This window comes from Ixodes scapularis, unplaced genomic scaffold, assembly GCF_016920785.2.
Source record: "Ixodes scapularis isolate PalLabHiFi unplaced genomic scaffold, ASM1692078v2 PGA_scaffold4__175_contigs__length_147842914, whole genome shotgun sequence".
NCBI classification, from domain to species: domain Eukaryota; kingdom Metazoa; phylum Arthropoda; class Arachnida; order Ixodida; family Ixodidae; genus Ixodes; species Ixodes scapularis.
This window is the reverse complement of record NW_024609879.1, coordinates 113,440,890-113,561,836: the sequence shown is the minus strand read 5'-3', so window position 1 is coordinate 113,561,836 and position 120,947 is coordinate 113,440,890. Positions and strand designations below refer to the sequence as shown.

General features: G+C 44.5%; 2 protein-coding genes across 2 annotated transcripts; both read left to right on the top strand.

The window, feature by feature from the left end:
• The first annotated feature begins 28,445 nt into the window (after positions 1-28,445).
• On the top strand, positions 28,446-48,617 carry LOC120848871 (TNF receptor-associated factor 6-A-like). The gene is made up of 8 exons (XM_040220911.1): positions 28,446-28,577; positions 29,726-29,884; positions 36,734-36,891; positions 38,514-38,670; positions 40,497-40,571; positions 45,999-46,073; positions 46,768-46,836; positions 48,435-48,617. The coding sequence occupies exons 1-8, from the start codon at positions 28,446-28,448 to the stop codon at positions 48,525-48,527; spliced, it is 918 nt and encodes a 305-aa protein (XP_040076845.1). The 3' UTR covers positions 48,528-48,617.
• Positions 48,618-52,483: 3,866 nt separating this feature from the next.
• On the top strand, positions 52,484-115,911 carry LOC120848886. Its single transcript, XM_040220960.1, has 13 exons — positions 52,484-52,562; positions 55,608-55,839; positions 56,575-56,670; positions 59,181-59,258; positions 70,064-70,219; positions 75,897-75,983; positions 78,444-78,500; positions 80,117-80,191; positions 88,341-88,397; positions 89,996-90,058; positions 104,178-104,252; positions 104,376-104,441; positions 115,762-115,911. Exons 1-13 carry the CDS (start codon positions 52,537-52,539, stop codon positions 115,900-115,902), a joined length of 1,209 nt encoding a protein of 402 aa, XP_040076894.1. The 5' UTR covers positions 52,484-52,536; the 3' UTR covers positions 115,903-115,911.
• Positions 115,912-120,947: the final 5,036 nt, after the last annotated feature.

Here is a 120,947-nt window from a genome sequence, read left to right as displayed (position 1 = left end):
CAATGATCATTGATTGACATGTTCAATAATCTCGCTATTCAGGCGGTCTATATTTCTTATTGCTGCTACGGACATTCCCCTCGGAAAGGTACCCCCTAGAGTACATCACGACCGCAAATATCTAAAGATTGCGCTGCTCCTGGGTGACAAACTATCACGTATAGACCGACACTCTTTTTACAAACAAGCCCGCGCTTGCCCAGTAACCAGATTCCAGTGAGGTGAAGCGTCTGCGCATGCGCCGTGGCGACGACAGCGCCGCCGCAGAGGAGTGACGTCAGAGCCGCGTGTTGGTCTATAAAGTCGTAGAAAGTTAGATAAGAAATTACGAGCTTTAGTTTGGCGTTGGTGCTTGTTTTCGTCCTCCGACCTTTTGCTAGCTTTAAGAGCAATCCGCGGTAATGTCCACGCCATCGGACAATCGGAACCTCATAAAAGAAAAGAAAAAAAAAACAAAAAAAAAACAGTGATATCTTACTAATTATGTTGAATTAACCTGAGACTAGGGTAGAGAAGAAACATCAAAACGTAGAAGGGACAGAAAATAGACTGGACGACGTCTCAAACACAGCTGACGTCGTCGTCCTGTCTATTCACCAGCTCGTCTGCACCCTCACGATTTTTTCTGAGATATCTTACAAATGTAAGCACGTCCGGTAACCCCCCAAAAGCACCCCCCCCCCCCCCCCCCCCCAATGCGAGTTTTCCACAATAACGAGACGAAAGTGCATGTATTTACCCAGTTTGACCCCGAAAATTCTGTCTTTATATCGGTATGTCCGTATTAACTCGTTCGTAATTAGGAGGCATGACGTAGTTCCCGGAAACCGCACATTTTCAATAATGCTTAATGCCGTTGCACAATCAGTCATGAAACAAACCAAAAAGGAAACAAATGCGACAAACAATTTACACACTCAAGGGTGGCTTGAACCTCGCAAGATTACCTAAATTCTTAAAGCTAAAAAAGCGTTTGGCGATTGTTCATTTTGCGTGAAGCCTCGGGGTGACAATGTTGGGTCTGGCATACATCGTCTACTTTGATTGGCCCCCGGATCATTTTCCTAATGTGTGCATCTGGCCGTTTCTTTTCGTCGAGAGCCTCCCGCGGTTTCAAGGTCATCTGACTCAGCGAGCCTGGCGCAATCATCGCTTCGGAAGCACGCCTGCCCCGCGAAAGCACCAGACGGGCGCCGTGATATAGCCAGACTTTAACGTGTACAAGTCTGGATATAGCCTCCGAAGAGAGAAAACAACGTCTCAAGTTTCACGACCAAAACACCAGGGCACGATCCGGGGCGATGAAATCATCAGGACGCCTTCATTCAACGCTTAGATACGAAGAGTCGAATGTCGGCACGCCACGTCTCGGCCCCGGACGATGTTTTGACCCGCTGCGTGGATACCGACGAGCAGGTGTTTTGGTGAGACTCTCGGCGCCGTCTAGACCGACGGTGAAGTGTTTACTGCGGCTTAGTGTGCGTAATAATGGAATGTGGGGCGGTGTTTGAACAGTACACTTTTCTGTGATTGGCCGACCATCCGCCGATGTAGGGGTTCTCCCTAGAGACCTAGGGAGAAGCGAGTGCTTAAAATGAGCGAACTTTGACAAGTAAATGTCTTCTCTGTTCTTGAACCAACTGTACATCATGTAAATAAACAGTGTACTTTTCGACAAAGAATCGTGACTTATGGTTGTCCCCGCTGAGCTCTAGCCCGGTGCCTGGCTCGAGTCGCCCCTCCACCACCACGGACCCCGCACGGTCAAAACAGTACCTTATTGTGCATCCGCCAGCGTAACTAGATAAACGCAGTTATGGAACTGCCCATGGACGCTGCTTCATGCTAGCAGTTCCCCTCTCTCTCCCCCCCCCCCCCCCCCCCCCCCCCCCCGTTCGCCTCCCGTCGCTCCACGCGCCACCGTTTTGGGGGTGGCTGCAATGGTAACCACAGTCTACTGAAGCTCAGCATCTAGATGACACTTCACCATAACGTCGCCTGAAGTAACTAACTGTACTTGCTCCGCTTGTAGAGCAGACTATCGCAACGGTCAGAAATTTTTTTTTAATTTTTTATTTTTTTATTTTAAATATTGCGGGAAGAAGTGAACTTCGCTCTTGCAGGAGGCGCGACGGGCGCGACGACATGAGGCGCGGTTCACCGCCTATGCACCGTTGTGCGCCCCTCAGATTCTACAAAAGCTCGCGTGCCCCGGCTTGGTCGTCGTGGCTCTCGTGTCGTCTGCTTGCTCACAGATGTTTTAAAACTGCGCTCGCGTTATAAAAATAACGCAATTAATGACATCTAAGTGGCACACACAATGTCCAAAGGTTCAAGAAACTTTCTGCTAGTCGTCATACTTCTGTGCAAGATCTAGATTTCGCGAGCGCAAAGAGAAACGTATGTCCCAAGCATGGCTTTACTCGAAACGGCTTCGCCCCGAGCGAAGTAGTTACATTTAGCGCATGAGACTTCTTCTCCGCCAATGAGCAGTTGGTGGCGAATAGAAAAGAAAGGCGATAGTCTGGCTCCGCCATTTGGGTATTCATTCTAGCGTCTCCGAAGATTACAGTTTTGAATCGCAGTTTGTGGATGGTGCTGCGATCGACTATGGTGACCTTTGGGAGGAGAGGGGGGGTTCGTTTATGCGTAAGTTCCGCAACCACGGTGCCCGAAACTAAGTTGATCCAGTTGGCTTCCGCGGCCTTTGCTTTCGCGTTATCACAGCTTTGATAAGAGCGTTAATCGATGAGGGAGGCGGCGTTAGACAACTTTCTGTTTCGTGCAGTGCCTGAAATGGCCTCCAAGGGACGTTCGAAGGCGTAAGTAACTTCTTGGGTTCTACGTTTTCGTGTCGGGAAGAGATACAGTTTTAGTCAGGGTTCCAAAAAGGGGGTAAGAAAGGTTGTTTGTGGTTTGTTAATGTCGCAAGGTTTTAACAATAGTCACAGGATATGTGTACTGGGCGTGGCCTGCCAGGCGTAGATACATAAAGAGAAGAATCACCATTCTTGTGACGAAACACGAGTCGTATTGAAGTTTAGTGCTTTACTGCAGATAATAAAGTTGGGCTGTGATGGTGCCTCCGTAATAGCTGTTTGAACCCGCCTTTAGGGGGCGGCGAGCCTCTGCAGTGTGGTACTTGTTTTTTTTCCTCGGAAACTCTCGTGGAGCATAAATGCCATTGGTGGTTGACTCTTGTCGCCTTTAATCATAGAACGTCTTTTTGGGGACGTTTTTCATTGAGTGGTGGGGCCAGGTATAATAGGTTCTTCCTTCGCACCGTGTTAGAAGAGATGTAAACGACGGGAACTCATATGAATTCATCGAAGCAATTCTTAAAATATTCCAGTTTTTTTTTTTAACTTATTGATTTGTTAGACAAAAGACGCCTTAGTGGTATGTTAGCATGTAGCGGACCTTGATGAACCCATTCGATGTTCTAGCTATGCCCTGTGCATTGCGCCGGAATGCATTTATGACCAAGTGCGTCACTCTACGTCACTTCCATGTAGTAATGATAAGAAAAAAAATTATCAGTGCTTTATTTATTTCGTGCTCCAGAACAACTAGTCTGTCACAATATGGTGGCAGATACAAAGGAAACTGCACAAAGACAATATATAGAATGTATTTTTATTTTGCCTATTACGGAAACAAAGAATATATTGCCGAGACAAAAATAAACAGAAATAAATATTACTAATAAAAAACAAGCAATGTAGTCTAACACATTTTGTATTTTTTATCATAGTTTCGAACCTTATTTAACGTTCAAACATACATTAAAGTATTAAACATTTTATTTGAAAATAACGATTCACCTTATATTTTGCCTATACAGTGCTAATCAAACTTGTCTATAACGCTCGAGCGTGCGGCTTTCTCCGGGGAGCGCTAGACTGGTGGAATTCGCGGAAACTAAGCTAGTCACGTCGTGCAACATGGAACGGCCCGCTCGAGGGGTGTCGTCCTGCCCACTCTATCAGCTGGCGGCGAACGCGGAAGGCTGCTCGCACGCTTTTTACAAACGTCATTCATTGCTCGAACAATAAACACACTAAAGCATGAAGGCGTATCAACGATGTCGTCATCAAAAAACAAAAATATATCATAAAACACTTTTCCTTTATCGCTTATCAAGCTGACAGAGTGGGCAGAACACCCTCGAGCGGGCCCTTCGGTGTTGCGCCACGTGACTAGCTTAGTTTTTACGAATGCCACCAGTCTTGCGCTCCCCTGAGAAAACCGCACGCTCGCGCGTTATACACAAGTGTGATTAGCACTGTACAGTGAGTCGGTGTGAGGCGTCAGTCAGTCTTGTCTGCCCTAGATTGCGCACTGGTCCTAGCTTAAGTCTTAAGATTAAAAATTGACGGCCAAGTAAGGTGTGACCATCAAAAAAAAGAAAAGAAAAAAGAGATTACAAAATATAATACAGAACACCGCAGAACTCTCCGCGTCGAAACTGTAAGCTATATTTTGCTTCTCGTTTGCTTTCCAACTTGGGGTGTTACCCAGGATGGCATCTGAGGCCGTTCCTGTTCTTATATGTATCTATGACACTAAAGTGTGCATAAAAAGAGGCGGCGGCTTTTATTTAAAGACGATATCATGTTTTATGACATCACTAATAGCAAACGGCGGTTTTCTTTTGCAAAATTTGGCTGCACGTGTTTCAAACAGGTTTTTTGAAAACCTCTAGTTGTAAGCCATGATGGAAGAAAAATTTGAACGAAGCGCGAAAGTCTTTCTGCAGAATGATTAAAAAAGTTGCGTTAATTTCGGCAAGAACGACTGAAGCCACGGGAACAGCGAATTCCCCGTGGCAACATTTTCGCCGCACACCACTTGACAAGCGATGCAAGAAATATCTTTGTCAAGCACTCGTAGATTAGGCTGTACACTCTTGTCACTGACAGGACTCAAACAGTATGCAGGTCTTTCAGTTGTCCGGCTTCCGGTTTGGGCGTCTTACCTTCGATGGCACTTGAGCATCTTGTTTGCTTCGAGCGTGCCCGCGCATCCGGAGCACAACGGAAGGCAACGAGCGGGTGCTGACTGCCAAGCATTCAAGAAAAAAAAAAACGCCCTGGCGTTCTTACTCTGTCAGTGACAATAATGTCTGACTCGTTTCCTTCCCCAAAAAAAGAAATCTTGGCATATTACTCCTCGTCCTCCGAAGGTAAACGGCAAGACTCTTTCACTTTGACAGGATCCGACGCCCTAATCTGATGTATCTCATCATAAAGCGACAGAAGTGCGTTCTTAACGCGCGCCTCGCACTGATCTCTATTGTAGTAGGCTGGATCACCCACCGCGGCCTGGGCAGCTGGGGCCGAGTGTCGCCACCGGCGGCTATTGATTCACACCACCAAATGGATGGGACTCTATAGGGAAAATGAGATAAAGTGCTGTTTCCCCCGTTTCTAAGCAGTTGTCGGCACTGAAACTTTTTGGCTGCTTTTGGATAAGCCCGTCAAATAGCTTGCGTACGAACATTAAAACTGACAACCCTCGCAGTTTTTATAAATATATATTTTGCGGTCGAGAGTGACTCCGCTGGGCGATAGATGTGGTGCAGCTCAATGAGGCGAGAGTTACCTAGAGTTACCGCGGAGTCGTGAGCGGTTTCGTTGAGTTGGGTTTAGCAGACGACAAGCTCGAAGGCTTTGTTACGCGGGATTCGCTCACTCCCGGAAAGCCGCTGTCGAGATGGAACTTCTTTGTCATTCATCAACTTCTATGCTTCTCCGAGCACGTTCTCATTGACGGCAAGTTTCTTTGCTTACTTCACTAGGAGAGCAAGCTTGCCAACTCAGCCGTAGGTTCTTCGAACGTTTGATAAATACCGATTCGATCTCCAAACACTCGCCTCCATGCACAGCGTACATCATGCTTCAATATTTTTACTTTTATGCGTTTCTCCCATAGACTTGCATGTATAGCCTGGTGTCAAGCAATGACCGCCGGTGGTGACACCAACGGGTTCCCGATCCGCGATCCAGCCTACTACAATAGAGATCAATAGCTCCTCGTCTTCGCGTATTAAGTATCACCGACTGAACCAGTCCCGCACAAAATACGTGGAGGATCACGGCACTTTCGTTGTGCCTGCTCGGTTTAGTCGGTGATACTTAACACGCATAGACGAGGAGTGCCGTGAGGAAGCACTTTTGTCGTTGCTTGAATGGCTACATCGTAAGGTCGGCTGCGATTGAACTCAGAAAGGCGCGGCCTATGGTCCTTTGCATCGCTTATCACCCGGGCGAAAAATTAGCGAGTTTTAGTATTGCGTATACGTGGAAGCACAAGCACTGGACGTTTGCGCTATCGTTGCGTATTCCACGCTGAGCGTGCGCGGAGCTTCAAACTGCGTCTTGAAGTGGCAAATGACGACGACGCGCAAGCGCAGGCTAGAGCAGACAACGCTAACGCAAACGCACAGCACTTCCCTTTCCTTCTAAACGCAACACTAGAACTCTCTATTCTGTCGCAGAGAAGAGGACGCATACGCAGCGCGTCCAATATACCGCACACCAGATGAACAGCGCAGGCTCAGAAAGCGTCCCACAACCCAGCAGACGAAGATGGCGGGGCGCAGAAGGCGATTTTCGCAAAGGTCAATAGTCGCACGATGCTCTGTTTCATCTTTATGTCCGAGCAATATCAACGTTACGAGCGAATGGGGTCCAATAAACACTCAGAAGGCGACACAAAAGGAAAGGATTTCTCTGTCTACGCGTGTGTTATTGCCAAATAATCCAATCAAGCGCGAAGATATGCGTCGTGAGATTGCGTGTCTGTGCGTTTGCGTTTGTCTTGTTGCTAGCTTTTTTTCCTGCACGGATCTAAGAGAAAGCGGAGTATAAACGCTTTTTTTTAACTACTCTTTATCAAAGCAATAATCTGTATATCGCAATTCTCCGCGGACAAACAATTTGGAAGCTTTTAATTTCGCCATAACCTAGCGCACACATTTGAAATTTACGACCACTTCAGTTATATAATTTTAAGATAAAATTCTTTTCTAAAAAAAGTTTTCATTGCTCAACAAATCTTTTGGCTTTATTGCTACACCAGCTACACTTTCGGAATGCCTAGAAACGTTAGCAGAATGCCTCTATCTTCCTCTTTAAAACTTTTGCTCAGAAAACCTAAATAAAGTCAGCCCCGTATTTTTTTAATAAAGTTTTCGGCTATCTGCGTCATCTACTATGTAAAGTCGTTCGTGCATATTTAGATTTAAATAAATTCATATGAATTAAAAAATAATCATGAAAGCCGTCTTGCAATGTTCACCGTGTTTTTAAGATGAAAATGTGTTGCGATTCTGGAAGGGGCGGCAGGATAATATAGGTTCTCTAAATCGATTTCCTCTAATTTTGAATGCATTTATGAATGAGCTTGGGTGTGAATTACAGCGACACACTCCACAAATATTCCGGGTGTTTAAGAAAGAACTTTTAAAAATGTCTAGCAATAAGGGAAGGGAGGGAGGGAGGAGGAAGCTAAGAAAAAAGAAATATCTTTTTGGGATCAAAAGTGCTAGCCGCGGTGGATTTCAGGAATTGTAAAAAACACATCAGCATATTCATTACCGGAAAGTTTCTAATAGGATTTTTAATTAGGGCAAATAAATATGGTTCAGACTAGAAACTTTGCTCAACGTCATCGCAAACCTCTAATTCAGTCAATTTTAGGTAGATTTGAACCACGTATAAAACGTGGTTTCCACTAAAGTTTCTACTCTTGTAGCAGCCACGAGGCTCGCGATGTGAAAATGCGGATGATATTCTTGTCCTTCGAGTTTTCCTTGCGAGCCACACATCGGAGGCCTTCGTTCCGACCCTCGTAGTAAATCTAAACGTCCTGAAGCGCTTTAAATTCTTCCACTAATTTGTTTTTAGCAATATTTGCGCCATTAGTCGAAATTTAGTTTGAGGTTACGGCCCGCTCTAAGCCCCGCCCACAATTCAGTAACCCCGCCCATCAGTATTGGACTGGCTTGGCTGCTTGGCTGTACACGCTAAGAACTCTTGTACATCCCTTTCGCGACATCCGGTGCATCAACTTTAGGCACCACCTGCTAGTCGTGCGAGCACACGCGCGGCAGCCACTGGCATCGTCTGCTATTTCACCAGCGTCTATCCTTGTCTGCAGTGTCTGGGAAACGCGGACAAGAAAGCTGCGCGTCGGCGTCCGTTTTCGCCTCCGTCCGTCTGCTATTCCGCCCCCGTCTAAAACTTCTACAACGTTCCGTAGGCGCGACCATGAAAGCGGCGTTCTAGATTTCCATCATGCACGCGCAGCGGTTCAATACAAGCGCCTATCTGTGTCAATCGATGTGCGGTAATAAGCGACCTGTAGAGTGTTGTGTCCAAGCACGAACCGACGACGTTGACAACACGACGCCACAGAGTACGCTTGAACTGACGCGCGAGCCCCAGCCGAATTATGCCGATACCAGATTCACCACCATGGAAATAGTTATAATCTAGCGCACTGAAGTCTACTTCATAGTCGCTACGAGTATTAATCAAACTTAGACGTACAACAGAGAGGACTAAACAAACGAACAAAATATATACCTTCTCTTTACAGCTTTACTGTTCTTGATTTTTTTTTTCACATGACATTTGCGGGCAAGGTAGGTGAGCGTCATAACGCACAATTAACATGCGACGTAAAAATATTCGCTTTGGTAGGCCAAGTGTACTGGAACACATGAGCTACCAGCTTTTCGAAGCGAAGTGACGGGAACATGGACAAAATAACGCCCGATTGCCTCCAGCCACATGGGTCGCAAAATATTATCTCTGTCGGTAGGTACCTTCTGGGTTATTAAACCGTGGTTCCAATCAGAACGGTTGCAGAATTCACTGAGTAGCGGGGCCGCTTTTACGGGAACCGACATCTTTATTCAGCACCAACACGCGCAAGGGAACAAATTAAGCCAGATAAATAAACATAGTTGACGTGGGACGCTAGGTGCCAGTACCAGTACAAACCCAATCACCCACCCGCCCAGCGCTTCCGAAGGAGTGCACATCCAACTGTTGTTTGCATCGAACTAGGTCGGTTGAGAAGATCTTCCTCTAAGAACCTCGGTTAACGCAGAACGACTCGCACTCATAAAAAAATAAACGAGCTCAACGAGCGTGTACGCAGCGAACGCTGCCATCTTCCTTGTCGTTTGAAGCCGAAGCGGCCGAGGCAGAAATACACTCTCGGGATATTTTTGAAAACAATTATGGCTCTATCTAGTTTATTTGTTTCTAAAACATAAAATATATTGTCGATATAAATACTATTACGGCACAGAGAAACAATTTACAATGAACATTTCATACGTCAATCATCTCTCCCACCAATGAGAGCCGAGAAAGGGTGCTTAGTTTTGAAGCGCGGGGCGGGGCCAAGGGCAGCGCTACCCCCTAAATCGCGTCTAATGGCGTAAATATTGCCAAAACAAATTTACAAGAACAATTTTCAAAACAAATATTTTTTTCACTTCATTGTCTTCTTAAGTAACCGCATTGTAATTATTTTTTAGAACTTTTCAATGAAGGAACATACGGCAGTTAAGGGTCATTTAGAGTTGAGTAACTTTGTAGGCTCTGCTTGCTTAGCAAAGTACAGCAGTATCTTATTTTGACGCTCCAAGTGTTGCAGAAAACGACCGTCCCTCTTGCAGGAGACGCGACGGCGTGGTGAGTGCGATCCTGGTTGGCGTGGCGGTGCGCCGGTGGTAACCCTCGTCTCGGCAAGCACGCGCTCGTGTGCGACGTAATCTGTCTGCTTATAACAGAATTACACACCATTTAAATGGACCATACATCGTTTTAAGGTTAGACAAGCTCGTGGTAAGAATTAAATGTAAGGTGTACATATTTTTGAAAAGCAAAGCGAAAACTTTCTTTTGCTCGAAGCACGGTGCTCCACCAATCGTTAAATTATTTTAGTGCACGGAGTCACCGACAAAAGTCGAATGAAATCAATACTCTTACTTCCGCCGTTTTGTTGCTCCATATTTCTATGACACTCCAGGGAGTGAGTAGATTGGTTGACCGCAATATTACTAGTTCCCAAATTCTTCATATTAAAGTCTACTGTTATTCAAAGTTCTCTTAAGGCCACACAACCAAGGCATCATAATTTTTTTAGAAGTGTTTTGTGTTTATCTCTAAGAATGCTAAATAACTAGAGGTGTGCGAATATCAAAATCTTTCGAAGCAAAGCGAATCGAATAATAAAGTTTACGAATCGAATATTTTCGAATACGAATAGTAGTTTCAAACAAGGAGATATTTGAAAACAAATATTTTCTATTTGATGTGAATTAAACAAGAATACTTAATAAAAAACACAACTGGATTTTTTTTTCAACAAACGTTTATGAAAAGGTTACTTTTATTGCAATAAGAAAAATGTCACACATGTGACTGTTAAAAAAAAAAAAAACAGATGAAAAAAATATCAGTCTTTAAAACACCATTCCTTGAGTGAGGTTAGAGAACGTAAATAAAAGTTGAAAAGTGAAGACTGTTCGGCAAGCCACAACGCAGTCGGAGACCGCATCGCGGACGAAAGGAGGCACTTGAGCGTAAACGCAAGTACACAAGCGGTGGCGGGTCCGCAAGCCGCAATACAAAGTCGATGATTGCGTCTCTACTTTGTGCGATCTCTTTTTACGCTGGTGAACGCAACCACGTGAACGTAAACGGAAGTACACAGGCGGAGGCGGGTCGACAGGCCACAGCAGAGTTTCGGAGCGCATGATCGCGTTGCGCAACCGCACTGACTATGCGCCATCTCTTTCCGTGTGCAATAGTTCTGTCCACAGAGGGCGCCACAAAGATGCCATAAATTAAGAATATGTTTTTTGTTTGTTTTTTTCGCAAGGGGGGGGGGGGGGAGTCTCACTTTTACCAGTGAAAACGGGTAGAAATAAATAACAAAAGGAATACTGGCAAACTGATAAACCGGAAAATCAAGCGGAAAATAACACAAGCCAGATCATAGAGATCATACATACTAACTCTAGATACGGTGCCTATCTCTAGAGGAAAAGGTCCGCCATCTTCCCACACATTCTGGCTGCCGCAAGCGGTGGAGCATGCAGGCAGGCCCTCGGGGTCCCAAACACGGTTACATCAGAGCAGTTTCGTGAACTTCAACAATCCACGAACTTACCGGTGGAAAGATATTCGCGTTCCTTTCGAAGCTTTCTTTTTGCATAGCGCGCAGATGTACGGCCTCGCGTTAACGCTAGGCTAAACCATATACCCGGCTTCGCCGATGGGGCGCGGGTGGGCGCGGTTGAGGAATACGAAACTGCGCAACCACCAGATTTCTGAGATTTCGACAGAAGGGAAGTTAATGCAGCGTAATGACTTAATTGCTTTTTATAAGCGTTAGAATAGCTCAGAATTTAGTTTACAACGTTAAATTATCACTGTTTATATTGCTGAGAGTTTTCACTCTTCGCGTTTACCATTGCGACTGCCGTCCTTCAGCTGGCAACGTTGCTTTCTTTCTCTCGTGTTCTGTCGCTCTCTTTTGCGATCTTTCACTCGGGACCCCGGGTGTCGGCGCACGGGATTTGCCACTCCTCCTCACCCACCTTTACCCCTCTGAGCCAGATATTAGCGATAGCCGAGGTGAGCCATAAATCCATATCCGAATCCATAGCACCTTGGCTACTGTAGTCACTGTAGGTACGAAATCCCGAATATATGGTTGTGCTACATTAAAAATGAATGTGGACAGGAACGTATACAAGACGTCTCGGGCGAACGCCCAAAACGTCGTGCGGTCCGTCGCGACGATGCATGTGCCATTGCAAATCGTAGTCCTTCATCCTATCTATCGCAGCGTTTGCGCCACGACCACTTAGCCAACTCTGCAATCCGGACATCACGACAAGCAAAGGACAGATCGCGCTACCGTCGTGCAAATAACTTTCCAATCCTTCCTACAAAAAAAAAAGAAGACACTTAGGTTGGCTGTGTAGGTTTGCCAAGCTTGAAACCATACTGCGCAGTCCAAAAACAAAACCGACACTAATAAATGAGTTCCGCGTTATTCGTAGTTTTCGAAGTATTCGAAGAACTCGAATAGTTCGAACAGCGAAAGGGCGAAGCGAATCGAAGCGAATCGCAAGCATTATTCGCGAGGTATTCGAAGTCTCGAATATTCGCACACCCCTATAAATAACCTCTCTTTTTCAGTCTGGACAAAGAATTTCGTGAAGTGAAAGGATTCTGGTGGCTTGAAGGTTGTTACCTGAGGTCTTCACATGGCGTACTAGACATGGCCGAATGTGATCATTGCCATTGTATTCCAAAGGAAGTATACTATCTTCGTTGCTACAAGCATCGACTCTGCCTGGAGTGCAAACAATACTGCGAAGGTTATGACTGCCTCAAATGTGGTGTTAGCACAAGCCCTGAACAAGTGAGCCCATTTATTTGATATTTAGCGCAAGAAAGAGCGTCCAATGCCGAGGATAATGTTTTTGTATGCATAATATATCGCGCCGTATTGTTCCTAAATGCGTACATTTTGAAGATGTCTGTCTCTTGAATTCATTTGTCCCCTTTCCACCCTAACGAAAGTAAACAACTATTTTTTTTTATGTAACCATAAATATGAACCCCAAAATTCCGTATTTGTTTAAAAAAGAAACTGAAAGACGTTTACAATTCTCTGCAAAGCCGAATGAGAGCACAACCCTTGAGGAGGAGGAGGGGAGGTTACGGAGGGGAGGGTATGCACCACCCTCCCCCTTCGAATCTTCCGCTCGTCCTCTCCTGCTTTCCTCCCATTTAGCGTAAAATTTTCGCTAAATTTCCCACTAAATTTAGTGAAAATTTCCCCGATAAATATAGTAGGGAAACTGAATAGGCGTTGAGGTCACGTGACGTCAATTTCCCCGCTAAATTTAGCGGGAGAAATGTTCACATGACATTTGCGAGCAAGGTATAGGTGAGCGTCATGACGCACAATTAACATGCGACGTAAAAATATTCGCTTTGGTAGGCCAAGTGTACTGGAACACATGAGCTACCAGCTTTTCGAAGCGAAGTGACGGGAACATGGACAAAATAACGCCCGATTGCCTCCAGCCACATGGGTCGCAAATTATTATCTCTGTCGGAAGGTACCTCCTGGGTTATTAAACCGTGGTTCCAATCAGAACGGTTGCACAATTCACTGAGTAGCGGGGCCGCTTTTACGGGAACCGACATCTTTATTCAGCACCAACACGCGCAAGGGAACAAATTAAGCCAGATAAATCAACATAGTTGACGTGGGACGCTAGGTGACAGTACCAGTACAAACCGAATCACCCACCCGCCCAGCGCTTCCGAAGGAGTGCACATCCGACTGTTGTTTGCATCAAACTAGGTCGGTTGAGAAGATTTTCCTCTAAGAACCTCGGTTAACTCAGAACGACTCGCACTCATAAAAAAATAAACGAGCTCAACGAGCGTGTACGCAGCGAACGCTGCCATCTTCCTTGTCGTTTGAAGCCGAAGCGGCCGAGGCAGAAATACACTCTCGGGATATTTTTGAAAACAATAATGGCTCTATCTAGTTTATTTGTTTATAAAACATAAAATATATTGTCGATATAAACACTATTACGGCACAGCGAAACAAATTTACAACGAACATTTCATACGTCAATCATCTCTCCCACCAATGAGAGCCGAGAAAGGGTGCTTAGTTTTGAAGCACGGGGCGGGGCCAAGGGCAGCGCTACCCCCTAAATCGCGTCTAATGGCGTAAATATTGCCAAGAAAAATTTAGCAGAACAATTTTCAAAACAAATAATATTTTTTTCACTTCATTGTCTTCTTAAGTAACTGTATTGTAATTATTTTTAGAGCTTTTCAATGAAGGAACATGCGGCGGTTAAAAGTCATTTAGAGTTGAGTAACTTTGTAGGCTCTGCTTGCTTAGCAAAGTACAGCAGTATCTTATTTTGACGCTCCAAGTATTGCAGACAACGACCGTCCCTCTTGCAGGAGACGCGGCGGCGTGGTGAGTGCGATCGTGGTTGGCGTGGCGGTGCGCCGGTGGTAACCTTTGTCTCGGCAAGCACGCGCTCGTGTGCGACGTAATCTGTCTGCTTATAACATAATTACACACCATTTAAATGGCACATAAAACGTTTTAAGGTTAGACAAGCTCGTGGTAAGAATTAAATGTAAGGTGTACATATTTTTGAAAAGCAAAGCGAAAACTTTCTTTTGCTCGAAACACGGTGCTCCACCAATCGTTAAATTATTTTAGTGCACGGAGTCACCGACAAAAGTCGAATAAAATCAATACTCTTACTTCCGCCGTTTTGTTGCTCCATATTTCTATGACACTCCAGGGAGTGAGTATATTGGTTGACCGCAATATTACTAGTTCCCAAACGTCTTCATATTAAAGTCTACTGTTATTCAAAGTTCTCTTAAGGCCACAACCAAGGCATCATAATTTTTTTAGAAGTGTTTTGTGTTTATCTTTAAGAATGCTAAATAAGTAATAACCTCTCTTTTTCAGTCTGGACAAAGAATTTCGTGAAGTGAAAGGATTCCGGTGGCTTGAAAGTTGTTACCTGAGGTCTTCACATGGCGTACTAGACATGGTCGAATGTGATCATTGCAATTGTATTCCAAAGGAAGTATACTATCTTCGTTGCTACAAGCATCAACTCTGCCTGGAGTGCAAACAATATTGCGAAGGTTATGACTGCCTTAAATGTGGTGTTAGCACAAGCCCTGAACAAGTGAGCACTTTTATTTTATATTTACCGCAAGAAAGAGCGTTTAATGCCGAGGATAATGTTTTTGTATGCATAATATATCGCGCCATATTGTTCCTAAATGCGTACATTTTGAAGATGTCTGTCTCTTAAATGCATTTGTCCCCTTTCCACCCTAACAAAAGTAAACAACTATTTTTTTTTATGTAACCATAAATATGAACCCCAAACTCCGTATTTGTTTAAAATAAAAAAAAAAAACTGAAAGACGTTTACAATTCTCTGCAAAGCCGAATGAGAGCACAACTCTTGAGGAGGATGGTAGGAGGTTACGGAGGGGAGGGTATGCACCACCCTCCCCCTTCGAATCCTCCGCTCCTCCTCTCCTGCTTTCCTCTCATTTAGCGTAAAATTTTCGGTAAATTTCCCACTAGATTTAGTGAAAATTTCCCCGATAAATATAGTAGGGAAACTGCATAGGTGTTGAGGTCACGTGACGTCAAGTTCCCCGCTAAATTTAGCGGGAGAAATGTTCCGCTAAATTTAGCGGAGAAATTTTCCGCCAAATTTAACGGTAAAATTTTATTCTCGTGACGTCACACGTGATGTCACATAAAACGTCAACGTCCCATAATGCAACACGCGGTTAAGGCGACGGCGGCGCCGCTCAACACAGAAACGGGCGCCTAAGAGCTGCCCTCTAAAAAGTCTGTTTTGGCTGATGTGGCGGAGCTGAGTGCTAGACCCTTCCTGCGGCCACGCACGATGACTCTGTACATTTACCAATATAATGTATTTTAGAATGTTTTACACGCGTTTTTTTAATAGGAATTGATGAAGGGCGACACCTGACTTCACGGTGTATAAATAATGATCGCATTTTATATCTTATATCTTAAAGAATAACACTTTCTTGGTAAAAATGCGACTGCATGGTTTCGAAAAACACAGCTAGTAGAAATAAAACTCATACTCTTCTCCTGCGAGCATGTTCATTTACCACTCTCCCGCAATAATGTCCTTCTCGAGCAGCAGAAGAACCTCAATCAACAAGTAAATTAAGGTAATATATTCTGAAAAACAAATAAGTTGGTTATATGGGGGTAGCTTTAGTCGCACGTTAGAAACTCACATCGTGCGTCTGAAATATTGCGTTTTAACTCTGTTCATTTTCAATTTATCAGCTGTAAAATTTGTTAATTGCACTTGCTAAAAGCACATTTACTGTTTCGTGATTGAGGCGAGTGCCGTCCATTGTAATTGGAGGAAACAACTAAGGATGTGAAATTTCCTGCGGCTGCTGGAGTCAATAGTTGTACGTAAAATGATACCTTTATAGAATCATTCTTTAACTACTAATAGTTATAACACATGAATATACGACTATGTAAATACAGTAGCTCACAACATAGCATGCATTTTAAAATAATTTCTTGGAATTTTAATTGCAAGATAATAGGGAGTGCACACTCTATCAAACAAAACGGTCTGACAAACAGGCTTGCACCATTTTTTAAAATAATCAGCGTATCTTGTAATTATTTCCGCATTGGGTAATAAGTTGCCAGTTCCCTGCTTTGAGCCCTCTTTCGTTTTCTGCACACTTATTTTATACAGGCTGTTTCACGAAAGGTGGACAAATTCGATATTGCGAAAACTACGCATCGCACCCAAAAAGTGACTTGAGTCGTTTTGGTCCTAGGCCAGGGGCCTATTTAGGAAGTATATTAAAGTTCGGGATAAATAGATTGTTCATTATTTTCGTGTAATGAAGTGCTTTTTTTTTAAATATTGAACTTAAGGACATTGTTTCAATTAGAATCATGCTGAGCACCATCGAAAAACACTAAATCAGCAAATAGCAGAACGATAGAAGGAACGCGCGTTATTTTACGGCTTTCTCAAGAACCCAGACGTGGAGACGTAGTTAAACTACTCTACTCCAACTACTGTAGGTCAACTATTTTTCCAAGTATTTTGGTAACCTTCATTTACAACTCTATTTGGATGGTAATTAGTAGTTTAGTTTAACTACATTTTTTAGGTAACTTCTATTCAAGTTACTAACTGCTTTCGAAATCTGGTGCTAATTTTTCTCATTACAAAAGTTTGAGGGCTGAAATAAATGAGACCTAGGCAGATGAAGTGGCATTTCCGAACAAGGGGCCCGCTCACATTTCGTTCCCACGCACTTATACTCGGCATCCGTAGAAACTGCATCACAGGCTATGTTTACATGGATGCGACAGCAGCGCACCGGATCCAGTTAGCGAATCGGATCCACTTCAACCACTATGTTTACATGGATTCGGATCGACCAGTAGCGGCCCCTCGTGTCGAAGAATCACAACGCGAACCTCGTGACCTTCAGATTGTTTCCAAGGTGTCCGGTTTCCCTAGCGGCATGCAAAGCAAAGCTCCCGTAATCCGTCGCTCGAGCACTCCATCCGATCCGCTAGCGTATACATGGAGTGTCTCGATTCGGATTGACCTTCTCAAACCACCCCGCCTCAGCGGATCGGATCGGATCCGATCCAATCCGATCCGAGTTGATTACATGGACCGATTCGATTCGTTAACTGGATCCGATGCGCTGCAGTCGCATCCATGTAAACGTAGTCACAGGCGTCTTTGGGCCAAGGTGGCGACGAGCGGCCGGAAGCCGGAACATAACACCGGCGCGCATGAACGCAGGAAGAAATGCAAGCCTTGGTCGGGTATTGACCTACGTCAATAATGCACACAGGCGCCGCGCCTCCAGCTGCAACTGTGGAAGACGGGGACACTCCCAGGGTCTGCCTTTAGTGAGTTCTGCCTCCATGGTAGGCGTTCACTGGAATGACCTCGCAGCTGGGCGCCTTTTCCCATGGTCGCCTCGTCGTCAGCGCATACTCCCTCGCTAAGCCGGACTCTCCCGCGCACAAAAGCCGACACGGATAATCCGTTCATGGGAGCACGTTCCCGCTTCCAGATGCAACTCTACGAGTGACGATGCTTGCCCACGTAATCCGTCGCGTCCTTCCGACCTTCCACGCCTGGGCAACCTTCTCTTCAGGCGCGTCAGGATACCGTAGCCACCGGCGAGGATTGCGAGTCTCCCTTGGGAGATCCTTTTGTAAAACCCGGCGTCAGCGGCGTGAGTATACATCGTTTCATCTTCTGTTAAACCAAAGCACTTTTTTTTCAATAACGTAGCACTAGCACTGCAACGAGACGCGCGCTCGTCCGGATGATCTCATAGTCGTGGCGCGAGTATTCAACCCTTGACGGTCAGGTGCACTCGCTCAGCGTACTCTTCAAACGACGTGGGAATAAACAGGGGCCAGTCATAACAATCTAAACTTTCGAAGAAAAAATAAAGGAGGAGGGGAGTTTGTTATAAAAGACCCTCCAGGCCGAGGTAAACCTCACATGTTTCGTCATAGACACCAAAGATGCCGACAGTCGCTTACCCGACCCTGCACAGCCTGCTTTTCAAATTCAACGCTGCCGCTCCATCCAGCGCAACGGTGGAACGTCTTTTTAGCTTGGCTGGGGACGTCTTTAGGAGGAAAAGGGGACAACTCTCCTATCAAGAACCTTGAAAGTCAATTGCTTCTGCGAGCGAATAAACTACTCTGGTGAAAACGCAAGCCATAAAATGACTGCATTTATTTTAGGCTCACAGGGTTTTTCGTGGATCAAAACTGCTGTTCATTTTGCTACCACAAATATATAAAAAAGTAACTTCGCAAGTAACTTCAAAGTAACTCGCAACATTTTTGCAGTAGTTAGCAGTTTACTCAATTACTATTACAAATGCGTAATTTCTGCTCTACTCCAATTACTTTTGGCGTCGATACTCAGTAACTTAACTATCATTTCTGAGTACGTAGTTTGTACATGTCTGGAAAAACCTCACAACTTAGTGTGCTTTTTAAGTTTCGGTTTCCAGTCGTAGCACTTCTCGGCACCAACGGCACCGTACTTTGTGGAGAAATAGTGCAACCAACCTCTGCTCCGCTCTCCTCGCGCAACGCAGCAGAGGTTGGTTGCACTATTTTTCCACGGGGTGCGGTACCGTCGGCGTCGAGAAGCGCTCCGATTGCAAACCGAAAATTAAAAACCGGTCAAAGTTGTGCAGTTTTTCAGGAAGCCGTAGACTACCGCAAATACCTTCGATCGTTCTGCAACTTGTTAATTTAGTGTTTTTCGATGATGCTCAGCAAGATTCTAATTGAAACCATGCCCTTAAACTCAATATTTTAAAAATTAATTACGGTAAAACAATTGACAACTTAGTTATCTTGAACTTTAATAATTTTCCTAAATAGGCCCCTGGCCTAAAACAAAAACGATACGTCTTTTTTTTTTTTTTTTTTTTTTTTGTGCGATACGTAGTTTTCGCAACATCGAATTTGTCGTTGTCCACCTTTCGTGTAACACCTTCTATATTGATTGCATTTTCTAAGCGTAATATTCGTTGCCTGTAGCTTTTATTGTCTGTGCCATTTTCGCAACACCTTGCACACTTTGTTCTCTGTTATAGCGATTAAAACGTGTACAATTTTTACTTGTAATTGATCCAACATAAGCAAAACTCCAAAATAAAACGTAATATGTACATATATATAAATATATATATAGATATATATATACATATATATATAGATATATATCTTTTCAGCTTAAGGCTGCTCCTCCATTCACCAACTTTGTGGCAATACAGCTGCCGGGACTTTGCCCCATCTGTGAGGAGGAAATGAAGTTGGGAGTGATAGAGGTAGGAAATCCCAATACCTACATGTCTTTAACATTTGTCGCAAGAAACCTAGGAGCTTCTGCAAAACGACTACACAAAATTAATAACAGCTGATACCACAGAGCCAGTATTCGGCTGAAGATTTTGTATGTATCAAAATTGAAAATGTGATATTCACTGATTTGCCTAAAAATATTTTAACACACTAATGTACACGTCTGAGCTAGAAACCAAAATTACAAGTCACATTAATGTCTTCTCCCGCAAAGTTATTGATGTACCAAATTTGATCTGAGAAGCTATAGGACGATTTACTGGCAACACTGAAAACATGTATTGTGCTGTGATACGGGGGTGTTAGAGCTTGTTCCCGTCAAGTTACAACAATTTCAATGGCGTGAAATGAATGATAATTAAAACCACACAAGCAAAAAAAGAAAATGCAGGAATTGTTTTTTTTTTGTTGTTGTTTGCCTGGCCGACTTGCAAGTTATGTAACATGTGACGTCATCCAAATAGAGAGAGCGGGAAAATTTGAATGTTGCTTTTGGCATTTTGTTTATTCGCTGTTTTCACGGCAGCCAATTTAGATTTAGAAATAAATAGCGCCCCCGAAAGGTATTCGAAAAATTTGTTAAATTTCAGTATTTATAAAAAAAAGTACGTTTTTTCTCTTTAGAAAATGAGAATATGCAGACTTTGTGATTCAGTTTCGTTATTTTTAAGTCACCTGCAAAGGGGCCATACGAAAAAAAAACATATTCGCGGTGTTGACGGGTCAGATAGACATGTAAAACGGAAAGAGTTTGGTTAACGCACCCTGCAGGTATGCAGGGTGCTTTTTTTATAATGAAAACAATTCTTTTTACAAAAAAAAATATAGGGTTACAGGTATGTGGATGCCGCCTTCATTGCGGATATTAAGGGCGAATTAAAGGATCATGATCGGAACGCAAATTAACTAAAATACGTTGATGAAAAAATTTTGAGTCTCGCTTTTTTTGGGCCATTTTGCATTTGCAGTCATGATTGTAATTAATATTAGAGGCCAGACCAAATTAAATAACTTGCGACACGTTCATTATTTTTGAGATATTATACGATCAGTGTATTCATTTTTCTCCCGATTTAAAAAGTGCGAGCAAAAAGAGTACCTCAAGCTTGACCCACAATGAGCCATAAAAGAGTAGCGGAGTAATTTCAGTGGCATTGTCACTACCTCGGCTGTGTGCCGTCGACATATTCGCCACAGACGTATGCAGGTACCGCCACCCACAACAGGCCAACTGAAAAAATGAAACGCAAAAATTAAACCACTTCACTGCACGTTGGGAAAGTGTGCTTATATCTGCGCTTCTCTCTTGCGAATTCAACTATTACTACACTATATTGTCACGAATGACAAATGAATAAATAAACAGGAAGAAATGAACGCTTAATGGAGGTGAACTTGTGCCAAAAATAGGAGGGTACAAAAGATAAAAGCAGAGCGTCGCGGGCGTCGAAGTCGGCGTAGCAGCAGAGTCGAACGCTGGGGCGAAACTCAGTCCGGTTTGCCACGCGGCGCCCCTTATGTACATGCGTGAGCTTCTGGAATAATCGGCGTAAAATGTTCGATGCGTAGAACATTCGGACTTCGAATACGCCAAATTATTCTCGAATCTACCAGAAAACTAAATTGGAAGAATAACAAAAGATGCGGCGCTCCCAGGAATCGAAACCTGGCTTTTCGCGTGGAAGGCAGGCGCGATAACCATTAGGCCACGCGCGCGCTGCCTACTTGGCCAGCTACGCGCGTGGCAATATGACGTTGATATATTTTCAGCATCTAGATGATATCATATGCTCAATGTTCATAAGCATTTTCTGTACGGTTTTCTATTATTCACACACACAATCAAGATAGACAGCGCGACAGATGCGTCAGTAGATCGCGTTATAATTACAATTTATTATTTTTCAGTGCCATATTGGGGCAAGGCACAAACACGACGTAAGTGTTTTACAACCGAACATTCAGAAGACAAAGAATGAGGTAAGTCTCTGCTTGTTTGTGCGCGTATTTAAATGCTAAGCAATTTAGTGGATGCAAGGACCAAAAAAGCTCAGGTGCCTATTTATATATACCATATATGTTTTTATCTCAGTTTGATAACAGTTTTGGAGTACATTTTATTGATTATATATATATATATACAAAGTATATATATTAAATTGGCATTCAATAAAATGAACTAAGTTTAACTTTACGTCGAGGTTAAGGTCACTAACACCCTGAATGGGCCACACTTTAAAGTTTTCCGGTGACTTTTAATATATATATATATATATATATATATATATATATATATATATATATATATATATGCTACCTAAAAACATCATAAGCTACTTAAACTAAGTTTGAAACTGCGCAACCAGAGAAACAAATGTTTGAACGAAAAAGTGTATATTGAGCGTAAACGATTCATACATACAAGAAGTATCAGAACAAATTAAGACTATAGACTTTAGACAACTGGAAAGAGAATGGACATATAACGATTTAGTAAACACTTTTAAAAGAGAGTCAGATAACTTCAAAATCAAACAAGAAGGAAAAAGGAGAAGGAAACACACACCGAAAAGAAAGTAGGTCTGTGAAGTTAAAGAGGCCATAGCAGGGCGACAAGGGGCCTCAAGGGAACACAGATGGACGAAGGAAAGGGGGAACCACCCGCTGAGGTAGCATGGAAGTGGAATACCTTTCAAAAAAGAAAAGGAGAGGCATCTGCTCTAATCCAGGCGAAGATTAATAGAGGTGGAGTGCAGTGTATGGTGGAAGTAGATCGAAATGATAGGAATGGAGCAAAAAGGTTCTGAGAGCACATTAATGCGCAGGGAAGAAAAACAAGGGTTTCAGTGCTCTTTGACCACACAAGAGGAAAAATGTTGAGGACGAGGAGGCAAGGGAATTTATTAGACGGACAGTCGAGGCAACATTCGCAGAGCTTCAACCGAACAAAATTGGAAAGAGCACGAACAGCAACACTGCACGTGACGAGAGCGCTAGCGAGACAACTGAGACGACCACGAGAAATTGGCACAGAGCAGAAAGTAAGGTACCTGCTGAAATGGCAACAGGCCCAGATAGCATAGGAATGAGACTAGTCAAGACATTAGGAACCAAAAGAAAAATAAAGTTAAGATAGGCAACTGATTAAACAATAAGTGGGGCAGAGGTACGCAATGATCGCGGACTAAGCAGAGTGCGATTGCTCTATAAAGGCAAGGGAAATAAGGATGGGGTGACATCATACTGCCCAATAACTAACTTAGGTCCTGTACAAAGCGGCAATGGATGTAGCAAAAAAAAAAAAAAAAGAATGGGCCAAAAAGATTTTAGGTGAGCTGCAGAACGGGTTCCGAAGAGATAAAAGAGTAGATGATAACTTATTTATCATTACTGAATATATAGAAGTGGCACGGATGAGAAGGAAATCGTCATTGATATTTTCTTTAGACACTAAAGCCGCGTACGAAATGTGAGTCGGGAAAAACTCTGGGTACAGTTGAGAGAGTATGATATAGATGGACAATTGATTAGGCTTTTACAACACGTAAACACAAATAAGATTGTTATAACTTTGGAAGCAGAAATAACAGAACCGGCTGAAATAAAAAGAGAAATCAGGCAGGGTTTTCCCCTATCACCTCTACTTTTATAATATACCTGAGTAGAATGGAAAAGGTATTAGAAGAGTGCAATTTAGATTTTAATATGTCATATATGTTGAAAGGGGAAACAGTAAACCAAGTTATACGAGGAATGTTCTACGCACACGTTGTACTGTTAGCAGATATCAGGGATACGTTACAGGACCTGCATAATATCTGTGGAGAGGAAGGACACTCTCTAGGCCTGAAATTAAGTAGCGACAACTGGGGAGTAATGGTTTATGTTGAGGAGAGGGGGACCTTTCGAAAATTTAGGACGTTTTATTGAACACTTGGAGGAGTACAAATATTTAGGAGTATGGCTGAATGAGAGAAAACAATACTTAGAAGAACAGGAAGAAAATATGCTAAAAGAACGGGAATAGGAATGCAGGAATTATGAATCATAGGGCACTATGGAGTTACAATAGATATGAGGTTGTTATGGGAATATGAAAAGGAGTCATGGTACCGGGGCAGTGTTTTGGCAATGCGGTGTTTTGCACGAAACCTAGCTGAGGTACAGTCGAGCATAGAGACCCGGCAGTGGAGCTTGGGCAGGCTGGCACTGGGGGCGTATGAGACTACGCCAAATGAAGGAGCGCAGGGAAACATGGGCTGGGAATCTTTCGAGGCTAGACAGGCTATCGGAAAGTTGAAATTTGAATAAAGACTGTACACTATTGAGGATACATCATGAGCGAGAAATGTACATAAGGAACTGTACATGAAGTTTGAACGCTATATCAATAAACCGAACCCGAACTCTAAAATTCAAATACCAACAGTCAAGTGTGGGGGCAGAACAGATGGTCACTGCAAAAAATAATGTAAGAAAAGCCGAGAGAGATGTGGGAGCAAAAAATGCAGGAAAAGTCAGCTTTAACTACGTATACGAGACGAAAACAGGAACAAAGAAGAAACATTGGTGTGAGAATTCACGGGGGAACTCGTTGTTATTTGACACTAGAATAGGAGCATTGAGGCCTAGGAGATATAGGACAAAGTATGAGGAAATGAATACGCGGTGAGCCGTATGCCAAGGGGAAGGCGAGACAATAGGACAGGGGGTGTTGAGGTGCACAGGGCTTGCTTCCGCCCTTCCATAGGGGGCGGCGAATTGAGCCGGAGCGCTAGGGTTTGCTGATGAGAGTGGAAGAATGGATGAAAAGTGTACTTTAATAACAAAGAGGGGAATAAAAGACTAGTGGAAATTATCTAGGGAGAAATGAATGACGTACAGTTAACTGACACAACTGGGGACAGCCGGGACAAAGGAAAGTTGGGACTCCCTCCCTCGTGGCTCCGGCCCAAACTTTCCACCCTGTCACCCAGAGGGTCCAGTGGCAGGATAATGCCTACTACGTTTGATCAGAAGAAAAGTGGCGACTTCCTCACCGGTGGAAAGAAAGGGGGGATATCACGAGAAAGATATCTAGTTCAAAGTGGATTGCATTAACACTATGTGAACCTTTCTTTACAAACAGAGAAAATGGTTACAAAACAAAGGCCTGTGCGATTTTTCTTCTAGATATACGGGGTGTTCCTATAAACAAAAATCATATTCATAAAAATAGGGTGGTTCAAAAAAAAATCTCTTTGGGTACAAAATGCCAGCTACGACAAACGTCAGTAATTATAGAAAAAAATTCCAAATTAGCCAACCAATTACCTAAAACTTACTCAGTTACTTTTTATTTAGTTAAAATAAACACATGGTTCCAATTACAAACTTGATAAGTGTCGTAGAAAACCACTAAATTAGTCAGTTTTAGTACGACTGGATGCATGTGTGGGAGCGCGGGGGTGCTTTGAAGTTACCGCTCGTGAAGCAGGCGCAAGACCGGCCCTAAGAAAATGCAGATGATATTCTTATCCGCGCTTTTGGATCGCTGGCCTTGCGTCTGCCGCACAAGTGATAACTTTCGCGGACCCCCGTGATTTGCGCGAGATACAAGTCATGCAATAGTTGACTGATTTAGAGTTTTCGATGACGCTTACCAATTGGAACCAAATATTTATTTTCACGATTTAAAGGTTGGTTAGTAAATGCTATGTAATTAGTTTGCTAATTAGTATTTTTTGATATTTCTGATGTCGACCGTGGCTGATCGTTCATTCCCGCAATTTTTTTTTTAATATCACCCACCCTAAAGTTAGGAAGTATTGAAAATATTCGCTGATCCACAAGGTGTAGTTACACATTTAGTAATAGACATGCGACAGTGCTTGTGAGAATGAAAAGAAAGGATTACTTTATTGCACCCTAAAGAAAAATACACTACCATTTTTAAAACGGTACAAATTTCACTTTACATTCTTACCAAGTATTATAAATAGTGTTTATTTGTCATAATGTAGACGGTCCAATACCACAAAAAGCAGCACAAATTCGGCTTGACAAGTAACCGACCCCATTTTCTTAGAAATCGCAATAGCAGCGATTGCATCACAAACCCAACAAGCAGGCTCATTTTCATAGTAGGTAAAGCATGCGTGTGGAAACAAATCTCTTGTTGTATCAATGCGAAGTTTTTTTACTGATTCAACGTTGTGCTTGAATTATGACACCTGGAATACTGGCAATTTCTAGGACACGACTATGGATGTTGACGAAACTGTCGACGGCAAGACCTGGGATCATGATTTTGAACAGTTTTCTGAGGAGGTAAGTAATCTGTTTTTGAAATTGTAATAATTGAAACGAGTCGACTGGTAAAACGCTTTAAGAGTTAGGTTTGAAGCTTTAAAGGTTATTTCTCGAGAATTTATAAACACTCAGGCGAAGGAAAACAGCACTGTTAGCGGCTTCATCAGCACGCTGTTTGAACATACATGAAACTTTTATGAAGCACAGAGTCAATACTATGATGAGAAGAGTAAAAATTATCCGCGCATTTACCATCATAACGATATGATAATGTAGTCAAGAGGTTACACTGTCGCTGGTGTCTATGCGACATTCGGAATGCAAATTGAGCCAGAGAGACCCCAGTGTACTTTTGCGGTGCTCCTGTGCGTTCCTATGGGAAAACGCGTGTGCGTTTTGGCTCTTCGCCGGGAAATAACATAGATCACTTCTGTTACTTCGATCGTACCGAATTACATGCACAATTCTTATCATTGTAAAGGTTTAACTGCTTCAGCTACGGTATTTTCCTCGTCAATAAACGACGTTAAACTTAGCTATATTTAAGATACAAACCTCTGTTCCATAGCGGGCGCGTAAATACGAGCGAAGATTCCAAGCAAAATAACAATCGAAAGGAATGTAAAGTGTTCAAGGTTTGCCTGCAGTCCTGTCACTACATGAAAGTTACCCCACTTTGCAACTTTATTACCGATTTAAAGTATTTTTACGTAAAGTACAAATTACGTGGGCTATGAAAAGTGTTTTTAAATATTATTTATTTCCTATGCTAGACAGACTTTACCGTGCACCTGCTTTCTTGCACATCCCTATTTTCCGATTTCTAGCGCACGGTGCTGGTTTGAAAACAGAAGGATTCTTTCTGCACAAGCAGAGATACCAAAGCCATACTTATTTATTGCAAATCGAACAGTGCTAACTTGGCCTTTACTTCATTTTTATCGTCTTCATGCACAGGAAGTTACTGCTCCAATTTTACTGCGTAGTTATCGCCATCTCGCTAGGTTTTTCAGATGTCCTTTGTTCATTTGGCACGTAAATTTTCCATGTTCAAAAGCGCCGACGCCGTGTTCGCACAACAATGTCCGATAGTGAACATAACTGCATGCATGAAGCTGTATTAGCGCTTTATTTTATGCTATAAATTTGAAAGAAACACACTAACTGACCAATACCTTTAGTTGCATGATTTAGAAATGTTTCCAACTATTTGCTACCGTACAAATGTTTGTAAAAATTTCTCCTAAAATAAAGTTTAAAAAAACGCTCCCGCTTTTCTCTGTAGAAATGCATTACCGGTAGCCTATCGCCGGAAATCAATTTTTGTCTGTTTGCTGCTTGCTTCAATTTGGAAAAGCACACACGCGTCAGCTGAACTCTAGCGTACAAAATAGTAACTCTGTGCTCACTATAACACATCTTTAGGCTTTCCACACTGCATTCTGTGCATGAGTTGATACTACTGTGGTCACGCTATTGTAGTTTAACCTTGATAGCGTAATTTGTCTTGCTTCTGTTTCACTGTAAATAAACATAACCGCTCTGCTAGGAGCGTGCACTAAAGAGAAAAAAAGAGCAATGATCTAATTTTTTTGGTTGGAAGGTGTATCAGGGGTTGAAATTTATCGGAGGATTATCACACAATACGGGGACAGTGCTCTGCAACATAAAAGTCTTTATGAGTGTATCTAGACGTTTAGAAGTGTCCGTACAATCTGCATGTACGAAGGGCGAGCCGGACGTCCACCGGTGTGGGAACCGCGTAAAAGGTCGGGCGACCAACCGACACATTTTTCTTGGAGGGAGTACGCAAGGCAGTGGCGCTAGACAAAGTGCATCGAAAAGGAAGGAGACAATTTGGAAAAATTATGTTGTTGTTAAACCCCTACATTCCTATAATTTAGTATAAAATGTAAAGTGCTGATTATTGTGTACTTGCCCTCACATATACCATCCACCGCAAGGTATTCTGGAAGGTTTGGTCTGAGAAAATATAAAATAATTATTAAATTCCACTTTACATTTTTGAGCTAACTATGATTAAAAGTAACACATGCATATAAAATAAACTAAACTACTACTTTAGTGAAAACATTACTATCCCATTTTACCTGAACAGGTTACGCGCACAATCAAAGTAGAGATCACTGATGCTGCGCATTTTATTGGAAAATAAATAAAATATTTTTAAAATCCATAAGTTCAGTGGTGTGCGCAATGGTATAATCTTAGGTCCGGAATTGAAAGACCGACTTTAATTTGTGCAATCTTCTATCCTCGCTCGTTGCTGTTCCTGATATATAGAAGTTTGCCGACGCAAATTTGCAATCGAACGTCGCAAGATTGCGTAGGTCAGGAAAAGTATTGATGAAAAGGGATGCGTCGCTGATACGTGTATGCATCGATGTTGTAATGAAACTTTGATGCACAACATAAACTTTGAACAAATTATACTAACTCAGTTATTGTCAGCGAAAATGTTTATTTTATTTTATTTTCAAAAATACGTTTTGATATTGGTATTCCAAAGCAAAACGGTACTTTTAAAATATTTTTTTTTTGTTGTAATTTTGCCGTTTTTACAGCTGTCTAGAATGTCGTGGAAGCACTCACCAGTTTTGGAGGCTGCTGCTGAAAGGAATTCAACCAGTCGATTCAGTCCACCTATTGCGCAAGTGTCCAAATGCCCCCCGTGTAAAAACAACGTCCTGGAAAGTAAGCTAAAGGTAGGCAGTACCACCAAAACCGGCCGCCAAGAGTTTCATTTGTTGAAATAACATATTAAACACGGCGTTACCTCCACTGGAAATGTGTAGCTACCAAATAAATAATCCAAATTTTAAGAAGTGTATTTAATATTGGGAGGAGTGAATATAGAAACGCATTTTTAATAAAGATCTAGGTATTTTTAATGAAGGTCACAAAAATGATTTTCGTTGCTCATATCACTGCAGAGTGAGGGTTTATGTTGTATTTTAAACCCGCTACGTAAAACGTCAACTATCAATTCTACGTGAAGACGACCATAGGCTTCTTTCTATGTAATTTCAATATTTATTAATAACTTTCAGCCGTCATTAGAGAAAGAAAATATTATAATAAGCCATGTTAGGACAATAGAAAGGATAAACCCTTGTAACTTGTTTTATTGTGGTCCGCTACAAATACATAATAAAACTTGAATTTGGCATTATAATTAGTGCTCGTATTTTATGCACAAATACTGAAATCAATTGTAACTTCTGGAAATAAAAAAAAGAATTATCTTTGGGCATTTAAAATATTCACCGTTCGTAATGACGGTTCTTTTCTACATAAGAGATGTAGCCCCTTACATACCGATCCAGTCTACGAAGTCTCGCTGACTCTTTGGATGGCAAATTAACCTGTAGTCTTAGTAGTTGTCTTTGTCGTGTGCAATAATGTACACGACCAAGAATGCGGGTCAATTTTATTGTGATGTGCTAAGAAAAGGTTTTGGCATACAGGCAACCAATACACAGATAATTCTAAGGATTAGAACAAAACGTTTCGAACACTATAATTGAATCTCTGAGTAATGGGAAGTAACCATGTAAATGTTTTTATAGAATGCACATCACCCAACCATAGGACTGATCAGGGTAATTTTTCATATACCTTCCCTCTGACCTATGACTATGACGCAAAAGTATAAGGTAATTGAAATCTTTTTGAGAGATGAACGACATGTTTGTGAATGTGTTGATTTTCTTGACGGTTCATTATAATTTATACATTATTTTCTGACAGTAAACAAAAGTACTGAAATTTTATTTGTATGCCATCTAAGCTTGATTTTACTTTTGGTTAATAATCATCACCATTTTATGCGTAAGTGTATTTTTCGTCCCAGGTACACAACTATGAGCGTCCGAAGATCGAAAGGGAGTGTTTCGACTGCGGTGTCAAAGTTCTCAACGAAAACCTACAAGATAACCTGGACAAGGAGTGCCAGAAGCGAGTAGTTCTTCGTGATGCGTGCCACAGTCTAGTGACTTCCACTCAATTTGGCGTAAGTGCTTGTTTTCTCTCTCGCGCTTTGTTTCTTAAAATATTACTCAGAATGTGTTTTAGACCCCAAGATTTTAGACTTTTCTAGTTCACTTTTATTCCTTCGTTATGCCGTACACAGGATGTCCAATAATATCAAGAAAAACATAAAAGATAAAAGCAAGTACTGGTTCAAGATTGTGAGCGAAAAGAACGCCCGATGTCCCGCCCACAATGACGCTTAGGCGGGTAACATACATTTTAGTCCCATCGTCACTACATCCACACTGTGTTGCCGGCGCCTCCACCAAGTACTGGCCTCCGAGATAGTGACAACTCGACTGAGACGACTACATCACTCTTCTAAGCGTCACTATGGAAAGAACTTCAGGCGCTCTTTTCGGGTGCAATTTTTAAATCATACGAGAAGTCGTGAAAACTAATCTATAAATATCTAAAGAAATCATTGTCTGTTCTCCAATTCTTTTAATTTGTCTAGCATCTAATATTAATGCCCGTGAATACTGCAACTGCAACGTTACCCATAAAACCAATTCAAAATTAATCAACAGAGCTTAGTTAATTAACCAACTTACGGTGACGGTTATTTCATTGCTTAATGTCCACCGAGTCTGGTGATTATTTGGTGAAGACGACCCCCTGGTAACGCATCGTTCTAAGTGCGTTCCAAATCAAATAATGCACTTAGTACGCTCTAATGGTTTGGCACCCATATTTTATTTGGAGAATACCAACAACTTATTGAAAGCACTATTATAGCATGCCGAGCGGTCTTTCTAAACAACAAAGAAGCGAAAATTTATGTCGTTTATTCTTAATGCTGACATGATCAACACTGAAAACCTGGTACAGTCAACCTACGCGCTCAGGATAAGTTGTGGGCGACATCGTTAATAGGGGTGTGCGTATAGTGTTTTTTGGAACCGAATCGAATACGAATCGAATAATCGTGGCACCGAATCGAATACGAATACGAACCGCATAATTTGTTAATAGTTTCCGAATAGTAAGTAGAGAGCTACTAAAGAAGAGCGAAAAGATTATAAAATTATTTTTATTGTTACAAAATATTTCTTAAAATTATTGTAAAGACGTTACTAGACAATAATGAGTAGAGTTTAGCGATATATAATTAAATGCAGTCGAACGCTACTAAAATATTAGAATGTTAAACATAATATCACGATTCACCGGGATGTTGAACATAAAATCAGAGTTCGATTGAGCCTGGTACATCCTGAAGCAATGTACTTAGTAGAAACTCTACATTCTCTTTTCATTCCTTGTTGTAGCAGATGTCCTTGAATCGAGGATCAAGGAAGGTGGCAAGGACTGGTGTGCCAGTGTACTTAACGTCCAGGAACCTTGTTTTCACCGATCTCGGAAGAGTGTGGGAAAACGTATTTTCTTGTTTCACTTGCGCCCTCAAAAAGCAACATTTTCACCCACTGAACAAGTGGAACGACCATGGAAAGTGTTGGGAAAGACTCGACACAAGCAGCTGTTGTGGCTTCTTCAATTGGTTGCATGGGAGCGGCCGAATAACTTCGATACTCTACTGCGCTTTCTTCTCGAACAACTTCCCGCTTCTGCCACTTCTACTTCGCTGATACAGAGAGGCGGTACCGTTGCAATCAGTTTCCAAACGTTTCGACGACACGATTTCTGAAAGCGTTAACGAGCATTCTCGTGTGAAAGCGGTCCTTAAAGGCTGAACCGCATGTAAGCGATTTAGTGAGAGACGTGACGAGCGACAGCGACGAGAGTCAGCAGCGAGTGATGGAGATTTCTCACTGTCGCTCGTCGCGTCGCTCGGTGTTTGGATTTCTAGAATACGTCCTCATCGCCTTGGTCGCTTGCTCACGCCACTTCCCCGCGGCTTGCCTCATCGCGCGATTGAACGAGCGACAGCGAAGCGGGTCGACGTCGCCTGTCTCGTCTCTTGTCGAATCTCTTTCATGCGGGTCCCTAATAGAGGCAACAGCAACGTACGTTTAGAGGGAAGCTGCTGCTGCCGATGATGATAATCATTGTCTAGGAGAAGAGGGTACGTAAAGCCATCTTGCGGGCACGTATGGCAGGCGTACCGGAGCGCTGTGGGACGTGTAATGAACGGTGTTATGAATGGGCCCCAGACCATTTCTTAATGTCTGCATCGGGCCGTTTGTTTTCGTCGAACGCCTCCCGCGGGTTCAAGATCATCTGACTCAGCGAGCCTGGCACCATCATCGCTTCGGAAGCACGCCTGCCCAGCGAACGCACGAGACGGGCGCCGAGATATATCCAGACTTTAACGTGTACAAGTCTGGATATAGCCTCCGAAGAGGGAAAACAACGTCTCAGGTTTCACCACCGAAACACCAGGGCACGATCCGGGGCGATGAGATCATCAGGAGATTCAGGACGCCTTCATTCAACGCGTAGACACGAATTGTCGAAAGGCGGCACGTCATGTCTCGGCCCCGGACGGTGTTTTGACCAGCTGCGTGAATTCCAACGAGCCGGTGTTTCGGTGAGACTCTCGGCGACGTCTAGACCGACGGTGAAGTGTTAACGGCGGCTGAGTGTGCGTAATCATGGAATGTGGGGCGGTGTTTGAACAGGACACATTTCTGTGATTGGCCGACTATCCTCCGATGTGGGGATCCCTACCTAGGAACCTAGGGAAAACCAAGTGTTTAAAATGAGCGAACTTTGAGAAGCAAATGTCTTCTATTTTCTGGTCTTGAACCAACTGTACAAATGTAAATGAAACGTCTATCGAAAAGTAACCCGCTTCCGAGGTCCATCTTCCTGATGTCCTGGTCAGTACCTGGCTCCGGCGGAGCCCGACAACAAGGACTACCCTGGGTTCGCTACAGACGCCTGTGAAGGGAATCTCGCGGCGCGACACTGTAACGACTATTCGGAAATTATTCGAAAAATATTCAGAACTTTTGAAAATTATTGTTCGATTCGATTAACAAATCGAATAGGGTAATATTCGATTCGTTAATCGAAAATGACGAATATTCGCACACTACTAATCGTTAATGAAAAACGCTGTTCAATATTTCAAGATAGTGCCAAATTTTAAAGTAGTTTACACTTCGAAGAGTACTGCTGATAGGTACAATGATGCCTTCTCTTTGGTTACTGAGAAGATCAAGAGAAATTGCTGGATAAAATTGCTAAATCTTTTTATAGTTCACTTTATTTTTACACTTTCCTAGTGAATGCACGCCAGTCACCAAGAAAACTACTGATGCTTAATGAATAAAACAAACAGAAAATACAAGCTATTAGCATGTTGGAACGATTGTTTCTTTCTTTCTAAATATCTTTGGGATAAACTTCACATCTAATCATTACATATCGCTGAAACAAAACACTGTGTTGTTTATGAGTAAAAACAAAATGCACTTGCAACAAATAATAAAGTAACAATGTTCTGGTATGAGATCTATAGACGACTACAGAGTGCGTGATGTAAAATTATTCTAGTGATCCCGAACGGCAACAAATGACGTCACAAAAAACAAATTTTTATGTTATCGGATGTCGCGACCCTTGCGGTTGGTTCTGGAAGTCACGGCAAAACGTACGAGCGAAGTGAAGTGCCGCTGTCGTCGCGGAGTTCCCACTCCTGGCTGCTAAAACTTCTGTTGCCTGTCAAGCTCGAGAGGGATTTGCAGGCAGTAGAACAGGCGTCTGCCACATTCATCACCTCTCGGCCAGAATCGCGTACGGCGACAACATGACACTTCTGAGACACACCACTTTTTAGGACGTTTTGAGCAGACCAGTCGAAGACGCGTTCCATATGCACCGTAGTTGTACCTATTGTACTGCTTCAAACACAGTCCTAGTCATGTCGCTTGTTCCAGGAACGCGATAATGTAAGATAAATAAAAGGGTTACCCAAGGCCAGATACTATCAATATAGTTGAAATTAAAATTAATGTAAATTTATATATTTCTTGGTTTTATTTAATAAGGTACACCCCTTTTAAACTCTATACTGATTCTAAAACAACACACGAGGGCCATTTAAACGTCTAGCGTGCATTATAATAACTCTAGGATTTTAAGCACTGAAATACAGAAAACCAGGCTATTAGAGCACAAAATGGCTGGGTGGTTACATTTGAGGTCAGACGGTGGAGTAGATTTTAAATTGTTGTTTATCTTTACTATTGGTTTTATGTTTCGGCATGTACCAAAATAAAAACAAGGCTTAATATCAGAATCTTGAGAGATTTCGTTTTAAAGTGAATTTCTAAAGCAGCAGAAAAGCTGACGGAATTGTGATGATTTTAGTTTGTAACATTTTAGATTCGCGCTTGAGTAATAATATCATGTTTCTCGATAGTTCACTTTTAATTCTCGCACCTACTTCTAGTAAAAACGAGCACCAATATTTTCTCACGGAGGATTAATGCAATATTGAGAAATTATAGTCTAATAAAGTTAGGCAAGGGGTCGTTCTGCAAAAGCACGCCCTGTTGATACAGGAAGATTTCAACGCATTGCAACATATTTTATAAGCGATTAGCTTCTAATAAAAATGCTTGCTAATAGCTTATACGCATACAAACCATTTTCTACTTCCATAAATAATAAATTCTTGCTGGCTAAAATTACAAAATTCTACATTGCATAGCGTTTGCAAAATGAGACTGATATAAGCATGTAGTAACGAAATGTTTCTCCACCTGTATACGTAAAGACAAATCCACAAACGTACTTCTTTTTGTACTACTTTTACCTGATCGTTTACATCTAGAATTACTTGAAACCCCTCACGGGATATAATACAATAGTGTAAGCCACAACGAATGCACTGAAAAAATGTAAAATGCACTGTAAAAATGTATAGTGTCAGCCACAACACATAACAAAATGTTGTGAACCCGTTGTTTGGGGTTTCGAGTAATAAGTCATCGTGTAAATGTCTTTATAAAAAAGAAGTCACCTAAATTTAGGATTCATCAGTGGCATTCACCAGTTGCCGGCCGCCCTCTGGCTCATGACTATAGGGAGAGCAAGTCGTTTGCATCTTGCGCAAGGGTTGCGGTGACGTCAGCACGACGCCCAGTTCTGATTGGCCTTAGTTAAAGTTGTTCCTCCCGGTGGTGTGGGAGGCAGGTTCCGCTTCGATGGTCTGGAGCGTGGTGGCACGAACGTCGCTAAGTGACGGGTCGACTCACTGCTTGAATAGAACTATGTGCATTTATTTACACTCTAGTTACAAGTCCCAACTTGGGAAACCATCCTGCTTCGTCTAAAGTCTTGACCCCCGTCCCCAATTTCTCTCCATCAAATCCAAAGTCCGAATCCCTCAAAATCCTCTCCGCGCTCTTTTTGTAGGCCCGTAGGGGCCTCCTTTCCCCTCAGGAACCGACCAATCTCTTCAAACTCCGCCACTCACACGTGGTACACTGTTCTCCAATGGTCGGCGAGCTGTCATCCTGACGCCCCAACCGTCAAACCTAAATTCCTCGTAGAGTTGTTCTCTGCAATTTTTCCAGCCTGACTGGCGCCAACCGCTAAGTTATTGCATCGGGCAAAAAGGACAATTTTACACAAAGCGGCAAAACCCTCTGCATACACGCACATTCGGTTATAAGCCACAAGCATCTTCCAGCGCGTTCTCTTTCGGTCCCGGTCCGAGCAGACCCCCGAAACCCGAGACGCTTCTTAACGACCGGCGGGGGGACCGCTCCCGCGTCGCGGCCGCTCTGGCCCCGCCGACCCAAACGTAGAAAGCTAAAAAAACACAATGCCGACGCAACTCTGGAAAGATAAACTTTCCTAACCAAAAGAAAACACCTTAATTAATAAGCATGACTCCTAAATACTTAACTGCCTTGATTGAAAGGTTAGTGGGTAGACTTCAATGCTAGATGCCTCGAGGTCTTCGCACTATTATTTTCAATCAGCCGATAAGAGCTCGACATTCTGACATCACCGCGACCCCTGTGCAAGAACTAGACGAGCTTACCCTCTGCATCGCACAACACCTCACAGGAATCCAAGTTTTCCTTTGTACGATAAACGGCATGTTTAAATATCTGTTGATATCCTTGCGCGTTCATTCTATTTTCATTACAGGTGTTTGTGCGAATATTTTGAGATTTTTATTAAAATAGGGTGGTATGGAAAAGAAAGAAACTATCTGAGGGAACAAACAGTCACCCAGGGCGGACGTCAGGATTATTGCAAAAACCCGCTACTTATTTACCAAAATATTTACATGAAAATTAATTAGCATTAAAATTAGTCAAAATATACACATGTTTCAAATAAATTCATTCATTTAGGAAGATTTGAAGCCGGTTGAAGCGGGGGAGTGCACTGACCTTTCCGCTAGGGCAGCAGGCGGAAGGCTGGGGATGCGAAAACGCAGTAGATCAGATAATAATCCAAGTTTTCGCTTTTCCAGCCTTCCGTTGGCTACAACAATGGTACCTTTAGCATTTTCCCGCGCTTCTCACCTGCTTCAAGTCTTGCTAACAGTAACTTATTTAGGGGGTTTTGACGACGCTCAGCAAGTTCATAATTTAAGCTTTCTTTATTTTTATTAATGAGAACAGTAATAGGTAAATATTACGTAATTATTTGGCTCATTTGTGTGTCTCTTGCAACCTCGATGTCCGCAAGTCAGTTTCTTTCTGACTCATTTTTTTTTTACCACCCTATTTATAGGGAGTTTTGAAAGTATTAGAAGAAACAGAAGGTATTTTTTGTGGTAAACAAAAGCGCTATGATTATATTTTTGTCTGTTTTCAGTTTGCGACCTACGCTGGTTTTTATTTGTTATTTTTAATTATCATCACCATTGTACGCACAAGTGTATCCCTTTTTTCAGAAACACAAGTCTGAGTGTCCGAAGATCGAAAGGAAGTGTTCCGACTGCGGTGCCAACGTTCTCAATGAAAAAATACAAAATCATCAAGAGGTGGAGTGCCAGAAGCGAGTAGTTCTTTGTGACGCCTGCAAAAGTGCAATGTCTTATGATGAACTCAGCGTAAGTTGTTTTTAAGACGCGGAAAGAGTTGCATTACTTGCTGTCTCTCTTGCGCTGCTGTTTCTTAAAATAATACCCACAGTATCTCTTGAGCCCTGAGTTTTTTTAAATTTTTTTTATTTCTCTTTCATTTATGTTTTGACGAAGAAAAGATTCCAATAATACTAAGAAGAAAAGACAAAAAACAAAAACTGGTTCAAAATTGCACCAAAAAAAGAAAAAGCGCCCGATGCTTAGCTTACAATGGCGCTCAGACGAGTGACGTAGTCATGAGTCAGGTTCTTAGTATTTCAACAGTGTGTTGTCTGCCCCTTCTTCAAAGACACGCCACTGAGAGAGTGGCCTCGTTCGATTTACCTGCGCCAGCTGCACTTTGAGCAGACCGTCGTATTCAGTTTAAGGGTGCAGCCTATCTCAAAACAAAGGAAGTACATTAACTCGCACTTTTCTGCAGCGGTGCAGGCTGGTACAGGTCAAAAAAGAATAACCCCACTGACAACGTAAGTGAGATGACTACGTGACTCTTTTAAGCGTCAGTGTGAGCAGAGCTTCGGGCGCTCTTTTTAGGCGCGATTTTAAAATCGGGCGAGAGGTCGCGACAACTAATCAGAGTATTGACTCCAGAAGCCATTGCCTGTTAGCAAACTTTTTCAATTGGTGTAGCCTTTAATAGTAATTGCCAACAATAGCGCGATTGCCGTGCGCCCCATTGAAACAACATTGAAAAATATAATCAGCAGATGTAAATTAAGTGGCCGACTTACAGTGAATTGTATTCCGTCAAATAATGTTCGTCGAGCACGAGAAATATGTGCTGATACGGCAGCCATGCGACTCTCACCCCCTTTTCACAGAAAATAGATGGAAATAAAATTAAGCACACTGCATATTGTCCAGGTGTGGGACATACATTCATTTTATTTGGAGTATACCTACAGTTCTTAGTTCGTGATACTGACTTGTTCAACATTAATATTTTGCTTATATCGACATTAGCGCTGAGTGGAACTTGTTGACGGCATTTTTAATCAAAAGCGATCTTTTATTTTCCCGTATATGTATACCTAGTCTTAAAGACGTTTGCATTTCGGAGAGCACTGTTGATGGGTATAGTTTGATATCTTATCTCGAATAGAACGATAATTGGTCAAAATATATTCGCTGATACTATTTCTATCTTGTAATTTGTTCCCTGTTTTTCGTGCGCATAAAAAATGTATACCAGCCCACTAGCGAAAATACCTATGTTTGAAGAAGACAACCAAAGAAGAAAACATTAAAAACTGAACGAGCTTGGTTTCGTGTCAAACCATCTTGTGATCGATTCTATTACTACTGAATACATTACATTACTTTACCAAAAAAAATGCCTCGTTGCATACGAGTAAACGAAAAAAAAGACACTATAAAAATAATTAGACAACAGCTATTGGCTGTAAGTTCCAAAGACGAATACAAGGCGCGTGATGATAAACTAAGCTAGTAAAGACAAATACAGTCTAGACGGCTTTGCCATTAATTAGGCGATATTATATGTATAGTTTCTTACCCTACTCCGGCATGTATGGAAAAATAGTGCACGTAGTACTTAGCATATTCTATACTTTTATCACCATATGAATGATCATGACCAGGAATGCCTCGAGAAACCAGTGGTCTGCGACCACTGTGAGGGTGAGGTACTACGGAAGGAGAAGTTCAAGCATGCCTTCGAGTGTCAAATGCGTCTTGTGTACTGCGAGAACTGTGAAGGATTGTACGCCTACTCTTTAGAAAAGGTGAGGAATAAACTCATGAGTGGTTGTACTGCGGTACCTTGGAAAGCGTCTTGGACTGGTGTGTCTAGAGTCCTATCCTGTCCTGACATCCAAAGCGCTCCCGAAGAAGTAACAAATGACGTCACAAAAGTCAAATTGTCTTGTTATTGGATGTCCCGATGCTGGCGTTTGGTGATTCACGGAAAAAGTACGGGTGAAGGCGAGTGTCGCTGGCTTCGTGGTGATTCAACTCTTGGCTGCTAAAGCTTCCGTGCCACAGCCAAGCTGGAAAGCAACCTGCAGCAGAACAGTCGTCTGCCATGTTCTCAAGCGCTGCTGTGACACCGCCAGGATCGCGCCCGGCGACAACATGACACTTCTGTGACGTCATCAGGCGGAAGTGGACGGAGTACTTTTTAGGACGCGGGAAGCACTCCAGTCGAAGGCGCGTTCCATGTACCGCATAGTTGTGCGTGGTAGGTTTTCGTACTGATTGTAATAGTCACGTGGTTTGTACCGAAAACGTGCTAATGCAAAATACAAAAAAGGTCTGCTAATAACCAGATAACTATCTATAGATCTTTCCATCGCTCATCACACGGGCGAAAAATGCTGAGTCACTGAGCTGTGGACGCACGCTCAGCGTCCGATATACCACACACCAGACCAACAGCGCATGCTCAGAAGGCGTTCCACAGCCCAGCAGACAAAGATGGCAGCGCGCAGAAGTCGATTTTTTGGAAAGGTATATACTTCAAATAGATCTTAATGTATGTTTACATATTTTTGATATATGTTTTTTAACGTACATCTTTGTTTAAACTTTTACGATTCTAAAGTGAAGGCGATATCAGTGGGGTTTATTAATTGTGTGGTCGCTGATTCTAGACACCACAATTTCTACAATGCGTCAAAAAGAAGAGTGAGATCACGGTAGGAAATACAGACAAAAATCTGTCATAACACAACATGGTTCGGTGGTTTCATTTGAGTTCAGGAAGTGGTACTTATTGTAATTTTTGGCTTTCTTTAAATGTTTTTATGTTGCGGCGTAAGCTATACAAAAGACAACGCTTTACATTTAAAAGCTAAAATATATATTTAAAAAAAAAATTCAGCTGAAGTGTGAAGGATGGTGGTATATTTAATTATTGTCTCTAACTTGTTACACTCGCGCTTGAGTCTAAAATATTAACCACGGATACTTCATACACCTGAAAAAATATTTTCGTTTCCCATTTATTGTTGTAGTAAGGCCGAGCAACCTATCTTTTCTTACAGCCTAGTCAATGATGACGTAATGCAATGTTGACACATTATAGTCTCGAATCAATTTTAGCGAGTGATTGCTCTCCAAAAAAACAAACACTGTCGGTAAAAAAAGCTTTTAATGTAGAGGCGTCATTCGTTGTAATATATTTTATGTTATTAGAATCGAATGATAAGGCTTACTAATCAATTACTCACTTCAAAATAAGTAAAACGATATGAAGATAATAACTGCTTGCTCGAAATATTTATAGTTTCTATTGTGTATAGCGTTTTCAAATGATACATCCATTTATATAAGAATGCAGTGTTCGTCGGTCTGTATTGATATCATAAAGGTAGCAGCAATGTAGCTCTGCTTGAAAGCAACAAAGAAGTAAATAAAACGAAAATATTTAGTTCTACAACAAGTCGGTGCCTTGACCGCCGTATTTTAAAGTTAAGTTTGTACACAAGAAATTAAATGAACTGGTAGCGCTAGAAGCTCTTCGTTTTGTTTTAGAGACAAGGTGACATTGATGATTCTAGTTGATTCTTTATATTCTTCTTGATAACCTGATCTGTATATTTAATTGCAGGAGCACAGGGAGCAGTGTGAAAAAAAGAAACTTGCTTGCGAGTACTGCGAATTGGAACTGAAAAACGATGATGAAGTGAGTATGGGTTCTAAATTTCAAAGCGGACTATTGGCTTGATTCTTGGTGTACGATGTTAAAAGAAAGTGTCTATTCTTCCGGCATTAAAGATAATAATTGTTCCAAAATTCTACCTGCAGTCACTTCCAGTTGGCAGACGCCATTTCATAAATCAACGTTTCGATCGTGGACAGATCGTTCACTCTAAAAAAAAGGGTGTAGTGGGTACACCCACAGGGGGTGTAAGTGCTGCCACATATACTACACCCATAAAGGTGTAGAAGTACACGTCAAAACGAGGTATATATATATACACCCTCTTTAGGGGTGTATGTGTGCACCCTTTTATACACCTTCAGCATTTGGGGGTTCACAGATACACCCCATGCTGGGGTGTGTCATTACTCCTTTCTTACACCCTCACTGTCATTTTGGTGTGCAGGTACACCCCAATTTAAGGTGTACAAGTATTCCCTTCTCTACACCCATCAACACTGTTTGCTATTACACCGTGTGGGATGTTGCTAGCTACCAACACAGGTACCGATAGAGTAACCAAAGGGTTGTCTCAACAGCGGCGATATCTCAAAGGAGACGTCAAACCTAGTAGCCCGCGGTCCCCACATCTCCGCGGCAATGTAGACAACGTTTAGGGCTACATTACCGCGGGTCGGTTCGATTAATTACCTCCGTCGGTGCCAATGATCGTCTACCTTGTCTCACTCTCTCGAATATAGCGGAAGAGAAGACACACGTACCAGAGTAAGGACAGAGTCCAAGAGCATTTATTAGAACACTCTTAATATGAACTACTATGTCCCCATCCAAAATGCCCCCCGCGCCGGCAAGGTAAGAAAAGGTCCTTACCTGGCCAGACGCGGGGTTCCGGAGAGCCAAGACCGGGGAAGCATCGGAGAAGTCGCCGACACACGTCCTATCTCTCTCGCGGTCACCCGGACGAGTCCCTTTCCCGAAAGCGGGAAAACAAGAGGCGAAACCTCCTCGCTTGTCGGCAGTGATTCGCATCCGAGCGGGGAAACGGAAAGAGGTCCCCCCGGGAGAGAGTGAGAGGAGAGCCCCCCAAGCCAGGCGGCCCTCCGTCTCACGAACAGGTCGGAGCTCACGGCGAAGAAGGCCGAGCGTTCCGACCCGCGGCCGTTATCGCAGCCATCGGGGAAGGGAGACCAGAGGAATCCCCACATCCGTTGTTTACACCCACCTCGCTCATAGGGAACAGAGATACACCCGCCAACAGGGTTTTCTATTACACCGTTTTTACACCCACCCCGCTCATATGGAGCATGTATACACCTCATTCAATGATGTACCATTACACCTCTTTGTGCACCCACCTCAAGGAAACTTGTAAAAAATGTTCGCGCCCAGGTGGTTGCAAAAAGGCCGGTAAACAGACACAACGGATTGTTTTCAAATCTCCTATAAGTTTATTAGACAGACAATTCCGTAAACAAGTACAAACGTGCAAGCAATCTGTGATATGTGAAGATGTACAACGAAGCTGTTACACAACTGAGAAGATTACTGAGCAAACAAGAACCGGGGTGATTCTTAGGTAGTGTCTATTGTCTCAGCAGCCGGCAGAATTATTTACCCGAAATCGTGCCGGCAGTCGTCACTCATTGGCGATATAATCACTTTGAACGACGTGTCATCGACAGCTCAGGTTAGCTTTCCTCTATAAACATCTCTCTCTCTTTTTTTTGTAATGAGCCGTTTCAGGCTATATGCGCGAGGTGATATGTACGGGTATCACAGGTAGGGTGAACATTTTTTTTAATGAGCCGCCGCATACTGTCGCCACGAAGCGACGTGAACGGGTGGGCTGGGTCGGTGAGCGCGCGCCTCAGAGACACGCACGACGAAATGTCCCTACAGCGTGTATTTCGCGTAACGAGTAACAATGAAACGTTAGTGTCGACGAAACATGTATCAACGAAAAGGTGTTCATGAAACGCGTGCTCACAAAACGCCGGGAGAATAAGACAGTCACCTGGAGTTATCACATGGTTGTAGACAGCTAATGGCAGGCGACTGCCGATAGAATTTCGGGGAAATTATTCTCCCGGCTGCTAGAAAATAGACACTGCCTAATTTTAGACGTAATCAGGAACGGAACGGTCGATTGCTGCAAAGGAGTAGGTTGCAGCGCACTTACGATGAAAATATCGGACTTGAAATATGCAATCCCAGATAGATGTTGACACGGGCACTGCAGAACCACACAAACACAAACACGGAAAGAAAGGGGTTTGTGAAGATTCAACACAATGTGGCAGAAGAAGTAATTTGCCAAACCGAATAATAAACGCACACACATGAATTCCTTAGGCTTTTTTGAAGAAATCGCTTGTTGCCGATGTACGTTGGACTTTTTAAACACTGGAAGCCTTGGTACACTCGAATACGTTGTCACGGACGAAATCTCTGGCAGCCTCGCTGGTCGCAGCACAGCACACAAGAAACTAGGCCGGGAATCAGACATTCCCGAATCGGAAAGAGCTACTATAGTACTACGTCACCCGTGAAACCTTTGCCACATGATCACGCTCCTGCCATTACCCGCGCCCAGATAGCGGACTCAAAGTCAAAGCATAAAAAAGCCTCCGGTTCATCGGTCCGACGACTGCATAGCCTGTTCCACGCTTTCAGCTTAGGGAGAGAAAGAAAAGAGAGTAGTATACGAAAATAGCAGCTCCTCCAAGGCCAAACGTGGTCGCCCTCGCGAAGGCTTATGTTCAGAGTTATCCCAACAATGAACGCAGTCTCAGCCAGTTAGCCTGCAGAATTTTAGAACGCAAATTATTGACGACATCTCGTACATAATATTCGCGTGTGGGCTGCCGCTTTAAGTCCGGACAAAGGAATATTTGAAAGTATATTGAAAACGGAGCGTTCGAAGTGAAGGGTCTTTGGTGTTTAAATCACTGACCAAAAGTGGCGTAGGACAACGGTTTGAATAAATAGTGCTCAGAGGACGTGGCAATATTAAATAGTTAAACAAGACAGAACCGCCAGAAATTAGCATTCCATCGAAATCATTTTCAGTATATATATTTTTTTTAAATACAATCCATCTCGACATGCCAGTAGCTGGAACATTGTCCAAACACCGTAACCTTGTATGTTAATACACTGTATGCAAGCGCATGAATGATTAAATTACGTACTGAAAAGGCATAAGTGGTCTGTTATAACAGGCAACAGGCACTGCTCAGTTTTGCACAAAGAGATATCAGTTGAATACTCCAGGTTAAACTACAGTCAAAAACAATGTCAAGGTATTTTAAACTTTCAAGATATAAAAAAGCAAGACGTTTGCAAGATACGCATTTTGAGTGATCTAAGATAAGGAAGAAATTCAGTCGCACGTATTTAAGAGGAAAAATATTTTTATCTTATTTACATCAATGGCGCTAAGATTTTGTTGAAACGATTTCATGACCGTCTCAGTGCATTGCATTGATCGGGCAGCATCTTCGTAATTAATATGACGCGTGACAATGACAGTATCGTCTGCATATTAATAGAGTTCTGCTTCAGAAATAAATGTATGAATATCATTAACCAACAAATTAAACCGATGTGGAGGCACCATTGCTCTCAGCGTTTTTCGTGGGCCTCGCGACTCTGCTGCAATAACACGTTGTGAGCGATTTTGTAAGGTAGCTTGAAATAAATAAAAAAAAGAAAAAACAGACCACAAAACTCAAAACAATATAACTTCTTTAGTAGGAGTGAATGGCTAATGGAATCAAATGCTTTCGATACATCTAAAAGACAGCGCAGCTAACAAATTGTCTCTCGAAACCGGAAAGTAGCAAATCTGCAAAGTACAGGAGCAATGGGTGTGTTCCACTCCCCTAAAAAAAAAACAAAAAAACAGCCTGGTTGAAATTACGTTAAAAACGTCCACAAATGACGACATAACATGAAAATTACGTTTTTTGAGAATTTAAGCAAGAATCGGTAACACAGAAATCTGGCGGTAGTCTTTAATCTGATTTGCTGCTCCACCTTTGAACAAGGGCCTTACAATGGCGGTTTTTTGTTCTTACGGAATATCACAACTCATAATAAAAGCATTAAGCATATAGCCTTGTAATAACAATAGCAATAACAAAAACAACAATAACAGTAACAATAACAATAATGAATAATTAACAATACAGGATATGATGCAGCGTCGAGCTAGATTCGATCGCCTCACCGCCGTTTTGGGTGCCGCGGCAACTCCAGTATCACAACTTCGGGAGCGAGACATAAAAGAACGGAGAAGATTAAACTCACGCCGTGTCGCGAACTCCTCGTGAACGGCTCTATCCAGGAGGCGCTCCGAAGTAAAAAAATAAATAAAAAGAAAAACAAATATTGAATTGCTCGGCAGAAACGCTCAGAGCCTGAATAGCTTGCTTGTTCAGCACGTGCTGTAGAACGTGCTAACCGAGCAAGCTATCCATACTTTTCATGTAGCTATTTCTTCTATAGGAGAAGAGCGTGTCGTTGAGCGTCTGCTTGATTATGTGTTGTGACTCCACGGCAGTAACCGGGCATCTACTGAGCAAGACGCCAGGCTGGCACTCGGGTTTTTAAATTCCAAAGTATTTAAAAAACGAGAGTGGCAGCTCCTCGCGTCTTGCAAATAATGGTAATATTATGAAGGGTGTCCCCGAAAATGTTTCATATCCTTCACACTATAGATATATACCATATGTTGAAGAGCTGACATACTTCTTTGCGCCCGTGTTCGCAGAATGTTCGATAGAAAAAATGTACAATATGGCCTGTTTGAAAATAATTGCAAATATACGAAGTGGTGCATCTTCCCGTCCAAATGTAGCGCGGGCATCCGGAACAGACGCCTAAGTTAAAAAAAAGTATAATTACAACCGTAAAATGGTGGCCGAAAACGCCTACGAATACATGGAAGTATGCAAGAAAATAGGGGCGCTCCAGAGCACTATGAGCTTATATACAAAATCGCAAATATATGCTTGTGCTACTCGAAAAAATACGTGGACAGGAGGGTAAACACGACGTTTCGGGCGGACGCCCTTCAAAAGGGGCGTCCGCCCGAAACGTCGTGTAGCCCTTCCTGTCCACGTATTGCTCGAGAAGCACAACCAAATATTTGCGATTTAGCGAATACACGAACCTGAATGGCGAAAACTACGGAGAATAAGCACAGTTTTCCCATTGAAAGTTTCAGAAAATCACTTAACTTTTGATTAAGATAATGGTTAGTTCAGAAGCTGGAGCCTGGTACAGACCGCTCGCGCTACATTTTATTTAACCGGACACTGGGCGTTCGGCGAATGATTTTTGCGTGAAAAAATCCCCGGCACTTTATTTTTTTGGCAAGCTGTAGATAAGATGTCGCCTGTTAAGTCTACTAATAGCTAAGCCTCCTTAAATATGATCTTGCAGAAAGACGCGCTCCTTGAAACCTGCGAAGACGCTTTGATTGGATGTGCTTTTAAAGAGTTTGGATGCAACGAGAAAGTAAGTATATTGTGCTTCGCAACATAAACCTGTGTTATAGTGCCAATACTTCAGGTGGAGTAAGACACGCATATACATATATCAAATATTTCTTGTCATTCATTTCCAACAAGTATATTTCTTTTTTAGTCATTCATTTTGCCTTCAGTTTATACGAGTGAAGATAAGCTTTCGTACATTCCTTAAACCCCGACAAATATGTAAAAATAATTTAGACTAATATGCCTTGTTATGGAGAAAGTATATGCTAAATATAGTGTTTTTCGGTTGTCGGCACACCACAAATGTTTGTAGTTAACGAAGCATATAGCATAGATTAGTTGTCGGGTCAAATGGGGCAAAGCGCCTACCAATAATAAAGGACAAGCATCTTATGGCTTGCAAATAAATTCAACTTCAACTTGAACTTTATTGTTTCTCCCCAGGGGAGAGGGGGAGGGAGAAAAAAAAAGCAGACTGTTGTGGCTTGACAGAGTTTCTTCTTAACTCACGCACGCTTTAAATACTATGTCTAGGGAAACCAACTGACTCTGTTAAGCTGGGTGTGTATGAAAAAATAGGATGGTATAGTTGTTCTCCGGAAAGTTTTTCAAGGACAAAGTTTATTTTCCTATTCTTTGCGATTTTTATATTGCTAATGCGTAACCACTAGATATTGCTCATATTCCAAGCTATTTTCAACAACCGTTTTAAGGCCCCAAGGAAAGAGATGCTGAAACATGAAAAGGACCCCCACAATGGACTTCTTAATCAAGTTATCCTCGTAAGTATACGCTTTCTGTTTTTTTTTTTTTTTTTTTGAGAGCCAAGCTCTTTATGGTTAGGCTCCCGCGGAAGTCTTGTGTGCGTCAACAAAAACTCTTAGAGCTCGTATCGGCATCTCTTTGTCGTCGTAACGAACTCTTGCGAGCCTAGTTTCCTTTCCTTCCGCCTGGTGGCGGTCCCGTCGCGCGTGTCTATTTTTCTCCGGCACCTCGGGGCGGCGACGGTCCTCGACGTGGGTGTGCGTACATTTCGTCACAATGACCACCGATCAAGAGAATAAATGTGTTTGTACCTTTGTTCGAAATTCTGTGCCTCGTCTGTATCGTGTGCTAAACAGCATCGCTGGTCACCCATCTTCACAGAGTGGAATGGCTCATGATTTTTGTTTTGTTCTGTTCCTTGTATAGGTGGTTAGTGGTGTATCTAGTGCACCCGTATACGAGGTGTTTCGCGAGCCGTTGGCCAAATTGCATCCGCGAAAAGTACGCATTGCACTGAAAGCGTTTTTTCACATAGGTGTTTGCCGAGAGGCATATATAGAAAGAACCTACGCACGTCTGGTATAATTAAATTCTTGATAACGTTCCAGTAAGAAACTACTTAAATACTAAATTTCACGTAATGGTTTGATTTATATTCTTTCCTTGCATCTTCGAAAACCACGAAATCAGTGGGCTTTACTCAGTTTGAACGTATTCTGGGTTTAGGTTTTCTGTCGGAGTGCATGTTCGCGGATGAGGTTCTGCTACCCGTGACACAAGCGCGCGACTACCGTATCGTCTATCTCTCTCGTAGAGAGAGAAGTGTGGTGCGAGTCGGCGAACTAAAACGCTGTGCTGTTCAAATGACAAGAAAAGAATACGCTTTGATCCTTGGGTTCACCTGCACCATTGGAAGAATACGTTTCGAGACAGGTTGGTTGCGCGCTTTGGCCATGGCGGACCAAGACCGCTGTCCAAGTGTCTTAATAAAAATATAAAAAAAAAAAACCATTTAAGCTCTTCCAAATTGAGTGTTTTTCCAAACGCCGTAAAATAATTTGCATACCATATTGTCCTGGAGCGATTATGCGGCAAAGAACCAACAAACTTCGCCTGGTGGAGCGTTCGCTTAGCGCGCGACGTGACAGAAACTATTCCGAACCATATGCGAGCGAACGCGGCCCGGCGAAATTCGTGTCGTTTTTCGCTCTATAGAGTTAGCCGCTAGTTGTTTCTGATGGTGCCCATAAAGTTTCTAATTCAATAAATAATTTTAAATTTACTGATAAAAGTTTTATTACTTCAAGGTAATGATAACCTTTCACAACCGAACGTTATTCATTTTCCTGAAAAGGCAATTTGGTAGACACCAATACGACATAAACTTTCTCTCTGTTCGGTGTGCACTTTTCGCAGCAGTAGCGATTGGTCCAGCTTTTCGAGAAATAGCATTTCTATAGCATTTATCTTTTTCTCGGTGACAACTTTCGTCTTTCCTAAGGCTCGGGTTGCCTCAAAATGTTCAGTATTCACTAGCTCACATGAGCCCTTACGTTCTGTTCTGAGAGTATAAGTGCGTGGTACTGATGATTCACATTTGTCAATTTGTTTGAAGGGGCTGCAAGAAAGAATCGAGAACCTGGAACGGCCGCTCACCGCCCTCGTAGAAAAACTTCGTAATTCGCATTCGGTGGGAACCAGTCAATGATCGCAAACTGAAAAGAAAATGCACTGTGCAATGTTGTGTAAGGAAAATTGTCGATAAGAAGGGTAGTGTAAAGTTCTCGAAATATCTAGCGATGGTTCGATTTTTTTTAGAGGCACCACAATTGTTTTTTTTTTTTCTGGCAGCAAAACGTTTGACGAAATAAAGTTGTCAAGAGCCCTCAGTGTTTCAATCTGTCTTTTGATGCGCTCACGCGAAAGTAGCAGCTTTGTGGTGAATTAAGATACTTCACGCTGACGGGCCTCCTGGTTCACGCGGAAAACACATGCCGTTGACTTTTTGGCACCAGCTAGCACGGACCACGGCCAAAGGTATGAAATACGACGGGAGAGGACGCTCAGAACCACCATGACCACACTGCAAGCTGGACGACCTGGCTAGTGGTCGGAGCGGACGCTAATTTCGTCCGCACATAAGTTGGCGATTTAATATTAAATTCAAGAAATCAAGGAGCATGCCAGCTTTGGCCTGTTCAGATGGTGCAAAAAACCAAGGAGAACGGTAGAACTGATTGCGACAATGTACTATAGTTCTTACGCAAGGCACTAACTACGGTATACAAGAGACCGCAAAGGAATTTTAACGTTTCACAGGTATTAAACAGGGGACTAAAGACTTGATGCTGATGACAATGTGAATAAACATTTCGAACTAGAGGACCCGCTTCAGGTTGCAGTTCCCTCGTTCTTTCTAGTTTATTTTTAGTGTGTTTTGTGCGCTTCGGAAAACCGTTTGTTTTCGCGCTTTTCTTGTGTGTGTTTCTTTGTTTGGCGCCCGCGTTTTTAGTTAGAAGTGGGCCATGGGCCGGGCGTCACTGCAAAGACTGCAATCTGTCGCGGGTTGGTCGGATTGCCTCTGAGGGCCTGATATGACCCACGGGCCGAGGTTTGAAGACCCCTCATCTAGAAACAAAAAAGAGCGTGCACGTCTGTACGAATTCAGCATTTAATAGTTGCCGATTAGTACTGTGCAACAGTGTGTTGCCATGTTTTTATTGTTTTAATACAATAAACAAATGAATTATTACTGACTCTTTTATACTGGTGGATACTGTACATTTGATGACGAATATTTCTTGGCGAAGCGTGATGCTACGATAAAGAGTTGGAGTTGATGTCAGTGTTATCAGGTAAGCAGTGAAATGTAATAGGAGAATTTTAACATTTTTTAATCATCGAAATGAAAAATTAGATATGTTTACAAATCTCGGTAACACGAACTTAGACCGCAGCTCTTGAGGAGGAGGAGGGGAGAGTATTCACCTCCTACTCGCCTCCTCCCCCTCCCCCTCCTTTTCTTCTCCTCTTTTCCTCCTCCTCCTCTTTCCATCCTCTCCCCTCCCTTCTTTTTCTCCTATTCCTCCTCCTTTCTTCCTCATCATCCTCCTTTTTCCATCCTCCTCCATTCCTCCTCTTCCATACCTTCCCCTCCTCCTCCTCCGTACCTTCCCATCCTCCTCCATACCCTCCCATTCTCCTCCTCCATATCTCCTTTCCTCCCACAGTTTCCCCGCTAAATTTAGATAAGATACTGACGCCACGTAACTTCAACATCAATTCAATTCCCTGCTAAGTTTAGCGGGTAATTGAATTGGTGTTGAGGTCACGTGACGTCAATTTTCCCGCTAAATTTAGCGCGGTTACGCCGACGGCGACGGCGACGTTGACGCGGCTCAACCCGCAAACGGGCGCCTAAGAGCCGCGCTCGAAAATGCTGGCGAAGCAAAGGTGGTCTTATGTGCATTTCTTGAGCAATTCCCGAGTGACCCAGTTTTTATAAAACCCGAGTAAGGAAAACTAAAAGGGGCTTACAAATCTCAGTAACGTGAAATTAGAGGGCAGCTTTTGAGGAGGACTGGGGGGGGGGGGGGGGTGCGGAGGGGAGGGTATGCCCCTGCTCCTCCGTACAATTCAGATTGGTGCTGAGGTCACGTGACGGCATTTTTGCCGCTAAATCCAGTGGAGAAACTGAATTTGTTAATGGGTGACGTGACAAAAGTCATGTGACTTCATTATCCCCGCTAAATTTAGCGGAAAAATCGACATCACGTGACCTCAACACCAATTCAATTTTCCGCTAAATTTAGCGGGGCGGCTACGCCAACACCGACGTCGCGAAACCCGGAAACGGGGGTTTAAGAGCTGCGCTCTAAAACAACTGTGTGAGTCAACTGACTTTAGAAAGCAATTAACGTCAACAGGGCACTCCTAACGCGCATGATAACAGTTGAGCAATGATTATTGGTTGAGATGTTCAATAGTCTCGCTATTCGGGCGGTCTATATTTCTTATTGCTGCTTGATACATCCCCCGCAGAAAGGTACCCCCTAGAGTACATCACGACCGCAGATATCTAAAGATCGCGCTGTTGCTGGGTGACAAACTATCACGTAAAGACCGACACTCTGTTTACAAACATGCCCGCGCTTGCCCACACCAGGTGTGGGCACTGCGCGAGCGCAGACACCAGATTCGCGTGAGGTGAAGCTTTCTGCTCATGCGCCGTGGCGACAACAGCGCCACCGCAGAGGCGTGACGTCAAAGCTCAGAGCCGCGTATTGGTCTATAAAGTCGTAAAAAGTCAGATAAGTAATGAGCCGTTGGTGTTTGTTTTCCAGGCACCCCACGAAAGTACCCACAATGCGAGGTTTCCATAATACCGTGACAAAAGTGCGTGTATTTATCTAGTTTGACTCCGAAAATGGTGTCTTTATATCGGGATGTCCGTATTAACTGGGTTCGTAATAGAAGCCATGACGTAGTTCCAGGGCAACCGTACATTTTCAATAATCCTTAATGCTACTGCACAATGAGCCATGAAAGCAAACAAAAAAGAAAACAAATGCGACAAAATAATTTACATACTCAAAATAGCTTGAACCTCGCAAGACTGCAAAATTCTTAAAGCTAAAAAAAAAACGTTTGCGCATTGTTCATTTTGCGTGAAGCCTCAGGGTGACACTATTGAATCTCGCATACATCAATCGTCTGTTTTGATAGGGACCTTGGTGTGCATCCGCCAGCGTAACTAGATCAATGCAGTTACGGCACTGCCCATGGACGCTGCTTCTGCTAGCAGCACCCGTTTCTCCCCCCAAGGTTCGCCCCTTATCGCTTTACGCGCCACCGATTTGGTGACGGCTGCTATGGTGACTACAGTCTACTCTGTAACATATCAAGGAAGCTCAGCCTGTTGATGGCGGTTAAACGTAACGTCTCCTGGAGTAACTGTTTATGTTCCGCTTGTGGAGCAGGCTATCGCAACGGTCAGAGACTTTTACTTTTAAGTATTACGAGAGAAGCGAACTTCGCACATGCAGGACATGCGACGGCCGCGTTGACATGAGGCGCGGTTCACCACCTATGCACCGTCGTGCGCCTCTCGGATTCCACAAAAGCGCTCGTGCCCTGGCTTGGTCGTCGTGGCTCTCGTGTCGTCTGCTTGCTCACAGACGCTTTGAAACTACGCTCGCGTTATAAAAATAACGCAGTCACAGATATCTAGGTGGCACACACAATGTTCAAAGGTTAAAAAAACTTTCTGCGAGTCGTCATACTTCTGTACAAGATCTGCATTTCGTTAGCGGAAAGCGAAACGTATGCCCCAAACACGGCGCTACATCAAGCGGCTTCGCCTCGAGCGAAGTAGTCACATTTAGCGCATGCGACCCTTTCTCCGCCAATGAGGAGTTGGTGGCGAATGGAAAAGAAAGGCGATAGTCTGGCTCCGCCATTTGGGTATTCTAGAGTCTCCGAAGATTACAGTATTGAATCACACATTGTGGATGGCGCTGCGATCGACTGATGGCGACCATTGGAAGGAGAGGGGGGGTTCGTTTATTCGCGAAAGTTCCGGAACCACGGTGCCCGCAACTGAGTTGATCCAGTTGGCTTCCGCGGCCTTTGCTTTCGCGTTATCACAGCTTTGATAAGAGCGTCAGTCGAGGAGGGAGGCGGCGTCAGACAACTTCCTGTTTCGTGCAGTGCCTAAAATGGCTTCCAAGGGACGTTCGAGGGCGTAAGTAACTTTTTGTGTACTACGTTTTTGTGTCGGGAAGAGGATACAGTTTTAGTCAGGGTTTCAAAAGGGGGTAAGAAAGGTTGTTTGTGGTTCGTTAATGTCGTGATATTTTAACGATAGTCACACGATATGTGTACTGGGCGTGGCCTTCCAGCGTAGATACATAAAAGAGGAGTCATTTACTATTCTTGTGACAAAGCAAGTGTCGTATAGAAGTGCAGTGCGTTACCACAGGTAATAAAGTTGGGCTGTGACGGTGCCTCCATAATAGCTGTTGGAACCAACTTTGAGGGGGCGGCCAGCCTCTACAGTTCGATACTAGTTTTGTTTTTCTCGTAAACTATTGTGGAACATAAATGCCATCGATGGTCGCCTCTTGTCGCCTTTAGTCATAAAACGTTTTGTTGGGGGCGTTTTTCATTGAGTGCTGGGGCCAGGTATGATAGGGTCTTGCTTCGCACCATGTTAGAAGACATGTAGACGACAGCAATCCGTTTGAATTTGTGCGAACCTATTTTTACAATATTCGAGTACTTTTTTAGCGTATTGATTTGTTAGATAAAAGAGACCTTAGTGTTATCTTAGCATGCATTGGACCTTGCATAACCCATTCGATGTTCTAGCTATGCCCAGTGAATTACGCAGGAATGCGTATATGTTCAAGTGCGTCAGTCTACGTCACTGTCACAATGTAGCAATAATTAACAAAAATATTAGCAATGCTTTATTTCTTTTGTGCTCCAGAATAACTAGTCGGTCAGATCCTGGTGGCACATACAAAGAAAACTATACCAAAACAAAATATACTAACGCATCGCTATTCCACGCGAAACATCTTAAATGATGTCTTTCTTCTTATTTTTTTGGGGGGGGGGGGGGGGGGCGGGGGGGGGGGAAGTAGGGTTTTTTCAAATTAAAACTGCAACAAACTGCAACAGCAGCGTTTTCAATTTTGACGGCAGTCGTTAGCGAGCGAATCAAATAATTGAAACAGTTTGCAAGAATATTGCGAGTGTTTTTGCGATATTTATAGACCCATATTTCCCCCCCCCCCCTTTCTTTTTTTTTTGCTGCTTGATTTTGAATTTACACTCCGAACCGGCGGCCCATATCCTGCCTGTGACGCCTAGAATGATTAACCACACTCGTTGCTATCCCAACAGCGTGACGTTGACGAAAGGGCAGACTGCAGTCAATCGAAATTACGAAGGAGTGATAACCATGGCCGAATACATAAATAATAATAATAATAATCTGTCTGGAGACGGCTTCCTGCCCCGCTTTTGCATTTAGGTTTCAATAGCTCGGTTTTACGACAAGACCCTAGCGCAACCGGTGCCACGATTCAATGAAAGCAATCAAGCAGCGCCAAAAAAGTGCCACGTCACGGCACTCGGCGTCGTCTTTGTGCGTTTCGCTATCACGGCTAAACTATATAGAGTCACTGTGTGGGGTTCCCAGAGTAACAAAACTCCGAAGGTTCGTTCTAGAACCGCGGTGCGGTGCTGAAACCGAAACCATGGCGCCGCCATCTTGGGTCCACGCGTCGACGGAGGTATGAAGGCAGTGAAATGAATTCGAGCGTGTTGAGGGAGCTGGTTCATTCCGCGATTCGCGGAATGAACCAGCTGCAATCGGCACTCACCTCACAAAGTTTAATCGTTGCAGTGAGCTCGAACTCGTTCCGTTTTACTATGGCTATCCAAGCATTCTTCCTCCGTCTTGCAGTTGCGTTCTTTACAAACGGCGTCCGGAAGGGCCTCTTTCCATCCTCCAATCTGCTGCTACACCCGAAAGCGCTACAAGCAGGCATTGTGCCGTTAAGTACACAACCTCCTTGTCTTTGACGTCGGTAACCGCGTGGAAAAGATGGCGCGTAAACGCGCCTTCGATGAGCAATGGACCTTTTCCGAGAAGCGTTCTGCGCACGCGCGAGCGCCCGATGCCAAGCGGTGGAAGTCGGCACGAAAAATCGAGGAAATTTGGAATGAGGCTGTAGATCGACGAGTAGAACACATAATTGCAGCATATATATAATTGTGTTACACAAAAAAAAAAAAGAAAGCGGACGGAAAAAAAAAAAACACGACGTTTGGGTGGACGCTACGGATTTCCCTCTTTAAAGTTGCGTTGGGCCAACGTTGGGCACGCGACGCAGCTCGGAGTGCGAAGCAACTGGTAGCGTAGCTCCTATTATTGATTGGTAGCGCAGGTAGGTCACTTCGTCGATTTTTAGTTCGGGGAGCCACCGCCTGGTGCCTTCGGTATTTGGAAAAGGTCCATTGTTTGCTGGACCCAAGATGGTGGCGGTTCGAGCCGCTTGAAGCGCTGATGGAGGTGAGTCTAACTGTGCTTGTGTCATGTGATTGCTACCGTCCAATAATGCTCATCAAACAAAACATGATTCGCTAGAGTGAGTATGTTGTCGTCAAAACGGAAAAAGAAAAGGAATGCGTTACTCTAGGCTAAACCAATCGCGCATAAAAACAGCGATCGCAAAGACGCTGTGCGCCATGACGATGCACTTTGGCCCTAACCAAGCTTAGCACTACACAAATGACACGAGAACAGAATTATCGACATCTCAAAGCCAATATAATTCTCGCTCAGTTTTTTTTTTTTCTCATTAGATCGGTTTACCATAACGGCTAGTTACGAACCTAGAAAGGAATATATAGAAAGTTAGCTAATACTTTAAGTCTATTCGATAAGTGATCATATGGCGACTCTTGATGCATGCAAACGATAGCGTCCTTTATATTTTTAAGCACGACTCTGGTAAAAGACCAGTGTACAGTGTACGCACGTAAATTTAAGGGGCAGTAAAAACACGGGGCGCCTTGAATTCTTTCATATTCGTTACTTTGATTGCGCGTTCCATGGCATAACACAGTAAAGTGATTTCTGCGCCCTCGCAACATCTCGTGATGACTGTAAGGTAATTTAAATTCTACGCCGAAGGTCTTAAGAAATAAATAAAAACTTAACATCCTGGAATTTTTTTATAGAGCCTACCGAAGAACTGATGTCGAAGTTTTTCAGTTCCAGGAAAAAGAGCGTGACTTTCAAAGTGGAACAAATAGAATGGTCAAGCAAAGAGTACTACATCCACGGGACAAGTACTCCAGACAAGATCAGGTGTCACGGATGTGGCTGTGTCTCCAATACGATATATCCTCTGGAAAATAAATGCCAAGGACATGGACTCTGCAGAGATTGCAAAGAAACAGATTTCGTTTGCCACTCTCATCGCGGCCACGTAACAGCCGAGGCGGTGGGTACGATGACGTGGTATTTTTTGTTTATAATTGAGATTGCGAAAAAGAAAAAACACGGGTAGGCACGAAAAAAAAAATTAAAAACTAAAGATTCTCCTATACGGTCAGAAACCGAAAGAAAGAAACGAAGACGCGCGGTAACCGTCAGAGCACCGAACTCTGACCGGAGTCATTAGCGGCAGGCGCAAAGCTAGCTGCATTTGTGTCCATTCACTGTTCGAACAGAATCAAACAAGAACGCCGGATGCCGGTATTCGGCATTCTAACACGTATGGAGACGGACAGACAGCTTTGCGACGACCCACTAATCATTCAAGTCGGAGCTCGGTTTTCATCCGAATATACCTTTTCTACATTATCCAAGCATCAATAAGAATGCTGCAACGTTGTTACTTAGAGGTAACGACGTTAGAGTAATCCGTGTTATCGCACAAGACTGTTTTGAGAGGCGTTGCATTTGATTAAAATATGGTCTGTTAATAATGAGGAATTTCATGCCTTCCTTATGAATGGTATATTAAACGTAGACATTGCTTAACCCTGCAGAAGGTATCTTCTTCTTGTGGTGTTGCAGATCCCTGTTTAGCAAAAACTGTTACCGCAGATTCCACCCACAAGAGTGGTGCTTTTTATTCTGACACCATGCCTGCCGTACTGCAAGTGCAGCAAAGCAGTATGTGATACATATGCGTAGATAATTAAAACAGTTAATATCTGTCCTTTGATTTCAGCTACGGAATGCAGTTGGGCAAACAAATAATGCTGCCAGGAAACTTAGGATTCTGTGTCTGTTTTGCGGATCTAACGAAGATTTCTTGAACTTAAAGGTAAGTCGTGAAACCATTGCAAGAATCGGTCATAATCGGAATAGCATAAACGTGATGTCCATTTTTGCCAATAAAACTATATAAATATAGAAAACGTCACAAAAAAAAACAACGCTTTTGTGCCCCAAAATGTAGTTTAAAAAAAAAGTGTTTACTAATACAAATGCTAGCACAGAAATGCCCCCAACTCGAGGCAGATTAGATATTTAAAAAAGTTATATCTATTTATGTATCCATTAAAGGAGCTGTGCAACGATTTTAACGCTGAAAGAATTTGCGTCTTCTACTTTTGACACCTTTTATCTTGTCACAATGAACAGAAAACACAACTCCTTTCTTCGAAATGTTGCATTTTCGCCGCGTAATCGCGAAGCAAAAATTATAATATTTTTAGACCTGCAGCCTCGAGTGGCGGCCATAAGAAACACGCGGCGTGACGTCCATGGAGGACTTGTAAAAATATAGGAAGTTGTGCAAATACCTGTTCGATAACAGGTAACTTTTCTATGAACCTTGTCGTTCCAACATAAATATAAATGCTTGAAAAACGTGATACCATCGACAAACCTTTTATTTTACGCAGTTTTAGTGGCGCCATATATCTGAGGTAAAAAAAAAACCGTCAGCTCTATCTGCTACCGTGAACAGCCGACAGAAGTCGGAGGGGGAAGGGGGCAGAGCCGGACGGGGGTGGCAGGACCCGGACGAGACTTTCGTCATGTTGATCGCGCTCCTCAAACACTAGGTCACGTGGTCGCGAGCAGGTGAGTTCTCGCTGCTCACTCATAGCTCTAGAGAAGAAGTTTCACCAAAACCCCGCGCATCCTCCTTTCACATCTCAGCGCACGCGACTCGGTAGATGGTGAAGGAGTTGAGGGGTGCCGAAAACCCTCAATTTTTGTCAATTTTTAACATAAAAACTAGAGCATGCAGGCAAAAGCGTTTTTTTTTTACTTCAGGAATTTCGAGACACCAACTCACAAATTATTTAAGCAAAACACTGGAATTGTTGCACAGCTCCTTTAAATAATTTATTGGAGATGTTACTTAAATATGGCTTACAACGTAAAATTTGATATAGCGTGAAAGTATTGTAAACTTGTTCTCGCGAGCAATAGCAGCGGCGATAAGAAGTTCAATTTAATTGAAATACGTGAAAAAAAAAGTGATGAGAAGTGTCGCATCTTGCTTTCGCACACTTTACATTTAGGTTATGACCCGTACGATGCTGGAAGGCTTTCCAGAGGTAGTATGGCGTGATGGTCTTCTCACAAACTATATAAACAAATAAAAAAAAGATATGCATTAAGTTTGCTATAGCCAGAGAGCGTGAAAAGGCCGGCGCGTCTTTTTAGAAATTTGACCCGCAGGAAAAAAATAATCTCAGTAATTTAATCTCTTCCTGAATTGAATTAAAGTTCGATTGAGTTCAATAGACCCCTTCCGAAAGATTGCTCGGTGTTGGCAGCTGTAGAATCCCTGCGCAATGGCAGGCAAAAATAAAAATAAAAAATAAAACGCAACGTCACGGCACACTTCATGCGTTTGGTTGAATTAGATGGTTAAAACACACCCACCTCATTCCGATTAAGCGGAGCGAATGCTGGAGAAGAAGCGACCTCTATTTCACCATTCGCTCTGCTAAAGTGAAACGAGGTAGGAAAAATTTGTACTTGCTCTTAACCTGTCCCCGACTATAGCGTTGGCTGCACTCCGACGTTTGCTATATTATGGAATGACTTCCACGTTCTACAATGTCAGTCTACAGTGGTTTCAACGTTCTAATACTAAACACGCGACTTTCGGAAGGGCTTTTTGAATCATTGATTGGAGGTATAGAAATGTTAGTTTTATTTAGGCACACATCAACCCACAAAATTTTGTGTGCGTTCGTAAGGTACGGACGTGTTTTACAGCGAAGTTGTATATCTCTAGGGTTCTATGAATTTTTGGTATCCACGTGCAGAAAGATTTCATGTAAAAGCGCTTCATTGTATGGAAATGCGTAAAGGCCGCGTCAACTCGTTATGCATTTTGATAAGGAAAGACGTCGAAACGTGTGATAATGAAGGTACATTCGAGAACAATGGGCCTTCTCCCGCTCTAGTCGGGTGACGTCACTGCTTTAAAAGCATTATATGTATAGATTTAACTTCAGCAAAGAATCTCACCCAAGATGTAACGAAACCCACTAGTGTATTTCATAGTGGTCACAAAGCAACAATCTCTACCGTTTCAAAATGATGTATATATACTGTAAATAAACATTTGGTGAAGCGTGTGTCTTGATGCCTCTTGGTGAATCAATTGCGGTGGTGCTCTACAACTTCGCTGGCTTACCACCTTCATAGAGTGGAGTGGCTGACAATTGTTGCGCATAATTAATTTCCACCTTAGCCGGTGGGACATTTGTTTTGTATTGTAACAACCAAACCCCCCAAAACCTGTTTTTAAAACGGATGTTAAAGAGAATTTGTTATTTAGTTCAATTCTCACTTTGTCCTTTTTAGGATCATATGTATAAAGAACACTCTTTGGAGCTTGCGGATATGCTCAAGGGTTCCCAGAAGACAGATTACGAGCAAGAGGTGAGAAAATCTTTCTGTTATAGAAGTATGATGCATATTGCAAATGAAGGATAAGCGTGACTGGAACTGTATTTTGTTTGGCTTTATTATAATGGGCGAAATAGGTATACACTTTCGGAAATTGGTAATATCTAAACAATATTTGAGTGGAATATTAAAAAAAATAACATCCGTATCTGCACGGAAATTTAAATTAAGGCGGATATAATTACTAAGCAAACAAGAACAAATCAAGTGGTTAAGTCTTGAGATTTGCAGGTTTGGCAACAAAGCGGGAGGCCCTGATTTCTTAACTGGATAATAGTACCTCCACCATGATGAAGTGAGAGCTAAGAAATTCGAGACTGTGGGATTCGCCCTTTTGGGGCTGTCACCACTTAGCAACACAGAAGAAGGCTCCATGGGTCCGGATAAAGACGTGTTTATTGACTGCAATGCCAACACGCTTCGCTCTTAGACAATGAAAAGTCTGGGCGCTGGCTCAATTGCCAGTATCACCCGGTCGGTTTCCCGCGCTGCCGCATTAGACAGATTCACGGGAAGTCGGAGGCCCACAAAGAAAAACCGAGCTCCGTAGAGCCAGGGCCTCCGCCGACGAGAGCCCCTGGCCCACCTTCGGGGCCAGCTTATGTAGCCTCGGAGAATGGACGCGCCCGGGGAGGCCACTAGCAGTCGCGTCCATCATAGCTCTCAAGGGTGCGCCGAAGGCGCGTTCACCCAAATGGGCAAGGGAGAGCCGGCCCCTTCGGGGAATTCGGCCTCGTGGTTCCTTGTATCCGGGAGGCCGACGCCATTGGTGACGACGGCTCCCACGGCCTGCTCGAAGCTAGGCCTGGATAGGGATAGAGGGAACCCCATGGTTCCCACACTCCCCCCTTCTCAAGGCTAAGGTAGGCCAAAAAAATAAAACGGCCTACCGGCTCTCAAAAACAAAATTAAAAAAAAAAAAACGAAACCGAAAAAAAACTACCGCGTCCGGTACCGACCCCCACATGCTAGGGTTGACAAATGAAAAAATCTTCGGGGACGCTCCCGGCGCTGAAGTCCGTGGCTCACCATGGCGCAGGGACAGGACGATGTCTTGGCCGAAGTCCAGGAATGACGACGCCGAAGCGTACCCTGACGACGCGCCCCGTCGTTAGCGTCGGCACGAGCGCCCACCCGCATTGCATGTGGCTTGCAGGCGGGCTCCAGGCATCGGGACGGGAATCCGCAGATTGGGGCAGCAGCAGGGTCGCCGTGACGGCGAAGTGTATCGGGGAATGACACTGAAAGCCCAATGAATGGCAGCGAAGCCCCAGCTCCAGGTTCCCATGGTTGGAGACGGAACCAGGCAGCAGGAGGACACATGACGCCATCTTGATCACAGCGGAAGTGACCAAGTCTTTCGGGCCGGCAGGGGGACAGGCAGCCTCGGCGATGATGACGTTGCCCCAGGCGAATGATGACGCTGCCCCGGCATTGTTGTCCCCCTCGTGGGCCGCGCCATGACTCACACCCGCCTGGTACTGGAATGCAACCTGCGCTCTGCCCCCTCTCCCGTTTCTTTCCCCAAGAAACCTCGGAAATTCCGAGTAAGGTCGAGCCGTCCAACTGAGGACACTCGACCAATCCCTGGGTGCTCAAGGACCCAGAAATAAAAAAGAGGCAGGGACAAAGATGTCTTTTCTGCCGTGAGTCACGTGCGTCGCACTGGCTCGGCTCGCGAAGTTATTGTGAAAATAGTTCCACGACTCCGCTTAATGTGAACACGGATGTCCACATACCAAGCTGACTCGCGTCACCCCGGACAATAGATTTGTTGGTGACTGATCGACTAGGCAAAGTTCTTTGTAGCTGCTTTTGCTAACGATGCCTAATCGCTTCGATTTGCGGGCGCAATGAAGTGTCAAATGCACCACCCTGTCCTTTCTTGTAATATTGAAACGATGCAGGGCTGCAATCGGGCAGGCTCGCCAGCATTGTTATTTTTCAAACATGTTAGCTTTTACCTTAGGCTAAAACACAAATGCCCGTGGCCAGGTATAGCACAGCGACCTAACTTCGAAAAGTCTTGGAGCCGCGTTCTGCCCTGGCCAACGCGAACAAAGGAGAGCACCGAATTCCCAGCCGCGCGGGACAGCCCCCTTGAACTGCAATGTTCGTAGAGGCCAAGCGCCGTAGCACGAGTTTATCCGCATCAGCAAGAACAGAAACCGATCCCAAATAAAAAAGAAACCCCGTGCCAATAGCAATACCAGACTATTTACGGCATCGATCGGCAACAACACGAGTTGCTCGACCCGGCGAGTACGCTGCCCGGCTGCCAAAGCCCGTCTGCAACAATACGAGTTGCTTAGCGACGTTAGTGGCGAGCGTACCGCCCGGCGGACGCACCGCCCGACTCCGCAGAGTCCGCGAAAGTATTTACAACTATTCACATATTTACACCCCGGATCGTTCTGCTGAGCGTCAAAAACTCATCGGTGCTACCGTCGATTCCCAACGAACACCTCGAGTGCCGTGGTTCACGATCTCGTCCAGTGACCGCATGGCGGTCACCTTAATCGGACACGCAATCATCTCGGGACGCTGTTCAACCTGTTGCACTGCCCGGTAGCACGATTGAACTGCTCCCGGACCCCGCGGCGTTTTCACATTTAACGTCGCTTTTACGGGGTTGCAACTTGATAGGTGGCCCTCAAGGGTTCCTAACGTTATTATTGCGTGCGACGCTCACTGACTTTTGGCCGGAGTCGATCGCGGGTAAACGGAACATACTCAATTCTAGTAGCCGAAAACCATGCTCACGCCAGTCCTCTGTCCCTTGATAGCGGGAAGGAAAGACGGAGTACAAAGGAAATCATTTTGACTCACTCAGTTTTCCCGGGGGGGCCTTTGTTCCGGGGTCGCTTGGTCAACCTGATGGCTACTGGTCCCTCGACGCGGCGACGAAGGGCGCCATCGGCGGTCTTCGCAACCTCGCTAGACTGGGACCGGTGTTGCAGGCACAGCGCATTTTCTCGCTCCGAGATACGCTTTTAGTTTGTGCGCTGACGGGGTGTGCACTCTGGGTGAGCCCCGCGAGCCGTCTCGAAGGCAAAAAGCTGCCCTTGCTTCGTGTTGCGTCACCGTGCTTTGTTCGAGAACGGGGTTGACCTCGAAAAGCGCAGGTGCGCCTCCCCAGCGAAGTAGGCTGGCGTCGTCCCGAAAGGGAATGCCTCGGACGTATTCCGGGCGTTTAGTCACCTCCGTTTGGAAGCGAGCTCGGCTGAAAAGACACTGCATTGTGTCCATGCGTGGCTGACGTGGCCACTAAGCCGTTGAGTGGAGTCAACTTTCCGAGGGGGAAGGGGCCCGGTCAAGATGGTGACGACCGATGATGGTGTTCGCCCGATGGTAGTCCCCCGGGAAGTCGAATAAGAAAAAAAAACTAAAAGATGTTCGATCCCGCTGGACACATTACGACGTTGGTAGGTTTACGGTGGCCAGTGTGGCCACGTTTATTTTCGAAACAAAACGACAAGTCAACGGTAATATACAAAACTTCCAAAATTAAAACCCCATACTTTAGTCCCCAGTCTCAAGAGCCGAATCCCCCGAGAACCCTCTCGGCAGCCCTTTTCTAGCCTCGTAGATGCCTCCTTTCCCTCCAGAGATGGACCAATCGCTTCAAATTTCACCACTCCCACGTGGTACACTGTCGTCCAATGGTCGGCGAGCTGTCATCCTGTCGCTGTAACCGTCAAACCTAAATTCCTTCTAGGGTTGTTCTCTGCAATTTTTCCAGTCTGACTGGCGCCAACCGCTAAGTTATTGCATCGGGCAAAAAGCGACAATTTTACACTAAGCGGCGAAACCCTTTATATACAGGCACATTCGGCTAAAAGCCACAACCAGCTGCAAGAAGGGATCTGTCCGAGCAGACCACCGAAACCCGAGACGTTTCTTAACGACCGCGGGGAAGCCGCTCCCCACTCCCGGCCGCTCTGCCCCCGCAAATGCTCCCTCCAAAACGCCGACACTCACAAAGAAAGCTAAAAAAAAAAATAAAACGATGCCGACGCAACTGTCGAAAGATAGACTTTTCTAAAACAAATCTTACTTATTTCTAACAACATCCTTCGTTACTTAACACCTCCCCACCAAGAATGTTGCAAGTACACTTGCTATGAAGCAATGGTGAGGGTGCAGGCTAGCTGGTGTAAATTGAGCATAGTTGTAACCCGAGACTGGGGATACGGACAAGGGACAAAACACAGAACGACTTCGTCCCTGTCGTTCTGTGTTTTGTCCCTTGTCCGTATCCCCAGTCTCGGGTTACAACTATGCTCTACACTTGCTGTTCGCGCAACATCTGTCCAACCTTTCGAGACAGACGCGTAGCATACGAAAACAAAACAACAGAGGAGCTATACCCCCTGACAACAAAAAAATAATCTGTTGGGCGACAGGGAAAGCCAACAACACAAAAAAAAAACACAAGCAAACACAGTCCGGTGAGACCCAAACCCGTACGTTCCAGACTCCACCATGACCAGCATTTACCTAAAGGAAACCGCAGAAAAAAAAAATTAACATTGGCTACAAACAAGGAAATGCAAACGCGAACAGAAAAAAAAAGAAAAGGTTTGCTATACCTAGCCTATACCCGAAACTGTTTCTCCATGCCTGCGCGTCCCCGTCGTCTCAAATGTCTCGCGTGACCGAGGCGAAGGTCTTACCCCCGCACACAGACACGCGGAGGCCGGTTTGTTCCCGGAGTCCACGGCTGTATGTACTAATCCAGGGCAGTTCTGCTTAAGGTGCCCCAGCCTCCCACACGAAAAGCACCCTTGCGGTCGAGGTTTCTCAACCCTTCGCTGGTCGCCCCCAACTTCCGCAGGCCCACCCCGCATGTTCACCTGTGTCCCCTCGGCCGCCCTCTGGGGCTCCCAGTTTCGATCGCGCTGGCTCTCTTCGAATTTCTCGGCAAGTTCCGCTACTTCCTTTGGCCTTAGCCATTCTTTGGTTTCATTCTGAAGTACGTAGGCCCGGACATCATCCGGCATGACATGTTTTAGCCATCTGAAATGATCAGCTGCCTTAGATCATCTAGTGTCTCTACTTCGCGGCTCTCCATGTAGTAGCCGAACATGGTAGTCAGATCGGTAGAGAACTGTGCCCACGACTCCTCTTCTTGCTTGCGTGCGACATGAAACCTCCGCTTATACTCATCCGGAGTCATCATGAGCTCGTCGAGGATAATGTCTCGTAGCTCCTTGTACTGCAATACCCGTCCCTCTGCTCTGTTTGCCACAACGGCGCTCGCTTTCTCGTTTAGAAAGGGCAGAATGAGTGCCCCGTGTAGGTCCTGTGGAACCTCACAACTCACCAACATTGTTTCAGCGCCTTTAAACCATGCAGGTACCAATGTGTCCGTCTCGGGCATTGGCGCCAGCACCGCACGTAGCTCCTTTGCATACCGTTCGACTCCCCCCGTACCCCGAGTGTTCTCTTCATGCGGCTGCCCCGTTATTTTGAGCTGCTCTAGTTTTATTTTCTCGAGTTCTATCTTTAGTCTCATGAGTGTTATCTCAGCACTAAGGCCATTCGAATATGTTGGCTGCCCTCCCTCACTGGTGCCAGCGTCTGGTTCCGAGTTGGCGCCACTGAGGGAAGACTCTGGGGTCTTCGATCTAGTCTCTCTGGTCATGGTGAGCCTCGGAGAAAACGGGAATGGGACTCACCCACTGTTGCCTGGCAAAATCCAATTAGCTGCTCCTCCAGTCACCGCCACCCACTTGCCGCAGTGTCCCCACTCGGCCTGGCGATCATGCCCGTCGTCTGGAAGTCTCAGCTCATTCTTCGTTCACCGAAAAGAACAAAAAAAAAAACAACCTCACAGACAAACAAAAAAAAACGCAAAATTTTCCGGCACCACCACGAAGTTCAGTACTGCAGCGACGATCTCGTCTCTTCTCTTAAGGCTTGCCCCGATATTCTGTCGCCGCTCGCTGAAGATGCTTCGCCGGTCCGCAGGTGAAGCCACAGGTCGTCCTGTTCTCCGACGTAGATGACGCCCAGGACCACCTGTCAGCTGCCACCACTCCTTTTGGGTAACTGTACCCCCCCAGGCTTCTCGCGTAGATATTGCCACGGTCCTCACTCCGGCAGGAGCGAGCCTTGTCCGCAGTCCAGCAGACGACTTCTTTGGGTAACTGTACCCCCCCGGGCTTCTCACGTAGATATTGCCGCGGTCCTCACTCCGGCAGGAGCGAGCCTTGTCCGCAGTCCAGCAGACGACTTCTTTGGGTAACTGTACCCCCCCGGGCTTCTCACGTAGATGTTGCCGCGGTCCTCACTCCGGCAGGAGCGACCCTTGTCAGCAGTCCAGCAGACGGGACCCTTGTCTGCGTCCAGCAGACGCGACCGTTGCCCGCAATCCAGCAGACGAAACACTTGTCGCATAGAGCCCAGGTACGCTCCGCCGACCTCCGTTGATGCCGTCATTTTCGCTCACCGCCCGTCGCAGGAAGTCAGCAGGATCCTGCCGACTGCGCCAGTCAACTTTCCGAGGGGGAAGGGGCCCGGTCAAGATGGTGACGACCGATGATGGTGTTCGCCCGATGGTAGTCCCCCGGGAAGTCGATTAAGAAAAAAAAACTAAAACGATGCCGACGCAACTGTCGAAAGATAGACTTTTGTAAAACAAATCTTACTTATTTCTAACAACATCCTTCGTTACTTAACAAGTGGCGTCGGGTGTCGGGCGTTCGCCTCTCCCTTTGTCCACCTATTTGATCCTTGGCCGGAAATTGACCTGGTTCGCTATCTTAGCGAAAGGAGATGGATGCTGCTGCCTTTGCAGTCCACGGAAAGCCGCACGTTGGGGCGCCAGATGTGGTATTTGCCCTCTGGGGCTGTCACCACTTAGCAACACAGAAGAAGGTTCCATGGGTCCGGATAAAGACGTGTTTATTGACTGCAATGTCAGCACGCTTCGCTCTTAGACAATGAAAAGTCTGGGCGCTGGCTCAATTGCCAGTATCACCCGGTCGGTTTCCCGCGCTGCCGCATTGGACAGATTCACGGGAAGTCGGAGGCCCACAAAGAAAAACCGAGCTCCGTAGAGCCAGGGCCTCCGCCGACGAGAGCCCCTGGCCCCCCAAAAAAAAAAATTGGCTTGCTCTTTATGTTTATACAGCCTTGATGGAGATGCGCCTCAACGGGTAATCGGTCTCTTAGCTGTAGATGAGAAATTTAGCTAGTGCGGTACAACCGCTAACCTGGGATTTTTAACGTGCATCACGCAGTAGTGATCACACGAACGCGTGCCGGTACGAAACTCATCCAGATCGAAACGGGCGGGGCGGCGGGGATCGAACCCAGGAGGTTCCCAGCGCAAGCTTTCGCTCCACGCTCCGAGCTGAGACGCGTTAGCCCACTCGGCCACTTCCTCCCTTGCCCCTGGCCCACCTTCGGGGCCAGCTTATGTAGCCTCGGAGAATGGACGCGCCCGGGGAGGCCACTAGCAGTCGCGTCCATCATAGCTCTCAAGGGTGCTACGATGGCGCGTTCACCCAAATGGGCAAGGGAGAGCCGGCCCCTTCGGGGGATTCGGCCTCGTGGTTCCTTGTATCCGGGAGGCCGACGCCATTGGTGACGACGGCTCCCACGGCCTGCGCGAAGCTAGGCCTGGATAGGGATAGAGGGAACCCCATGGTTCCCACACTCCCCCCTTCTCAAGGCTAAGGTAGGCCAAAAAAATAAAACGGCCTACCGGCTCTCAAAAACAAAATTAAAAAAAAAAAAAACGAAACCGAAAAAAAACTACCGCGTCCGGTACCGACCCCCACATGCTAGGGTTGACAAATGAAAAAATCTTCGGGGACGCTCCCGGCGCTGAAGTCTGTGGCTCACCATGGCGCAGGGACAGGACGATGTCTTGGCCGAAGTCCAGGAATGACGACGCCGGAGCGTACCCTGACGACGCGCCCCGTCGTTAGCGTTGGCACGAGCGCCCACCCGCATTGCATGTGGCTTGCAGGCGGGCTCCAGGCATCGGGACGGGAATCCGCAGATTGGGGCAGCAGCAGGGTCGCCGTGACGGCGAAGTGTGTCGGGGAATGACACTGAAAGCGTTTCTCAATTAATAACCAAAGTATTTTATCAAAATAAAAGCAGTTCATGAATTTGTTACATTTTAAATTATGCTGGCCACGATGGTTACAGGATTTGACTCTCTACTAACACCAATGAAAAGTCCCTACTTTTGCCTAGCCGTGTACGTCACCGGTGGGAAGGCGGGCGAGCGATCCGGGCAGCCGCTAATCGGCTTTCCTGGTCGCCAGCGATCAAGAATATTTTTACGCAGCTTGAAGGTTGAAAGATCTTTTGCAAAACTAGCAGACCGCGCTCGGCGGTAGTTTGTATGAACAGTGCTAGAAAAAACTTAATTTTACCCTTGTTTTTGTGGGAGAAAAACAAATACAGTCACCGGCTGGAGTGGACCCTCGGCCATGTCAATGTGCCTTTGCGGGAGCTGTGTGCCGAAAGAACTGGTGTCACATGAAACGTTCTCGCCTCTGTTGGAAATGCCTTACAGCCGCGTGCTAGTAGCTGAGTATCCTTCAGCAGTTGGAACAGCTTCAAGAATGGCAATCCGAGATTCAAACCGGCTGTGACCGCTACGAACTCTGTCGAAAGAAGAACGCTATACTATTGAAAAAAATGGTGCACATTATAGGGCTAATTGGGATTTGCAGCAGTCACATTTGTTAAAAAATGCTCCGGTTATTTTTTTATATTTAAATACTATGTTTGCTTGATATATCGATTCTAGCCCGCGCTACTCTCGGAGTTCAAATCAAGCGGCTGATCTGTTGAAAACCAGAACTGAAACGTCTAAAGTTCAAGTCTGAGTTTAGACATGACGTTCGACACAATTCGTGTCTGCCATTACAAAGGTTCAGAAACCAAGTGTTGAGCTCCGTTAATATAAGACAGGGTCGTTGCCTGATTTGTTTCATGAATGGTTGGCGTGCAATTATATTTTTTTTTGTTTTCATATTGTAGATAATGTTATTCAATTGAATGTTTTTGAACCATGAAAATAGTAATAATGTCGTTGATGGGAGGAATATAAATTTACCGCAGATAGATGCTTTGCAAAAGCAAAATGTAATAATAATTTTTTTTTTTAAATCCGATATAGAATCACCCCTATCTCCATGTGCGCATTCGTGAATGGTTGTTTGAACGTTTTGCATTCTATTCTGACAGTAAACAAACCAAAAGGTATGGGTACCTATATTTCTTCGGAGAATGCTTTCCTAATTTTCTTGAATTAAACATTTTAGATGAAATTCTGTACTTTCCTCACTATTGCATCTTAAAAAAAGTAATGTGTATTTAAGAATGAATTGTATATTTTATGCGTATTTTACTGCACCTTGATGTCTCGTGTGGCGGTTGCAAAGATAATTAAATTGTCATTTTAGCACGATCTTGGTGAACCAATGAACCTGCCGTCTAGACTACACGAATGCGGTTCATTTCATTCCATACATTTTAATGTTTACGAGAATCGCTTTCTACATGCGTTGGTTCACTACCCAGCACACGCATGTTCGCAGGTTTGGAAAACGAGGAAAGTACTCGCCACAGGCACGAACGCTGAAAATGGCGCAGACCAGAAGCGCTATTCTCGAATGGTATTTATAGATGCTTTGCCAAATTACCGAAGCACCAAGGAGCATGTTGATGCTACGAGATGAGTTACACGTCCTGGCGTCGGCAACAGTAACTTTTCTAAATGAAATCTAAAACAAATGCCACTTTTTCATCGGGTAATACGAGCGTGTGGGGCACCTGTACCCACATGCCGAGCACACTCCGTGGTGCTTGGGCGATTCGTCAAAACGTGCACTGCGTGACTCTTCGACCTTTCTTCACCAGCGTACCTGCCAGCTTCTTGTAGAAGAACAGATTTACGCTATCGATTTCACGAAACTAACGAGCCGCGGTTTGAGCGCACCGGGTTTCTCAAATTTCCAGTTGCTTTTTTTTTTTTTCTTTTCCATAGTTGAGCTCGTAGGCCAAACTCATGCATTTGGCAAGTGAAGGGTATAATAACAATAAAAATAAAAGTAATAATAATAATAATATTGTTAATATTCATAAAATATTAATAGTAATAAAATGTCTTCCAATTCGAACTACCAATCAATTATCAATTTGAGGTGGAACGAATGACCCTGTTTTCTCGTTGTTGGAAGCGAGAAAGGCCGGCCGCAGTGCACCGCATTGCCGGCCGCGCGCCTCGCTTCCCGCCAGTGACGTCACGTTTGGATGGCGGGGAAACTGAGGAAAAACTAGGGTGAATGAAGTTTTGGGTTTCGGTAGGGAACAAAATATTCATTTTTTAATTAACTAGAGTATATCTGGGGGAACGAAATAGCATTTTGGAATCAGAAAGTCGTCCGCATTCGGATTACGCCTTTAGATTAGGTGGCTCAAAACATTGGCGTAGTTTAAATGTATAAACCGCTCCATACTGTGGAATGATGCGGATCCACTTTTTTATTTTCGTTCTTTCGAAATAAACAAAAGTAGTGTTTTCTCTTGCCCCAGCAACGTTGTGGCAGCCGACACAATAAGAAAATAAATAAACCTTAAATGACTAGGTGATCGAGTCTGAACTTCGGTAACTGAAACGTGTCAATAAGACAAAAAAAAAACACTTACAAGACAAAGAAATTTTTGCACGTATAAAAAAACTCCGTGCCTATTTTTATTTTGTTTTTAATTTGTGTTAACATATCCTGTTATTATTTATTTTGTAGAAACCTGCTTCCACCCAGGAGAAACATCGAACGAGTTCCTCAACATGGAAAGAAGACCATTTCAGCAAGAACGCGGATGTCACGGTGGAGTTGGAGGGCGATGAAGCACCTGTTTGTAAACACTGCAAGGAGGAATGGGATGCGCGTGACCTTGGGGTAAGCCCATCCCTCGAGCCCACTTGAGCCTCATTATTTTTCTTTCAGAAAAATGTTTGAATTTTGTTTCAATACTTCAACAAACGACCCTTTTCAAAAATTCGTCAAGCAAGATTGGCGGTCGCCATTACTTAGGGAGGAGGCTAGGTGGCGCAAGCTACCTCCCGTTACTAAGGGTATAGCCATTAACATTCATCCATCCATCCATTGAATACACGAAGCTTGCGATTGGATCCGAGTCCTCGCCGAACGCTGACGCAGCGCTCGTTTTGAGTCCGAGCTAAGCCGAGCTCCCGTCGAAAGCTGACGCTGCAGCCCTCGTGTCCAATAACATGCTTGGTGTGTGTGAGAAAGGAAAATGGAAGACAAGCAATGGAGCGGACATTTTTTTTTTTTTTTTAAGGAGTTTATTTGTGCTTTGAACGCGACTCCGACTGGCGTGTTGAACTTTATACCGCGTCCTACATCGTAAAAAAAGTGGTCCTTCGATTTTCGCTGGATGACATAATAGAAGTGTCATTCTGTTGCCGCTGGCAATTGTGGCGGTGTCACGGCAGCAGTGGTGGTGAATGTGGTACAGACGCCTGTTTGCTGCAGGTTGCTCTCCAAAACTTGCCAGTCCGCGGAGTATTCGGCAGCCCTGAATCGGGACAAGCGACGTGCGCAACACTCGCGATCTCGTGCTTTATTTTTTTATATTTTTTTAGACTGGTTTGGGTTTATTTCGCCAAAATTATACGGCATCTAACAGCATGACACCCCGGCTTCTGTAACGTCATTTGTTGCCACTTCGGGACAACTTTTAACGTGCGGGAGGAATAGTATGGTGAACACACCAGTGCGGAGACGCTTTCCAAGCGCCGTAATTCAACTACGTCTCCTTCTGGCAGTCCATTGTCCACGCACATCAAAATAATGGATCTGCAAAGTTTCGTGGATTCCTTCTGAAGATAAAGTAATCAAAGAAGTATCGTTTCTACTTTTTTAAGGTCTGTGAAAAATAGTGTTGACACATCTCCTTATAATAAACAGCATAATAATTCTGTAAATCATGGAAATTCTTCTTTTTGCTTAAAGTTAATGTGTGGTCTCGCAGTTTATCTGAACTGTAGATAACTCAGTGTGGAAAAAAAAAATGAGAGCACTCCTGAGTGAATCCGCAGTACACTCACAGCGATAGCTGGGACACCTAATCAGACCCTAATGTACCCTTATGCACCTGGCACTTGTGTCTCTTTCGCCTGACGCGGAGGAGTAATGGCCAATGTCTAGTCCGGGAATGAAACTCGCCTATAGCTACGAAGCAAGACGGATAAATGATGTCACGTGAGTCCTAGCGTAGTCATGTTAGATTATGAAGTCATGTTACACAGCGCAAAGGCACGTAATACTTCGATGCCACATGACGCCTTGACATCCCGTAACTATGTGACATCATGTGAGAACGTGACGTCTCGCGACTTTGTGTGACCTCACGGTGCCACGTAAGTCAGAATCGACGACGCACGCTCTAAATCAATTCGAGCTTGTGAGGGTGGGGGGGGGGGGGGGGGGGGGGGGGGTAGCCAAAAACAGCTATTCCTGTAAACATATGATAAAGCCCGCTACTCTCCAGAACAAATGAGGAACACATGATTGCGCTTTGCAGAGCGAGCCACAAAAGTACGCATTTTGTTTACCTCGAAAAGTCATTTTTAAAGGATTTTACGAGGTTGCGTTTGGGCTGCTAAAGCAAAGTACACTTTCTAATGAGAATGATCTCTGCAACATTTTACTTGCACTTTTGGAGTTCGCAATGCTTGGCTTTGACTGTAATCGGTGCGAAATTACACAGCGTTCATTAATTATAACTGTGATTCCGTTACAAATTGAAGTAAAGATTAAGAGAAAGCTAAGGTACACTCTAAAAATGGTCACGCAGAGCAAGCGTGACGCAAAGCGATTTTTTTTGCACGCTTGTTCTAAGCGTGGTGTTTTTCAACGCTTCGAATTCACGCTTCCTAAGCGTGAACTGCGCACAGGTTTAACGCTTGCAGGCGTGACGCAAAGCGATTTTTTACGCGCTTGCTCGAAGCGTGCTGTTTTCCAACGCGTCAAATTCACGCTTCCTAAGCGTGAACTGTGCTATGGTTTAACGCTTGGCAGGCGTGAGGGGGCCCTTGTGTTTGCACGCTTATTACGGCGTGCGTTTTCTCCACGCTTAGATAATGGCGCCTCCTAGGCGTGCGTGAAATGCGCGTCGCGGTGGAGACCTCTGGCCGTGGGCATTGGGCTTCCCGCATTTAGTATATCGTCCCAATAACTAAGATTATTGGGACGATATACTAAATGCGAGAAAGCCCAATGTCAATGGCCAGAGGTTTCAACCACGACGCACATTACACGCGCCTAGAAGGCGTCATTATTTAAGAGTAGAGAAAACGCGCGCCGTAATAAGCGTATGAACACACGGGCCCCCATGCACCATATTGTTATTGGATATCGTTATAGGGGCTCAAAAACGATCTACTAAATCTCTCTAAGTACTCCTTTAGGCGAATTGAGTAGTGCAAGAAAGATCGACGTGCTGCTTTATATAATTACGCACATATACGAACGGCAGTTGTGAATCATGTTACGCCTGGTACATTGCGCTAGGTAGTTGCAAGCTGTTCAGAGCTGTGCAACTTGTATAAAGATTTTAGGAAATTTATCTTTGACGTCTAAAAACCCAAAGAGACAGAGAGAGATCTCGTTAGGCTCCAGTTACAAGAAGGAACAGTCAAAAAGGAACTAAATAGATAGAGGAAAACAAATTTCAGCTTCGGGGATAAACTCCTTATTAGAAAATCTATTTTTGTTTGTACAAATAAGCCGCTAAAAAGTATAAAGCCCACCAACTGCTAAGAACTGCAACTACTAGAATATCATGAACCAACTATGAACGAATGTCAATATTTTGACTTTTTAGCGGTTTTGAATCAAAATATATTTTTTAGTAAATGTTAGTAACAGAGTCAATATACAATTCGTTACCATATGGTTTGCAGCTACGCGGTGATAATTGTGTCGTGTCATACTTCATTACGGTTCATTTTCTACAATAATTGGTATATTAGAAAAATTGTGCTTGGTGGCAAGTCTGTGATTTTGTAAAAGAAATTAACCACAGAATATGAAGGAGGTCTTTCCTTCTAAGATTGGTTCGTAACGAAACACAACCAGTTTAAACATCGTCAACACTTTGCTAACAAAGGTCAAACTGGCATAAACATCAAATGAGTTCAAATGAGCAAAGTTTTAACTTCGTTAGGAAAGTCAACACTTGCTAACGAAAATTGAATTGGCGTAATGACCAGATTTAGTTTTGGCGCATTCGACCACGTGGCATTGCCATTTTTTCTAGATACCTTAGATTTTTTATTATTAAGGGCACTTTCGTTCAATTTACTAGAGCTATTATATTTTGATGTACATAACTCCCCTCCAAGCATTCTTCCAAAAACGAGTATGAAAAAAAAAAAAAAAAACCTTGTGCGAGAAAGTGCAATTTTGAGAGAAGATCACGCAACCCTTTCTAGGCCCACGCTACCTCAGAACTGCTTGCTGGTTTCACTACTCTCTGTACAAAACCAAGCAGCTGCCCAAATGCTGCTGGGTATGTTACGTTAAGTAGTAAACACAGAGGCATAGTACCAGCGCTTTCTCGAGAGACGTGTCTGGTTGCAGGTCGATTTCGTTTCGTGGTTCGTTGCCGCAGATTAGCCGTCTCGTTTCGCCCCACACAATGCAGGGTCCAAGAATATCCGTCAGTGCAACCTGTTAACAATAAGATTAAAATATTATGGCCTAAATAAACTTAGTATTACAGAAATGAGTATAAACACTTGAACTTTAACATTCTCCACGTTGCACTAACTGAAGCGCTCATAACAGGCTGTTCTTAGTTCGTGAAGCTGTGTAACATTAAGTGCGCTTTGAGCGTGCTTGAAGTATTTACTTTATTGCGAAAGTGCTCTACTCGCCGCTGAAATCAGTGCGTTATTTTGCGAGTGTCACGAAAAAGCGTTACGCCGACGCGTTACGGTTACGCCGACGGCGACGCCGCTCAAGCTAACTCGATATTTCTGCACAGCTTTATCTCAAAGAAACGGTTGGGTTGAGGCCGACCAAAACCAAAATGAAACATGCCTGCAAGCACCGGAACATGCAAAGATGCACGCGGCTGCCTCTGATGCTACTGTGATTCTTTGCGTCTCCTTCACCGCTGCGACCCTTTTACTCCTACAATGCAACGTTGTGTACCCTTTCCCTTCTTTCCTGTTGCCACCCTTTTTCCCTTGCCATATTGTCACGTACCCATTCTCTCCTTCACCCATATTCTGGGTGTTCGTCGATTCCAAACCGTAAACTTTTAACACGGGAGACCGACGCAGAGGCGGGACTTCAGGCAAAATATGCTTTCGAAGTTTTTGCGACAGCAATGCAACACTTGGAATAACAAGCTCACCTATGTACTGCAGTGTCTACAGCCGAGAACAAACTCGCCCGGCTACCTCGACTACACCCCAGCATCTACGGTTTACCGCTTTACCTTTCCGAATAAACAACATTTGTCTCAATGCCGCGCTCAATCACAAGCAGCAAAAATTGTTTCCTAGATGTGACAGTTATGCTGAAGAGCACATCGCTTCGACAAAAGCGATATGGTAAAGATTGTGCTACTTGATACTTTCGCTTTTGCAACAAAACAAGAAAAAAACAGCGGATTAAGAGAGTAATGGGGGACAAAGGAAAGCAGGGTTCTTATACAAATATTGAAGTCTTCCTTGAATAGCTGGCGAATGGCCGCAGTAAAGGCACCAGCCAAATGGGAAGCCCTTTCTTTGGCTGGCCATTCAGATCCGTCTCCCGCAGGAATTCGGGGCACTCGCACTCGCTGTGTTTGCAGCGACCCCGCTGCACTCCACGCACGTCAGGTGCGGTAAACATGGCACACTGTGCCCGAACTCACGCGCCGTTTAAGTCTCGCCAGTCGCAGTCAGTCAAGCTGGTCCAGCCCCAGCCACAAACAAAGCGTGTCGGGAACTGACTCAGAGAGACAGCCCGCAACGGAAACAGCGCAACGGCTTTCTCGCTTTTCCCGCCAAAAAAGAGGACGCATGCGCTCTCTGTGCTTCCGGAAAAGAGAAGCTCACGTCAACTAAAACTCGACAAAAAAGCACGCGCAAGTGCTTCTTCGGGAGGGTCAATCCATTCGGATATATATTAGCGTGACGATGAGTGGAGGCGCACGCGTTTTTCCGAAAATCTAAGCGTGTGTTTTGCGGTCGTCACGCTAACGCTGTTGATCACGTCCTAAACAAAAGGCCGAGCGGGATTCCTCGGACTGCTCTAACGCTTGGACACAGAAAACAAACGCTTATTCTCGATCACGTGGTGCTTAAAACGTCATTCCCGTGGTATCGACGGAGGTTCCACGCTTGAAACTCGCGGTTAGCGTGAGGTTCGGCGTGATAGTTTTTAGAGTGTACCTGCGGTTAACCAGGCCAGTGTTGTGGAAGATGTTTCTCTTTCTGTTAATAGCGTTTTAAGTAATTGTTCCAAACGAGGCGCTTTATATCTAAACAGGTGGCCGACGTAACCCACATTTGCGCTGTTCTCGGAGACAAAAATTGGGTATTCTCTTCTTTTACAGGAACATGAGAAGGCTTGTCCTGAAAAAGGAGTTCAATGCCGTGACTGTGATGAATGGATCAAACAGGAGGAGTTAAGTGACCACAAGGTGAGTGACGCTCTAACATCAGTGTGATAGATTAATTGCCGAAGGAACACTTCAGGCGGATGTTGCTCATGACTAGATAGTCATATAGGAAATCACAATTTGCTCGCGGATGCGTATGGAAGAAAATATTGTGGAGCATGCCATGCTGATTTTGGCGCTTGATTAACGGACGCCACATCACCTGGCTTAGAGCGGGGGGGGGGGGGGGGGGGGGGGGACGTGGAGGGATGGGGTTCCCGAGGCTTGGGTAAGCACACCCGAGGGACTCCCTCGCTAGCCTTTAACCTGCTGCCAGACTTAATTACGCGTGGCTAAAGGCTAGCGCAGGAATCACTGAGGCCTGTCTGCCCCTGGCTTAAGACTTCACCTTTGACGTCCGTGACAACGTGCAAATCTGAGTGCCGAAAAGGGCCTGTTGGTTTACTGGGCAAGCTTTTCCGAAAATGCCTCAGCGATAGCATTGGCGTTTCATAATTCCGTGAAGAGCACTACAGGAACTTATACTGCCTAGAATAACTGAAAAAATTAATGACCTATTAGAGCTAAAGCAGCTCTATCTAAAGTGATGAGGTCTATAGGTTCTTCCCTTGACGTCTGAAATAGTACAACTGGAGGGCTAAGGTCAGAGTTTAGGGATGCCTTCCTTCATAGTCCAACGTCATAATTGTGGAGAATTTCCCACTTGCATCAAATGGGATTTGTTAACATACCACTTTTGTAGTTTGAGGCTACATAAATTAATTACACAGTAGACAAGGGTGCAGTATATGCGTACATAATGTTTTTCATATCAGATTCTTGATAATATTATTTTCTTATTTTATTTAGTCAACGTATGTTGTCGAGAGTAACGTCATATATTTTTCGTTCAAATTGGCAATGTTTCACCTTTAAGGAATACTTTCAATACCTGCATCTATAGTCGGCGACAGGCCAAGAACGAAGTGGAAGATCCTACCACCCCTTTCCACTTTAGCAGAGCGATTGCCGAAGAGGAGGCGACCTCCTCTTCACCGCTCGCTCTGCTAATGTCGCGGACTGTAGTAACACGACCTTTGCGGCAACTCCAGTATCAAACTCCGGGAGCGAGACATAACAGAACGGAGATGAAACTCACGCCATGCTGTGAATTCCTCGGGAACAGCCCTATCCAGTAGGCGCACCGAAGTGAAAAATAAAGAAAAAAAAGAAGAGAGGAAATATAAGCGCGTTCTTGGTGGGAACGCTAGAAGCTTTGATAATTTGCTCGTTTAGCGCGTGGTGGAAGAGTGCGTCGTAGGCGTCTGCTTGATTACGTGTTCTGACTCCGCCGGAGTCAGAACAGGTTACTCGAATGCCAGCCGCGCATCTTACTCAGTAGATGCCTATAGGTATCTACTGAGCAAGGTGTGGGGCTGGCACTCGAGTAACTTGCATCTACTCAGGAAAAAGCGAGAGCGGACCTCGCGTTTTTAAATGCTATTCTATTTGAAAACGCGAGTTCTAGCTTCTCAGGTTTATGCCGATAATTGCAATGTAATAAAGGGTGTCCCCGAAAAAGTTTCATATCCTTCATTTTATGGATATCAACCATACGTTGAAGAGCTGTCAGACTTCTTTACGTCTGTGTTTGCGGAATGTACGATACAGGAAGCGTAGAATATGGTCTGTTTGGAATAAGTGCAAATATTCAAAATGCCTAAAATTTTTTTTTTTTTTTTTTTCACAGAAATAAGTTACGCATTGTTAAAGGCTCACTTCCCGCTTGCGGCCAACCCAGACACCAAAGTGTTGGAAGGAGCCGTTCTCTTGTTAAAAATTTAAATGCTTTAGGATATTTTCAGTGGGCAATTGGAACTTCATTGCAAATGGTATAATTTATCCAATGGAGTGCCAATGACAGCACAATATTGGAACAGATTGGAAGCCTATTGGCACTTCATTGAAAGTGGTATCCAATTTATCAAACGTGGTGCCAATGACTGCCCAATATCCGACAAATTTGGATGCCCATTAACACTTTATTGGAGATAGTGTCCAATTTATATAATGATGTGCCAATGAATTCACGATATTGAGAAACGTTGGAAGCCCATTGGCACTTCTTGTATACAATTTATGCAATACGCTGCCAATGACTGTACAATTAAAGCAACATTGGAGTCCCATTGGAAGTTTATTAGAAGTGGTATGCAATTAATCCGGTGGGCGGCCAATGACCATCCAACATTGGAAGCTCATTGGCACCACATTGGAAGTGGTTTCCAATTTATCCAATGGGATTCCAATAAATTCCGAATATTGCTGATAGAGAAGACAATTGGTGACACATGTTCCTATTTTTCAAGTCATTTCCAATATTGGTTACAGAGAGGACACAATGGGCCAATGATGGCCCCCTTTTTCCAAGATATTCTCAATATTGGCTCAATGGCCTGTAGTGCTTGGGAAGTGTTTGTTTTATTGTGTTTCCAATTACAGAAAGTGGACACAATTTCGGAGCTTCAACAGAAAATAAAAGAAATGGAGCAGTGCAACGTAAGTATATTCATTTTCAGTAAATAATAATAAAGGTAAATATTCTTATTAGAAACGCATGTGCAACTTTGATTTACTAAAGCAATGCAATGGAACCACTGTTAATAATGATTTTGAGTGTAATAATATTGCACATTGAAGCGTTCTGCATATGATCTGGATTAGCTTTGCCTGATAACCAAATACATAACTGCAACGCACAAGAAATTTCTTCAAGCATGTGGGCATGAAGCCTTCATGTGCTGGTTTGGTATAGTAGCCCTTGCGAGAAGTATTATTTTTGCATTTAATAGGCTCTAATGATTTACAAATTCGATACCTGATGCGAGGCTATTGGCATCAACATACGGTCATATCAGGAATGAATCGGGTTATGAGGCTCTTCACCCTGTGTGAACCTCGAACGGGTACCGTGGGTCTGCTGAATTGTTAGTATACTTGAATAGTTCCCAGGGACCTTGTACACGTTAAAAAAAAAATATATATATAGATATATATATACATATGAATGAATGAATGGCAAATTCTTCTGCTACAAGGTTATTCGATTAAATTTCTTGATTACTCAAGGATGATGTAATTGGCCGTTACTTGAAAAAGAAACCGTTACTGTTTGGATTCCTTGATTCTCAAAGCGAAAGAATTTTTTCTGCCGGTTTGAAAACGGGTTTTTAACACTTCATTATTGGATCAGGATTCACAAATTATAAACTACTTATCTTCTTAAGCCAGCACTTTTTCTAAAACCACCCTTCTATCTGAGACTCGGATTAATGATTTATTGGTATAGAAACTTGTAGGAAAAAAGGCGCTTTTAGAAGGGGGAGGGAAAAATAGTAACCGTTACAAGTAATTTTGACACTTCAAAGGCAAAGAAATTACTCTGGTGATTTCTTGGTAATGAATGTATTCAAATAATGATAAAATTAATAAAAAATATGTTCAATTATAAGGTGTTTGATTAATTGTACATCGTACTGCACAAGTGCGAATACGAGGTAGTGTCGGGACCTGAGAGGCTCGCATTAGGAGTTTGGGTAGGGTGGTAGGGTTTTGTGCGTGCACCGCAATACGCAAGGTGCGTACGTTTGCGAGCGCCTGAAACAATATACGTCGAACTTGGCGGGCCGCAGTGGATTTCTACTATCGTGACGACTGCCGCGCAGTGATTGTTGTCTACACACGCAGCCTCGCGAGCTCGCATTGCCGAGCCACGTCGGTCCCAACTCTACCCAACCCTGTATTCTCGTAGTCTGTAGAATTGTCTGAAGCCCTCCTCCCCTTTTGTTATCTCGCATGCTGTTTCTAATGATCATATCCCACCTTATTCTGTTCACTTATGCAAGTCGAAGCCAAGTTTCCGAAGCACGCAATCTTCGGTGTTCTGTGCCTTAAAATTGAAAATATTAAAATTGAGATGTTAAATCGCGTTGTAAATATATTAGGAATAAGGAATTGCGCATAGTATTTCCTGATGGTATTATTCTGGAGTCGCAATGGCATGGAAATAAAATCAGCTTATCTTTATTATACGTATTTTTTTGTGTGTGGATAAACCAGGACATACATCCTTCAGTAAACAAAATTACGAGTGTTCATTTTTTTATTTTTTGCAGATGTCTCAACTAGAGGAAGCGAGGAATGAAAGAGCGAAGCTGGAAAAAAGAATACAAGAGCTGGAGAACCGTCAGGTAGAACCAAATACATTTAACTAGAATAATATTTAAATATTTCTTCCTTTTGTAACCTACGTTTTAATAATAATAATACTCTTTATATTCGTGTGCCTAAAAACCACCCCAACGTCTTCACGTTAGTGCACAAAGAAGGTGTAAACGCCCAATTAACACAAAACAAACAAAACACAAACAAGAGATAGGTAGCGATCCCTTGCAATTGCTTGCGGTAAACAGAAAAGTCACTGAATATTTTAATGTGCCTGGATGGTCAAAAAGATCGAACAGTGATGGTATGAGTGACAAGGCAGAAGGCCTGCAGATAGTATTAAAATAAAACAATAGAGTGATTTCTAGTCAAACGGAAGGGGAGATGTGTTGGATTACATTCGATTAAAGCGAATCATTATCTATAATTTTTACTTACTATATTGTGCAAAAAAATCGATTCGCATTCTGTTATTCTGCCAGAAAGTGGTCTCAGCAAGAACACACCTAGGAAAAAGTTCTAATCAAAATTTAAGCGGCGCTGAAGATAGCGGTCGTAAACGATGCGTATTATGCGTTTTCGCACACTTTCAATTTTTGTTGACTTCGTTTCTGTCAACGAATTGCAAGCTACAGAAACGAATCCGAGACTTAAATAACTGGAGAGCGAAATGAACGAATAATACAGGCAGGAGTTTTAAATTGCAGCGTGATGCAAGATATCAATCCCAACATCTTTGTCGCACTGCCCACAATATTGGACACATGCGAAGAAAACTTCAGTTCGTTATCTATGCTCACGCCAAGGTCTCTTGAAACAAAGATGTGTTTGATTGAAAATCCTCTTAAAGGGCAACTCCGCTCAATTCCGAAAAATTTAGGCTTACATATGATTCCATTTCACAAAGCACTACTAAACAGCTCTAAGTCTTCGGATTCGCGAAATGTGGAATATTACCTGTTTAATCTGAATTTAAAAATCGGCTGATACCGAAACCGAAACTTCGGTTGCATCAGGCAACATTGGTCTCGTGTCGTCAGAGTCATGGCCACGTCATTTCGAACCACGTACTCTTGTGACGTTCGTGGGGGCGACACGCGGCACGGGAGGTCGCTTCGCATGGCGTGGACGGTGATCGCCCGGGAGAGAGGGGGAAGGGGAGAAGACGAAACCGGACATGCGACAAACGCGCAGGGTAGCGGAAAACCAGCCCATCCGCGTTACGGTGATCACGTGGACGCCGTTCAGCCAACACCGGTAGGAGAAACTCGTGACGTCATCGTTCAATTTCACTCTGAGAAGTAAAAACAAAGAAAACGTGAGAATGACGAAGACATGCCTCTAACGTAGGGGCTGAACGTTGGCCGCTCCAACTCCGTCGCATTGACTGCGCTGATGATTGCGCCTCACGTCGTACGCTAGAGTTGGCAGATTCGGCGACTTGGCTCACTTGAAAGTGTGCTGGCCAGTTTATTAAATATATAGACGAAATTAGACCGTAATATTTGACATGGGGTCTTCCTATATGATACTGAAGAGGGCTGCATCGTTTTCTGAATATCAAAAATGAAGCGGAGTTGCCCTTTAATACATAATAGTTATGCAATAATTTACGACATCTGCACAGGCACAAGGCAATTGGTTTGAGGTGGTTCATTGACAAGCTATTCACTTTACACCACTGAACTGTGCACGAGTCACCATTCTGTAAAGTTTCGCAGTCGACAAGAGTATGAACATTCATAAAAAGCTTAATGGCATCTGCAAACAACAACTCGGCATTTTCAACATTTGACGCTAAATAATTTAAGAAGGTAAAAAAACAAACAGGGGCTAAGAATAGACCCTTGGAGAGCGCCGCAATAAAAAAAATGTTCTTGAGCGACTAATATCTATTCGAACACCGTTGGAACGATATTGTCACGGGTGGTGACCAAAAAAACAAGAAATAAATAGGAAGAAATAAACGTTTAATGTGGCGAACTTGTGCCACAAAAAAAAGGGTACAAATCATAATAACAGAGCGTCGCGGGCGTCGCAGTCGGCGTTGCAGCAGAGTCGAACGCAGGGGCGAAACTGACTCCGCTCGCCTTGCGGAATCCCTTAAGTACCCTCGTGGGTTTCTGGATCGTTCGGCGTAGAAGGGTCGGCGCGTAGAACATTCTAACCTCGAATCAGCGAGACGGTTCTCGAATTCACCAGAACATCAAATTCTCCAGAACATCAAAACAGCGCGGGAGGCAAGCTCGGTAACCGTTAGGCCACGCGCGCGCTGCCTACTTGGCCAGCTGCGCGCGCGGCAATACGAGGTAACTTTGAAACAATTCGCACAACTCTGCACAACAACAATATAAAAATAGTATATGTAATAAGAAGTCATGGCCTACTTTCTCAAATGGTTTTTACATTTTAAAATATATGCAATCAATTTGACCTTTGTTCATAACAACAGGGGCACAGAAGTTAATAAAGTGCACAAGTTACTTTCAACTGACTGTGCCGTCACGAAACCGTGATGGCAAGCTAGAAATTTTTCGCGGAAGTAAAAATATAGTTCTTAGTAACTGAAGCATCACCTTTGAAAATCGGCACAATCACCGCTTCTTCCAAAGCGATGGAAAAACACCGAAACTAAGAGAGGTTAAATGTCTGCTTCAAAATAGGTTAAACAATTCACGACAACCTTTAATAATAAAAGAAGGAATGCAGTCAGCCGCAGGAGATAATTTTGGTTTTAGTTTCTTTATAACTTTAGCAATTTCTTCGATATCTACTCTAATACCTGACAAAAAGTCATGGCAGTTCATTTTAATATTCGTAGGCTGAATGGCTTGTTGAACGGAGGAGCAACAATCACTGAAGTTATCGGCAAACACATCTGCAACCACTACAGGGGCGGAAGCATAGTTATCGTTGTGTGAGCAGTCGCGTATTGAAATACTTTGGTCAGTATCACGCGTGTGCTGTTTTGCAGACCTCCAAAAATCCTTTGGGCTTCGGTTCAAGCAACGCTCTATTTGGTCAAGGCTTCAGCGCTTATCTTTAGAGCGCAACCTTTTAGCTAGAGCACGATAAATGCTAAACTGAGTATAGAATAATCTATTGCCAGTTCGTTTAAAGCTTGTGAAAGTGGCTTTGTTTTTCGCAAACAATTTTTTTTTTTTTTAATTTTGGGGAAACCATTTGGGATAAATGTAAGGCTTGAAAATCCGCTGAGGCATAAAAGAATGAATAACGTCTTTAACAATCGACAAAAACGTCTGAGTGACCGTTTCTGTGTCAGTAATTCCAAGAACCCCGCTCCAATCAAAGTTTTTGAAGTATCTGTGCATGCTCAGATAATCTACCGGGCATAGTTGTAATTAGAATAGCTATGGCATGGTGGCTTTTTTCGTGGAATGTAGAATTTAACTCTAATTGTGGCTGAATCTCATTTATTCGCATTAAGTAATTTATAACAGGGGTCACAGAATCGACTGATATGTTAGATAAAACAAGGTCTAGAACATTTTCTGCACTATTTTTAATTTGGTTAAGTTGATTAAGACAACAGCAGTCCATGAAGAGCAGTAACCATGAAGCGTTATTTGATGTTATATGATTGTTGGCAATACCAAACCCCAGCGGTCAGTCCACTCCTGGATGATTAAAATCTCCATATATCTGTACTTTGTATTTCTGAAAATTTAATTATTTACTAAGCGTCCCCTGGACAAAAATAGGTCTGGACGTCCTATGCTCATTCTAGTGCCAGTCAATTACCCCTATGTCCACCCTATGGATTCTTGAAGACCGTTCATGGACCATTTATGGACCGTTCGTGTTTCATAGAACGGCCTTAACGACGATATAGGGATCTCCCGATACAAACACGTTGTTCATTCTTTCATATTGCCAAGCTATGGCCCTGGTGAGTCTATGCACACCCTAGTGCCTCTCTGGTTTGAACTAGATTGGTAGATTATTAAAGTGATGCCGGATAGATGTGTTCGCTAGGTGTAGGGAGGTGTCCGAGTTAGGAGTCTTAAATAAGCGCCGGGCATCAATATATTACATTGATGTCTAGAGACATGTCCAACTTTAGTGCACATTCAATGTGGAGCTGGAAGTGTTGAGTATGTACCGAAATAATTCTTACCTGTTGTTATCTTATTCTGTAACCTGTTATCCTATTCTAAATACGATAACAGCGCCACCCTTTAGCGACGAGTTGAAACATGAAAGTTGCTTTGTACGGCTAATGCTAGAGATATTTAATGTTCACAGAGTACCGAAACTCCCAGACTCGAGGTGCCAAGAAGGCGGCTGGATCTTTTGTCTTTACTGAGGCCAGCATGAGCTTTTAGAAAGCATTTTTTTCGTAAAACCAAACGGAAAAAGCTCATTTGGTTGGAGATTAGCACAAAATGACTGGGTCTTGATATTTGCTAAAGTCTTTAGTTTACAAGGCTTTGCGGCTGAATTAATATTGTTTTTATACAAACATGTCTCACCGTTGGTTTCAGGTAGCGCGTCTCGACCTGGGCGCGTCCTAACTTCGGTAGTAATTCGCGGCGCGTCCGCTTGGGAGTCGGGGGTTGGCATCCCTGAAATCCCTTCCGCCGTATATGTTCCGGAGCCAAAATGGCCGATTAAAACCAAAAAAAGAAGAGTCGCAGCGGACGCTATCAAATGCGATACTCCCGAACCAATACAAGCTACCGTGCTGTTCCCCAAGTAGTGGCCGCGGAAGAAATGGCGGCGTTGCGATGGCTATTATTTTGGTTCTCGAGTACGAATCGGTGCCCCTTTTTCAGGGAAGCTCTATGGAAGTTTCTTAACTGAGTTGTTCTAGTAATGTTGGTCTCTGCAGACCCCATAGCTCCACCCCCTGTAGACTGAGTGGCTTCTCTACGGACCACGCAGGGACTCCGTGCAGACCCTGTATGACTTTTCTGCAGACCCCATAAGGACCCTGTGTAGACCCTGTATGGTTTCCCTGCGGACACCGTAGGTACTCCTTGTAGACCTTGTATGGGTATTTGCAGGCACGATATAGACACCTTTTGGATCCTATGTAGACACCCTGTGGAGTCTGTATGAAGCCTACAGAGTGTCTTATAGATAGGGTATAGGAAGGCCTTACGTGGGTCACTACATTAGGACGTCTATAGGACGTCCGTTGGCCAATATTCTATTGGGCGGCCATAGGATGACTTCATGAAGGCAACAGTAGTCGTGGTCTGCCCGTTGATGCCTTTTTTTTTAAGAACGCTGCTCTATAGAACGTCCTCGGAGTGTTCTTAGATATTTTTGTGAGGGTATTAAAATGTTCTAAAAAATTTACTTCATCGGACAGTGGTGAATGCTGTTTCTCCACAGGGGAGAAACAGCATTCACCTTGTTTAATCTTGCAGTCCAGACGACGGCTTGGCTCGTCGCCGTGGCTTGACCAGAATGATGCCATCATCCGTCGTGCTCGGTGAATTCGCTCCGTCGACACCCCGTAATCCAGAAAGCAGAGTCGGGAAATTGCGCTCGGTTAACTCACGGTGTCCGGTCGGCTTGTCGAACAATGTGGCAGATTCTCGTAACCAAGCGATCAAGCGTCGACGAGGGTCGACCTTGCACGTCTAGAGGCAACCGTGTAGACACAGAAGGCGCAAAAACCTCAGATGTATTTTTGTCCTGGTCCTTTGCGGCGACGGTAGTAAAAGACGGCTGTGACGGCGGTAGCAGTGAAGTTTGGTCCAAAAAGTTCTCGCGCTGCCACGACAGAACTTCAGAGCGAAGACTTCGGTTCTCCTCACCGAGGCATTTTATTTCCGCCGTCAGAATTTCGAGCTTGTTCGTCATGTTGTCGATGACAGGCATAAAACTCGCAGGAATAAACACGCATTCTTGCGCTTCGAGTGACTCACCCTCCCTGGCGTTAAAAATGTCGTTGGCGGTTGAAGCAGAATCGCCGAGAGCGTTCGGTGATAAGCAGGGTTCTGCGTTTTCGGGTTTTATTTTTATAAAATTCGGTGTACTTTTTGCGGTTTTTATTTGGACATTACATTTACGTTTTTTTTTCCGTGAATATAGATAGTTATAAAAAAATTCCGGCTTCTTTCGGTGAATATCAGCTGGCCAAATACACTCTTTTTCAGTATGTGTCCAAAGTGTACTAGGCGCATATTTTTCTTATCGGTTCCTTTCTTTTCATGCTCACTTAAACGATTCAGACAGTGTACGGATTTCCATTTCATGTGAAGTGCAGACTTGATGTTCTCTTCTAGTGGCACTCAAGCCCTACTGTGACCTGAATTAATCGTCGAGGGAAGCATTCTCAGAGGGGACTAACATAATCTTGGCTTCTACTTGCATCGGGAGGACACACCTCTGCCTAAATTGCGAAATTCGCTAGCATAATTCTTGGCATGCATTTTCTTCGTTTCCTTTTTGAAATCTGCAAATTAGCACAGTTAAAAAAAAGGGGGCGGGGCGGGGGGGAGGGTTGATACACAATAAAAAGAATCCAAACCCGATCTTCATTTCAGAGGACGACATCAAACTTTTTTATTTTTATAAATAGTACGTATACATTTTTCTCTTTATTTGTTTGGCCGGTTTTTCAGCCCAGGGGGCAGAGATAAAAGGTGTGAGGCCTGAGGGTCTCTGCCCCCAACGGTTTAACAGTCAACAGTGCAAAGAATACATTCAGCAAAACATGGTATACTCAATAAAAAAACAAAAATAAAGAAGGCACAATGGAACACCTACGTAAAAATTCAAGAGTGAAGTATACATTTAGTAAAACGAAAAAAAGTTAAACTAAAGGACGCAATAAAATATACGCAAAAATCACATGTTAAACAACAAGCATGATTCGTAGCGTATAACACATGTAACGTCGTTTGACAGACAAGTGTCAAATCGCTAATATAAATATAACGAAGAGACAAGTCTCATAGGAAAAGAAAGAACGAGAGAAGGACACAGCAATGAAAAATGATCGAATATATGTCAAGAGCCACATTTGTAGTTAACTATAAGTACATCATAAAAATAACAACTTTAAACACAAAGACTGGATCGTACGAAGTATACTCAAATTTCATTCACAAGACATACATATGGACCCTTAAAGTACTGTGTTGGGCTGCGAATCTCCGCCAAAGGAACAGTTCACGGTCACGTAGAAAAGCTAACTGCTGGATTGCGGGAGATGACAAATCCCCCACCCCCCTTTGGTGTGATATACTGCTATGAAGTACTGACCTTTTTAGGTTAAAACCAGATTTCCGAAAATGAATTTGGCATACTTGTATAGTTTTTTTATCGGTTTAAACCGAAAACGCTTAACCCTTGTGATAGGATACGTCGCTAGCTGCAGTCGGCACACTTGAAAGAGCTTGTCCCGGTTTCCATAAACGCGTAGCACTCCTCGAGACCGACCTCGAGGCATTTCCAATGAAATTTCCGGCTGGAGCCGGCCAAACAAACAATATATTGTTGCTTCGAGTAGAATATCGCTGCGAACGAACTGCACACATCCTTCATCGGAGCACTGCGAGATGCGTCATTCTTCAGCAGTGCCATCGCATCGAATGCCAATGACAGCGTTATAATGGGAAACATTGGAAGCCTATGGGCACTTAAGTAGTATTTAATGAATCCAAAGGGTTGCCAATGACTGTCCGAAATTGGACAACATTGGATACCCATTGGCACTTTATTGGAAATTGTGTCCAATCTTTCCAGTGGTGCGCCAATGACGGCATGATGTTGGAAAACTTTGGAAGTCCGTCGGCACTTCATTGGAAGTTGTATCCAATTTATCCAATGGGGTACCAATGATAGCCCAATATAAAACATTTGAATCCCCTTGGAAATTTATTGGAAGAGGTATCCAATTTTTCTTTTGGGGTGCCAATGACCGTCAAATAATGAGCGACATTGGAAGGTTATTAACACGACATTGGAAGTGGTTTCCAATTTATCCAATGGGTTTCTAGCGGATTCCCAATATTGGTCATATGAAGGATAAAGGTGGCCAATTATGGCCCTATTTTTTCATGACATTTCCAATATTGGTTACAGAGAGGACACAATGGGCCGATGAGAGCCCTCTTATTCCAATATATTCCCAATATTGGCCCAATGGCCTGTGCTGCTTGGGGAGTGTTTGTTTTATTGCGTTTCCAATTACAGAACGTGGACACAATTTCGGAGCTTCAACAGAAAATAAAAGATATGGAGCTGTGCAATGTATGTATATTTATTTTCTTGCATAGAGGATACAGCAAAATATTTTTATTCAAAACGCATGCCCATCTTGGACATACTAAAGCAATGCAATGGAATCGTTAATACCGATTGCGAGTGTAATAAGATTGAACACTGCAGCGTTCTCGATGTGATCTGGATTAAGTTCGCCTGATAACCAAAAACAAAACTGCCACACAGAAGAAATTTCTTCAAGCATGTGGGAATGAAATCTTCATGTGCAGTTTACGTTTATGCATTTCATAGACTTTGAGGATTTACAAATTCCATGCCTCGTGCGAGGCTATGGGCATCAACATACGATCATACCAGATATGATTTGGGTAATAAGGCTCTTCACCCTATGTCAACCTGGATCCGGTACCTTGGGTCCGCAGAATCGTTGGTGTACTTAAATGCGCCCCACGACCTCGTACAAGTTAAAAAAAAAAAAATATAATTGAATAAATTACAAATGTTTATTTTAAAACAAAGGTATTAAATTAGATTACTTGCTTACTCAAGAATAAACTAATTAACCGTTACTTGAAAAAGTAACTTTTACTTTTCCTATTTGATTCTCGAAGAGAGATTTTTTCACGGCTTTGAAACGAGTTTTTTTTAACTGTTCAATATTGGATTTGGATCCACAAATTATACACTTCTTATCTTAAAAGAGCAATTTGTTCTAATCACCCTTCTGTCGGAGACTCGGTTTGATGATTTACTGGTATAGAAACTTGTTGGAACAAGGTCGCCTTTAGAAAGGGGAGAAAAAAGAGTAACTGTTACTGGTAATTCTGATACTTCCAAAAGTAATGAAATTACCCTTTCGATTACTTGGAAATAAATGTATTTAATTTATTACAAAATTAATCGAAAAATATTTGATTACAAGTCGTTTGGTTATTTGTAGTGGATACCACACAATTGCGAATACGGGGTAGTGTCCGGACCTGAGCGGCTCGCATGAGGAGCGTGATGTAGATCGCGACAGTTGTCGACGCCGGTGCATCTTGGGTAGGGTGGTAGGGTTGTGCGCGTGCCTCGCGATAGGCCCGTAGCGAGCGTCTGCGAACGCCTGAAGCAGTATTCGGCAAACTTCGCCGGCTGCAGCGAATTTCGATTATCATGATGACTGCCGCGCCGTGATTGTTCTCTACGCACGCAGCCCCACGAGCTCCTATTGCTGAATCGCGCCGATCCCAACACTACCCCTACCTGTATTCTCGTAGACTGTAGAATTGTCTCAAAGCCCTCCTCCTCCCTTTACCTCTCACATGCTGTCTATAATGATTGTATCCCACCTTCTTCAGTTCAGTTTTGCAAATCAGCCGAAATTCCGAAGAACGCAATTTTCGGTGTTCCGTACCTTCACGATGTTTATATAAAAATTGCGACGTAAAATCGAGTTGTATATATAGGAATATGCAATTCCGCATAGTTTTTCTGGCGGTATTATTCTGAAAGCGCAATAGCATGGAAGTAAAGTAAGCTTACCATTGTTATATTTATTCATGTGTGGACATGCAAGGACATACATCCTTCAGTGAACATAATTACGAGTGTTTATTGTTTTTTTTTCTCAAATGTCTCAACAGGAAAAAGCGACGAATGAACAAGCGAAGCTGGTAAGAAGAATACAAGAGCTGGAGAACCGCCAGGTAGAACAAAATACATTTAACTAGATTAACATTTGAACATTTCTTCCTTTCGTAAGCTACCTTTAATAATATTATTATTCACGATGATGATAATAATAATAATATTGATAGTGATGATGATAATGATGATATTGGTAATGATAATAATTATATTGTTCATATTCCTGTGCCCAAGGCTTCCCGAATGCCTTCACTTTAGTGCACAAAGAATGAGTAAACGCCAAATCCACACAAAACAAATGAAACACACATCAGAGATAGGTAGAGATCCCTTGCAATTGTTTCCGGTAAACAGAAAAACCACTAAATATTTCAACCACTTGGTTAGTCAAGCAGATTGAACAGCAATTGTATGCGTGACAAAGGTGAGAATTTGCAGATAGTATTGGCATAAAATGTAGAGTGATTCCTTGTCAAACGGGAGGGGAGATATATTAGAGTGGATTCAATTAAAGCGAATCATTATTTTTAATTCCATTTACTATATTGTGCAAAATAAAACAAATCACGTTCTGATCTTCTGTCAGACAGTGACCTCAGCGAGAACTTGTCTAGAAGAAAGTTTTAATTAAAATAAAAGCGGCGCTGAAGATAGCGGTTGGAAACGATGCGTATTAATCGTTTTTGCACTTTTTCGATTTTTCTTGACTGCGTTTCTGATAACGAATACCAAGCTGCCGAACCAAATCCAAAACTTTACCTAGCCAGATAGAAAAATAAACAAATAATACAAACAGGGTTTTTATAATGCTGCGTGATGCAAGATATTAATCCCAACATCTTTGTCGCACTGCCAAAAATACTGGACACATGGGAAGAAAACTTCAGTCCATTGTCTATACTCCCGCCAAGGTCTCTTAAAACAAAGATGCGTTTGATTGAAGTTCATTTTAATACATAATAGTTATGTAGTACATTACGATGTCTGCACAGGGACAAGACATTTGTTTTGGTAGGGTTCAGTGGCAAGCTATTTATTTTACACAACTGAACTCTTCGTGACTCAATTTTTTGTTTCGCAGTCGACAAGAGTATGAACATTCATAAAAAGCTTAATGTCATGTGCAGACAACAACTCTGAATTTTCAACATATGACGCCAAATCAATTACGGAGATAAGAAGCAAAAAGGGCTAAAAATAGACTCCGGGGAAACGCCTCAATTGGAAAATAAATTTTGTTGAGCGACTATCATCTTTTCGAACACGTTTGGGACGAAATCGGGTAACTTTGAAACAATTTGCACAACTCTGCACAACAACCATATAAAAATTACTAATGCAATAACAAGCCATGGCTTACTTTATCAAACGCTTTTGACATTTTGAAATATAAAACAATCAATTTGACTTCTGTTTATAACAACAGGGGCACTGAAGTAAACAAAAGTGCGCCAATTACATTGAACTGATTTCCGGTCAGGAAACCGTGCTGGCAAGCTACAAAATTTTCGCGCAAGTACAAATAAATTTGGCTATGCATTACGCATTCAAACTCTTTAGAAAACCCGGACAATAAAAATATGGGGCGATAGTTATTTGTAACAGAAGCGTCACCACCTTTGAAATTGGTACAGTCACCGCGTTCCTCCAAAGCGAAGGAAAAACACCGCAACTAAGGGAGAGGTTAAAGGAGTGCTTCAAAATAGGTTAAACCTTTCATCACAATCCTTAATAATGAACGAAGGAATAGAGACAGCCCCAGTAGATAATTTTGGTTTTAGTTTCTTTATAACCTTGGCAATTTCTTCAATATCTACTCTAGTACCTGACGAAAAGTCATGGCAGTTCATTTTAATATTTGTAGGCTGAAAAGTTGTTGAACGGTGGAGCGACAGTCACTGAAGTAATCGGAAAACATATCTGCAACCTTTACAGGGGCGTAAACATAGTTATTGTTATGTGAGTGGTTACATAGACAAATAATTTGGCTAGTATCGCGCGTGTGCTGTTTCGCAAACCTCCACAAATATTTTGGGCTTCGGTTCAAGCACAACTCTATTGGTGAAGCTGTAAGCGCTTAACTTTAGAGTACAACTTTTTAGCTAGAGCACGATAAATGCTAATCTTGGTAAGCTATAAAGTGAATTTGTTTTACGCAAACAAGTTTTTAGATATTTAGAAACGCATTTGGGAGAAATTAAGGCATGAAAATTCGATGAGGCACAAACGTATGAATTGCGTCTTTAACAATTACCGAAAACGTCTCCGTTACCGTTTCCGTGTCAGTAATTGCAGACACCCCGCCGCAAAGAAAGTTTTTGAAGTATCTGTATATGCTCCGATAATCGCCTTGGGCATTGTTGAGAGCAGAGTAAATACTGGATGGCTTTTTTTATGGAAGGTAGTAGATAACCTTGAACTTTGGGAGAAACTAATATGAGGTAGAAGTAGGGCCTGTGGCAGGCTGCGGGAACAAACACGCGAAAGACTGGCTGGTGCCAAAAATATTTCGGGTGACCATGACCGAGTACGTTCAAATGAACAAGCCTATTCCACCCGTTCTCGTGAAAATCAGGCAGCGACATCTTCTGATTCGCAGACACTGTTAGAAGCGTCATAGCTACGTGCAAGAAGCAGTTGCGAACATGTTACTTTTTTTTCATCTGTTTCAGTCACGTTTACTAACATAAGAAATGTTATGAATAAACGAGATCAGCTTAACTCTGTTCATCTTGGGACACAGCGCGATCAACAGACGTGGACGAAGAAGAAACACACAGGACGAGCGCTGACTATCAACTGAATTATTTTAATAGGAAAACACATGAATACGACCATTCATATTTTGCAGTTCACCCCCCGTCTGCGTATTACGAGACACTTTCATAGTGGCGTGATGGCACGTGTTGCTATCCCAAATTCAAAAACGCCACCTCACTGTCTAGCAGTCCCAAAGACAACTGGCTGACACACGAGCTTCCCGCCCTTTTTATTTGGTACGCTTCTACTATCTCTCTAGACACTTGGTCCATGTGTCTGAACAAAAATTCAGTGTCACTGAATCTCGGCTAACAGTTACAATCCCGACAGTGCATTGCAAGATGAGAGTATGCACACCCCTTCAACGAACTCTGGTGCTCTCTTAAACGTGTGTTCAAACAGCGCCCCGTTTGTCCAATATACACCCGCCCACATGAAAAAGGTATCCTATACACTGCTCCAACGGTGCATGAAACGAACTGTGTGCCATGCTTTACAGTGCAACCATGACTACTCGGATTTTTCCGCTTACTGAAACGCCTTTCTATGGCGGAATTACAAAAAGAAGGTGGCGTCCACTCCTTACATTCACCGCGTTTCGCACGGGTTAAAGGGTATCGCAGCAAGTAACGGTGTGAGTGTCGTTTTTTCGGCCAAAAACAAGCTGACCCAGATTTGCCCCGCCATAGAAAGGCGTCTTAGTAAGCGGAAAAATCCGAGTAGTCATGGTTGCACTGTAAAGAATGGCACACAGTTCGTTTCATGCACCGTTGGAACACTGTATATGATACCTTTTTCATGTGGGCGGGTGTATATTGGCCAAATGGGGCGCTGTTTGAACACACGTTTAAGAGAGCACCAGAGTTCGCTGAAGGGGTGTGCATACTCTCATCCTTCAATGCACTGCCGGGATTGTAACTGTGAGCCGAGATTCAGTGACACTGAAGTTTTGTTCAGACACATGGATCAAGTGTCCAGAGAAATAGTAGAAGCGTACCAAATAAAAAGGGCGAGAACCTCGTGTGTCAGCCAACCGTCTTTGGCACTGCTGGACAGTGAGGTGGCGTTTTTGAATTTGGGATAGCAACACGTGCCATCACGCCGCTATGAAAGTATCTCGTAATACGCAGACGGGGGGTGAACTGCAAAATATGAATGGTCGTTTTCATGTGTTTTCCTATTAAAATAATTCAGTTGATACTGTTAAGAATGGAACCTTCGGCGACCTTCTTCCGTGTATCACCCTCAGTCCAACAGCGTGGAGAAATGGCACTCTGTGCTCAAGAGTGTTACGCGCGTTGTGTCACGAACACAAAGAGGACTGGGAAAGCTGTCTCCCAGCAACTATGTTCGCTCTGAGAACTGTGCCTCATGAAGCCACTGGTTTCACGCCGGCCGAGTTGGTCTACGAGAGAGCCCTTCGCTCTCCGCTTCGAATGCTGAGAGAAATGTGGGAAGGGACGGGAGAAAACCAAACGGTTGTAGACTATGTGTTGGAGTTGCTGGAACGGCTAAGTGTTACGCGTGAACTAGTGGACAAAAACATGAAAGCGGCTCAAGAAACCGCTAAAGTGTACTATGACAGGAACGCACGACTCCGAACCTTTGAGGTTGGTGATCGTGTAATGATTCTTAGAACGGCGCGAAAGAACAAACTTGAAGTTCACTGGGAGGGGCCCGTAGAGGTCATTGACAAGCTGTCGCAAACTAACTATGCGCTGAAAATGCCCGGACATCGAAAACAAGTGAAAATCTATCACTGCAACCTGATGAAACCGTTCGTTGAAAGACGGGGTGTCGTTAACCTAACGTTAAACATGCCCGAGGAGCTACCTACCGAAATTCCAGAATGGAACGGAATCAGCCCAGGCGCTGAAAGCAGTGTGGATGAAATCATGGCACGTTGCGTGAACGCAGAGCTTCTTGACCAAGCGCAGGTAGATGATCTAAAGGTACTCTTAAACGAGTTTAGCGACACTTTCAGTGATCGACCGGGAAGGACAGACCTCATGACTCATGAGATAGAGCTCATTTCAACCGAGCCAGTCAGGTCCAAGGCGTACAGGGTGTCGCCTCGTCAGAAGGAGATCATCGAGGCTGAGATAAAGCACATGCTGGATCTTGGGGTAATCGAGCCCGCCGAAAGCGACTACGCGTCGCCCTTGATTCTCGTCGAGGCTCCCGGTAAAGACCCCCGGCCGTGTGTGGATTACAGGAAGCTAAACGCAATCACAAAGGACCAGCTATATCCTATTCCTAACATTGAGGAGAGGTTAGAAAGGGTAAGCGCCGCGAGGTACATTTCGACACTCGATCTCGTACGCGGTTATTGGCAGGTTCCTATGTCGGAAAGTGCGAGCCGGTACGCCGCGTTCATTTCTCCGGTGGGGACTTTCCGGCCTCTCGTACTGAGCTTCGGGCTCAAGAACGCGCCATTCAGCTTCTCGAAATTGATGGACAAAGTCCTGAAAGGTATGGACGGTTTTGCGCTTCCTTATTTAGATGATGTCGCGATATTTTCCGACACGTGGGAGGAGCATATCGTCCACCTAAGAAGCGTGTTCACTAGGTTGCGTGACGCGGGGCTAACCATGAAGGCCAAAAAGTGCAATCTTGGTTGTTCCCATGTGAGTTACCTGGGTCATGTTGTTGGCCAGGGAACGAGGCGGCCTTCGGAGCTCAAGATTGCTCCGATTGCCGACTTTCCGACACCCCGGACAAAGACTGACATTCGCTCGTTCCTGGGACTCGTCGGGTATTACCAGCGCTACATACCCAACTATTCCCAGGTAGCAAGCCCCTTGACTGATGCGCTCGGGAAAGGGAGAGAGGCATGGCCTAACTGCTGAGAACTTTGGCTACGTCACACTGGACGACGGGTTGCTGCATCGCACTGGCTGCCCTGGCGGGGAGTGAGGGAGAAACGGACCCTATATAAGGCGGAGCGCGAGGCTGCTCCGTTGTTCTCTCTTGGATTTGACGACTGTATCGCTACCATGTAATTAAACCGTTCGTTACGTTACCAAGTCTCCCACCTCCACTGAACCCCTGGGTTCTTCACTTCGGGGATTGGACGTCGTCACGAGACAGGAAACCTCCGGACGTGCGGCCTAAACCCCGCCTCGAACGACTGGTTGGCAGCAGTTGGGATCGGACCATGCGACATCGTGCTACATCTGTGGGTGAGCGTTTGGACTTTGCTTTGAGATTCGCCAGGCTTCAGATTATGGGTAATTAATTTTGAACTGCTGGGAATCCTTAGTGTTTGACTCGTGCGCTAGGTTTTTGTAGAACCTCGCGACAAGTTTTAGAACAAAGCCAAAGCTAAAAAGCAGCGATCATGGATCTAATGAGGTTACTGAGAACAGATTTACTCTGTTTATGTGAAGAATTGGGTGTGGAGGTGGAGCAAAAGATGAAGAAATCTGAGATCAGTAAAGCAATTTCAGTGAGCGCGGAAGCAGAGGATATTAAAATTGCGTGGGAATTACTTCAGAACGCTAAAAGTGAGGCTGCAGCAAAAGAGGAACGAAAACAGGAGCAGGCTGCAGCGAAAGAGGAACGAGAGCAGGAGCAGGCTGCAGCAAGAGAGGAACGAGCGCAGGCTGCAGCGAAAGAGGAACGAGAACAGGCTGCAGCGAGAGAGGAACGAGCGCAGGCTGCAGCGAAAGAGGAACGAGAACAGGAGCAGGCTGCAGCAAGAGAGGAACGAGCGCTAAAAAGGCTAGAGCTCGAAATTGAACAACAGCGATTAAACTCGCAGAACAGTAGAGTTGGGGCTCCGGTACGAGCAAGTGAGGCCGAGTCGTATCAAATGAAGAAGCTCCTGCAGCCGTTTAAAGTTGGGGAAGACGTGGGCCTATTCTTAGTTAACTTTGAGAGGACATGTGAGAAGTTGAGCTTCGCCCCAGAAACGTGGCCGCAACGGCTTTTGACTTTGTTGCCCTGTGAGGCTGCAGAGGTTGTCGCGCGCCTTAGTACTATAGACGCGGACGACTACGACAAGGTGAAGTCGAGCCTTTTGAAGCGGTATCGCCTTTCTGCCGAGGCGTTCCGTCAAAGGTTTAGAAACGCATCCAAAAAGAGCAGCGAGGGCTACTCGGAATTCGCGTACGCGCTTAAAACCAACTTGATAGAATGGTTGAAGAGCGAGGAAGTGTACGAAAGCCGCGACAAGGTAGTCGAGTGTGTGTGCCTCGAACAGTTTTTTCGTGGCATTCCGCAGTCAGTCAAGCTCTGGGTGCAGGATAGGGTGGGAGTCGACTCTGTTGAAAGGGCCGCTGAGCTAGCCGAAGAGTACGCGACGCGTAGAAAGCTGAGCGGAGAGGACAGCGAACCCGGCCGGAGCGATCAGCGCAAGCCCTTCCAACAGGGAAACGGCTCGCGAGAAAAAAGGCCCGAGAAGCCAGAAACAGGACGAAAGGTCCCAGAAAAGAGCGGAGATCCCTCGAACGGAGATCCCTTGAACGAAGACGAGGCACGGAAAAGCCAAAAAGGGCAGTTCGAGGCAAGGAAGCCGTTCCTGTGCTACAACTGTCAGGAGCCGGGACACACAGCGGCCAGGTGTAACAAACCGCGGGTTGTGTTCTCGTACGTGAGCGATAGTGACAAAGACTTGGAGCTTCTTCGTCCCTATCTTCACGAGCTCCAGGTAAACGGAAAGCCGTGCAGGGTGCTTCGTGACAGTGCAGCGACGATGGACGTTGTTCATCCGTCTTATGTAACGACATCCGACTTTACTGGAAAGGTAGTTTGGATCAAGCAGCTGCTCGAGAAGCACAGTGTCTGTCTGCCTATGGCGAGAGTAAGGATAACTGGCCCGTTTGGAGAGCTAGTGACAGAGGCGGCTGTCTCGCAAACAGTCCCGTTGGAGTATCCCTATTTGTTTTCTAACCGGTCAGATTTCCTGCTGCGCGAAAGGGGTCAACAACTGGGAGGAGGACTAGTTCAGTCGTGTACGAGGTCCAAATCGCGTCAGCTCGCCCCTTTGTTAACAAGTGATCCAGAGCGAAAGGCAGCTGACGGGGAGCAAGCACTCTCAGAGTTGGAGGCAGAGAAACGGGATGAGGGGGTCCGGGTTGTAGAACAGCCCGACCTCGTAGCACCAGAAAGCGTACGCCGTCCCAACGCGCCGGCGAAAAAGGCGGAGGAAGACGGGATCATTAAAGGATCTCTCGTAGCTCCGGCGTCACGTAACTTTGGTCCTCCGTTACGAGTAGACAGAGCGTCTTTGACAGTCGAGCAGAAGAGCGACCCTAGTGTGTCAGGGTTTCGCGGTACAGCTCAGGAGATTGCTAGGACCAATGTGACGGGGCATGAAAAAGGCGGATTGTTTTATCGGCGCTATAAGGACCGCATTTTCACGTCTAGAAATCACGTGAAAATCGATCACTATGACTTCTGCGTAAGAAAAAGGAAAGGCAAATTTAACAGCAATGCCGATGGGTTGAGCAGATTTTTCTGATATCACCAAAAAGAGTAGGGATGATCTCAGAGGTTTTCGTCATCCACGGGAATGAGGATCTAAGTGGGGGCACTTCGTTAAAACCCCAAAATGACCTCACAAATTGCGAAGAGTTTTTGTCTTTTTGTATTTTGTTCATAGTGACCTTGTTGGAAAAATGAGTTTTGCTCTGGCGACAGCGGGTCTCGATACCCGAAATTGTCCTAATGTTTTAAATTGCATTGTTTTGGCAAATTTTGGTAATCCGTAATCCAGTCTGGCGGGTCTCTGGCGGATTCCGAGCGTTTGACTGCGGAGTGGCGTGGTGTTGTGGGGGATGTTTCCGCTGATGCCTCCGTTGTGAGAGGTTTGGGAGTTTGCTTAGTGCTTGCAGCATCTTCTCAAGGCCTACTCCAAGCCCACCTCTTCAGGCCAGCGATAGTATCACCGGCCATTCGAGGTTTCCCTGGCCCCGGAGGGGCTGTTAAGAATGGAACCTTCGGCGACCTTCTTCCGAGTTTCAACGCTGCGGAAACGAGTCAAGACGAGTCCGGGACCGTCGCCCGCTTGTCGGGGCCTGCGCGAAACGAGTCCCGACGAGTCCGGGACCGTCGCCTGCGTGACGGGGCCTGCGGCAACAAGTCTCAACGCGCCCGTGACGTTAGCGGGACGTGTGTGTGTGCGTGGTGGTTGGTGCGCTCGGGAAAGGGAGAGAGGCATGGCCTAACTGCTGAGAACTTTGGCTACGTCACACTGGACGACGGGTTGCTGCATCGCACTGGCTGCCCTGGCGGGGAGTGAGGGAGAAACGGACCCTATATAAGGCGGAGCGCGAGGCTGCTCCGTTGTTCTCTCTTGGATTTGACGACTGTATCGCTACCATGTAATTAAACCGTTCGTTACGTTACCAAGTCTCCCACCTCCACTGAACCCCTGGGTTCTTCACTTCGGGGATTGGACGTCGTCACGAGACAGGAAACCTCCGGACGTGCGGCCTAAACCCCGCCTCGAACAATACTCAGCGCTCGTCCTGTGTGCTTCTCCTTCGTCCACGTCTGTTGTTCGCGCTGTGTTCCAAGATGAATTCCCACCAACTCGCCCAACTATCTATTCTTCTAAGTGTTAACTCTGTAGTCAGCTCGACGAACGCAGACCTAATCTTTCTTACGGAAACCTGGCTTAGTAAACATGTCTGCAGCTCTGAAATTTTCCAAGGAGATAAAATATATAATGTATATCGTTTTGACAGAGACGGTAGACATGGGGGTGGCACACTCATAGCCGTATCACAGAGCATACCTTCATTTTGCGTAGATGTTGCTTCCGATCTAGAAATCGTTTGGGCTTGTATCACTTTAAATAACACAAGACTTTTATTGGGTGTCTGCTACCGCCCCCCAAACAGTGCAGTAACATTTATTGATGATTTACATGACGTTATGAATTCTATTCTTTGTCAGTATCCCAGTTCTCCTATTTTTTTATTAGGAGATTTTAATTTTCCTGATATTATGTGGTCTGATCCACCTTCTTTTCAACGTGTTTAAACTCAGAGCCAACTTTTTTTTTATCTGTGTGCGTGTTTTAATTTGACACAGCTGGTAAAGAAACCAACAAGGTATGCCAATGATACAGCGAACACACTTGATTTAATTCTGTCGAAACACCCTGACCTTCTATCTTACCTTACGTATCTTCCAGGCTTAAGTGATCACTTGTTGAATTTTGATCTCAAAGTTGCTCCCCCAATCAATAGTAAAAAAGTAAAGCTTATTTCTGACTACAATAACGCCAATTTTGATCTTATTAACCAAAAACTGTGCAGCTATCTGGACATATATCTGCCAGAATTTAATCAGCGAAGCGTGCAGGAAAATTGGAGTTCATTTTGTTTAAAAGTAAACGAACTGATTGATGCGCATATACCCGTCAGGCGTATTCAATCTGATGCTAAAGCACCTTGGTATACTAACACCCTAAAACGTCTTTCCAATAAAAAACAGCGACTATTTCGTTCAGCTAAATTACGTAACACGATTGATCGGTGGGAAGCATACTTTGCGGCTGAGGTCGAATATTCCCAAGCTGTATCTGACGTCAAAGAAAAATTTTTTAAGAACATTTTACCGAGTCTATTGTTATATGACCCCAAAAAGTTCTGGAAGACTGTTAATATGAATGACGACGGCTTAATTTCTCTTAGCGATGAGTCTGGGGCGTTACTCCCTCCAGCAGAATATCCATCAGTGTTTAATAATGTTTTTTCAAATAGTTTTTCTGTAGTTGATGGAAATGTACCTTATGACGTTCCACGTTGTGAGTTTAGCCCTATGTTTCCAATTTCCATGGAGCCTACTGGAATTGTAAAGTTAATTGATTCTTTGAAAGTATCATCGTCATGGGGAAGCGATAATATTAACTCATAATTTCTAAGACAGACTAAAATGTACTCATCCTTTTTTTTTTCGCCAAAATTTTCCAGCAATCTCTTGAGTGTCGAACGCTCCCAATAGAATGGAAAACGGCGAAGGTGGTTCCAGTGCATAAGTCTGGTAACAAGCATTCTCCATTAAATTATCGACCCATTTCACTAACAAGTATTCCCTGTAAAATAATGGATCACATTCTGTACTCTCATATTTTTAATTACCTAGAATCCAATTCATGTTTCGCCCCTGCTCAACATGGTTTCCGTCGCTCATTTTCTTGTGAAACGCAGCTGCTTCATTTCACCCATTGTTTGCATACTATACTGGACAAACCCTTAGGCTGACTGTATTTTTTTCTCGATTTTTCTAAAGCATTCGACAAGGTTAACCATAAGTTACTAATGCTTAAACTTTCTTCATTAAACCTAGATCCTAACTTGTTAACCTGGCTGGAATGCTTTCTTACCAACCGCTCACAATATGTAACTCTAAATGGCATTAATTCATACCTGACTGATGCTGTATCCGTCGTGCCCCAAGGTTCAGTTTTAGGCCCGCTTCCTTTCCTAATATTCATTAATGATTTATCAAGTTTTGTTTCTTCCTCCATGCATTTATACGCAGATGACTGTGTAATTTATCGGGAAGTTCATGATGATGATGATGTACGCATTTTGCAATCTGATTTAAATAATATTACTCTTTGGTGCAAAACATGGCGTAGGGAACTAAACCCTAACAAATGCAAACTAAAGCGCGTTTCCCGGCAAGGCGCACGCCCTTCAGAATATACACTACCGACATTCAACTTGAATCTGTAAACTCATACCGTTATCTGGGTGTTACTATATCGTCGACATTAACCTGGAAACCTCATATTGATATAATAATCGCCAACGCTAACCGCATGTTAGCATACCTACGACGAAACTACAGAACGGCCCCATTTAACTTAAAACTTCTTCTTTATAACACTCTTGTACGGTCAATATTGGAATACACAGCCTCTATTTGGGATCCTAACCACGCCTTTCTGCATAAAGCTCTTGAACTAGTCCAAAATAATGCCGTTCGTTTCATTCTGTCTAATTATAATCGAACAGCTAGCGTATCATCAATGAAGTCCAGTTTGTTGTTACCCTCTTTGTCATTGCGCAGAAAGTTTTTTCGACTTTGCCTGTTTCATAAAGTGTATCATCATCAGTCGGTGCGAGACCATTTCTTAACATTGCCCAACTATTACTCTTCCCGTCTGGACCATCCGAATAAAGTTGGATTAAGACGTTGCCAAACAAACACTTTTTTTTATTCATTTGTCCCGCATAGATCAAACGACTGGAACCACCTTCCAGCAGATATCGCAACTATACCTGATTATTTTCTTTTTCGCCACTCTTTGTCTACATTTCTGTTTGGTGAGCCAACATGAGTCATTTTATTTTGTTTATTTTGTCCGTAACAGATATTGCTTACTGTTTTTGCCAATGGCAGTGTGTTTTTGATATTTGAATTTCTTGCCGATTGTTTTTTTTTGTTTTGTTTTGTCAGTTCGTTTTATTTTTGCTTGCTTTTCCCCTCCCCTGTACAATGCTTCGGCGCTTGAGGGTGTGTACAATAAATAAAATAAATATTCACACCAAGAGATTTATAACAGTGATCACAGAATCGACGGATATGTTAGATAAACAAGGTCGAGAACATTTCCAGGGCAATTTTTAATTGGGTTAAGCTGATCAAGGTCACAGTCGTTCATGAATGACGGTAACCATAGAGCCTTATTTGATGTTATAGGGTTGTTGCAATCGGCAAACCTTAGCGGCCAGTCCGCTCCTGGATGTTTAAAATCTCCATGTATCTTTACTCCGTATTTCAAAGCATTTATTTGTTTAGTAACTGTCCTAAAATTTTCTATATAATTTATTTCATCGGACACTGGTAGAAAATAGCAGTTTCCAGCTAGGTATTTAAGTCATCACCTGCCTTAATCTCTACCCAGAAAATCTGAGATTATGATTCCAAGTAAAGAAGACGATGTAACGAAAAAAAAATGACTAGGTAGCAATTAAAATGCCACAACCAAACATTTTACCTATAGACTGGCAATCCCGACCCCGGTAATACACTTTGTAATTACATGTAGAATAGTTGGAGTCCGGTATCCTATTACGGAGCCAAGTTTCCGTCAGGCAAAAAACATCAAACTTTGGTTGTCACAATGTTGTGCATGAACTCGTCGGCCTTCGGTCGCACGCCTCTCAGGTTTTGGCAGCAGACACTAAGCGTTCCAGTGATTCTCGCGTGTTACCATTTTTTCATTTTGAACACGCGGATTGTCAAGGCGTCCGAAAAAATGGTGGAAGATACTGCCCTCGGGTCAAACTTCAGGCTTGTTTAGAGCTGCAAACGCTGTCTCGTCGCAAGTAAAGTGGAACGACGAGTACGATAGAGACCTAGTTGAGAACAGACAACCGTTCCGCACTCTGGGAAAGGCTCAATCAGGGATACAATGTCAATAACAGATGTGTTTGGGTCAAGCCTGAACAAAAATAGAGCAATCCGTCGTATACGGGGAGAGAAACAGCATTCACCTCTTTCGATTTCGCAGACGAGACGACGGCTTTGCTCGTCGCCGGGCTTTGACCAGAATGAAACCGTCGTCCGTCGTGCCCTCTGAATTTTTTCCGTCGAAACCCCGTAATTCAGAAAGCATTGTCGGTAAATTGCGCTCGTCGGCACTCACGGTGCCCGGTCGGCTTGTCAAACGAACCGGCAGATTCTCATGACCAAGCGTTGACGAGGGTCGACATTGCACGCGCAGCGGCAGCAGTCTTGACATACAAGGAGCCAAAAATATATTCAGTTATAAGTAATTTGATTAATTGTAGTGGGTATGTCACAAGTGTGAATACGGGTTAGTGTCGGCCCCTGAGAGGTTCGAACGGCTCGAATAAGGAACGTGGTGTAGATCGCGACAGCTTCGACACCGGTGCATCTTGGGTAGGTGCGCCGTGATAGGAACGTTGCCAACGTTTACGAACGCCGGAAGCAATTTTCATCCAACTTGGCGGGCTTAAGTTAATTTTGACCATCGTGACGACTGCCGCGCCGTGATTATTGTCTACACACGCAGCCTCACGAGCTCCCATTGCCTAGCCGTCTCGGTCCTAACACTACCCCACCCTGTATTGTCGTAGACAGTAGAATTGTCTCAAGGCCCCCTTCTCTTTTGTCATCTTCATGCTGTCTATGATGATTATATGCCACCTTCTTCAGTTGAGTTTTGCAAGTCTAAGCCAAATTTCCGAAGAATGCTATCTTCCGTGTTCCGTGCCTTCGCGGTGTTAAGATAAAAATTGCGATGTAAAATCGTGTTGTTAATAAAGGAATGTGAAATTCCGCATAGTTTTTTCTAATGGTGTTATTCGGAAATCGCATTGTCGTCGAAGTAAGGTCAGCTTATCATGATTATATTTATTTGCGAATGGGTAAACGAAATACATCAGTGAGTGAACATAATTATGAGTGTTTATTTTTATTTTTTTTCAGACGTCTCAACGTGAGGAAGCGAGCATTGAAATAGCAAAGCTGGTAAAACGAATACAAGAACTGGAGAACTGTCAGGTACCGCCAAATACATTTAACTAGAATAGTATTGCAATATTTCTTCCTCTTGTAACCTACTTTAATTCGGAAAAATAACTTACAATGGATGTGGTGTTAAGGTGCTTACTAAACTAATTTCAGCTTGAGGCGGATCAATATCGCATTGACCTTGAAGACGACGTTAAGGTGCACAGGACTGCGCTGCAGGTACGTTCAAAATTTTCCTGGGAACTTCAAACACTGCATAGAGGTTGCCTGAAAAAACTCTAGATAACAGATATGATGTGACCCTGTAGGAATGTTTGTTTTGTACGTCCCGTTGTGCCAAAAGTCGTTGGTATAAGTTAGGTTTACATTCAGGTCTTTGTTATGAAAATCACTCATCCACCATAGAATTATGACGGGTGCGGGCGATACCACCTAGGAAACAATGCCGGGTCTGTTATCCACCCTTTCCCCGGCCACCCACGCATCATATATTTTCTCGTTAGTGCAACCCCTTTGGGGTTTCCGCATGATGGCCGCTGTGGTGAAGCAATGTAGACAGGAGTCTTCGCGAAATGTTGACATGGCATAAATGAAGACACGATTCAAATTTGAGTGCCGATGGCCGAACTGGTTCGCGGAAATCGTTGTAATACACTGATAAAAATCTTTAAACCACACTTACAAAGGATGTTGGTCAAACACTTCACGCCAAAAGCAAAAATAAAATACGTCAGTAGGAGGGATGCAATCTTCAAAGCAAAACATCTCAAAACACTCTTTGTTCCGTCAGCTCAAGTGAGAGGCACTTCTTTACACGATTGCCCAAAAATGCCTCAATATGGGGCCGTTCACCCTTCAGCGCCATCCTCCATTCCCCCTTAAGGCCGGTTCTTTCATGCAGCGAAGCTAGGGTGCCTACATGTCTAGCGCGCGTGTGTATGAAGGCACTCTAAGCGAAGCGCTGATGTAGCGCTGCTCACGTGTCGTCAGCAGCTTATCGTCTGCCGTGAGCAACAGCTTTGACGGTGCGATACAAAGATGGTTAACACTCCCGTCAACACCAAGACGCCTCGGTGGCTCCGAGGCGAGAGCGCCGGCCTACGGATCCCCAGGTGGCGGGTTCGAATCCCGACCGAGGTGCCCGCAACATGACGGAGGCTTATCGCGGAGAAGGCGCCGTGTAACCGTGCTTTCGGTTGCACGTCAAAAGATCCCCAGGTGGTCCAAATTAATCCTCACTCCTCCGCTGGAGCGTGCCAGATGCTCGTCGTAGGTTTGGCACGTAAAACCCCCAAATTTGGCTCTTGTCAACACCGGCTTAGCGCTAGGCCAGCGATATGCTTGTAGCGCTCTTTTCAATGTGCAAACAGGCCTTAAAGCGGAGATTTCAAGCTCCGCCCTCAACGCGAGCTCGCTGGCTTCCGCTGTACTTTTCTTGTGCGTGCTGGCGCGTTCACATTTCTGTTAGCAAAGGTAGAAAGCTCGCGCTGCAGGCGGAGCTTCCATTCTCAGCTTAAAGGTGAGCGGGGTATAGCTAGCCCGCGAGATTGGGGCTTTGAAACGTTGTTCTGCAGAACGAGCTCTCGCACTAAAAAAGCACGTCTCAACGATAGTAGAGCCGGCCAGTTCGCGCTTCTAGCTAAAACAGAAGGCCTGCGCTTTTCCTCCCCTAAACGTCATCACATCCCCTCAGCGCTCCCTAGGTAGAACGGATTAGCACTATCGTCTGCTACATCGTCTGCGACATCGCTGCTCCATCGCCTGTGTCAGTGGTTTGTGTAGCAGATAATGACACAGATGCTAACGCCGAGTGTCTGTTGCTATACCATACGATGAAGTCGTTTATGTGGAGTGTTAAATGCACGAGTAAAATGCCTTACTGATGCGCGAAGGGCTGCAAAGCCCTTCGCTGGACGCTGCCACTGGAAGCCATTTTTGAGGGCGCTGTTTATATTCCGTTCACTCTTAAGCAGAGAATGCAGCCAACGCCTCGAGGTCGCTGCTTTGAAGCGTCCTTCCGCAGAACAAGCGCGCGCGCTAGAAATGCACATCTCAAAACCAGGAGTGCTTGCTAGCTCGCGCTCCTGCCTGCGGAAGTGTTCTTATGCGGGTTGCAAATCAACTGAAAGCTCGCTATCAGCTCGCGCTCAGCAGTCCCGCGCACAGCTGTGGCCGCCAGTGAATGCGACGCGGCCCATACTCTCGTCAAGCTTTAGCCTGTGTACCGCTTGGGTCGGGTCGCGGATATACTAACGAAACGTCATGCGCAGGCATTGTCTTCTAAGTGGTATTGGTATGATAGACCCTTTCCGAAATTCAGTGCCATCTGGTGACTCAAATGGCAGTTTAACTTTTACCGTACTAATGGCGGCACTGAACCTGAGATCTGAGGTATTTTAGGGGCACTGCCAGTTTCGCAAGTAAACGGTAAACGAGAATGTTCGCTTCACTGTTCAGTTGTTGTTTTTTTGTATTTTTTTTTTCAATTTTTTTTAGTTTCGATGACGAAAAATTTGCCACCACTCAGAAGGTCAGAACGAAGCGCCAACCCAGATGGACGCCGTGATAAAGTTTCTATACATCAGGGGGCTTTGAAGCCGAGTGTGCGCTACTAAAAACTCGACTGGGCCCGAGTTAGAAATGAACGCTTACGCAGCTCTCGGATCAAATTCCTGCTTCACGTCGCGCTAACCTGTAAAATGCATAGGCCTCGAACCATCTGCTTAGCAGCATCTTCAACTTCTTTCTTCATGAGTAAACAGAAGGCCGCCATTAGTACAGCACATATGCCATTTTTCAGATGATGATAGTGCTCAAAGTGGCCAGACTGAATTCCGGAAAGGGTCTATTGCAACCATGGCGGTCCGGCTGGTGCCCACCCCGTGCAAGCACGTGCGGCATGCGCTTGAAGGCGCCTTTACCCGGCTCGCGATGGCGAATGCTTTCTCGTTCAAGTAGAGAGATGGCGGTGTCCAGGTGCCCTGCTTGCAATCGTCTTTAGCTTGCATCAGCATCGCCGCCAAAGTGTCTAGCAGTGTTTCACAACGAGCACGACTGTATCAGGCGGAGCCGGCAAGACGGGCGTGTCTGACGATGCGGCGACTCTCGAGGAGCTTTGGCGTGTTATCCGCTTAGGGCGGGCCAGAGATCCACAAACGACGTCATGCATACACCTTGCATAAGTCGTGCATAGGGCTTCAGCTGAAACGAAGAATTGAGGACATAGGTGGAGGTATGGGTGGTGCGCTTCCGTTTCTCTGGTCAGGCCATGTGCGGTGGGGCCTCGGTGGTTCCTTGGCTGTACGAATTCGGGACGGTTCCGGGGAGCGCGCTTGGTCCTGGTTGGATTGGCGAGGAGGATACGGCATATCGCCCCCTGAACCTCGACGAATTTTCTACACACATGCTAAATCACCTTAAAGGATCGTTAATTATTGTCTCTTTATTTTCCTATTCCCTCTAGACAATTATGCCCCTTCATTGGCGACATACATTCCGAGAAACAAAAAGCGCGATTTATTCCTTCAGGAGACTAAATGCTCCTAGAGTTCCATTAGTCCCCCGGGTGACTAACCAGGACGGGAGCAACCTTTGCTCCCCTACCGTTATTTTTTTTTTCTTTTAAATTGGGACCTCAGGACTAAGCTTTGCACCGTTGCAATTAGCCCTCTGGGACTAAATGTTGCTCCCTTCTATTTCGACCCCTGGGACTAAATGTTGCACCCCTGTATTTAGATCCCTGGGACTAAATGTTGCACCCCTGTATTTAGATCCCTGGGACTAAAGGTTAATCATTAACATTAGGTCCCCAGCCACAAAAGTTTGCACCCTTGCTGTTAGTCCCCTTCGACCCAAATTTGCACTCGACAGCTTGAGCAGAGCTGAAGAATCAAGCGTCGCGCAAGTCTAGTAGATGCCTAGTGTACTGAAATATCAGAAAAAAAATTGTGCAGCTCAAGTTAAACGTAGATTTATTGCCTCGTGAATTAAGAACACACTCAAAGATGAGTGAAGTAGAAGTTCCTGTGCGGTGAAATCCACGCTAAAGCAGAATTCCGAAAAGTGCACTTGCGTTGATGACCTGGACACTGGGACGTTTTACGTCCGAACCGGCTGTGGTTCATGCACCGTTTGTTGGGCACCGACAGCATCTTGCCTGTTCGCGAGGAATTTAGATCATGAGTACCAGTGGCAGCGTAAAATACCCGATCGCTCGGCAAACGTACGAGACATACCACACGCATAATAATATAACAAATAGTCTGCCCAAGTGCTGCAACGGTTCACAGATATGGGATCTGTTGACAGCAGACCAGCGCAATATATCTTTAGTAGACATTCGCAAAGATTGAGACCCAGCGTGCGCGTGCTCAATCTATGCTTCAAAGAGACGGCACGAGCTCTCGCTAGTAACGCGAAAGTGTAGTGTACGATGGAATAAATGTCTATTATGGTCAAGTAGACACTGTCAGGGTCTGCAAAACACAAAATATGAGCCATCCGTAGAATCGGTGTTTCAACCGATACGATTGAATATCAGGTCTCTGTGCTCCTTAACAAAATCGGCAACCATGGTGCCAAGAAGAATAGAGCATGGCGCGTGCTTTGCAAGCTCGAGAACGCACTCAAACTAAAAACACTTTGTGAAGACGCAGATAATGAATGCACCATAAACACAAGTGCTTCGACATACCTTAATCGAGTTCCCTTGACTTGTAACTTCAGAACTGATCAAGTGCAGTGCTGCAACACCGCACTGGTCATACCATCCCGATTTGCATGCCATTGGCGTAGGGACTTTGAGCACGACATTCTGGAAGCCATGTTTGTTGAGCTCAAGAATGGTAAGAACCAATTCCTCCTATCCTTTGTCTGCTGCCCTCCCGAACACCGGGCGGAATCGTACGAGTACCTACGTAGCTCCTTGTAGTGCATCGATGCATGCCCAAAGAGCTTCTTACGACAATATTTATCTACTTGGGGACTTAAATTCTCACGTTGACTGAAGCGACCCGCTCACCCCCCGTCCACTTGAGTCCAAGGCAGATCTCCTGCTGGACGTCATCGAGACTACGGGCCTTGTCCCGCTCTGTGATTCTCCTACGTATACCTCCGTCCCAAGGGAAGCCCCTCAAACCTCGACCTCGTCTTGGTGTCCAGCCCCTCAGTGGTGGATGACTGCACAGTCCGTTACAGTCTCAACGGGTATGACCAGAAGCCTATTTACGTACGAATATGCTCGTCCCTCCCAACCGCTGGGCACCACGCGCGGCTATCCCGGCCATAGCTACATCCGCACCGACACTGCGCACCTGAAGGGCCTTCTCTACTTTGCCCCATATTGCATGGCGCTTAGCGAAGACACAGAGAAGACATGTATGAACTGTACAGAAGCTTCATAGGAGCTATGGAAGCAGAATGTGTGCCCCAGTTTTCAACACGCGCCAAGCGGCGCCCCCGTGGATCGCACCCGAGGTCATGTCTTACTCCCGCCGAAAGCACAAGCTCCTGCGGAAGACTAAACATTTTGGACGAAGCGCCAGGATTGAAATCAAGAACATCCAGAGGGAGATAAAAAAGAGAACAATCTTGTCGCACCCCACATATGTCGCCGACGTTGCAGCTCGTGCGATGGAGTCCAAGCTCTTTTGGGCATATGTTAACTCGCAGCGTAAATCCTCATCCGCACGCCCCGGCTTCTCCCACAACAACAAGACGGTAAGCGACCCTGCAGCCACTTCTGCACTTTTCAATGAACACTTTGCCTGAATGTGGTCCTCTCTGTCACCAAAACCTGCACAACTGCACAACCCTGCTGCAGGTGAACTGGATCCAAATGACATCCCGCTAGACTGTTTGTCCATATTATCTGTTACAGAGGACGACCTGACAGATGCCATGGCATGCCTAAGCCCCTTTCAGTGGTCGGGACCAGATGGTCTACACCTCTTCCTCCTGAAGTCGTCAGTCCCCACTCCCAACCCTGTGCTGGCAGAGATATTCCTGAGGGCATTCGACTCCGGCGCTGTACCCACAATGTGGGAAACTACACATGTCACTCCCGTTTACAAGGGTTGCGGCTCAGACACCGGCCTTTTTGACTCATACCGCCCAATTGCCTCCACATCTGTGGTCTGCAGGACCCTTGAACGCATCGTAAACAAGGTCCAGTATCACCTGGAGTCAAACAATCTACATACTGTCCAGCGCCCAGCACAGATTTCGCCCTGGCCGAAGCTGCAAGACAGCACTCTGCACAGTACTGCACACGGTGAGTGCCCACCTAGACAGCCGTACTCACTGTGAGCTCGTCCAACTGAACCTGTCCAAGGCGTTCCACAAGATCGACCACCAGCGACTTATAAACCAGCTGCACAAGTATGGTATCAGGGGTAGCTTTTTCCATTGGCTACAGAGATCCATTGAAGGAAGGACCCAGCAGGTTGTGTTTGGAGGTGCAAATTCCGCATCCTCCACGGTGCATGCTTTTTAGTGTGCGCCAAAGTAGCGTGCTGGGCCCAACATTATTCCTGATCTACATTTAAGACATTGCAAAAGTCTTAAGGGCCTCTGACACGCCCAAAAAAAATTCAAAGTGCCCGCCAGTGCCCTGTGACGTCACAATGTACTGCAAGGTGTAGGGGCGGTCAGAAGGGAGGCATCGACCTACGTCACTAAAAGTAGGTTCGCCGGAAGTCACATGAGTTTCACTCCTCGTGCTCTCCGCGACCGCGCCTAAAACTTTTTTCTTTTTTTTCTTCTTTCTTTTTTGTTGTTATTCGTGTTATTTGTTATTTTACGAGCATCGTAGAAAACGAAGTTTTAGTTCCACTAGTTTTTTATCGCTGCACCGTTGGTTAGTTTGCGTGCTGTTAAAGTTGAGGACGAAGAGTCAGTGGATTGATTTGATGGAGGTCAATAATAAAAGCGTTGCGAGTACAAGCCAGTGTACGAGCACATGCCATCAGTCTGATGGTACAGGGCCATACAGAGCAGAATACAAGCTATTGATTCTTGAAGAAAATATTTTAGAACGCTCGCAGAAATTAGGATTGCTCGAATAGGACACGCCCGATCGCGTTGCCGAAGGTTCAAACACCGGGGTCGTCGAATCATCGGATACTCTCCAAGCTGAAGATGCGTGCCGTCTAGAGAATACAAACTGGCGACTGTACCAAGTACAAGTAAACGTCGAGCATAAAGTACGTGTTTTGTTTAGGACATTAGTACAACTTGTTTACTAGGTTCACTAACTCCTCTTCTTCTACATTTACAGCAACATTAGGCGATGAAAAGCAAATAAAAAAGCCTTGTCTGCTTGGAATGCTCGCGGAGATGCGGAGAATAGCAAAAATATTTTTAAAAAATGTAACACGCGGTCGCGGTAAGCACGAGGAGTGATACAACTCACGTGACTTCCGGTGATGCCTCCCTTCTGACCACCCCGACATCTTGCGGTACACTGTTACTTCACAGGGCACTGGCTGGCACTTTGAATTGGCTGTGTATTTCTATTTTTAACAAAAAACTACGCAACACCAAAGTGAAACAATTTTTTGGTGATGCCCTGATACACCATTTTAACGGCTAGCATGAAAAACAAAAAAAAAACTTTATTTGGCGTGTCGGAGGCCCTTTAAATTCCACACCAAGCATTTATGCTGATGTCCTGTCCCTTCTACTGCCAATCTGCTCCGACTGGTCCTACCAAGCCCTTCACAACGACCTCGACCAGTGCTTTCACTGGTCGGCCGGAAACAAACTACCGTTCAAACTGCTCTAAAAGTGTTGCAATTACAATAACGGTCTCTTCCATAACTCCAAGCCAAGCCTTGAGCTTAACTCTGGGTGGCTCACCACTAAACTACGTGCCCTCCACAACCCTCCTTGGTTTCGTCCTTGACAGCCGTCTCAACGTTGCCCCCCAGGTCCACATCGAAAGCAAGACGCATGCTGGACTTCGTCACTCGAGTCACACGAGGGATGACACCCAACACCTTCCACCACCTTACACCGCGCAAGTGCTAAAGCACCCGTAGTATTGCTCTGCAGTGTGGTACCCCCTGCAAAAATATCTGCAAACCACACTACAAGGCGTGCAACGGCATGCCGCCTACACTTACTATCGCCGCAATGTTGCCCCGCCGTCTTTCTCACTTCCCTACAGTCAAGTACCCTGTAGTGACCTCCTAAAGACTGCTGCCTGGAGGAACCTGCACCAGTGACAGCAAGTGGCATGTGCCCGACTGCTCCGCAGGATCATGACACCAAACCAACAGGAACACTCTGATTCCCCCAGAATGAACAGAAGAGGTGGACTCCAGCCTGTGATGTCCCGTACATTACGGCATGGGGAGTCCTACCTAACTGCTGAGGGCAGCAACATTTTGGAGAGGTCTGCCTCCAGACCTCACTGACCACATTACCTCTGATCCTCAAGAGGCGAAAGCAGTAACTCAGACGCCCTTCCGAGACCCGTCTAAAGCGCGATCCAAACCAACGCTTCTTTTTGCGCCTGTAGGTCGTGCGGCTGCGGATATGACGCATTTCGTGGCGTTTTTGCTGTTTCCGGGCGCGGTTTCTGAGTCAGAACCGTGCGCTTTGGTTTGGACGGGCGAAACTTCGGGCGAGCGCGCACGCGCGCACGCAGGCACGAGCGCACAAGCAAAGTGCAACTGCGACAGACTGGCCGGCCAGACGGCGAGAGAAAGAGAGAGAGAGAGATCGCGTTGTCATGTTGGAAGAGAATAAAAGGGGGGGGAGGAGAGGGCAGCCAGACGGCGAGAAACGCGGAGCCGGAACTAGCTTGCCCTCCACCGATTGGCCGGGACACAGGAGCGTCCTACTACGTCACCGCGCGTTTTTGTGCGCGTTGAGAAAGAAGTTGAAATCAACCAACTTTTTTATGCGCGCCCGGAAGGAGCGAAGAAGCGGCGCGACGTCACGAAAATGCGTCACATCCGCAGCCGCACGACCTACAGGCGCAAAAAGAAGCGTTGGTTTGGATCGCGCTTAACGGTGTTTAAACTATCCACGCTCTTCTCTTAGCTTATTTACCTACTTTCTTTTTTCTACTCACCATCTTTTTTACAGATGTACTAATGTTACAAGAGTGCTAGGGTCGGTGTTTTGGTCAAACTAGTTGCATAGGCGTCAGCCTTCTCCCAATACCAGCGCGCCTGTGCCTTTCTACCGCCCAAGTGCAATACATAATATCAATATCAACCAGATCCCACAATGATCAGAAGCAACACAGGGAGCAAAAACAGGGCGACCAGATTCTGGCGAAGGCTGTGTTTCAACCTACTAAAAACTGGTTATTTTTAAACAAACAAAGATTCATCTCCAATTTTTCTGACGCACCCTATCTGCCCGACCTGCAGAACCCCGGCGTGAGCGAGGAGCACAAGAGAGAACGCGGGGAGGGGGTTGGTGGAGGGAGAGGGGGGAAAAGGGCGCGCTTCAGAAAGCCTCCCCCCCCCCCCCCCCCCATTACACAGAACACACGGACACGGCAATGTCACAACAACTGGAGAAGGTCGCTATTTTCAACACACCGGTCGAGTGACTTACGACCAAACACGTTTTTCTTTTTTTCTCAACTTTTTAAAAAAAATTTCGGGTGCTTTTATGTTTCTTAGTCCAAGTCCGCTTTGTTACCAGCAGAGTGTTGCCTTGGATGACGTTCCGGGCGCTGTTCGTTTTTCGTTGTTCATCTGGGAAGTTATCTGAAACAGGGACGACGATGGCATGAAGGCGTCTGGACACTGCTCCTGAATGTGTTCTTTGAGTGGAACGTGCCGTGCATAAAGCGTGTCGTTGCGGATTTTGAGTTCATCATAGGACTACCCAGAAATGGTGGTCACGGGGAGACGCAGAAACGAGTCTCAATTTGTTCTCAGTAAATCTGCTTTAGCGTTTGAGGTGGCCATTTACTCTGACCGCGAGACTCCAGTGCTAAAAGCGCGTCTTCAGCAAACTCTTAAATGTTTTCATTTAAAAAGGAAAAAAACGTGTTAGGACAGGAGGTGTTGCGTTTCGATAAATGCTCATTATTTGGCGAGGGAAAATTGCGTCCATGGGACTTGTCAAATATCAACACATCATCGCTGACGAGATAGGTGGGTGAAGTCGGGTCAACACACCCCTTAACTCGTATTCAAACAACGCGCGAAGCTCTACCATGTAATGTCTGAATGATCGTGGCACATTAAAAAATTCTCAAGTTTTGTCCGAGTTTGGTCAACACTTTCAGTCGTGCTGGCCTCAGTCGCGCCGATCCCCAAGACAAGCGAAATATCAGCTGTCCTTCTGGTGAACATTCAGTTTACCTTTAGGGACTAAGTCATACAGATGCACCCTGTCTGAGGAGGATTAATGACTGCTTTGGCTCGCGCGTGCCTGTCGGTTAGTCCCAGTCAAGCGCAGTTAGTCCCCAGCTCTTCCGCACGGCACCGAGCTTGAAACGGAGAGTCCTTTCGGGGACCAGCTGGGGAGTTCAGAGGGCCAAATGCTGCCGTTGGTACCTTGAGGCCATCTTTTTTCTTAGAGTGTACTATATGCCTTCCGTCGTCCGTTCAGCTTTGTTTCGTTTTATTTTATGATAAAAGCTATGTATGCACCGGCAAAAATGGTAGTATTAAGGTATGAGAGATATGACGGATCGGGTTAGGTTAACGCCCCCTGAATACACTCGGGTGCGTTTTCGTGTTTAGTTCAGGATCGCTCCTTCCCTCCCCCCTTTCTCTTTCACTTTCTCTCTCTGTCTCACACACGCGCACACGCACACACACACACACCGAGTGGTTGTATTTTTTTTTTTTTTTGCACGTGGAAGCATCCGATGAAAACAATGTTTTATCTTCGGGTGTCAGTTTTTTGGTGGCATATGTTTCTTTTCTTTAGCTGAGTTCTATATCGGTGTGCTTCTTCGTTACAGAATGACAAATCTATGTCGTTCAACATCGTGTGCAGTGGCGAACACTAGATCTAGGAATTGCTATCGAACTCGGTATTCAACGACAGTGAAAACGATGAAATTACAGTTTCGAATAAACAAAGGACGAGTCGGGTCACTCGAACGAGTGACCTCAGGTTGGGATATCGAGGTGTCACTGCAAAGTACCCTCTCATGAAAAGTACAAGACAAAAAATATGTTTTAGGTTGGAGGAATGCACACATGAATCATCTTTTTTGCCTATAAAATAGTTTGTCTTTAATACAAAAATTTTTTTCACATGGCACGCTACAAGGTTCCTAGAATAAATTTGCGGTCGGTATCCGGAAAACAGATCCTCGACGCTCAAAAGGGTATATGGCGACATACATCAGTGACCTATATATTCACAAAAAAACCCAAAAAATCTCGGCTGCCACAGACTCTTTCTCGGGTCGTGTTTCGCGTGTTTTTTTTTGTTTTTTTTTAATTTATATAACCCCATATATTTATTTGAATAAAATATTGGAAGCTGTGATGATTGCTGGGTGATAAAGTATGACATACGCTTACGTGGGTTCTCTTTTTTTCGTTCTCACCAGAACCTAGAAGATAAAGTCGGTCGCATCTCAAAGGAAGCAGTCACCCGAAGGAGAGTGGAGATGCTCAACGAACGAGTCGAAACGTACCTTGGTCCTTTAGAACGGCTGCTGAACGGCCTGCGTCATGCAGACAAAGAATAAATGGCACTTCCCGACCTGTTCCCGTCTCCAATTCTGTCTTGTGTTGAAATGCTGTGTTTCGAGCGTTCCAACGCCAATACTTCTTTTGGCTGCATGCGAGTGGCCAGAATGCATCAACTAGGCGTCTTGAAAAGTACATATGTACAAGTGTTAATTACTATACGTAGTTTCCATCAGGCTCCACGACGTTGCTTGCGGTTTATGGTTTTGTTCAGAAAGACTGAGTACCTTTTGTTAAGACAACATTAGATATGCAAATTAGTTTGCTTCCCGTTAGTGCGGTAAACATTCGTGATGCCGTTTATAACTCACCCAATGGACCTTTTTCAAGAAGGGTTCTTCACATGCGCAGGCCTTCCTCTAGCAGCGGTTCGCTTGATATCCAGAAGAATGCTTGCACTACCCCTTCCGCCTCTTTCGCGACTCGGATCAGCCGCAGTGAAATCAGGAAAGGTATAACAACTCCCACTCCATATACCAACGGTTGTTGGAGTTTAAGGCACTTGGTGTAGTCTTTATGATAAAAAGGACCATTTAAGAAATCGGGAGGTCGGTTTATAACTAACTCGTCTTAAGTGAGAGTAAAATGTAACTTCTAAACACGTAAGGTAAGTTTTGAGCGGGTCGACAACTCGCGAACTGCTTTAGATATTTTCAACAAAACTAAAGACCATTCCAATATTTGCCATCTTGTAGCCGTCATGTTTGTCTGCTTGGCTGTAGAACGGATGCTGAGCATGTGTTGTAGCTTTTTGTTTTCCAGCAATATCAGAGGGTGCACACGCAGCCTCTGATATTGCTTCGAAGTGATATAGTTCTTGCAATTTGTATGTCCTTTGAACTTACAATTAACTGGAAGTCATCGTATGGTACCAGCGACGTGTGTTGGACGGATATTTTTAGCCAACCGTATACAGGGTGTGCGCGGGTAAAGAAAGACAAATAACGGCGGAACTTCCTTGAGGAGTATGCTGCTTCCAGTTAACTATTGTTTCTAGTTGTTTTGAGTGTCCGCAGTGAGCGGCCAGTATTTTAACAGCCTCCCCTTCGAGTGCGTACGGCCTTACCTCTTATACGGGATCGACATGCCTTCATGATCCCGTGGGGGAAAAGAAAGAAAACTTGTTCCTCGAACAAATAACAAAGCTGCCTAAAGAATCGTGGGCGCATCTTCAGGGCTACCTATTCGGTTAGCTTAGTCCATGCACCTGAGAGCGATTTTAATCTTACAAATCCCTAAACGCGTTACACTGCTTCGAGAACGGCAAGGCGTCAAATTTGGGCACCTGGCTCCCCAAGCCGCCGAAGATACGCGCCGAGTTTCCCCTCGGGAACCCGCAGGCGTCGCCGAGACGTATCTTTGTTTCAGCAGACAATCTTCCGAAAGTGTTTCTTATTACACCTCTTTTCAAGCCACTTGGGTCTCTATGCATAATTTTATAGTGTTTTGACTTCCTTACTTTGGTATTCAAGGTTTCTTTTCCAGATCATCGTGCACAGTGGATTTTTTATGTACATGTCGTAATCGTAACGGCCCATTGTAAGAAGATATGTCGACTGAGACGTCGTATTTTCGCCCTTGTCACGTGGCGCCATCTGTCTGCAGCGCATCGAAGCAGGCTATCACATTCTACCAATGTCGTCGTCGTCCTGCGATGACCCACGCTCGGCAAGTGGGCGGCGTCCCTCGTCTCGAGAGAACCGAACTAACTTCACTCGTGACAGTTCTAGAGCGTAATTGTCACAGAATCGCTTCCTAGTCAACCAAGAGTCGTCGCGCACCCACCGAAGAAACACAAGTTAAACACAGGAGAAACGGAAGTATTTTTTGTCTCCCTGGCATGGCGGCTGGAATTATGTGGCCTGCACATTCTGTATACAGCCAGCAGTACACGCCCTTCTTTTCTTAGTAACTTTATGGTGCCTAGAACGCGTCTCCGACTGCTGCGTTTACCGCTCCGAAAAAAGAGGTCCCTCGATTTCCGCTTGACGACGTCATAGAAGTGTCATGTTGTCGTCAGTCGCCATCCTGGTGGCGTCCTAACAGCTGTGGTGTATGTGGCAGATGCCTGTTCTGCTGCAGGTCGCTCTCCAGTGTATCAGTCCACGGATGCTTCGGCAGCCAGAAGTTCGGACGCCGTGAAGACGGCGACACTCGCGTTCCCTTGTGTTACTCGCAGCTTCTCGTTAGCATTTCTACGACCAAACGCCAGGATCGCGACATGCAACCGCATGACACTTCGGATTCTGTGACGTCATTTGTTGCCACTTCGGGACCACTTTTGATGTATGGGAAGCCTAGGACACTAAACACACGAGTTGGAGACGCGCTCCATGCACCATGGTAACATGTGAGTGCATGGAATGCTGGGACTCGTCACTCGTCAAGCTGCTAACGTGGAGCTTTTTTTCCAGCGCCCTTGTCACGAATGCATTTTTGTGGCAGAAAATAAACTGATTTGATTTGATTCGATTCGATATGACCGCGGAAACTCGGCAATTAGATCCGAGCCTTACGCCAAGAGGGCGTGAAAAAATTGGCTGAACACGTGTGCCAGGGAGTGTTCGCAATAACGCGTTACCAATAATGGTGGTAATGGTAATGTTTGCCCTTTTCCGTAAAGTATTAACGTACACATTAGGTTCTACAAACAGTAAAAGATAACGTACTTGTGTTATCGATTTGGCTAACGATTAAATTTCTTACGTTCCTAATGACATATTCTGCAAACAAAATTAAAGTATAACATCAACACCGAGTAATTTAAATTTGCCTTTTTATTTCTGGCTATTTCTTACCAGAATTCGGGGGAACCATAAACAGGATCAGGTAATTATAGTATAATCTGAATGGACATATTACGTTTTGCAATATAGAGCCTACACGCATACCTGAAACGTGAAAACAGTAAGGTTTCAATTCATAGATACGCGGGGACACAAAAGTAACCTGAGTTACGTCTTACCTGTAAATATTGCATTTTCTTTTCTTTGAAGGTAACGCAAATCGTTAACGCAAATCGTTAACGCTTTCCTTTTGTTTGAAAGTAAAGAGAATAATTTTTGTTTCACTATTTTTTAGTAACTTACCTACGACACCCGTGTCAGCTGGACGCTGACTCATTACTCGCGTTCGATCTGCTTCGGAACTCGGCCGCGGTGCGATAACGTCACAGTTTAAATTCAGGGAACTTTCCAACCCATACTTAGATTCACACTAACTCCGATTGCTGCCAACGTCAAGACACCGATGAAGCCATTAACATTAACAGTGTGTTTTTTGTGGCTTAGGCTAGGTGGCGCAAGCTATCGCCCGTTAGAAAGAGTATAGCCATTAACACCCATTCATCCATCCATTCAATCAAGCAATGGCAGAAGTGCAACGTCACGACGCTCGTTCCCTTTGTCAGCTCTCTATCACCGGCTAGACCAATCACGCAGAGTGAATGTGGTCTGATAATGAGCTTTTTTACGTGCGCGATTATTTGAGCCGCTGTTAGCAAACTCTCAGGGACAACGGGCGCCGTGAAGGGGTGGTTCCCGTTTCGACCCATTCCCATTTCGACCTTCCCGTTTGTACCTTTACGTTTCGACCCTGCTCAAAATGACCTTCTCGTTTCACCCTTTCCCCCCATTTCGCCCTATTCCGAAACAACCTTCCCGCTTCGGTTATCGTTTGTTATCAGTTGGGTCGGTTCGTTTGTATTGTTCGTTAACATTTGATTAGGTTCAAGTGTCCAATGTCTGGCCTCCTTGCTCCACCTCACTTCTACCTCTCCCGAAACAACCTTGGAGACATGGTGCCGTAAGATAAACGCGGTGTCAGGGAGGGCTCACCCGAACATTTACAGCTTCATCGATTTGATCATACGGGATGAGGCTTTGACAAGGGTATCCTTGCAGCAGCTTGCAAGTAGTGGCGCCGTGTGGGTCAGGGGGCACAAGTGGGTCAGCAAGAAACGCAAACTATCAGAACTGGAGTGTCGCCATTCTGATGACACGATTTCTCTTCTGTTTGACTTTCCCAACATGGTGAATGCATTTTCCGGTCTATGATGTTTTCCTGTGTCTGCGAATGTTGAGTGTTTGAAATTGTGAAAGAAAATAAAGTCGCCATCATATGCCTGTCACCCTGCCTGATTTATCGCTCTCAAAAATAACAAGATCACTAATATGAGGCTTTAAAATAACGTACGCAAGCACTTTCGGTGCCCTAAAAATAGCGTCGCGATTGCGATGGTAATTTTAGCTTACCCAATGGGCTTGTGTATGCAACACTTCATTATTGTACGCAGTGCGAACAAGCGATCTGCGGTGCTCCTCTTTATATCATAGAATTAAAAGGCTGCCATACAAACTATTACTGGCTTTGAAAGTGCTCATCTGGGCCTGTACCCTAAGCCCTAAAATTTGGTGCCTGCTAATACAGTTTCGAAGTAAAATCTAAAAATGCGACACGGTCGTCTTTGCAGTAACGGTGTCGCTGAGTGTACATAGACCGTTTCGCGGTTCCACGTTATGGGGATCATCCTGAGCTAAAAAAAGTAAAAACACTTTAAGTGGTTGAAGTAAAAATAATATATTACTTCGAAGCGTGCCTAAAAGAGGTGCATATTTTTAGAAAACATTAGCATGCAATAATATTTCGCACCATATATTCTTAAGCAGGAAAGGTGCGCAGACCATCGTTAGAACCATTAGACTTCTCACGAAAAGGTTGTGATGTACAGAGTCTTGTACAAATGGGTTAAAAATGAACGAGTTCAAACGCAAAGGGTCTTTCGAGTATCGGTTGAAACGGGACGGGTTCAAATGAGACGGGCGTTTCGGGAATGGGACGAAACGGGACGTGTTCAAACGGGAAGGTCGCTTGGAGAATGGGTTGAAAGGTGACGGGTTCAAACGGGAAGGTCGATTCGGGAATGGGTCGAAATGGGACGGGTTAAAACGGGAATGGGTAGTTTTGGGCTTCACCTCCGGGTGAAGATGCACTTTAGCGGTTGCCTGATCGCGTCCATCGGATCGCAGCGTTGGCTGTGGACGTA

What these genes read in the sequence shown, in the direction of transcription:
- LOC120848871 (XM_040220911.1), top strand. Translation starts at nt 28,446, where the DNA reads ATGTCGTGGAAGCACTCACCAGTTTTGGAGGCTGCTGCTGAAAGGAAT. An exon ending in TCCTGGAAAGTAAGCTAAAG is followed by an intron (nt 28,578 to 29,725) that starts GTAGGCAGTACC and finishes TTTTCGTCCCAG; the next exon opens with GTACACAACTATGAGCGTCC. An exon ending in TGACTTCCACTCAATTTGGC is followed by an intron (nt 29,885 to 36,733) that starts GTAAGTGCTTGT and finishes CCCTTTTTTCAG; the next exon opens with AAACACAAGTCTGAGTGTCC.
- LOC120848886 (XM_040220960.1), top strand. Translation starts at nt 52,537, where the DNA reads ATGGCTTCCAAGGGACGTTCGAGGGC. An exon ending in AGACAGATTACGAGCAAGAG is followed by an intron (nt 59,259 to 70,063) that starts GTGAGAAAATCT and finishes TTTATTTTGTAG; the next exon opens with AAACCTGCTTCCACCCAGGA. An exon ending in AAGAGCTGGAGAACCGCCAG is followed by an intron (nt 90,059 to 104,177) that starts GTAGAACAAAAT and finishes ATTTTTTTTCAG; the next exon opens with ACGTCTCAACGTGAGGAAGC.